Below are 144,179 nucleotides of genomic sequence, written 5' to 3'. Positions count from 1 at the left end.
TCGCCCTCGCGTTTTGTAAGAGCACGCAGCAGTAAGGGATAGTGAGGTAAAGAGGCCATGGTAGGTGAAGGGTCATTGCATATTTTTTATCTTGAACATAGCTGCTGCCTACCGAGAAGTGGTCAGACTGACCATTGTTGTCAGTGACGTTTTACAGAGGAAGCTTGTTCTGTTACCTTCCGTTAAAAATATTCTGATTTTCAGCCGTCTGCTGTAATATAAGTCACTTATACAATTCTTGTCACCTTACATATGTGTAGAGTAACATTTCTTATGATATCAATGTTTCAAAAATGTCTTTTGGCCTACAGATATATTTCCTTGTTGTTTCGTTCGGTTTGATAGCTTCATCTGTGAACCACTAATGCCGACATAGAGTCCGATCGGGAAAAATATCCACATTACTACCATGGAAAAATGGACGATGTATTAACCGCAATAAAAGTTAATTACTTTCATGTATCACTCATAATACCAAATAGTTATAATTAAACTTTCCCTATTTAACACGCTATAGCACGGAAAATAATTACCGTACGAGTACCAGACTTGGCAGCATTAGTGTCCAGAGTATGGGGTGCATGATTTCCCTGTGTCACAGTCACCGTCCAGTTCCGACCATAGCCACCAGATGCCGTGATCAGTCATCGTGATTCACACACATGCCAGTCACAGGGCAGTTGTTGACGCATCAACTTGGACAAAAGGAGCAGGGCATTATTGATGAAGCTCTGTTATCAAAACAACACTAATGCTGCAGCTGCATCTTGAGAATGTCCCCGGCTGAAAGGATTACGGAAGGGTCCTCTTCCTCCACCTGCTGTGCGGAGCATGATGAAGAAGTTCGAATCAACTGGAAAACGGGACATCGCTCCGGGAAGAGGCCGACGACCGATTGCACCACAGGTGGTTGATGAAATCGCTGTCGCTGTGGCAGACAAAGCTGCTCGCAGATCCCGATCGTCAGGCAGTGCGCGTCCTGAGTCACGACAGTTGTACATCCCGCGGTCCATTGTGCGGAAGGTGCTTCGAATTATTCTCAAATGGTATCCGTACAAGATCCATATCGTACAGCAGCTTGCACCACAGGACGCACAACGACGTGCTGACTTCGCTCTCTACTTTCTCGCAAGGACTGTAGTGGATTGGGGCTGGCCCTGGACCATTTTTCTGTGACGGGTGAGGTGAACACACAGAATTGTTGTAGAATTTTAGAACATGTTTTTTTGCTCGCGTATCATCTCACTTTTGGAAACCCAGAATCTAATCTATAGGAACCAACATGGATTCTGGAAAAAGCGATCGTTTGAGACCCAACTCGCTTTATTTGTTCATGAGACCCAGAAAATATTAGATACAGGCTCCCAGGTAGATGCTATTTTCCTTGACTTCCGGAAGGCGTTCGATACAGTTCCGCACTGTAGCCTGATAAAAAAAGTAAGAGCCTATGGAATATCAGACCAGCTGTGTGGCTAGATTGAAGAGTTTTTAGCAAACAGAACACAGCATCTTGTTATCAATGGAGAGACGTCTACAGACGTTAAAGTAACCTCTGGCGTGCCACAGGGGAGTGTTATGGGACCATTTCTTTTCACAATATATATAAATGACCTAGTAGATAGTGTCGAGAGTTCCACGCGGCTTTTCGCGGATGATGCTGTAATATACAGAGAAGTTGCAGCATTAGAAAATTATAGCGAAATGCAGGAAGATCTGCAGCCGATAGGCACTTGGTGCAGGGAGTGGCAACTGACCCTTAACATAGACAAATGTAATGTATTGCGAATACATAGAAAGAAGGACCCTTTATTGTATGATTATATGATAGCGGAACAAACACTGGTAGCAGTTACTTCTGTAAAATATCTGGGAGTATGCGTACGGAACAATTTGAAGTGGAATGATCATATAAAATTAATTGTTGGTAAGGCGGGTGCCAGGTTGAGATTCATTGGGAGAGTCCTTAGAAAATGTAGTCCATCAACAAAGGAGGTGGCTTACAAAACACTCGTTCGACCTATACTTGAGTATTGCTCATCAGTGTGGGATCCGTACCAGATCGGGTTGACGGAGGAGATAGAGAAGACCCAAAGAAGAGCGGCGCGTTTCGTCACAGGGTTATTTGGTAAGCGTGATAGCGTTACGGAGATGTTTAGCAAACTCAAGTAGCAGACTCTGCAAGAGAGGCGCTCTGCATCGCGGTGTAGCTTGCTCGCCAGGTTTCGAGAGGGTGCGTTTCTGAATGAGGTATCGAATATATTGCTTCCCCCTACTTATACCTCCTGAGGAGATCACGAATGTAAAATTAGGGAGATTCGAGCGCGCACGGAGGCTTTCCGACAGTCGTTCTTCCCGCGAACCATACGCGATTAGAACAGAAAAGGGAGGTAATGACAGTGGCACGTAAAGTGCCGTCTGCCACACACCGTTGGGTGGCTTGCGGGTTATGAATGTAGATGTAGATGTGAATTGCCCATTGTGGGGTTCTTCACCTATAGTCACTGTGTATGAAGCTCCTCTGTATCGTGAAAGTGTCACCGTATGGTGGGGTTTCACTGCTACGTTCATCAAGTTGGTGCTCAAGGTCCAAGGGCATGCAGTGTGACTCACCAACGTTACTGCGACTTGCTTCACCAGCATGTCATACCCGAATTGAACTCAACAGTTTTCATGCAAGATGGACCCTACTGCAAATCGCTCGCGAAGTTGACCTGCTTTCCCGAAACACATTTAGAAACGATCGAATAGTCAGCCGATCGTTTTCAAATGCTTAGCCGGCACGATCACCTGATCTCACTCCCTGTGGTTTCTGGTTGTGGGGCTACCTGAAGGACAGGGTTTACCAGAGGAACATTCACGCATGTGCTGATCTGAAGCGCAGCATGTCAAGAGAGGTAGCCAGCGTACCTACGGACATGCTTCGTTCCGCTGTGCAGAATGCAACCCTGCGCTTACAGACTCTTCTGGACACTGATGGGCGCCGCATGGAGCCCCTTTTGTAGCAGTAATGATGTACCGTTTCAATTGAATTGATTCTGCATTATTTCTCTTTACAATGTCTTTGACATCAATACTACCAAGTTTGGTCCTCGTACGGTAATTAATTTCCGTTGTTATAACGTGTTAAATAGGGGCAGTTTAATTATAACCACCCGGTACTACAGACTGACGTTTAACCCCTTTTATACAGAACTACATCCGTCATTCTACGCATTTGTGACGAACCTGAATTAATTTACATCATTGAAATCCGTCTCCTGTTATACTTAGCCTAATACAAAAATCCAGTTGATAACTGTTTCAGTCGCAGTCTTTCAGATACTAAGACACCAAGATGCTTCGAAAACGTGTCCAGAAAACAGAACAACAAACATGGCATGCTGTTGCGATGGCACTGGTCACATTACCCCCCCCCCCCGCAAAAAAAAAATCCCTCCTAAGGTAGGGAAAAGTGTATGGTTCCTACATATCGATTACTTTCTCACTTTAAATATTTTGTTTGGTATCTTATAACATACAGATTCAAAATATGTAGGAGTCAATCTTGAATCATTAGTCATAGTTTGGCGAAAACATTTCCTTTAGAGTCGTCACCTTCCCCTGTATTCCCTTCCATACAGAAGCCATTTAATGAGAATGATGGTCCTTATTTTTCAACTAAGAAACAATACACAACGTAAAACATGGTCAACATTTCTGTAAGTATATTTACTTTCACATCTTAAGTATTTTTCAGATGATATCCTCTCTAGCATATTGACTTTAGTGGTTTCTGTGGACTTTTCATTTGTGTTTTGAAGCATTATTATTCCTATTACTCAGTTACTTATGTAATTGTTTTGCCTTATAGTTAGGCGGACGAAAACATATTTGTGATAAGCAATGAATTGCCTCAACCCTGCGATAAAATTCACCATCATGAATGTTGTGTAACTACTCAAGATTTTGAAATCAGAACTAAATTATAACATTTGGGAAAGGTTAAGCGAGAATTTGTATCTATCAGCAGACAACCTTCTGATAACTAGATCGTCGACCGTTGTGGCCGAGCGGTTCTAGGCGATTTAGTCAGGAACCGCGCTGCTGCTACGGTCGCAGGTTCGAATCCTGCCTCGGGCATGGATGTGTGTGATGTCCTTAGGTTAGTTAGGCTTAGGTAGTTCTAAGTCTAGGGAACTGATGACCTCAGATGTTAAGTCCCATAGTGGTTCAAATGGTTCAAATGGCTCTGAGCACTATGGGACTTAACATCTATGGTCATCAGTCCCCTAGAACTTAGAACTTCTTAAACCTAACTAACCTAAGGGCATCACACAACACCCAGTCATCACGAGGCAGAGAAAATCCCTGACCCCGCTGGGAATCGAATCCGGGAACCCGGGCGTGGGAAGCGAGAACGCTACCGCACGACCACGAGCTACTGTCCCATAGTGCTCAGAGCCATTTGATAAGTAGATCCAGAATGCAGCGAGTAACAGTAGTGGAGAGAAAAGAGTGAGAGGGAGAGAATGAAAATCGAGCTAAAGTAGTGGAGAGAGGAGAAAAGGGGGTGGTGTGGCTGAGAAACGAAATCAGACAGAAATGTAACTGGGAAAAGAGCTGAGAAAATGGCTTACTGTATGATTTAATGACCATCTACGGTAATTTTTTAGTTAAATTACGAAATTATCAAAATAAAATCGTTCTGCATTTCTTAAATACAACAGGATATTGAATAGTGCGAATAGTGGAGAGCAGCTTGTTCGAGAGACGGTTTGCAGGAATGGCGTGAAAGAGAAGATGTTCGAAAACGGTTGGCAGGAATGGGGTGAAAGAGATGTTTAAAAATGTTTTATGAATATGACTCTGTATGCTCCATAATCTTTTTTATGCTATTCTCCTGATCTATAGGCAGACATACGATGGTGACGGCCGAATAGTGGAGTCATTCGTGAACTAGTCAATGCGAATTCAGTGAGAAAGAAAATGAGAGGAACTTACTAGATACATGATACAGACAACAAAGAAAGTGATACATGTCGCAGAACTTTTGAAATTTTTCTTACCGCCAGTGTGTTTTCGTCTGCCTCATTCGTTTAAATAGTATACAAATGAGACAAAAATACAAGTTTTCCATCCTTCTTGTGGGGCAGTGCTGTTACTTACTCAACATTTTACTGATATTATTTATTCTTCTTATGGTATATATTATCTTAAAACTTTATGAATGTATTGCCTGTAATCCCAAAACTGTGAATAATATACAAATTTTACCTGTTATTCGACTAGAGGTAAAATGAACGCACTGACGTTGGTGAAACTTTACCGTAATATGTACAGTAGTTAAAGAAGGATTTCGTTTGCTTTAAGGGAGAACCCTATTTGAAAAAATTATATAATTCAAAGCGAACACTACTCCAGTTCAGTTCGTCATATACGCAGATGACGTAGCCAAGGCTTGGAAACAAAATACCACTTACAGCATGAATATCAGCCGGGAGTAATATTTGAATGCTGTAAAATGCCCAGACGATAACATAATTCAACAAAATGGTGAAAATCTTCAAAGAATCATTTGACACGTTAATTTATTGGCTTCTAAATATAACATGAACATCTCCATTAATAAAACAAAGGTTGTAGCATTAGGGGAAAATCGGCTGTAATATCTTAAATTATTATAAATAATGTAATAGTGGAACAGGTAATCCACTTCCAATATCTCATTTGCGACGCAGGACGAAATTTCGACAGTTAAATTGAATATAAGTTCCTAAAATTAACGCAATCTGTGGAACAATTGAAAATATGCAATAAAAAAGGCCTTGAATTAGACACAGATTTTTGCGAAGTGATGGTAATACGTACCACACTCTGCGGATCTGAAACCTGGGTTTCTAGGCAAAATGATATGAGGAGGATCCGGGCTGAGGAAATGTGATTTCTGAGTAAAGGGTGCACGATAGAGGGCTGCTTCAGAAATGAAGACATCAGATGTGAATTATGATGCAGTGCGCAAGAACATAGATACAAACAGAAACAGATGGCGCGAACGTGTAGATAGAATCTATGCAAACAGACTTCCAGAACAAAGTATTTTATATTCTGGGCATCCGCAGCTGTTCAAAGGTACGATGTTAAGAATTCCACTGACAGCTCGTAAAATTTTTTATTGTTGCACAACCGCTTTAGCGGCCTAAGGCCGTGTCATCAGCTGCAACTATGTCAAAAGGTCGTAGATGTACTCATCGCTCATTATCACGATATGTTCTATTGTCTACTTTACATTGGCGAACGAAGGATGGCAGCCGACTGCTCTGACCGAGCGGTTCTAGGCGCTTCAGTCCGGAACTGCGCTGCTGCTACGGTCGTGGGTTCGAATCCTACCTCGGACATGGATGTGTGTGATGTCCTTAGTTTAGTTAGGTTTACGTAGTTCTAAGTCTAGGGGACTGATGACCTAAGATGTTAAGTCCCATAGTGCTTAGAGCCATTTGAACCACTTGAAGGATGGCAAAGACGTGATCCTTTAGTTTTTACGAAACTGATGGATCACATCTCTGTCACCCTTCGTTCGCCAGTGTAATGTAGACAATACTGACTGAATATGTACCTTATGGCCGCGAAACCGGTTGTGTACAATAAAATAACAATTTTACCAGCTGTCGGCGGAATTCTTTTTAACACCATTCCAAAACAAATCCTTTGGTACAGACCTAGAGAGACAAGACAGAGGGGAAGACCACGGAGTGATGGCTGGTCTTTACTGTGGAACAGGTGAAATCGCTTCTCCATGAAAGGAGAAGAAGAAGAAGAAGAAGAAGAAGAAAGCAAACAAAAAAATTTAGTTTCAACCGCAAGAGGAAACATGTATGAGTGAAAAAGAGAAACACGTGTTTTCTCAAGGTTGATGGGTCAAATGGCTCTGAGCACTATGGGACTCAACATCTGAGGTCATCAGTCCCCTAGAACTTAGAACTACTTAAACCTAACTAACCTAAAGACATCACACACATCCATGCCCGAGGCAGGATTCGAACCTGCGACCGTAGCGGTCGTGCGGTTCCAAACTGAAGCGTCTAGCACCGCTCGGCCACATCGGCCGGCTCTGAAGGTTGAATCCGTTACGAAATCCGCTACAGGTGCTACAGTGTTACTGAGACGCTCTGGCTACAGGAAAACGCCATATTGCCGTAGCAAGGATTATCTAAATCACTTTTTTTGCGATTGCCCTTTAGGCGAGTGTGCCGAGAAGCAGTAAAGGGATGGCACGCGGAGTGAGGGTCAGCGTGTGGCGACAGCGACGCAGCACGGCGGCCCGCGCCGGCAGAGTCGAGGCCCTTGACCTGCCGGCTGGCGGCGGCCACGTGGCCGCATTACCATACGGCATAACAGCTTCCTGCCCGTCTGCCTGCCGGTCTGCCCGCGGCTGCCGCGGTGCGCGCCACAAGTTGTCGGTTGGCGGCCCTGTCGTCGGAGAGTCCCCTACATCTGCAAATCTACTGACGTACTGCACAGGCCACTTGACGGAGGAGGGTACTCCGTATCGGAATTATTGGTTTTTCTGTCACGTTTTAACCGCGTTAGGAATGGAAAACCGGTCGGTTAAAACCGATATCGGCATTCGAGTTCTATATTTTTCGGTATTTGTGAGGTCTCGGTTATAACGGATGTTTTTTCGTCGTTTCATCCGTTTTCCGTCTTTCCCTCATTTGCTAATTCGTGGAGGTATGTACCGTCTGTGCAAATAATTAAAGGCAGTTTGTTTATTGCCATACGCGTTTCGCTTCTCTTATTTGGCAAGCATCGTCAGTGGCCTGTTCTTTTATAAATACAATTAACAAATTACGTGGTAGACGTAATATGTTGCCATATTACATTTTGTCGTGTTTTTCTCTTGCTCTTTAGGTTAGAATCAACTTTTGTAGCAGAAATTTCGTAATGTGAACTTATCGTTCGGTCTTACGACTTCCAGCGTTGTTAACGCACGTGTGTGGTCCTGCAGATTAATTCTTTGTTTCCATACTCAAACTGGCCGATTTCCGGCGTTCTTTCACCCACATTTGTCACATCGCATGTATCACTTGCACTTTCCATTTTGTGATCAACATACGTGTGTTTTCGGTGTATAGTGTTGCCAACTGTTGTTGTTTGTTTATCTGTCTTTTGTTTGTGTTTTGTTGTGGTTTGATATTTTTCGTTTGTCTTGTGTGTGTGTGTGTGTGTGTGTGTGTGTGTGTGTGTATGTGTGTAATTCTTTCTTGAGAGGGTGATTTTTTTTTTTAAAATAAAACCGAACGATAAGTTCACTTTATGAAATTCGTGATACAAAAGTTGATTCTAACATAATAAACAAGTGAAAAACACAACAATATGTAATTTAGCAGCATATTACATCTACCACATAATACTCGTACGTTTATTGTATGTTTAAAATGAAACATGTATTATAGCCCACTGACGATGCTTCCCAAATAAAAGAAGCTAAACGCTTATGGCAATAAACAAACTGCGTTCACTTAGCTGCGTAGACGGTACATACCTCCACGAAAGATTTTTTTCTTATTTTTTTTATTAATAACTGGATAAAGAGCCATAGCAACAGTGCTAAAATTTATGGCTCTTAAATAAACCTTTTTTTAAAAATGAATATTTTCTCCTAAAATTTGAAATATTGCAGTAATAAAGAAAATGGGGAAAGTGATCAGTGCTATTTTAACAACAATGCCGACAGAAACAAGCAACAAACACGTGGTATAAGAATCGGTACAGCACTGCTGAGACACTAATGTACTCGATTCCATGTGGTGTTGCCTAGTGGATGTACTCGTGTACATGCAGGGTGCGAGACTTGCCCCATCTGGTCTATATGATGCCATATTTATGGCTGACAATCCACCACATTATCGGGCCACAGTTGTTCAAGATTGGTTTGAAGAATATTCTGGATAATTTAAGCGAACGATTTGGCCTACCCAGAGCTCCCGAAATAAATTCCATCCAACATTTATGGGACATAATCGAGAGGTCAGTTCGTGCACAGTATCCAGCACCGGCAACACTTTCGCAATTATGGACGGCTACAGGGGTGGGACGGGTCAGTATTTCTGCAGGGAATTTCCGGGGCAAAATCCATGCCACGTTGGGCTGCTTCACTACACCGGGCAAAAGGAGATCCGACACAAATAGGAGGTATCCCATTACTTTTGTCTCCTCAACGTATTTCAACATTCTCGGTGACCAATTGCTGACCCTACCTCTATATTTTTCAAGAAAAAGTAAAGTTGTGTAGCTTGAATGGCTGGGAGACGGCGAAGGGCAGCTTCAGCCGCCGAACTGGAAATGTTCTTCCTGTCCTTCACGCCTGGAGCCATATTTCCTACGCGAAGTGTGAGGGCTGTGCATGTAAATGTGCCTATGAAGTGTAGGTGACCGTAATGGGTGCATGTAGTGTAATGTTATGTTCGTGTTGCAGACATGGTTGTTATAACTGAACCCGACGGAAAAACCATGCGTTTTCTTAAAAAAGTATTTAAAAAAGCAATAAAACCCAACTATACTTCATTAACAAAATTTAATTAACATACAAAATATTACATAGTTTGCCTTAGACAAATTAACAAAAGCCATCATATTTATTGTAGGCAACTATTTACTGTCACAAAAATTTATTTACTAATATTGTGTTTTACCTTTCCTTGTAATACAAAAAAAACACAGATAAATAACATTTGCACATCCGGAAAAAATGTTTAACTTGAAGTTGAATCGTAATAACCCTGAAGGTCAATTTACTACGTTTTGGCTACAGGCAGAGATTTATAGATCTGGACCAATTTCTCAGGTTTTTTCTCTCCTAAATTATTTCCTAATTTTGACCAAACTAGCCCGCAGATGGAGAAGATATTCTCAATAAATGCAGTGCCGACAGGGAAAGAAAAGAGGCACTAATAAAGTAGTATTAAGAATGTTTTGAATAAATTAATCATAGGAATTTAAATAGAACTATTTAATACTTAATACAAAAAAACAATAAAACTTATAAAAACACTGTTTTACAAACTGAGTTGGTTTTCTTGAAAATACCCAATTTTTCCTCAACCCTGGTTTGAGATGATGAGAGAAGGGAGAAGGCGAATCAAGGGAGGAGGTGAAACCGGTGTCAGCAAGTAGTCTACTCCTGTCGAAGAGCGCCAATGGGACCGCCGAGCTCAACGTCCCATCCGCAGATGGATCACCATCAACAGTGTCGCGTACCCTCATTATGTGAGCCACCGCAGAGAGGTTTGGATCTGAACCCAGGACATTGGCGGGACGACTGGCGATCAGGGAATTTACGAATCCACAACTAGCGTCCTCTCTGGCGTACAGGTAGAGGGAAATCAGTCAACAGCACGTGATGTTACCAGATGGTTACCCGCCAAGTACTGGCCACGTCCGACTGTGCTCAACTTCTGTGGTCTGTTGGGAAACAATGTACCCACCTTGGCACGGCCGTTGACCTGTGTTCATGATGAGTATGTTGTCGACACTTTCAAAATGTACGATGTTCACTGCGCTGCAAGGCTATGTTCCTGTTTGACGAACACGCAGAGCCCTACTGAACCTCGACCGCCCCGCTGAATCACCCGGTTTCAGTCCCACAGAAAATGTCTGGGTCATCTGGAAGGACAGGTAAAGTGTAGTAATCAGAATCTTTCAATTTGGTAGCTCTGCGGGACCTAATCATCAATGAAGCGTTATAGGCGATGTTACACATTATCAAAGTGATGTTTACTGGAAGTGAGCAACTGCCGTGCGGTGTATTGGCTTCTGAGGAAAGTGACTGCATCCCACCTAGAGGTACGCGTCGCACTGCCGGCACAAAGCCAACGAGAGGACCGCGGCTGAGCAGCTAACTGGTAGCACACACACACACACACACACACACACACACGATGTCCTGAAGCCGAGTGGGTAGCCGCTCAACAAGGTAATGGCTGCCATTCCCTCAGTGGGACGTGGTGGGCTGCCTCCACTGTGACGCACTCGCTACTCGTCACCAGCTCAGATGCATTATGTACTGTCGTTACTCGAAGTATCTCTTCTCAAATGCTTTTGTCAGCAAACTAGAACGTCTCTTCTCTATATCGTCCAACGACAGATGGACAGATGAGTAGATATAATATGTACAAGAATTGTAAGTAGGCTGTTTAGGTTTTTATGTTGGTAACGCCACGTAGCGCTCTATATGAAAATCACTGACTGTACTGTGTGAAGTCTGTGGCTGATTGGCATTGTTGGAATAGTCGCTATTGTAGTGTTGGGCAGTTGGGTGTGAACAGCGCGTAGCGTTGCGCAGTTTTTAGGTGAGCCGCCAGCAGCCGTGGATGTGGGGAGTGAGATGGCGGAGTTTTGAGAGCGGATGATCTGGACGTGTGTCCATCAGACAGAGTAAATTTGTAAGACTGGATGTCATGAACTGATATAGATATTATGACTTTTGAACACTATTAAGGTAAATACGTTGTTTGTTCTCTATCAAAATCTTTCATTTGCTAAGTAAGCCTATCAGTAATAGTGCCTTCAGTAGTTAGAATCTTTTATTTAGCTGGCAGTATTGGCGCTCGCTGTATTGCAATAGCTCGAGAAACGAAGATTTTTGTGAGGTAAGTGATTCATCAAATGTGTTGGTTATTGTTAGTCAGGGCCATTCTTTTGTAGGGATTATTGAAAGTCAGATTGCGTTGCGCTAAAAATATTGTGGTCAGTTTAGTGTGGATCAGAATAAGTAAAGAGAGGAATGTCTGAGTACGTTCAGTTCTGCTCAGCTGTTTGAAAATCAAATAACGTAAGAGGTTTATCAGCACAGTAATTCATAAATTTTTCTGAGGGGATGTTTCAGAACCAACGAGGAATAATAAGACTGCAAGAGCAAGAACGAAGTGCTCTGATTGGAAGGGGTATAAGAGAGGACTGTAGTTTATCACCCCTACTATTCAGTTAGGGAAAGAGTGCGAAAAGCAGGGGGAAGGAAATACAGTAGGAGAAGAATAGGTAGCTTTGAGAGATGAAATAGTGAAGGCAGCAGAGGATCAAGTAGGTAAAAAGATAAGGGCCAACAGAAATCTTGGGTAACAGAAGAGATATTCAATTTCATTGATAACAAGAGAAAAATACAAAAATGCAGTAAATGAAACAGGCGAAAAGGAATACAAACGTCTGAAAAATGAAGTCGACAGGAATTGCAAAATGCCTAAGCAGGGATGGCTAGAGGACAAATGTAAGGATGCAGAAGCAAATATCTCTAGGTTGGTTGGTTGGTTTGGGGAAGGAGACCAGACAGCGTGGTCATCGGTCTCATCGGATTAGGGAAGGATTGGGAACGAAGTCGGCCGTGCCCTTTCAGAGGAACCATCCCGGCATTTGCCTGGAGTGATTTAGGGAAATCACGGAAAACCTAAATCAGGATGGCCGGACCCGGGATTGAACCGTCGTTCTCCCGAATGCGAGTCCAGTGTCTAACCACTGCGCCACCCCGCTCGGTAAATATCTCTAGGAGTAAGATAGATATTGCGTACACAAAAATAAAAGAGACCTTTGGAGAAAAGAGAACCGTCTTTATGAATATCAAGAGCTCAGATGGAAACCAGTACTAAGCAAAGAAGGGAAAGCAGAAACGTGGAAAAGTATTAAGAGAGTCTGTATAAGGGAGATGTCCTTGAAGGCAACATTATGGAAATACGACATAGATGAAGCTGAAATGGGAGGTATGATACTGATTGCAGAATTTGACAGACCACTGAAAGACCTAAGTCGAAACAAGTCCCCAGGAGTAGACAACATTCCATTAAAATCACTGAAAGCGTTGGGGGGGGGGGCAGGCACGACAAAACTTTCATCTGGTGAGCAAGATGGATGAGAAATACCCTCAGTTGAGCGAAATACTCTCAGACTTCAAGAAGAATATAATAATTCCAGTCCCAAAGAAAGTACCTGTTGACAGGTGCGAAAACTATCGAACTGAAGTTTAATAAGTTACAGGTGCAAAATACTAACAAGAGTTCTTTACAGACGAATGGAAAAACTGGTACAGGCCGACCTCGGAGAAGATCAGGTTGGATTCCGTAGAAATATTGGAACACTCGAAGCAACACTGACCCTAGACTTATCTCATAAGACAGGTTAAGGAAAGGCAAACCGACAGTTCTAGCATCTGTAGACTTAGAGAAAGCTTTTGACAATGCTGACTGAAATTCTCTCTATCAAATTCTGAAGGTGGCAGGGGCAAAGTACAGGGAGCGAAAGGCTATTTGCAATTTGTGCAGAAACCAAACGGCAGTTATAAGATTCGAGGGGCACTATAGGAAAGCAGTGGCGAGAAGGGAGTGAGACAGGGTTGTATCCCCGACGTTATTCAATCTGTATAGTGAGCAAGCACTAAAGGAAACAAAAGAAAAATTTGGAGTAGGAGTTAAAATCCATGGAGAAGAAATAAAAACTTTGAGGTTTGCCGATGACATTGTAATTCTGGAATGGATAGAGTCTTGAAAGGAGTGCATAAGATGAATATTACCAAAAGCAAAACGAGGATGAATGAATGAGCGTATGGCATTGCTGGCCGGGAGACCCCTCGCGGGGCGGTTCAGCCGCCGCTCCACAAGTTCTTTAACGCCACTACAGCGACTTGCGAGTAAAAGACTCACAACACCCAGTCATCTCGAGGCAGAGAAAATCCTTGGCGCTGCCGGGAATCGAACCCGGGACCCTGTGCGCGGCAAGCGAGAACGCTACCGCAAGACCACGAGCCGCGGATAATGGAGTGTAGTAGAATTAAATCAGGTGATGCTGAGGAAATTAGATTACGATATGAGACACTGAAATTAGTAGACGAGTTTTGCTATTTGGGGACCAAAATAATTGATCATAGGCGAAATAGAGAGGATATAAAATGTAGGTTGGCTATGGCAAGGAAAGCATTTCTGAAGAAGAGAAATTTGTTAAGATCTGTTATAGATTTAAGGGTCAGAAAGTCTCTTCTGAAAGTGTTTGTATGGAGTGTATGGACGTGAAACATGGACGGTAAATAGTTTAGACAAGAAGAGAATAGAAGCTTTCGAAATGTGGTGCTGTAGAAGAATGTTGAGTATTCGATGGGAAGATCACGTAATTAATGAGGAGGTATTGTGCAGAATCGGGGAGAAGAGGAATTTGTGGCACAACTTGACTAGAAGAAGCTATCGGTTGGTAGGACACTTTCTGAGGCATCAGGATAACACCAATTTAGTTCAAATGGTTCAAATGGCTCTGAGCACTGTGGGACTCAACATCTTAGGTCATAAGTCCCCTAGAACTTAGAACTACTTAAACCTAACCAACCTAAGGACATCACACACACCCATGCCCGAGGCAGGATTCGAACCTGCGACCGTAGCAGTCCTGCGGTTCCGGACTGCAGCGCCAATTTAGTATTGGAGGGAAGTGTGTAGGGTAAAAATCGTAGACGGAGACGAAAAGATGAACAAACTAAGCAGATTCAGAAGCATGTAGGCTGCAGTAGTTACTCGGAGATTCAGAGGCTTCCACAGGATAGGATACCATGGAGAGCTGCATCAAAATAGTCTCTTGACAAAAGACCACAACAAACGACAAAAGCAACGAGTGTTTAGTCTATACGTTGAAGAAATGCTGTCAGAAATAAAAGTAAGTTTCAGTAGTAGGATTAACATTTCAGGTGAAGGGATTACACCGATAAGATGAAAAGGCAGTTTCCGGAGTACCTCGAGGAAGCGTGATATGACCTTTACTGTTTGCAATGTATATAAATCATCTCGCAGATATCGCCGAAAGCTCTTTAAGACAATTCCCAGATGATGTGGTTGTCTGTAAGAAACAGTATCGATTTGTAGTACGACCTGCAGAGGACTGATAAACGGTGCAGGCTCTGGCAATTGACCCTAACGTAAATACACGTAACATATTGTGCTTCCATACACTATGTGATCAAAAGTATCCAGACACCCCCCAAAACATACGTTTTTCATATTAGGTGCATTGTGCCGCCAGCTACTGCCGAACTCCTTATCAGCGACCTCAGTAGTCATTAGACACAGATATTATACTGTCCGGTCACATTAATGGGGGCACCTGTCAATAGCCTGAATAACCACCTGTAACGCCGGAAATGCATATCCTATTTCCATCTATTGTACTATAAATTTGTTTTCCTTATTTTTGTTACCTGAATATATGACATTTCTGTGTCTTTACATATTGTAATTGTTTTACTATTTGTATATATATATATATTTATGCATTTATGTCGATGTTTCGTAAATATTATTTGTATTTTTACGCTGGGTCTTGCCTAGGGAAAACTGCTATCGAACGATTACATCTATAGGTCGTGTGAATAATCAAAGTGTGTAGGATCTTTGGTAGTGAACTCTGCCGCGTGGAGCGCGGGCAGAGTGAGTCTGGCTGGAGTAGCAAGTGCAGCAGGTGTGTTGTGTGAAGCTCCCGCGAGTTGCCGTGCTTTCGGGGTTTGGCAGCATGTAATTGCGCTCGACTTGCGATGATAGTTTCTGACATGGTGTCGCGGACGGGAAGCATTAGCTGGCGCACATCAAGAGCCCGTTTCGTCTGGTGACCGTGTCGAGAAGAAGGCGCGCCGACATCCAGCTTCTGCAACAGCGACGGCCGACAATGAGTGACTCGCCACCTCCTCGATCGACGGCTTCAAACCTTCAATCAACCAACAAGGAAGACAGGAAGCACGTAAAGTTTTAGAACTATATGGCAGACCTCAGATTTTCAAACTTTTAAAATTGTTGCATCACAAAATTACAGCAACTTAGCATGAACGTTTGTTGCTCATTGTCCCAATTGCATTACCAAGCAGGGTTCCTTCCTTTTCCGGAATGAACCCGAGTGTCGTTGAAATTCAAACGCCAGAATCATTCCATTTCACTACTTTAATTTCAAAGTTCAGTTAAAGTATTCACAGCTGGCTACAATATTCAGATTACACAAGCACAAATTAAGAGTGCGAGTTTTGTTACCGTATTTTAGCTTACCTGTGACTGCAGCTCAGCTTGGTACGTACTAAATTTTACTATTGTTAATTGTTCAGAATCATTTAATTCAAGTTCAAAGTTAAATCTCTTATTTCTTAATTGCGTAGATTCAAGTAGCTTTTGAAATGATTGTTGAGGTAGTCCAAGACTAACCGTGTTTTACTGAATTTCGATGTACTTCAGAAAGAAAGCTCACTATTAACTTCAGTCACTAAATTAACTTTCGATTTTCCGGTTTTATTAATTCTTTTGCTAAATTAAGTCAGAGTGTAGCGAAATTTATTACTTCTGACAAACTTTCATTTTTCACAGTACACTTGTCAACCTTCAGTTGCCACGCTTCTAGTGCTAATTATATGTGTAATAATCTTTCTTTTTCAGTTACTATAGTAATTGTCCTTAGGACTGGCGACCGTAATTTCCCCCAAATCTCAAATATCTAATTACCGCTAGTTGATTGTTAACGTAACGGCCGCACATTTACTTTCTTTATTTACTTTACCCCTATTTCAAAATTAATTTCCACCAGTTTCATTAGCATTTTTCCTTTCATTCAGATGTAACCCTTTCGTCCCTCTTTACCGACAAATTAACCTCGGTGACGATTGCTTTTCCCAGATTTCCATTAGGTACACACGGTTTAATTTTTCACTGTCATTAAGGTCGATAAGTGAGGGGGAGGTTACACACCAAGGAGCACGGTCGGCTGCGGACGTGCAGGATAAGACTCGGTGAGGTTCTGGAAGGTATCGATAGGCATGTGGAGCCATGCCGACCCCAGTGCCGTGGCCAGCAGCCGCAGGTTTCATGGAATGAACAGCCCGATCGAGGTGGTCCCACAGATTCTTGATTGGGTTCAAATCCAGGTACACTGTGATCTCATCCTGTTGCTAACGTAATTGCGTAGGCTTCTGCGGCCAGAGACAGCTAACAAAAAAAAATTTCTCTGAGTATTGCACCGCGTCAGAAAATTTTTATGTCATCCTGGTGCTCTTCGAACCCCCTACGTACACTGCGGGCTGTGTAAACGTTTCATTGTCCTGCTGGTAGATGCCATAGTGTCGAGGAAAAATGAGCTGCATGCAGCGGTGGTCATTGTCCCCAAGGATAGATGCATACTTGTGTCGATCCATTATGTCTCCAAAAATGACGAGATCATCCAGGGATTGCCACGAAAATATTTCCCAGACCATAACGCGTGAAGGGCATTTGCTTTCAGAGCCGCACATGCCAGTGGAGCATAAAACATGATTCATGTGAGAAGATCACCTGTCGCCACGATGTGGTAGTCCAGTTGCAATATAGGCGTGCATGTTCCAGTCTTCGTCGCTGATGACCAGCAGTCAGCGTACATGAACCAGGCGCCTGTTGCGGAGTCCCAAAGGCACCAACGTTCGCCGAGAGGTAGATTTAGGAGACACAGCTGGTGGCCCCTTGGTTAGTCTGCTGAGCTGTCGTTGAGGAGACTTTGCTGGTAGCCCCTTGGTACACACTTCACAGGCGTCGTTCACCCCTGTCATCTATACATGAAATGTACTTGCAGTTGCGAATATGGATAACAACCAGCTGTAGAATGGAATGACGAGAATGAAAATTTGTGCAAGATCGTGACTAGAAGCCGGATTTCCCGCTTATCGCGAGCGTTCGCCTTACCATTAGGCTATCTGAGCACGACTCGCGGTCAGACCTAAACATTCATATGTCGTCAACAATGTGTCCACAACCTATGTAATATTTCTGGCTTATGCAGCCATCATATTAGGCTCCAGGAAGCTATTCCCAGGGCAGTGGAGATGCAAGAAGCATAGAGATGACGCAATGTGGGATGAGGTACCGGTGACAGATGTTAGACTCGTTACCATTCCCGTGAGAAAGACCGCCTGCATGATGCTGCTGCTCTGTGATTGGCTGCTGTGTTCGGCGGTAGGGCGTCAAAACTTTAGTTGCTATTATTAATTAAACCTGTCATCCAAATTACTTCATTTTTTTAAATAAACATCTCTCAACAGCCAGCTATCAATCAGTCATTTCAAAATTATTAAAATCAAAGTATTACTAAACCAAAAGACTGACGATACTACTGCCGATGCACTTCGGTGGCGTTCGGGTCACGCCTTGCTGGCTTGGCGCGCGAAGTGTCTCGGGCAGTCCGGCTCTCCAGTTCTGACCGTTCCCGTAGACAGACATGTTGTCTACTACAGCAGTATTTGTTTCATGCCATTTTATTTACTACAGTTCCGACCGTCGCTAGGTACAGACATGTTGTCTGTAATAGTAGTATTTGATTCACGTAATTTTATTCTACAGTTCTGACGGTTCCAGTAGACAGACATGTTGTCTGTGGCAGGATGTATTTCATGTTATTTTAGAAAGATATGTTCAATACGTTGTGATCAAGAATAGTTTCTCGTGTATATATCAATAAAAACGCGAGTGGCATCCCAAATGAGTTATAGTTTATTCGTAGCAGCAGTTCCTTTCGAAGTTAATTTCAGCCTCAAGAAAAAGAATCCACGATCTGCGTGCTTTTTCTGCGCTGGGGACATCATCATCATGAAGACAGCAGATTAGTGAAGTGTACAAGAACTTTTGTATTCCACACAGGGCAGTGGAAACAACTAGGCACCTCACGTGTACTGCATGCACAGTACAAATGTGCTCAGTGACACGTCATCTGCAGTAATGCAGTGGAAGTAAAGAAGGATGAAAGTATTAAAACTATCTCACTTTTATTCTTTTTTCCTTGCCGTACCTACACTCTATATCCCTTTGGTATATCCCGTATAAGGGAGACATTTTACTTGAAATTCGCTTGATCAATGTCGGCGGATAAATACGATATTGCAGTGTCTGTGTTATTCCAAATTACGATACAGTGTTCCTTTCGACATGTCGTACCTATCATCTATGGCCGGTGATGCATCACAGCTGCCTCGCCGCTGGTTTTGGATACGCCGTTTTGCCATGCACGTTTTACTTTGACCATGGCATCACGCGGACACTTTACAAACTTAGCCATATCGGAAATGTTTCCACCCTTGACCTGAAAGCCAATGATCATGTCCTGTTGGACGTCAGATAAATCGTTCGTGGTGCCACCTGCCATCTGTGAGTGGTTACGTCACTTTGAAGTCGGAGCTTAGGCAGTGGTCACATAAACGTAAATAGATCGTGCAACTGAGGGTTGTTTTAAAGGTTAAATTGATCATTGACGTCGGTGCACTTGGCACAACACGATTATGCCATATTGGACACGGATACTGAGCTGCAGAGTAGAACAAAGATACCTTGTCGGTTCTCATTTGTGGCTGCCCACCTCCCCGGTGGTACCACTTGGTGTTCGGATAGTATTGTTTCTAGCCCCGACTTTGCGGTTTGTGTTATAACAGTCCGGCTACGATGACGTCACGCAAGGTGGTTAGAAAACTGTCGGTCAAGTGTGCAGCTCGAACAGACGCTCTTGGCATCCGCGGTGTTTCCTAACGCTTCGGCGCCGGCAGCACGATTTTCGTAACTCGAACGACCCCAGATAGGCCGGCCGGCCCCAGATAGCGGGGTTATCCGGGGGCGCGCGCGGTCAGTATTTAAGTCCCCGACATGCCGCCTTTTTATCGGCGACGCCCAGCAACCCGAGCAACGCCCAGTAGGATCGCGTGGAGTTGCGTAACCGTACTCACTCGCACGCGTCTCGCTGACCTAGTGGGACGCACGTGGCAAGGTTTGATTCCACACGAGAATCAGGGACGATCACATCGCAGTCCTCATAGTGCGAGGTACCATCAGGTTACCATTCCCCTTTGCAGAGGAAGTATCCTCACGTCGTTTGCGCACCTCTTCACTTCTTGGACAAGTTGGGGCATAATCTGCTAACTAACAATGACAATTTTCATTGTTGGGACTTAAATTTTATTTCAGTGAAAGATAAACAAGGCATGTACAACATATATGAACCATGAGCACTAATTTTTGATGGTTTAAATTATACTTAATATAACTCAGCACTGTGCCGTACTTTTGAGTAAAATGTTATATTTTCCGTCTGATGCACGGACACGTCGATATTCATGCGAGTCATCTTCAGTCCACCCTGTGAAATATTCATGGGCCCACTCCTCACACTTTAAATACTTTACCCAACCATCTGCTTTTCTTCTTGACGAGTAGGTCTCTTTGCAAAGACGACATGGCGTTTTGTTCACGTCTTCAGAAGAGCTCTTTGGCTCACACATCTTCAGACTCTTCTGACTCTTTCTGTGTTGTAGACCTGGAGGCCTTCAACAATTTTTTTAACCAGCCGCGAAGAAGCTTTTGTTGCACTGAGTTTGTTTCCATGGGGAGACTCCGCGAGAACAGCGCATTTTTCTCTTCACGTGGCTGATGATGGTCTCTCGTAATGAGGGACTGTATTTTCAGTCTCCGGTGATACAATGGGTGGAGACTGAGGCTGCACATCAGTCGACGGACCAGGATGTGGAGAAGAAGCAGTAACTGACTGTTGTGTCCTGGGAATCTGACTTTTTTTGTTGTATCTGATGGTGCAAATTCCTCTTCGCCAAATGCATTTACCTCCAACAGGGAAAACACCCGTCTTCCTAACCCCAGATGGATCATTTTGCCGCCCGCATCTCGTGGTCGTGCGGTAGCGTTCTCGCTTCCCACGCCCGGGTTCCCGGGTTCGATTCCCGGCGGGGTCAGGGATTTTCTCTGCCTCGTGATGGCTGGGTGTTGTGTGCTGTCCTTAGGTTAGTTAGGTTTAAGTAGTTCTAAGTTCTAGGGGACTTATGACCACAGAAGTTGAGTCCCATAGTGCTCAGAGCCATTTGAACCATCATTTTGCATTCTTGCCGTTCTAGTATATGCAAATCTGAACAACTGAGCTGTTTGGTACTGTGGTGCCACTCTTCTCGGATGGCTGTTAGGTCGTGTCTTAGGAATTCCTGACCATATTAGGCGCTTAATGGTCCCATCTCAAATTAAAATATTCCTTTTCAGTAACGGATAATTAATCGTATTATTAGTGACAAAAATAATCTAAAAATTGGCGCTACTCAATTGTAAATTACATATGTAATTATTAAATTGTAGTTATTAAAACGTGTGCACACAAGTAGCGTACCGTGAAAAGCACGTAGCCAAATTCTTACGTCGCACTATAAGTTACACGTAACAAAACCATGGGGTATAACCAGGTAGATCCGGTTTTACCACATTGTTTCTATCCTGTGTTACCCCAGTTGTACCCTACCAATAAAATTCCTGCTGTATAAGAAAGAAAGTGAAGAATCGTTTAACATGGCATGTGTCCGTAAAGACTGTTCAACGTATTATTTGGCCCTAAGCACTATGAGACTTAACATCTGAGTTAATCAGTCCTCTAGTCTTAGAACTACTTAAACCTAACTAACCTAAGGACATCACACGGATCCATCTGCGAGGCAGGATTCGAACCTGCGACCGTAGCAGCAGCGCGGTTCCGTACTGAAGCGCCTAGGACCGCTCGGCCACAGCGGCTGGTGAAAGTATTATTTATTGTATTACTAGTCTTATGTAATATGACGGTATAATATCACAAAGTAAAGTATACAACCACACAAATGTAGCAAATTATTTTGCTCAACCACAACGCGTCTGACACTATCAAACCTCAAGGCGGTGCTGAAGTTGCCGGTTGTCGCCATGGCCCGACGGCTCGTAAAGAGAAATATGAGGGTTCCCCAACTTCACCCAATACCGTGTTCTTTACTAGAGATGAATTTATTTACACGGATACTCTGCAATGCACACTTAAGCTTTTCGCAGATGGTTCAAGAACCACTTTCGTTCTACTTCTCGAACGTTACACTCTCGAATAACACGTGGGTAAAATGATCACTTAAATATTTCTCTGCGAGCTCTAATTTCTCGTGTTTTGTGACGTTGGCCATTTCTCTATAACTGGCTGGGAGACAAGAAAATATTTTCGCATTTGGAGGCGAAAGTTCGTGACTGCAATAGCATGAAAAAACCTAGTCGCAGCGAACCTTTGTTTTATTGATGGCCGCCTCTACTCGTTTGGCATATGCGCGACACTGCCTCCCCTATTTCACAACGGTACTAAACTTGCTGCCGTTTATTGAACTTTTTCGATCCAATTTGGTAAGGATCTCACATTGTGCAACTATGCATCAAGAGGACAGACGACCATAGTATAGGCAGTCCCACTGGTAGATTTATTTCATCTTCTAAGTGTTTTGCCAATAAAGCGCAGTCTTTGGCTTACCACACCCAGAAAGTTTTTCTGTGTAATGGTTCCAGGTTTGCAATTATAATTTCAAAATCAGTAGAATTTTCCAGAGAGCGTAAATTAAAAATCGCTTTTATTTGGTTTCAGGAAAATAAAAAAAAAATGGTTCAAATGGCTCTGAGCACTATGGGACTTAACTGCTGAGGTCATCAGTCCCCTAGAACTTAGAACTACTTAAACCTAACTAACCTAAGGACATCACGCACATCCACGCCCGAGGCAGGATTCGAACCTGCGACCGTAGCGGTCGCGCGGTCCCAGACTGTAGCGCCTTGAACCGCTCGGCCACCTCGGCCGGCAGGAAAATAAAAGACGGTTTTATACGTGGTAGAGTCCTGGAGCACATGAGGACTTCAAACTGAATATATCGTGCTAAGAGAGAGATTTAAAAATCAGATTTTAAATTGTAAGAGACGTCCTAGAGCAGGCGTAGACACCAACAATAATTTATTGATTGTGAACTGTAGAGTAAAACTGACGAAACTGAGAAGATGGTAGGAGATGTGATCTTGATAACTGAAGGAACCAGAGACTGCTGAGAGTTTCAGAGGGAGCGTTAGGCAACATTGGGCTGAAACAGCAGAAAGATATACAATAGGAGATGAATAACGCTCGTATGAACGCATATAGATGGACACTTTCGCTTCGCTCCATATGCAAATGAAACAGGAAGGGTTACGACCAGCAGTAATTCAGGGTATCCTCCGCTATGCACGGTATGGCGACTTACGGAGTGTGTAGGTAGATGTTGATATAGAAACTGCTGAAAACCAAACGTGTAACGCATCCTTTACGTATTTTTTCTCCCTCAAAGGAGCCCAATTTCTTCACACCTCGACACATCGTGTTGGTTTTGTAACCACTCCTTCGAAATGTGACGCATTCCCAACGAAAAGTTATGTATAGATATACGATTACGATTTACAGAGCAAATGTGTCAGTGTGTTGCGCACGGTTCGTCATTTGCATCAATAAGTCATCGACCTTCATTACGAATTGGTGCATTATTTAAATGACTGAATGAATTAATTTATAATTAGTGCTAACTCGATTGCGATAAACAAAGTTCTCTTGCGTTGTCGACCTATACCTTCGCACTGACCGAGCGAGGTGGCGCTGTGGTTAGCACACTGGACTCGCATTCGGGAGGACGACGGTTCAATCCCGTCTCCAGCCATCCTGATTTAGGTTTTCCGTGATTTCCCTAAATCGTTTCAGGCAAATGCCGGGATGGTTCTTTTGAAAGGGCACGGCCGATTTCCTTCCCAATCCTTCCCTCACCCGAGCTTGCGCTCCGTCTCTAATGACCTCGTTGTCAACGGGACGTTAAACACCAACCACCACCACCACCTTCGCACTGCCGTTCCCCCGCTGTAGTCGAGAACTCCGGCACTGTAGCTCAGCGTGCCCTCTGTAGGAAAAAACTAAGTGAACGGATCAACGATGAAGTGGAATGGACGTCATAGGACGTCTGCCCCGAACAAATGCATCGAGCCATAACGAACAAAATGAGATTTAGAAAATGGAAAAGACCACTAAAGCTTGGCAGTGGGGTGCCCTGGTGATAAACGGTTTTTTCACTACTAGTGTTTTGTCGGTAAAAGGGGGGGGGGGGGGGGAGAGAGAGAGGTCATGGCCTAAAGTTCCTGATCGTCAGATTTTGCACCACTGTCCTGGATTAAATTCCAAATCTCTCCGCAATGTCTCAGGAAGTGAGGACATGTGACAGCGTTGATGGTGGTCCGTCAGTCGGATGGGGACCTTAACCTCGGCGGTCTCCTTTGTGGAGCAGGCTACGCACTGGCACCGGGTTTCGCCCTCTCCCTTCCCTTCTCTCGTCGTCACCATACAACACAACACTAGACTATTCACTCACAAGCACACATACAACACAACTCTCACATATTTGCAACCAAAGGGGCCAACGCGCGTGGAGGAAGAACGCCCTTTCCGACAGGCATTTGAACCCACCCCCTAATATACCCGAGCCAACAATGCCATACAACATTTACATTTTTTTAGTGCATTGATGAATTAGACGGCGATAGCTTCAAAACAGAAAACATCAGATCAGTGTTTGAATAAGAAAGTACACTACCGGCCATTAAAATTGCTACACCAAGAAGAAATGCAGATGATAAACGGGTATTCATTGGACAAATATATTATACTAGAACTGACATGTGATTACATTTTCACGCAGTTTAGGTGCATAGATCCTGAGAAATCAGTACCCAGAACAACCACCTCTGGCCGTAATAACGGCCTCGATACGCCTGGGCATTGAGTCAAACAGAGCTTGGATGGCGTGTACAGGTACAGCTTCCCATGCAGCTTCAACACGATAACGCAGTTCATCAAGAGTAGTGACCGGCATATTGTGACAAGCCAGTTGCTCAGCTACCATTGACCAGACGTTTTCAATTGGTGAAGGATCTGGAGAATGTGCTGGCCAGTGCAGCGGTCGAACATTTTCTGTATCCAGAAAGGCCCGTACAGGACCTGCAACATGCGATCGTGCATTATCCTGCTGAAATGTAGGATTTCGCAGGGATCGAATAAAGGGTAGAGCCACGGGTCGTAACACATCTGAAATGTAACGTCCACTGTTCAAAATGCCGTCAATGCGAACAAGATGTGACCGAGACGTGTAACCAATGGCACCCCATACCAACACGCCGGGTGCCATTCGTGCACCCACGTTCGTCGATGAGTACACCATCACCATCACCATCACCATCACCATCACCATCCTGTCTGTTATGCAGCGTCCAGGGTAACCGCAGCCATGGTCTCCGAGCTGATAGTCCATGCTACTGCAAACGTCGTCGAACTGTTCGTGCAGATGGTTGTTGTCTTTCAAGCGTCCGCATCTGTTGACTCAGGGATCGAGAGGTGGCTGCACGATCCGTTACAGTCATGCGGATAAGGTACCTGTCATCTCGACTGCTAGTGATACGAGGCCGTTGGGATCCAGCACGGCGTTCCGTATTACCCTCCTGAACCCGCCGATTCCATATTCTGCTAACAGTCATTGGATCTCGACCAACGCGAGCAGCAATGTCGCGATACGATAAACCGCAATCGCGATAGGCTACAATCCGACCTTTATCAAAGTCGGAAACGTGATGGTACTCATTTCTCCTCCTTACACGAGGCATCACAACGACGTTTGACCAGGCCACGCCGGTCAACTGATGTTTGTGTATGAGAAATCGGTTGCAAACTTTCCTCATGTCAGCAAGTTGTAGGTGTCGCCACCAGCGCCAACCTTGTATGAATGCTCTGAAAAGCTAATGACTTGCGTATCACAGCATCTTCTTCCTGTCGGTTGAATTTCGCTTCTGTAGCACGTCATCTTCGTGGTGTGCCAATTTTAATGGCCAGTAATGTAAATGAAAACGATAGGGATTTCTTTAGATGTATGGAAATGAAATGTACAGCATTACAAGGATGACAGTGTACCGGTTCTCCAGAGATAACGGTGTAGCTTTTGCACAGGACATGTGTGTTTCAACGCTGTGTTAATGACACAGCGCCTCAGTGCTAGCGGGAAAGCTGTGCCGTGTTGGACCAAGTGCGCACCACCTGAGACAACATTACATAAGCTAGGGCCAAACAGGGCCAGCTTATTTCATTCTGTAGTATCAAAATGTGGCACGTCTTTCAGTGTAAAACATATGTATCGGGTTACACGGCGGGGACTGTAGAACGATGCGCTGTGCCACTATCCCACACAGTCCGAAAAAGTGTTTTCTCCTCAGAGTGCACCAATATTTCACCGTGTATTATAACTGATGTTATTCACACTGTGCAATATCTAGAATCACAGTGTAGTCTGTTGCCATGTACAGGTTGAAATCGAATGCCACCGACAAAATTTCCGAGATCGTTCAGCGATATTTTTTGAGTATTTTGATACAAGGGATTAGTGGTCTCCGGTAGCTTGCTACAAAATAATGATGTAATTATGATTTATTCCGTTTTTACTCTAATTACCTTTGTTTCCGCGGAAATACCTTCCTAACAATGAAAATATGTGTAATTTGAATCATCAAAACGTACAAAAAACCTGCGAATACAAGAGTAGTGTGATATGGTTGGGATCACAGAGGGATAATTTCAGCACAAGGTCGTTGTGCTACTCTTCTATTGCATCCAGTAAACCCATATTCCAAGTGGAAATTGGCCAACTGTTCGTTATTAAACCTATCCATTCTACCGTTTATCAACAACACTGCGGAAAAATAAACCCGAGACGGAACTAAGCAGTACCAAATGCAAGTTTGAGGACGAAGAGTAAAGGGGGCATTAGTGTTGTCCATGGCAACACCGAGAGTGGAACAAGTCAGTTTCCAAATAAGTCGGCTCATACCGTCGACATTTGCCATGTTTTGGAGATATTTTCGATTCAACACAAATACGAAGATAAACAGAGGCACGTAATTAAACAAAAAGCAGTTACTGTGTAAGGAGCTGCTGGAGACGGAGGGTCTCTCATACCAAAATGCTTAGAGAACAGCTCTGTTTTCTCGGTAGAGTTCGTCTTCAGCCTGTGCATTCGTCATCCGGTAGAACACACACACACACACACACACACACACACACACACACATACACACAAAAAGAATGGTTCAAATGGCTCTGAGCACTATGGGACTTAACTTCTGAGGTCATCAGTCCCCTAGAACTTAGAACTACTTAAACCTAACTAACCTAAGGACATCACACACATCCATGTCCGAGGCAGGATTCGAACCTGCGACCGTAGCGGTCGCGCGGTTCCAGACTGTAGCGCCTAGAACCGCTCGGCCACTCTGGCCGGCGTAGAACACAAAAGACAATGCCAGTGCTGTAGTCTGGTGACCTGACTTGTCCCAATGATGCGTCACTGGTTACATATGTGTAGTTTCAACTCACAGCCATAACAGTCACGGGAAGCCGAACCTCAAATGTTCGCATTAAAGGTGCCTCATACACGCTGTGCACATGTTTTCGCGTTTTAGTATTCCTTATGTAAAATAATTTTTCTTACTCGGTAGAGATTTAACTTACTCACTGCTTATAAGAAAAATAGTAATTATTTAATAATGAAAGTAGCATACGACTTTTCTACTTCACTTATTTTTTGATTTAAACGGGTTTTGTCATAAAAATCCACTGCACACTGCACACTCTTCAAGTGTGTCACCGTACTGGCGACCAACTTTGTAACTTAGAACTTCAATCGGAACGCAAGTCAGGAAACTCACAGAGTATCACAGAACTGCTAAAACACCTATCCTCGTTTACCATCTGAATAGTGTCAGAGGTACGTGACAGGCCCAACTGCACGGTATTCATCACGGAAAAAAAAAAAAAAAAAAAAAAAAAAAAAAAAAAAAAAAAAAAAAACATTGCCGATTCCAAAAGCGTGTAATATCAAGTATTTGTTATAGAATTTTTAGAGAACTACTAACTATACTGAATTTACCCCTTAATAAAATGTGTTATAAATAGTATCTATTTCAAACCAAAATTTATGTTTGAAATCAATACAGTGAAAAAGAGTAATCTACATAGAAACTTAAAATCACTTCCTTTAGTCCAGAAAACATAATATTCTGTGCAAAATGCCATCAATACGAGTTACATTACTTTGTCAAAGAGACTGAGAACTAAAGTGAATCGCTGTTGTCGTCTGACATGCCTCCCTGGTTGCGGAAATTTTAAAGTCCCACTTCCTTTCTGGATCGCTTACTTGACTTACTGATTTACATAGAAATAAAGTTGTGAAAGTGTTAAATTTTATTTTCGCTTACTTCTTTCTCACTGCGTTCCTTCACGCCTTCAATTATTTGTTATATGAAAGAAAGAATTTAACTGCCAAGTAACAGCAAGATTTTTCAGATAACGTGTAGTATCCTAGGTATTTATGTTCTTGTCTGGGAAAGCAAAGGACAAAGACAGTTTATGCTCAGATTAAATACGATAGAGAAACGTACCTGTAGCCTTTGCTTCATTTCAGACATCACATTTTACACCAGCTAATGAATACGTTATTTTTCCCGTTTGACGTGTGCCACCAGATTGGACAAGCAAATATAATATCTGTTATTTTGCCCGCTAAATACATATGCACTCTATAAAAGCTGTCCAATATCCAGGAACACACGTGTTCATTAACTGGCAGGTCGATTCTTGAGTAAAGTGCAGATGTTCGGGACCGTTAACTGATTGGTTTAACAGAAGAAACAGAGAAGATTCAACGAAGGACGGAGCGTTTCGCAACGGAATCGTTAGTCCGGCCTGAGAGCGCTACGGAGATTCCCAAAAAATTCTACTGACGGTCGGTACAAGAGAGATGATGTGTGTCACGCGAAGGTTACTGCTGAAATTGCGACAGCATGCGTTCCAAGAAGAATCGGGCAACACGTTACTTCCTTCCACATTTCCATCACACCATAATTCTTGAAAGTTATATGAAGAATATACTACGTACCAAGAATATATTATATATGAAGAATATACAGAGATTTACCGACAATCATTCTTCCCACGCACTATTCGCGAGTGGAACAGGGTTGGAGGGATCAGATAGTGGTACCGAAAGTACCCTCCGCCACACACCATTAGGTGGCTTGCGGAATATGATGTAGATGTACTATAGGAACTACTCCATCATCGGAAACGCTTCGTAATACTGCCATAGATGCATTGGAAGTGTATGTTCTTGTATCGCGCTGGTTGCAATAACCGCTATATTGCCGATAAAAGTTAGTTTTTTGAAGAAAGGTGCAGTTTTTTTTAAGCTTTTAGTCAGTCTACTGAACGTACTCGCTTGCCGGAAACGGCAGCCTACCCTCTTCAATAGGAAGGGAAGAAGAGGAGAAATAACAAAAAAGAAAGGAAGAAATCATAGATGTTCAGCTTGAAAACTGCACGCCTGTGTAATCTTAATACTGATTAGAACGATGACAAACTGCAGACTCAGCCTTTCCAGCAGATGCCACTAAAAAGAAAGTGAGAATTAGCAAGAATGGGAATCAAAAATAAGCGAAGACCTGTCTCCACTGTTGTTCATATTATTTATGGATCATATGTTGAAAACAATAGACTGGCTGGGTGAGATTAAGATATGTGAACACAAAATAAGCAGTCTTGCATATGCGGATGACTTAGTTGTGATGGCAGATTCGATTGAAAGTTTGCAAAGTAATATTTCAGAGCTAGATCAGAATTGTAAGGACTATGGTATGAAGATTAGCATCTCCAAAACGAAAATAATGTCAGTGGGAAAGAAATATAAACGGATTGAGTGCCAAATAGGAGGAACAAAGTTAGAACAGGTGGACAGTTTCAAGTACTTAGGATGCATATTCTCACAGGACGGCAACATAGTGAAAGAACTGGAAGCGAGGTGTAGCAAAGCTAATGCAGTGAGCGCTCAGCTACGATCTACTCTCTTCTGCAAGAAGGAAGTCAGTACCAAGACTAAGTTATCTGTGCACCGTTCAATCTTTCGACCAACTTTATTGTATGGGAGCGAAAGCTGGGTGGATTCAGGTTACCTTATCAACAAGGTTGAGGTTACGGATATGAAAGTAGCTAGGATGATTGCAGGTACTAGTAGATGGGAACAATGGCAGGAGGGTGTCCACAATGAGGAAATCAAAGAAAAATTGGGAATGAACTCTATAGATGTAGCAGTCAGGGCGAACAGGCTTAGATGGTGAGGTCATGTTACGCGCATGGGAGAAGCAAGGTTACCCAAGAGACTCATGGATTCAGCAGTAGAGGGTAGAAGGAGTCGGGGCAGACAGAGGAGAAGGTACCTGGATTCGGTTAAGAATGATTTTGAAGTAAAAGGGTTTAACATCAGAAGAGGCACCAATGTTAGCACTGAATAGGAGATCATGGAGGAACTGTATAAGGGGGGCTATGCTCCAGACTGAACGCTGAAAGGCATAATCAGTCTTAAATGATGATGATGATGATGATGATTGAAAGCAGATTGGCAGAGAAGAATGAAAAACAAAAAGAAATAATGTGAAGAGACATCACAAAAGATCAGAAAATGTTTCTCATTTATAGCTCCTTTATCTCTCTGAATCAATGCTGTTCTCAGTGCTACTCTACAAGCTTCTTCACCTTCAAATAACTACTGCAGCCCACATTCTTTTGAACGTGCTTGCTGTATTCATCTCGTTTAAGGGTTACCAACTTCACATTATCCTACTGTTATCTGTAGCATTGAGTTCCAACAATTGGGATGCTGTACGTTGTGAGTTGACGAGTTAACACGTAATGTATTCAAGTAAGTGTATTTGTCCATAAATGTCTGATCTGTAATGTAGTTTCCCGTAATTTCAGTACCACCCTTTTTCTTTCTTTTTAAACGAATCATCTGTCTGATGATGGCGTGATTGCAAATCGAATATGGTAAAGATCCTACGTACACTGAAGAGCCAAACAAATTGGTACACTTGCCTAATGTCGTGTAGGAGCCACGCGAGCACGCAGAAGTGCAGCATCACCACGTGGCGTGGACTCGACTAATGTCTGAAGTACTGCTCGAGGGAACTGACACCACGAATCTTGCAGGGCTGTTCATAAATCCGTAAGAGTACAGGAGTTGAGATCTCTTCAGAAAAGCACGTTGCAAGGCATCCCAGATATGCTCAGTAATGTTAATGTCTGGGGATGGTGCCTAAACTCAGAAGAGTGTTTCTGGAGCCACTCTGTAGCAATTCTGGACGTATGGGGTGTCGCATCGTCCTCTCCAAGTCGGTCGGAACGCCAAAGGTTGTCTCCATACCCGTACACGTCCATCCTCTCGATACAATCTGAAACGCGACTCGTGCGACCAGGCAACATGTTTTCAGTCATCAACAGTTCAATGTAGGTGTTGACGGGCCCTGGCGAGGCACAGAGCCTTGCGTCGTGCAGTTAAAAAGCGTACACGATTGGGCCTTCGGCTCCGAAAGCCCATATCGATGATGTTTCTTCAAATGGTTCGCACGCTGACACGTGTTGATGGACCAGCATTGAAATCTGCCGCACTTTGTGGAAGGGCTGCACTTCTGTCACGTTGAATGATTCTCTTCAGTCGTTGTTGGTCCCGTCCTTGCAGGACCTTTTTCCGACCGCAGCGATGTCGGAGATTTGATGTTTTACTAGATTCGTAATATTCACGGTACACTCGTGAAATGGTCGTACTGGAAAATCACCACTTCATCGCTACATCGAAGATGTTGTGTCCCATTGCTTGTGTGTCACCTATTGCACCACGTTCAAAACCACTTAAATCTTGATAACCTCCATTATAGCAGCAGTAACCTATCTAAGAACTGCGCAAGACACTTGTTGTCTTATATAGGCGTTGCCTACCGCAGCGCCGTATTCTGCCTGTTTACATATTTCTGTATTTGAATGCACATGCCTATACCAGGTTCTTTGGCGTTTCATTATATAATAAAAGAAGGAAATTTTTTTATTTGAAACTAAGCTTTTGGAACACAACATTGTATGGAAGCTCTAACAACCCTACCACAACAAAGGTCAAAAATTAATTACGATTGTAGTGTTGCTCACGCTGCTAAATATTGCATTTTCGGGCAACAACAAAGTTATATTATGTGGCAGTTGTCATCAGAGCACAGTTTATAAAGTCATTTCATGAATTAACGGATAAACTAGACACTCATCTTTTCGTGTTTCCCACGCTGGTTCGTTGTGAACTCATGGCTCAATCGTCGAAAATCTAGGTGGTGATGATTCCAAGCTTGGATGCAAAGAGGCCTAGGTGTTAATCTGCGATATTCAAAAGTTTTATAGATGTGTTCCATAAACCATTCTTGAAGATTAAACTTTTCAACATGTTGCGTCTTTTCAACATGACGACCAAGACTTGACTCTCCAATTACCGCTTACGCGCCCAAAAATCAGAGTTACAAGTACGACAAAGTTCATAGTGACAAAAAAAGAATACACATAAGAATAATATCATTGCAATATAAACATATCGATGTATCAAAGTACCTCTACATTAATGAAATCAAATCTGAATGTTGTCACAGAAATATAAAACACCCGAATTAAGTCACTATGAAGAGAAATAAAAAGAGACAAATTATGCTGTTTCAGTCACATGGTTAACAGTATTTTTTGAGCGATGAAGTAGAGCGTTGGACGAATAACAACAGTAAACAGCTACGAAGGGAAAAATACCAGCAAATTATTTAAAAGTAAAGGAAAGGTGAGTGTAGATACCCGTGTTGCGCACACGGTGAGCAACTGCGTAGCTGGCGCACGTTGAGGGCGTGATGACCAAGCTGGAAGCTGGAAGCTGAGATCTGGCTGGTGGCGTAGCAGCCGCGCCTCCCTCCTGCGTAGCAACGGGACACCGCTGTGGCACATGCTCTGCTTGTCTGCAGGATTACACGACGCCTCTCTCACTCTTATCTGTGTGCGTATCACCCTAACTCCGTTCCGGGCTCACACTGCATTTGTTGCAACTATAAGACAATGGAGGTCTGAAAACGCCGTTCAGCCACTCTGATTTAGATGGTTTGCGGTTCTCGCGAATCTACACAAATGCCAGTATGGTTCCTTGAGCAAAGCTAGACTTGATTCCAAGCTCCACCAACAGTGCACCGCGTCTAATTAGCTACAAGTGCTCAAAAATGCCTTCATTTTCCGATATTATTGACAATGAATAGTAAAGGTAAAACCGATTCTGGCGCATTTTACATTGTTTTGGCTCACTTTATATACATTTGTGACTAAGTCACGGCGACAATAATGGCATAACTCCCTCCACTACCCATTCCCTACCTTGTTACTCTCCGTCTCCTCCTGAACCCTCGCCGTACTCCCTTCGCCCCTGTAACCATCTTGGCTGTGACCAACAGACTCCAGTTGACCTTAATTTTTTGTGCCATATTTGTCCAAACAATTACTTGAAGGGTGTAGCTTTCAGTATTTTTTGCTGTGCTCGAAAATACCTAATGCTCCAAAATTTGTGCTACGACTAAAAGTATTTTTGTGATAAATTATGTAAAGTCTGCAGCTTGCAGTGTTGTTCACTGTGCTCGAAAATATCCAAATCCTCCCAATCTTTGGTGTGCCGTATTTATCCAAAGCATTGTGTGAAAGGTGTAACTTGCACTATTTCAAAGTCCTTTACATGGTGTTCAAAAGTATCTGAACGCCCTTATTTTTTGTGACATATTCAAAAGTATTTACTCAAAAATTACAAAAGTACCAGTTGCATACATCCAGTGTTCAGGTTCCTTACCATGGGCACAACAAAGCCCCAAATTAGTTATTTTCCATACCTAAATTTTCTGTGATGCTTTTCAACTGTCATAAGCAAGACTGAACTCACTGACTGAACATTTTGCTTGTACTGACAAATCTTATCTTGATGAGACATCTGACACACAGTTATTAGGCATTGGCAAGAATAAACTCCCCGACCGAGCATTTCGCTTGTTCGAAGAAGTCTTATCTCGATGTGACATCCAATCGTCGTAATGTGACACACATGCTGCATTGCGGAACATGCTGATCTAACAGCATAAAATGTAACTGTGGATTGGAGTAAACAATGTTATTCCGACATCAAAAACTGTTCTCTAATATCAAAGTCAGTCAAACATCATAGTGACCACCACCCTAAATTAATTGTTCTCCCAGTCTATGTTTTCCCCGTATCAAAAGGCCTGCAAAAATATGTCAACATCTCTAAAGACTGCAATGTTTACATCAATTATTACCTTACACACACACACACACACACACACACACACACAAATCGGGGTCTAAAACGCAATTGATAACTCTAAAGTAAGTATCCCAACGCTTCTTTCATGCGGAAACACATGTGGATAAACAAATGACATGCTAAACAGGCAGGTAAATTCCTTATGGAATTTGAGTAAAAAAAACATACTTTCCTTAAATAATTAATAACCCCTGTTTAAAAATGTTTCAAATGGCTCCAAGCACTATGGGACTTAACGTCTGAGGTCATCAGTCGCCTAGACTTAGAACTACTTAAACCTAACTAACCTAAGGACATCACACACAGCCATGCCCGAGGCAGGATTCGAACCTGCGACCGTAGCAGCCGCATGGTTCTGGAAGCGCCTAGAACCGCTCGGCCACAGCGGCCGGCCAGCCCTGTTTACTTGTGCAATGTAATTTATAAGTTCGTAAATATGTTGTTATTGAAGATGAGTTTTACTTTAAATACTGTTCTGCAAAACTCCAAAAATGTGAAATAAAGTCAACTGCTATTTTGTGCTGCTGTTGCCTGTCGTCACCAATAGATGGTTGCACTTGTAAATGCCCATAATTCGATTGATGTGCCATAATTTAGTGTGCAACAGAGCCTCAAATTCTTTTCCACATCTATGATGCTTGTCAAGTCTCATAATGTTTATTCAGTGTTTAAAATGTCTACATTATTACTCTGCTATTCACAATAAACTGCCTGGTAGAGGGTTCAATGAACCACCTTCAAGCTGTCTGTCTACCGTTCCACTCTCGAATGGCGCGCGGGAAAAACAAGCACTTAAATTTTTCTGTGCGAGCCCTGATTTCTCTTATTTTATCGTGATGATCATTTCTCCCTATGTAGTCGGGTGCCAACAAAATGTTTTCACAATCGAAGGAGAAAACTGATGATTGAAATTAAATTAGAAGATCCCATCGCAACGATAAACGCCTTTGTTTCAATGATTGCCACTCAAATTCACGTATCATGTCTGTGGCACTATCTCCCCTATTTCGCTATAATACAAAACGAGCCGCCTTTCTTTGTACTTTTTGGATGTCATCCGTCAATCCCACCTGGTGCGGATCCTACACCGCACAGCAATACTCCAGAGTAGGGCGGAAAACTGTGGTGTAAGCAGTCTCTTTATTAGACCTGTTGCACCTTCTAAGTGTTCTGCTAATGAATCGTAGTCTTTGGTTTGCTCTACCCACAACATTGTCTATGAGATCGTTCTAATTTAGGTTATTTATAATTGTAATCCATAAGTATTTAGTTGGATTTACAGCCTTTAGATTTGTGTGACTTACCACGTAATCGAAATTTAGCGGATTTATTTTAGTATTCATGTGAATAACTTCACACTTTTCTCTATTCAGGGCCAACTGCCACTTTTCCCACCATACAGATAGCTTATCTAAATCATTTTGCAATTCGTTTTGGTCATCTGTTGACTTTACAAGACGGTAAATGACAGCATAATATGCAAACAATCTAAGACGGCTACTAAGATTGTCTCCTATATCATTAATATAGATCAGGAACAACAGAGGACCTATAACTCTTCCCTCGGGAACGCCGAATATTACTTCCGCTTTACTCGACGACTTTCCGTCTATTACTACGAACTGTGACCTTTCCGACAGGAAATAACAAATCTGGTCGCACAACTGAAGCGATATTCCATAGGCCCGCCGTTTGGTTAGAAGACGCTTGCGAGGAACGGTGTCGAAAGACTTCTGGAAATCTAAAAATATCGAATCAATTTGACATCCCCTGTCGATAGCACTTATTACTTCATGTTTATAAAAAGCTGGTTGTGTTTCGCAAGAACGGTGTTTCTTGAATCCGTGCTAACTATGTGTCAATAATCCGTTTTCTTCGAGGTACTTCATAATGCTCGAATTCAGTATATGTTCCATAACCATACTGCAAATCGACGTTAGTGATATGGGCCTGTAATTCAACGGATTACTCCTACTTCCCCTTGGCAGTTGTTTCTGATTGGAATTCAGGAATATTTACTTCGTCTTCTTTGGTGAAGGAGTTTGAATTATAACTCTGCTTTAGTGGCACTGTCATCAGTGACTTCACCGTTGTTATCGTGCAGTAAAGGTATTGATACGTCTTGCCACTGGTGTGCTTTATGTATGGCCAGAATCTCTTTGGGTTTTCTGCCAGATTTGGAGACAGAGTTTCGTTATGGAAATTATTAAAAGCATCTCGCATTGAAGTACGCGCTTTATTTCGAGCTTGTGTAGAACTTTGTCAGTCCTGGGGATTTTGCGTTCTTTTAAATTTGGCATGCTTTTTTCGTTGCTTCTGCAACAGCGATCTGAGCCGTTTTGTGTGCCATGGGAGATCAGTACCATCACTTATTAATTTATGTGGTATATATCTCTCAATTGCTGTCGATACTATCTCTTTGAAATCATTCCACAACTTTTCTACGCTTACATGACCAGATCGGAAGGAGTGAAGACTGTCCCTTAAGACGACATTAAGAGCATTTTTATCAGCTTTTTTAAAATAGATATATTCTACGCTTCTTTTTTATGGTTGTAGGTGTTACGGCATTCAGCCTAGCAGTAACTGCCTTGTGGTCGCTAATCCCTGTATTCGTCACGATACTCACTATTTGTCCAGGATTATTTGTTGCAAAGAGGTCAAGTATGCTTTCGCAATCATTTACGCTTCGAGTGGTCCCATGAACTAATTGTTCAAAATAATTTTCTGAGAAAGCATTCAGTACAATTTCAGATGGCGTTTTATGCCTGCCACCGGCTTTAAACTTATAATTTTTCCAGCATATCGAGGGCAGATTGAGGTCACCACCGACTATAACTGTATGAGTGGGGTACCTATTTGAAATGAGACTCGTTTTCTTTGAACTGTTGACTTGTGAGTCGGGGGGTCGGTAAGACGATACAGTTAATAGTTTAGTCCGATTGTCAAGTATAACCTCTACCCATACTATTTCGCAGGAACTATCTACTTCATTTTTGGTACAAGGTAAACTACTTCTGACAGGAATAAAGACTCCACCACCAACTGTATTTCATCTATCCTTACTGAACACTGTTGGACCGTTTGAAAAAATTTTGGCTGAACATATTTCCGGCTTTAGCCAGGTTTCTATTTGAGCTTCAGTGCTTTCTGTTAGGTCTTGGAACTCTGGTTCTTTCCCAACACAGCTACGGCAATTTAAAACTACAATACTGATAGTTTCTACAATAAACTTACTGTGTTTTACCTGTTCCCTTTTAGACGGACGCCCTTTCTGTTGTTCCCTGAGGCACTCTAACCTAAAAAAACCGCCCAGTATCTTCCACCCAGCCCACACTACCCGTGTAGCCGTTTCCTGTGTGTAGTGGACTCCTGACCTATTAAGCAGAATCCGGAAACCCACCATCCGAAGGCGCAAGCCAAGGAATCTGCACCCTACACTGTAACAGAACCGCTTGAGCCTCTAATTCAGACCCTACACTCGGCTCTGTACCAAAGGACCACAGTCGGTTCTATCGACGATGCTGCAGGTGGTGAGCTACGCCATAATCTCGCAAGCAAGAGTGGCAGTCTTAACCATTTCCGTTAGCTGTCACCACCTACAGTTAACTGCACCCTGTACTCTTCATGGCATCCGGAAGCAGCCTTTACACATCCGGAATGACTCCCCTCCGGTATGCACATGGAGTGCACACTGGTTTCCTTCCACTCTTTAGCAGCCATGTTCGTAAGGGGCCCCATTATGCACCTAACGTTGGAGCTCACAACTATTAGCAAACCCACCCTCGGTGAATGCCCAGACCTTGCGGGCTGAGAAGCTTCCTCTGGAACAGGATAGATGACTGCAACTGACTCAGAGACATCATCAGCCACAGAGAACGCCCGAAACCTGTTCGTCAAACGAACCAGGGAGGCCCTACGATTGGCCCCTCGGCAAGTTTTTCGCTCATTTTTTGGAATGATCTCCCACTCGACCACGGGTGAGGGGCCAACCTCAATGCAGGCAATACCCGGGGCGGCCACAGCAGTGGACCAATCGGGGGACGTGCTCGACGTCCCTCGCATCCCCGCGTCCGACCCCCCACAGTGAAGCCCCTTGGCAGCAGCTTCATGCTGTGTGACGGAAATCAGCGCAGCCTGGAGCTGTGAGTGAAGGGTCGCCAACATAGCTCGCATCTGTACACAGCAATCACGGTTCCTATCGATTAGTGCAGTCGCTCGTAAAAATATGTAACAAACGAACGACTTACTAGCAGCAGGAATTCGGAGTGCTCTCTCACTAACGGTCTATACGACATTAAATGAAACAACAAGTTCACTGTTACCAGTCACCGTTTTATTTATTTCCACCACGCCTTTCGAAGGTTTAAACCTCCATCATCGGGTGGATTTACATTAGCAAGTATTACATTTGTGTGTGTGTTGTGTTACGTTTTTTGGAGGAACTTGTGGCATTGCCTAGTGGAGAAACAAGACACTATTTCAGAATATGGTTTAGGATTATTTTTGACAAAAAATTAAACTGATATCTAATGGTAAACATTAAATAAGTAAACTAGAGTACCTTCAGTGGTCACAGGTTCCTTTTGCTGTCGTAACACATCACATGTATACTGCCACGTTTGTAAACAAATATGGCGTCTGGAATCAGCTGCGTGCAAGGTTCGTATAGCAGAAGAGAAGACATAATCGCAAAGTGCAAAGAATATACATCGTAACAACATTATTACAGAATAATTGTTTTAAGCATTTGGCGGTGTTTGTTTTGAAGTGTCAAATATATGTGTTTCTCCACTAGGCAGTGCCACAAGTTCCCCCAAAAATCGTAACACAACACACACATAAATGTAGTACTTACTAATGTAAATCCACCTGATGATGGAGGTTTAAACCTTCGAAACGCGTCGTGGAAATAAATAAAACGGTGACTGGTAATTAATGTCAGTAACAGTCACGGTAAAGCCTAACCTAAAAATGTTCGCATTTAAAGGTCTATACGACACTGAGCGACACTAACCAAAACAAACAAAAGCCTATACGATACGAGGGTCGATAACGACGGTGGTACTGTACGCTACGCTGTTATTAAAATAAAAGATTGTGCCTAGTAAGCACTCGAACACGCAAGAAATTACAAAAATAATCTAGTAACTACACAGGTATCTGTAAATAAGCCGCTCCTGGTGGAAGCTCGTAAAATATATATAACAAACGAACGGTGTACTCGCCTTATAAGCAGCAGGAACACGACGGTCTATCCGACACTGAGCTGTACTAAGCAAAACAAACAAAAGCCTGTACGATACGAGGGTCGATATAACGGTCGATAGGAACGGCGGTACTGTACGTTACCCTGTTATTAAAATAAAAGCTTGTGACTATTAAGCACTCGAACATGCAAGAAACTACAGAAATAATCTGGTAACTACACAGGTATCTGTAAATAAGTCGCTCCTGTTGGGAGCTCGTAAAAATATATAACAAATGAACGGTGAACCTGCCTTATAAGCAGCAGGAACACGAGGTGCTCTGTCTCTGACGGTCTATCCGACATTCAGACACACACACACATACACACACATACACACACACACAAGTCACTTGGCAAGCATCATAGAACAATTTAGATTTTATTTGAAGGTGTATTATAACTAACACCAGTAGCAGACTTAATTAATTACATTCTTCCAGCAATTCAGAATGCCTATTTGTTTGTGTATATTTCAGCCAACATGTATTTTATGTAGCTATATGTCTGGTCAGGATAGCTTTTCGGTATCATTAAGGCCAACTTTTAAAGTCGACAGCCTGTTTAAAACGATTTTTTAACCACAGATGTTTAGGTATAAAAGTAGCTTTGAGGCACTTAACTTGATAGTCCATAACGATGCTTTAGCCACTATTTTGATAGATATGCACATGTGTGTGTGTGTGTGTGTGTGCGTGGAAAATAGTATTGTGATACTTGATGTAATTTGTATTGCTGATTATTTTGCACGCGTTTTAAATGTTGCATTAACAGTGTGATATTTGACAAGCACTACAGATGTGGAAAATAATTAATTTAAGGCTCTATTGTGTCTGAAACTATGGTAAATTAATCGAATTATCAACATTTACTTGTACTGCCGTCTGTTAGTGACAATAAGCAACAGAAACATAAAGCAGCAGTTGATTTTATTTCGAGTTCCTGAAGTTTTTCGGAATATTATTTATAGCAAAACTGATCTCCAGCAACGATGTGTTACTAATTTGTTAATTATTCCTTAAGTTGTAAGATGGCAAGAACTATGCCCCTTACATGAAGTCATTAAAGATCACCTAATTCACGTTGAGCGAACAGTAGGGCTGAACAAAATGACTGACAAGGCACAATGCATCTTGTAGAGGGTATAGTATGGACATATTTGAATAATTAATGTCGGATGATGGTTTTAAAGTAATTCACATGACATGAAAACTTTGTGGAAACGAGTCGATTTACTGGACGCTAGTTTACCCCAGTGAAGCATTCAAAGTTGACCGTGGCCGGCTGGGGAATGGCGAAGGGAAGTGACAATAGGCAGCTTAGGGTGGCTCAAGCTCTGAGAAAGCGGTAACACGGCGCGGCCTCCAGCGGCCTTAAGATGAGTGACAGTGAGTGGGTGGTTGACCCCGACTCCATGCTGGTGTACTGGGAAACAGACGGAGAACTTGTATGCCTGTTGATAAATGTCTGTCGTCCCGTCTTCTGTGAAACATGCGAGAAAGCCGTGCAAAGCTACAGTGGAGCGGTCAACAGAGGTCAAAATATGCGTGTTCGTGACTATAGCAACTTCACGCTGAATTCACGGTCCGCAGAGTCTGAAGCAAATCAGGTGAAGAGCGACAGAATGAAATATGCCGGCCTCCGATGGAAACGTAGGACCAAGGAATTTGAAGTACTCTCCTGGGAGTCAGAATTCCGGAAAACTTGGTGTTGTGCAGACAATAACCTTGATGGGTGGCCTGGGAGGAACAAAATAGCAGAAGTTGAGAAGAAGGGAAATTTTATGGGAATTTGTTCACTTCCCAGAGCAGGCATTGGTCGGCACTGGGAAGCGACGCATAATTAAAGCGACTTGCGCTGCAATTGGCGTAAGTGATTTTGCTGGAGGGGAAACCAAGGCGAAGAGCGGACTGGGAGAAGTCTCCGTAGAGGTCTTACGTTCCCAGCTTGCCTAGAGTGCGGACGTGGCGTTCTTTACTCAGCTTGCCTGAGAAAGAGTGAGCATCTCTGCAGTTTAGGACTTAGCATATGGAACGATTGAGCTTGGAGATAGGAAGTTTTGGTTCAGCTATCTACTGAGCAAAATAGCTAGGAGTGAATAGATGAGCGCAGCCTTGCAGCACCATGAGGGCGGCCGATGTCTGCACAATGACACTGCTGCGCCACGCTGAATTTGGTGATATTGCATCCGCTCTGGCCACTGATTAATTTGCTGGAGCACGTCGGCAAAGTTTCCACGAGGGTTTTCTTTGGCCGTGTATTGTAGAATTCTTGTCACACTTCATGTTACGCCTGGGTCAGTCGATAGGAATTACTTTTGATTTATCGCACTTTACTCCACGCAAACGCAATTTATTACCACTGCCTGTTAGGAGAGTCATGTAATGTGATGGTTGAAGGTCGTGAGTTAAAATACATCTGTGCTAATCGAGTGCATTTGTTTTCAATCAAGTAGTTGAAATCCCAAGTCACTTTCTTAATTAATTTTATGTTCAACATTTGCATCTGGTGTTCAAGAGCTGAATATAACATCAATGTGCACCCCTTTTTAATTAAAAGGGATCAATTCTGAACCAATTAATGTCAACACTGCCACCGCAGTTCAATAGGGAGTCACAGGGCCTTATTAATTTCTTTGCGTTATCTGACATTGTGGCAGTTTTGCACTCTCTGTTGATCTGTTAGTCAATTACCTGGGGTGAACACACACCAAAACCAGATAAGTGACGGGTGGGGTGTTACAAAGTAAACGTTGGTTTTTCACTATTTATGGAAAGTACGTTTTATAATCATTCCCATATTACGTATCTGCCTGTTTAGTGTGTTATTTTTCCAATATTACATATCTGCCTGCTTAGTATGTTATTTATTTCCTCATATGTGTTCAGGCATAAGAATAGCATCGGGGTACTTACTTTAGAGTTCGAAATCATATTTCAGACACCAGTGTGTGTGTGTGTGTGTGTGTGTGTGTGTGTGTGTGTGTGTGTGTGTGTGCGTATGTGTGTATATGTCAAATAACATTCTGGTAATTGACACAACAATTGCTATTTTTGTATCGCTGGTATATTTTTTGATTCATTTTAGATATGGAGAGAATATTGTGCTACTGGATAAGCATCAAATGGCTCAAATGGTTCAAATGGCTCTGAGCACTATGGGACTTAACTTCTGAGGTCATCAGTTCCCGGATAAGCATCACTGATGCAGAAAATAATTAATTTTGGAAGGGGTGACTATAATATTTGACTGATTTTTATATCAGTTTGGGAAGCGAGTTTTTGGTGAGCGAGTGCTTTCATCAACAAGTACACTTTAAGCTGTAAGTTGTTTCAGCATGTGTATTTCACATGCAGTATTTGCGTCATATTGTGCTGATTCTATAATACAAGGCGAGACGTGGCGCAAGCAAAACAGTCAGGTAGTGAGTTCTGTCTAACTTACACCTAATTGGCATGTGTGTCATATTACACCAATCGGATTTCATATCAAGACGTGACTTGTCACAACAAGCAAAACTCTCAGTAAATAAGTTCAGTTTCGCCTATACCTGGCTTGTGACACTTGGCAAGCACTATAGAACAATTTAATCGCGTAAAATAGTTGACTTGTGTCTTCGTCGTGCCTATGGTAAGGAAATGAAACATTTCGCTTACACAAGTGCTATTTGACATAATTTTTAGATAATTACTTTTGAATGTAACACAAAAAATTCACTTTGGATACCTTTGAGCACCCTGTAGAATTCTTTGAACTGCTACAAGTTACAACCTTTATGTAATTTTTTGGATATATTAGGTGCAAAAAAATTTCAGAGGGCTTGGATACTTTTGTGCATTGCCAAAAATACTATACGCTACACACCTTTGCATAATTTTTTTGAATAACTATAGAGAAAAAAATTCAGAGTAATTTGATATTTTCGAGTATGGCCAAAGTGGCTGCTTTGTGATTGGCTGTTCCATTTTAATAGTGTGTAAAGTACTAAACTGTGATTGACTGTTTCATTTTAATAGCATATATTCATTGTCCAGAGAAGAGAGGGGGGAGGAGGTTGAAGGGGGATGGTGACGAGAGGGGGTGGGGGGGGTAGGAAATAAGTGGGCAGGGATTGTTGCATGATGGTATCACAGGGGGCATGGCTATCTCACAAATGTAAAAAAAAAAGTGTGCCAGAACATATCATGTAAACAAAGTCCGCCAAACTTGATTTTATGAAAAGCATACTGGTTGGCTTCACTAAAATACGCAACTACATAAAGTGCTGGAAGAAAGGTATGACTGAGTTCCAATCCAGGTCGTCAGAGATAGACCATAGCTTTGAAACATATAATTCCTGGTCACATCCTTGAATACTTTCCACGGCTATTGTGGAAGTCAAGACAGTTTCCCACATCCAGAAAAGGTGACCTTGTCATCCCTGAAGAAGACAGGTCAGGCGAGGGGTGCTTGTTCTTCGCTGGGTACTTTCCGCCACCGTGCTTGCAACGTCTAGTTGTCTGGTACTCTGTCGGTGATACTAGATAAAGATAAACGTATTTTGGTAGACGCTGTGTTACCATTCGGCCTCATGGTACAAATGGCTCTGAGCACTATGGGACTTAACATCTATGGTCATCAGTCCCCTAGAACTTAGAACTACTTAAACCTAACTAACCTAAGAACAACACACAACACCCAGTCATCACGAGGCAGAGAAAACCCCTTACCCCGCCGTGAATCGAACCCGGGAACCCGGGCGTGGGAAGCGAGAACGCTACCGCACGACCACTCGGCCTCATGCATAGGAATGTTTTATGTGAGCTACGATTATTTTTGACGCTGTTGCTTCAGTGTTTTGATGTCAGTGAGAGATTATGGAAGTCATATCAGGTGTAATTCTACGTTTGTGTAAATAATTTCAATTTCTGTGGGAAGTATTTTATGAGCAAATCGAATTTCTGCCTCGTGCAGTGGTAGTACAAAGAAACCAGGTCCGTCTGACCGATAAATAAAGTAAGTTCGCCAATCAGTGTACCAAGTAAATTCGGGGGAAATATTTTTGTTTAATTTGGTATTGAATTTCTTATTTATAGAGATTTGCAGAGCTTGAATGTTTGTGCCCTTGTTCAACTACGTACTCACATGGGCAAGGGGCAGAAATTAAGACTTGTGCTATTGGGTCTGTAATAAATGTCCATGCCTTTAGCATCTATTCAATATACAAGTGGATTTCCAAATTAAGGTTTTCTTTTGAGCTGAAATAAATGTGTTCTTCTTGTCCATTTAACTGCTATGTATGTCCTCGTGTTTCTAAGTTAACACATGAGCTCGTTTTCTCATTACTTAGTGGATAGTAGTCACTTTTCTGTATGAAAAGAGTACCTATACATATAAACAAGTTTCATTCTTTTTCTTAATTTCAAATTTAATGTTTCTTCATGGTTTTTCACTAGTCCATGATTGAAGTCACACTTCTCTGGCAAGTAGTCTTTGTAGATACATTTGTTTGCAGAAGACAATATCATTTGCAATGGTTATTTTACGAAAGAACGAATATATGATTGTTTCTCTTTGTATACTCACCACACATGTTACCAAGTGCATATCCAAACCTTTCTAATACAGTGCAATATTGTGAACATTCATACAGACCGAGAAGGGTGTAGCTTCCCTGTCATAATGTACTACTGTTTTATTTTAGCGTGAGTGGGAAGGAATTTATTTGTCTGTTTACCAAAAGCAGCTTTTGCTTATTAATAATTCTGTTTAGTGGAAATTTAAGAAATTCATGTGTTCTATCTTAGAAATCTGTACCAGATGCTTATTTAAACTCATGGACTGTAAGAATATTGCTATCCATAGCTTAAACTTAAATGTTGATTTAATGTATCTGTTGCAGGAATTAGATGATTCAGTGATATCCATAGCCTAAGTTAGATACTAAATACTTATTCTCAGCATACCATTTTTTTATATAATCCACAAGCAGTTATAAACTTTTTCATGATGATATCATCCAAGAAAGTTTTCCTTACGCCTCCCACAGTATAAGCGGAATGCATTTCACTTTTCAGTTGTTTTTTGCGGGGGGGGGGGGGAGGTAAGGTTTTTGCTACCTTGGACCTTAATCAAGCATGTAACCAAACACTGTTACGAGAAAAATCTAAGCCGCTTCACCCTTTATGACTGATCAGAATAGCTACTGAGTTTGCGGGCTTTCAAATAAAATACAGTGATGGTGATGTGGCCGTCAGCTATGTACCCTCAGACTCAAAGTTGAAATATTAAATGTTTTGGCTGGTTTCGTTGTCTAGGGGCTGGGATACGTAGTTGTCACATTACAAGCCAAATACTGCTGAGTCTACAGTATACAATATGAATATACACATGAATCGAATGGTCCAACGTTTCTATCACTCGGCAATTGCAAATTTTGAATGCTATATAGAAATTTATAAATGAAAGATTGCAATTAAGTAAATTCTACAGGTTCTATTTTAACGACTTTAAATGATGGTACGGTGACAGAAGTACCTTTAAGAATTCCCTTTATTACTGTAAAACACTTATTGGTGTCGATGGTCCAGCAGTTAAATAAAATATACGTTGAATAACAGGGAAACAATGGATTCCTACTCCACATAATTAGTTATGAGCAACAACATAGCTTGTGAGATATTTACTTCTAACGCGTACTATGTCTTCAATGCAGTAGTCACGCAAATCTCACAGGTGCACAAGTCGGCACTACGAAATATTTCTATCTCCTGTGACCTCGTGCAAATTGCTCCACCCTCCAAGTGTGCCTCTGTCGTGCCGTACTGTGCAGCACCCTCTTGTGTCCTCTCCCGCACTCTCCCACTTCCATACAGCCTCCCCATTAATGAGCACTGTGAGTGCTCGTGCCTTGTCTTCAAGCCAACGCAGCCACACAAACATAATGAAACACATTCGAAATACTGGATTTACATGTAAATAACTTGAAAGTTAAATAAATATTCCTATGGCTGGACCATAAACATGCTCTAACACACATTATTAAATACATAAACAAATCAAATGAACATATATCAAAGGAATAGAAACAAATGGTAAGGCGGTAGCCTAATGTCTCTTTGTTTTATAAAACACAGTAAATATTTAACCAATCTCTTCATGAATAGGATATATCGGAAGTAAACAAAGACATAGACGAATAAATATATTTATAAGCATGCTGCTACCGGTTTTTCGTGTAACTGTTGAATTCTTATGGCCTGACGCGATCGATAGTAATCGGCTACTTTGACCTCCAATAACTCATGTACTATACAAGTTACATGCCTGTAATTCATACCAATTTAGGTTTACACTAATAGCTTTCTTAAGACATGTCGATCGACAAAATCGGATGAACCGTTTAGATTTTGGAAATTCGTTGCTTGGTGTTACTTGTATAATTCATCCTCAGATACTAAACTTTAAACTAACAGAGATATTGAAAATCTGATTACACCATCAGAAAAGGCGTGCAAACGATGGTAATGTACATGTTTCTTTTTGAGGTATCATGTTTCATCTGGCTGCTATTAATTTCTATATATACTGTGAAATGTCTGCCATTGAGGTTTCACGATGTTCGCCATCTTTGGCACTCCCGACATGTCTCCTTGATCGACACAGCTTTACCATGGAATTCCCAGCCACGCGGTCGGCCTGGACCCCGGCTTACATTCGGCACCATGCGCCCGCCGAGAGGCCCTAGCACGGCCGCGCCAAATCCGAACTTGAAATATTTTCAGGGCGCCACAACTCGCCCGTTGCCTCACAAGTTCAATACAGTCCAATTTTGATTCATTGGAACAGCTGTACTCTGTCAATTAACAGACGAAATATTTTCTAATGCGCAACAGTCTGGAACCGCGCGACTGCTACGGTCGCAGGTTCGAATCCTGCCTCGGGCATGGATGTGCGTGATGTCCTTAGGTTAGTTAGGTTTAAGTAGTTCTAAGTTCTAGGGGACTGATGACCTCAGCAGTTAAGTCCCATAGTGCTCAGAGCCGTTTGAACCATTTATTTTCTTACGTTTACTACTTTTTAGACGATTTAATTGTCTAGAATAAGACCACAAATCAACATGTTCAGTACTTATGAGAACTTATTACCCACTTTTGCAAAGCATGTTTTCAGGTCAACACAGAGAAAATAAAATTAATGTGGCATACGATGCAATTTTTGGGTCATTTGAAGTCTGTGGTAAGTACTATAATAGATCTGGAGCAAGTACAATCCATCTTGCAGTTTCTGTCTCCCAACAATACTGAAGGTGTAACTCAATTGATTGGGATGGCAAATTTATTTAAAATTTTATTCCCAGTCTGGCTAAAAAGCTGCACCATAAAATGATTTCCAAAAGAAAAACCGTAAGTTTGCGTTGGCAGAAGGTGGCTATTACAGCTTTGGAGCAGTATTCTTTCAAGGAAGTGAGAAGGGGAGGCATCCTACAGACGACATTGCAAACCCAGAGAAAAGGCATTACATACAATGTACTTCAATATTGTAGCCCGCTTACAAAATAAGAAATGGTAACTGTTTCATATCAGTTTGCGCTGACACAGTTTCATGTTTCACTTGGTTCTATCCAACAAGAATGGCTTCCTCAAGGGTGGTTATTAAATTGCTACAAACAAATTTCTGATGTGAGGGCCTGTGAGAATTTTAATGACAGATAACGCAGTATGCCTTACCTCTTACGTGTTTAAAAAATTGTCTAGATATAGGTGTCCATCATAGTGCCCATATCATCCAAATCCATAAGAATATGTAAATAGAAATTTACTCTCAGCATTAATGGCTATCACAGTAAAAGTAAAAATTGTTAGGACTACACTCACCTGTGGCCAATGTTGGCCTTTAACACGGTTACACATTGTGTTCACCATATCATATCTGTAGTGTCGTTCTTTAAATTCCAAGTTGGTTAAATGCTCATCTGTTGCAAGAGATGATCTCTCCCCAGCATTTGATTTCTTTCTGGAGGAAGACACAAGATAAAATGAAGCAGGCACATACGTGCGAGATGCAGTGTTGCAACAAGGGTGACAACCGAACCGTTATAGTAGGAGATAAAGTCATGTAAAGAATTTCGGGGCTATTAATAACAGTGATGATAAAATTAGGAAAAACCTATATTTTGGACCATGGGAAATAGTAGATTTATAACTCCAGTAGCACTGTTTCTGTTTCATCCTCAACAAAAGTATACCTATAAAATTAGTCTGTCTCAGGGAAACCTGCTAAGTGATAGAATGGCTAAGAGATGATATGCTAAGCTGACAACTTGTGGGGAACCTTGTGCTACTGGGGTACTCTGCGGTGGACTTCCCTGGCACTCCGACAGAGGAGAGGAGCGGATTTCTGGAAACAAGTTTCCTTTCTCCGATAGGTCAACAAATAACCACGAGTCCTGGTTAGCTAACGCAGGTTTTACGATATTGCAGTGCCTGTGTTATTCTGATTACGTTGCAAATTTCCTTTGGATATGCATCCACGTCCAAAGGAACAGGCATTGCGGCGACTCCAGCCGTTACGAAAAACATGGAATGAATTTGCAATTGCAAATAAGGACCACCATCAGCTGTAGAATGGTATGATGACTATCGAAATCTGTGCCGGACCGCGGCTCGAACCAGTATTTCCCGGTTATTGTATTTGCACCGGAATCAGAATAACACAACCACTGCAATATCGTATTTATCTGCCGATACCGGGCAAGCGACTTTCAAGTACAAGGTCTGACGTGTACGGGAATATACGTAATGGATGTACGAGTACAGGTCTTAGACGTATGGTTGACGACATATGGAAGTTTGGGTCTGGCTGTGAGTCGTGCACGGGGATAGCAATAACCGGAAAATGCGGGTTCGAGTCCCGGTCCGGCACAGATTTTCATTGTTGTCATTCCATTCCACAGCTGATGGTTGTCCTTATTCGCAATTTCGAATCCATTTCACGTAACACAGGCTTTGACGGTCTCTTTTTTCGTTGAGACGCCAGAATTAGGAGATCAACCTTGAATAGACGTTCAGGGTTGGATAAAGGTGCGAAGAGCGTTGGAGGTCCCAGGCTGCAACAATATAGAGATGTGATTATGACTCTGGTGTGGTGAACATTGGTGAATGTTCTCGTTTCCGTGTAAGAGTTTAACCGAAAACAGTGCCATGTGAATTTTCGGAATGCCAAGATAACGTTAAATGTTCGGTATCTTACTTTAATTATTTTCATTCTTTGGTAATTCGGGAGTGAATACTTATTGCAGTGAGTCTTGTATTAGCGTGTCCTGCTCGTTAACTTGCCGAAGCACTTATTAGTGCTTGTGCATGTCTGAATGGCACCTGTCCGTGTACTATGGGTAAAGCAGTTCTGCAACATCGTTTAAAGTCGACTCAGCCACGATGTCTAGAAGTAACACCTACTTCATGTTATGTTTGACAGTACGCTGCGGGCCATTTATGAGGGTATTATAGGTAACTGATCAAATGTGCACGCTCGACAGAGAAACTCTTCAAAGGAAAAAATCCTCTAGATAAGTGGCATTAAAAACGCAAAAATGGCTCTGAGCACTATGGGACTTAACGTCTGAGGTCATCAGTCCCCTAGAACTTAGAACTATTTAAACCAAACTAACCTAAGGACATCACACACACCCACGCCCAAGGCAGGATTCGAACCTGCGACCGTAGCGGGGTGGCCGAGCGGTTCTAGGCGCTACAGTCTGGAACCGCGACTGATGACCTCAGAAGTTAAGTCCCATAGTGCTCAGAGCCATTTGAACCATTTAATAAATCTTTAATGATCTGAAAATATAAAAAAATCGGTACTAATTAGGCCCATCGTATTAAAAATGTTTCAGGCCGATGCATTTGGTTGTCTGCCGCCATTGTTCAGCTATTCTTGACCATGATGTAAGTATGAGTGGCACATCCGCGAATCACCCCCTCCTTGACCCTCGCTGGCGCCGCCATCGGTAGTCGTAAAGGGAAGTACTGTGCAGGCAGTGTGACGTCGGTGCGGCAACACAGTAAAGTAACTCTCTGGCTAGTCGCACTGGTTTAGGTTTTGGACTATGTCAGTGCTTACCCGGATTGGTGGCTTCTTCATCTGCACGTGGAATTGTCTTTTAGGTGAGAAGATGGAATATTATTGAGCTTCCTTACTGGAGGAATACGACAATATATTCGGAGACAGCAAAAGATAGATTTCGTTTTTTAACTTGAACACTGGTACATGCAGTTCTTCTGTTGTCTTGATAAACGTTCGATATTAGGTTGCTTAAGTAAAGGTTTGACAATATCATGCTGATGATGTCATTGATTTCCACCCTTCCCCCACCCCCTGGAAATTAGCCACACCTCCACTTCCCCTCCACCTCCTCCTCCTCTTCCTCCCCTGTTGGCACTGGAGGGAATTTCAAATTTTGACAGGGTAATGGGAACGTTGTTGGCCCACCTCCAGATTATACCCCTCAGCACCCCTTCCCCCGTCCCCTTCCCCTCCCGCTTCCTCTTCCCTTCACATGCCTCGACCTCACCTACCTGGAAATTGCCAGTTACCCCTCAGCCTCAGTGGAAACACGTGTTCAACTGATGCGATGTTCATGTTGAACAGGGACAACTTTAATAACTGTGTTACCTGTAAACATTCTGTTGAGAACAGTATCAACAGCTTTCTGCATGGGGAGTGGAAGGAAATGATAATGGAGGAGCATAAGAATTAACTCCTCCTCCTCTGCGAAAACTCCAGATATCCCTATTCCTTCTCCACTTCCTCTCCCACTCCCATCTGGAAATTGCCGTGAAAGAGCCTCAGTCTGTGCTGGAGAAGAAGGATCTCATGACATGAAATTCAAATCAGTGTCAATAACAATAGTAATACATTGATGGATATTTTTTATTTAATCCTGGTTTGGTATGACCTGTCACGAATTCCTCTCCTGTGCCAACCTCTTCATCTCAGAGTAGCACTTACAACCTATGACCTCAATTCTTTGCTGGATGTTCAATCTGTCTTAATCTAAAGTTTTTACCTTCTCCAGCGCGCTCTTTGGTCTGCAGATTTTGAGATGTGCGAGCAGGGATCAAAACAGGAAAAAATGTCCAATAAACAGTGGGTCTACAGTGAATACGTTACGAGCTACGAGCACTCCCTCCAGCCCTCCCCCTCCCCCGAAACAACGTGCACTGAATAGGATGAATAGATAGAAGGATCCTGATCATGTTTGTGCTTCAGATCTGAAAAGAGCCCCAGTACCTCACGTAAGACAGCGATCAGGGGACTTACAGGTTAAGTATGGCACCATATCCACCATGACTGTCCTCCTGTGGGTATCAACAGTTTGATTCTCCTTGTCTCTAATGTGTATGACAGCATATGACAAAGCCGACATATGGTATGCCCAAAGAGTGATCCTCCCTGTCATCCAACGGCGCCGTAACGCCGAACTTAAGACTTGGTTATCGGTCTCGAGTTGGAATTCTCTATGCTCGAGATAAAATTCAAAATTCTCTAAGGCGAAGAGAACAATGAGAGTTTCCCACTCATAAACAGAAAGTTTAAGCTGCCCTGGAGATAATCTCTTCGAGGCATAGGGTATCAGACGATATTGGTCCTCAGATTCCTGTAAAAGAACGGCATTAACGTCAGAATTAGGGATCACCAAAACCGGTGGATTCCAAAAAGTTTCTTTGATGGCTTCAAATGAGGCTTGTTGACTTTCGTCCCACTCAAAAATCACTCCCTTCCTATGCAAGGTATTAAGGGAGGCCAGCAATTGCTCAAAGTTAGGCAAAAATGAGCGAAAGAAAATTGACCATGCAATTAACCTGGCCTGCAATTTCTTGTTCTTGGGAGGAGGAAATTCTTGTTCAATTCTGACACCCTCGGCTGACATCAAATGCCCCAAGACAGAGACCTGTCGCTGGGCTCAGTTAATCTTAGAAGGATTAAGGGTGAGCCCAGCCTACCTAAACTGAAACAGGATTTGCTCAAGAAATTCCAGATCTTCAGCAAAGGTAGCGCCGTATATAACGACATCATCCAGAGAGTTAAAAACGGATTTGAATTCAGGATCCCCCAACACATTATCCACTAGTCGAGACAATACTGCAGCTCTGGTTCAGAGGCCGAAGTCAACCCGATTAAATTCATCAAGCTTCCAGTCAATGCAGAAGGCAATGAAATGTTTGGAAGCTTCGAGTAAGGGACTCTGGTAGTGTGCTTGATTCAACTCCACCACAGTAAAGAAACATGTTCCAGGAAACCACATAAAACAACGTGGACGTGAGACAAGTGAATGGACTGCAAAATAACCTTCTCATTCATTGTCCTAAACTCTTCTTTGCTTTATTTCCTTTTTGAGTCTTCTGACTGGTTTGATGTGGCCCACAACGAATTCTTCTCCTGCGCCAACCTCTTCATTTCAGTGTAGCATTTGAAATCTATATCCTCAATTACTTGTAGGATGTATTCCAGTTCCCTCTCCCTCTACCGCATTTTCCATCTACAGTTCCCTTTAGTGCGATGAAAGCTGTTCCTTGGTGTCTTAACATATTTCTTGTCATCTGGTCCCTTTTTCTTGTCAATGTTTTCCACATATTCCTTTCGTCTCCGATTCTGTACAGAATCTTCTCAATCCTTACCTTATCAGTCCGCCTAATTTTCAACATTTGTCTGTAGCACCACATCACAAGTGCTTCGATTCCATTTTGTGTCAGTTTTCCCACAGTTCATGTTTCACTACCATAAAATACTGTACTCCGTACGTACATTCTCAGAAATTTCCTCCTCAAATTAAGGCCGATATTTGATATTAGTAGACTTCGCTTAGCCAGGAATGTCCTTTTTGCCAGTGCTAGTCTGCTTTTGATGTCCTCTTTGCTGCGTCCGTCATTGGTTATTTTACTGCCTAGGTAGCAGAGTTCCTTAACTTCACCTACTTTGTGACCATCCGACCATCTATCCTGATGTTAAGTCTCTCGCTGTTCTCATTCGTGCTACTTCTCCCTGATTTTGTCTTTCTTCGATTTACTCTCAATCCTTATTCTGTACTCATTAGACTGTTCATTTCGTTCAGCAGATCATGTAATTCTTCTTTCAGGCAGGATAGCAATGCCATCAGCGAATCTTGTCATTGATATCCTTTCACCTTGAATTTTAACTCCACTCCTGAACCTTTCTTTTATTTCAAGCATTGCTTCTTCGATGTACAGATTGAACAGTAGGGGCGAGGGACTATATCCGTGTCTTACACCCTTTTTAATCTGAGCACTTCGTTCTTGGTGATCCACTATTATTTTCCCCACTTGGCTCTTGTGCATCTTGTTTATTACCATTCTCTCTCTATAGCTTAACCCCACTTTTTTCAGACTGTCGTTTATTTTGCACCATTTTACATTGTCGAACGCTTTTTCCAGGTCGACAGATCCTATGAACGTGTTTTGATTTTTGGTTATTCTTGCCTCCATTACCAACCGCAACGTCAGAATTGCCTCTCTCGTGCCTTTACCTTTACTGAAGCCACCTGATCGTTGTCTAACACATCCTCAATTTTCTTTTCATTCTTCTGTATATTATTCTTGTCAGCAACTTGGATGCATGAGCTGTTAAGCTAAGCCGGCCGGAGTGGCCGTGCGGTTCTAGGCGCTGCAGTCTGGAGCCGAGCGACCGCTACGGTCGCAGGTTCGAATCGTGCCTCGGGCATGGATGTGTGTGATGTCCTTAGGTTAGTTAGGTTTAATTAGTTCTAAGTTCTAGGCGACTGATGACCTCAGAAGTTAAGTCGCATAGTGCTCAGAGCCATTTGAACCATTTTTTGTTAAGCTAATTGTACTATGATTACCGCACTTGTCACTTCTTTCAGTCTTCGGAACTGTTTGGATGATATTTTGCCGAAAGTCGGACGTTATATCGCCAGACTAATAATGTTACTACCCTTGACTTTCATTTCATCGCAGGTTACTTTTACTCTCCTATATGACGAGTCAATCCTTCCAACAATCATTTCTTTCTTGATTTCTTTAAGTTTTTCTTACAGCCATTTCATCTTAGCTTTCCTGCACTTCCTATGTATTTCATTGTTCAGCGACTTGTATTTCTGTATACCTGAATTTCCCTAAACGTTTTTGTACTTCCATTTTTCATCGATCAACTGAAGTATTTCTTCCGTTAAACATGGTTCCTTCGAAGTTACCTTTTTTGTACCTATTTTTCTCTTTCCATCATCTATGATTGCCCTGTCTGAAGAAGTCCATTTATCTTCAACTGTACTGTCTACTGAGCTATTCCTTATTGCAGTATCTCTAACCTTAGAGAACTCCAAGTTCCTTAGTACTTCTGTATCCTACTTCCTTGTGGATTAATTCAGCCTGAATAATCTTTCTAAACTTCAGACCACTCTTCATCACTACTACAGTGTGATCTGAGTCTGTATCTGCTACTGGGTACGCTTTACAGTCCTAATTTCGGAATCTATGTCTGACCATGATATGATCTAACTTGGCCTTTTACAAATATACCTCTTCGTCTTGTGACTCTTGAACAGGGTATCCGCTATTACGAGCTGAAATTTATTACAGAACTCAGCTTTCTCCTCTCTCATTCCTAGTACCACGCCCTTATTCTCCCATAACCCTTTCTTCAAATTCTTGCCCTACAACTACGTTCCAGTCCCCCTTGGCAATTATTTTTCACATCCCTTTGGAAATGGAGATAAAGTCCCATGCTTCTTGACAGAGTGTAGGGGAATGATGCGGGAGACCCGCACTGCCGTACTAGGCAAGGTCCTAATGGAGGTGGTTTGCCGATACTGATGAAGACGACACAACAACACCCAGTGATCTCGAGGCAGGTGAAAATCTCTGACCCCACCGTGAATCGAACCTGGGACCCCTTGCTCAGGAAGCGAGAACGCTACCGTGAGACCTTGTAACCTCCCTCTCACTTATCGACCTTAATGACAGTGAAAAATTAAACCGCGTGTACCTAATGGAAATTTGAGAAAAGCAATCGTCACCAAAGTTAATCTGTCGGTAAAGAGGGAGGAAAGGGTTCCATCTAAATGAAAGGAAAAATGCAAATGAAATTGGTGGAAATTAATTTTGAAAAGGGGTAAAGTTAATAAAGAAAGTAAATGTGTGGTCGTTACGTTGACAATTAATTGGCGTTAATTAGATATTTAAGATTTGAGGAAAATTACGGTCGCTAGTCCCATGGACAACTACTATAATAACTGAAAATGAAAGATTAATGTACATATATTTAGCACTAAAAGCATGGCAACTGAAGGTTGACACGTGTTGTGTGAAAACTGAATGTTTGTCAGAAGTAATAAATTTCGCTACACTCTGACTTAATTTAGCAAAAGAATTAATAAAAACAGAAAATTGAAAGTTAATTTAGTAACTGAAATTAATAGTGAACTTTGTTTCTGAAGCACTACGAAATTCAATAAAATAAGGTTAGTCTTGGGCTACATCAACAATCATTTCAAAAGCTACTTGCATCTATGCAATTTAGAAATAAGAGATTTAACTTTGAATTTGAATTAAATGATTCTGAACAATTAACAATAGTAAAATTTAGTACGTACCAAGCTGAGCTGCAATCACAGGTAAGCTAAAATGTGGTAACAAAACTCGCACTCTTAATTTGTGCTTGTGTAATCTAAATATTGTATCCAGCTATGAATACTTTAACTGAACTTTGAAATTAAAGCAGTGAAATGGAATGGTATTATTTTAATGCTGGCGTTTGAATTTCAACGACACTCGGGTTCATTCCGGAAAAGGAAGGGGCCCTGCTTGGTAATGCAATTGGGACAATGAGCAACAAAAGTTCATGCTAAGTTGCTGTATTTTGCAAATGGAATAGTTTGAATAGCTGAGGTCTGCCATACAGTTCTAAAACTTTACGTGCTTCCAGTCTTTCTTGTTGGTTGATTGAAGGTTTGAAGTCGTCGATCGAGGAGGTGGCGACAATCACTCATTGTCGGCCGTAGCTGTTGCAGAAGCTGGACGTTGGCGCGCCTTCTTCTCGACACGGTCACCAGGCGAAACGGGCTCTTGATGTGCGCCAGCTAATGCTTCCCTTCTGCGACACCGTGTCAGAAACCATCATAGCAATTACATGCTGCCAAACCCCGAAAGCGCGGCAACTCGCGGAGCGTAACACAACACACCTGCTCCACCGCCCTACTCCAACCAGACTCCCTGCCCAGCGCTCCACGCGGCAGAGTTATCACTACCAAAGACCCTAAACACTTTGGTTCTCCACACGACCTATCGATGTAATCGTTCGATAGCATAGTTTTCCCTAGGCCAGACCCAGCGTAAAAATACAAACAATATTTACAAAACAAACCAATTTTACATCGACATAAACGCATATATACACTCCTGGAAATGGAAAAAAGAACACATTGACACCGGTGTGTCAGACCCACCATACTTGCTCCGGACACTGCGAGAGGGCTGTACTAGCAATGATCACACGCACGGCACAGCGGACACACCAGGAACCGCGGTGTTGGCCGTCGAATGGCGCTAGCTGCGCAGCATTTGTGCACCGCCGCCGTCAGTGTCAGCCAGTTTGCCGTGGCATACGGAGCTCCATCGCAGTCTTTAACACTGGTAGCATGCCGCGACAGTGTGGACGTGAACCGTATGTGCAGTTGACGGACTTTGAGCGAGGGCGTATAGTGGGCATGCGGGAGGCCGGGTGGACGTACCGCCGAATTGCTCAACACGTGGGGCGTGAGGTCTCCACAGTACATCGATGTTGTCGCCAGTGGTCGGCGGAAGGTGCACGTGCCCGTCGACCTGGGACCGGACCGCAGCGACGCACGGATGCACGCCAAGACCGTAGGATCCTACGCAGTGCCGTAGGGGACCGCACCGCCACTTCCCAGCAAATTAGGGACACTGTTGCTCCTGGGGTATCGGCGAGGACCATTCGCAACCGTCTCCATGAAGCTGGGCTACGGTCCCGCACACCGTTAGGCCGTCTTCCGCTCACGCCCCAACATCGTGCAGCCCGCCTCCAGTGGTGTCGCGACAGGCGTGAATGGAGGGACGAATGGAGACGTGTCGTCTTCAGCGATGAGAGTCGCTTCTGCCTTGGTGCCAATGATGGTCGCATGCGTGTTTGGCGCCGTGCAGGTGAGCACCACAATCAGGACTGCATACGACCGAGGCACACAGGGCCAACACCCGGCATCATGGTGTGGGGAGCGATCTCCTACACTGGCCGTACACCACTGGTGATCGTCGAGGGGACACTGAATAGTGCACGGTACATCCAAACCGTCATCGAACCCATCGTTCTACCATTCCTAGACCGGCAAGGGAACTTGCTGTTCCAACAGGACAATGCACGTCCGCATGTATCCCGTGCCACCCAACGTGCTCTAGAAGGTGTAAGTCAACTACCCTGGCCAGCAAGATCTCCAGATCTGTCCCCCATTGAGCATGTTTGGTACTGGATGAAGCGTCGTCTCACGCGGTCTGCACGTCCAGCACGAACGCTGGTCCAACTGAGGCGCCAGGTGGAAATGGCACGGCAAGCCGTTCCACAGGACTACATCCAGCATCTCTACGGTCGTCTCCATGGGAGAATAGCAGCCTGCATTGCTGCGAAAGGTGGATATACACTGTACTAGTGCCGACATTGTGCATGCTCTGTTGCCTGTGTCTATGTGCCTGTGGTTCTGTCAGTGTGATCATGTGATGTATCTGACCCCAGGAATGTGTCAATAAAGTTTCCCCTTCCTGGGACAATGAATTCACGGTGTTCTTATTTCAATTTCCAGGAGTGTATATATATACACTCCTGGAAATGGAAAACAGAACACATTGACATCGGTGTGTCAGACCCACCATACTTGCTCCGGACACTGTGAGAGGGCTGTACAAGCAATGATCACACGCACGGCACAGCGGACACACCAGAAACCGCGGTGTTGGCCGTCGAATGGCGCTAGCTGCGCAGCATTTGTGCACCGCCGCCGTCAGTGTCAGCCAGTTTGCTGTGGCATACGGAGCTCCATCGCAGTCTTTAACACTGGTAGCATGCCCTCACAGCGTGGACGTGAACCGTATGTGCAGTTGACGGACTTTGAGCGAGGGCGTATAGTGGGCATGAGGGAGGCCGGGTGGACGTACCACCGAATTGCTCAACACGTGGGGCGTGAGGTCTCCACAATACATCGATGTTGTCGCCAGTGGTCGGCGGAAGGTGCACGTGCCCGTCGACCTGGGACCGGACCGCAGCGACGCACGGATGCACGCCAAGACCGTAGGATCCTACGCAGTGCCGTAGGGGACCGCACCGCCACTTCCCAGCAAATTAGGGACACTGTTGCTCCTGGGGTATCGGCGAGGACTATTCGCAACCGTCTCCATGAAGCTGGGCTACGGTCCCGCACACCGTTAGGCCGTCTTCCGCTCACGCCCCAACATCGTGCAGCCCGCCTCCAGTGGTGTCGCGACAGGCGTGAATGGAGGGACGAATGGAGACGTGTCGTCTTCAGCGATGAGAGTCGCTTCTGCCTTGGTGCCAATGATGGTCGTATGCGTGTTTGGCGCCGTGCAGGTGAGCGCCACAATCAGGACTGCATACGACCGAGGCACACAGGGCCAACACCCGGCATCATGGTGTGGGGAGCGATCTCCTACACTGGCCGTACACCACTGGTGATCGTCGAGGGGACACTGAATAGTGCACGGTACATCCAAACCGTCATCGAACCCATCGTTCTACCATTCCTAGACCGGCAAGGGAACTTGCTGTTCCAACAGGACAATGCACGTCCGCATGTATCCCGTGCCACCCAACGTGCTCTAGAAGGTGTAAGTCAACTACCCTGGCCAGCAAGATCTCCGGATCTGTCCCCCATTGAGCATGTTTGGGACTGGATGAAGCGTCGTCTCACGCGGTCTGCACGTCCAGCACGAACACTGGTCCAACTGAGGCGCCAGGTGGAAATGGCATGGCAAGCCGTTCCACAGGACTACATCCAGCATCTCTACGATCGTCTCCATGGGAGAATAGCAGCCTGCATTGCTGCGAAAGGTGGATACACACTGTACTAGTGCCGACATTGTGCATGCTCTGTTGCCTATGTCTATGTGCCTGTGGTTCTGTCAGTGTGATCATGTGATGTATCTGACCCCAGGAATGTGTCAATGAAGTTTCCCCTTCCTGGGACAATGAATTCACGGTGTTCTTATTTCAATTTCCAGGAGTGTATATACAAATACTAAAACAATTACAATATATAAAGACACAAAAATGTCATATCTTCAGGTAACAAATTAAGGAAAAAAATTTATAGTACAATAGATGGAAATAGGAGGATATGCATTTCCGGCGTTACAACCTCGAGCTGTGGACCATCTCCCTTTATGTACTGAATTACCCGTTCAGTATCCTCATATACTTTCTCTCTCTATCTTCAGCTCGCGACATTGACATGTATACCTAACCTATCGTTGTAGGTGTTGGTTTGCTGTCGATTCAGATGAGCCCTACCTTCCTATTCATCGCGAATCTGACTCCCATTATAGCATTTTCTGCTGCTGTTGATATTATCCTACACCCATCTCACGAGAAATCCTTGTCTTCTGTCTGATCCTCCACCCTCTTAGACAAGGCCATTGGCAGAATGAGGGTGACTTCTTGTATCGAAAGTCCTCGGTCGTCAATTTTGATTATTATTCAAAATTTAAACAGTGGCTTGGTTAGAACCTGAGACTGAGGACGTTTCGATTACTAATTAAAGACTCCTAGACCACACGGTGCATCAGCCAAGTTTTTGTATTGCCTGCGCGTGTGTCTGTCTTCCAGGCCCTGTCATGAAGGCAAAAAACCGCCCAGTGTCATAATTACAGATCACAATACTAAATACCACCGACCACGGGGGAGTGTCGGCATCCTTTTATCTCGCAGCCCTGAACAAAGAATCAGATGATCGGGAAATTCCAGGCTTGCTTCGTGTCTCTCTCAAGTGGCTACCTCCTGTTTATGTGTGAACCATCGTCTGTGTGACTGTCCCAAGGAAGTGCAGAAAGGGAGTTATTTTTCTATCATCGTACTTCAAATCGGAGCTGATAGCGTGTGGGTGTTTTATAGAGTCTGTTTGCAGTATCCGTGTTAGGCGGAGTTTTCTGCAATCTTTGCGGAATGTTTTGGTCTTTACTAGCGATCTTTTTTTGTGATATGCTGTTCTCATCGCCAGTCTGTAGCACTGCAGTCAGAGCAGGACATCATGTTTGACGTTTGTTTTAGCTGAAAGCTAGCTACCACCTCTTACCTGGCGGCTCAACCGCACAGAGGGTTGTCGTTACCTCACGCTCTGTCTGGGGATTAGCGTGACTTCCGGTCTGCACGCCGCATGAGCCAGTCCTGTGTGCAGGCCTCTCTCCCGACCTGCGCAAGTGGGAATACACTAGCGGCCGGCGCGGCTGCAGTTCCGGGCACGTTTGCCCTGCAGTCGGCGCAGAAACGAGATCGGAATATTAGATACAGGCTCCCAGGTAGATGCTATTTTCCTTGATTTCCGGAAAGCGTTCGATACAGTTCCGCACTGTCGCCTGATAAACAAAGTAAGAGCCTATGGAGTATCAGACCAGCTGTGTGGCTGGATTGAAGAGTTTTTAGCAAACAGAACACAGCATGTTGTTATCAATGGAGAGACGTCTACAGATGTTAAAGTAACCTCTGGCGTGCCACAGGGGAGTGTTATGGGACCATTGCTTTTCACAGTATACATAAATGACCTAGTAGATACTGTCGGAAGTTCCATGCGGCTTTTCGCGGATGATGCTGTTGTATACAGAGAAGTTGCAGCATTAGAAAATTGTAGCGAAATGCAGGAAGATATGCAGCGGATAGGCACTTGGTGCAGGGAGTGGCAACTGACCCTTAACATAGACAAATGCAATGTATTGCGAATACATAGAAAGAAGGACCCTTTATTGTATGATTATATGATAGCGGAACAAACACTGGTAACAGTTACTTCTGTAAAATATCTGGGAGTATGCGTACGGAACGATTTGAAGTGGAATGATCATATAAAATTAATTGTTGGTAAGGCGGGTACCAGGTTGAGATTCATTGGGAGAGTCCTTAGAAAATGTAGTCCATCAACAAAGGAGATGGCTTACAAAAAACTCGTTCGACCTATACTTGAGTATTGCTCATCAGTGTGGGATCCGTACCAGATCGGGTTGACGGAAGAGATAGAGAAGATCCAATGAAGAGCGGCGCGTTTCGTCACAGAATTATTTGGTAACCGTGATAGCGTTACGGAGATGTTTAACAAACTCAAGTGGCTGACTCTGCAAGAGAGGCGCTCTGCATCGCGGTGTAGCTTGCTCGCCAGGTTTCGAGAGGGTGCGTTTCTGGATGAGGTATCGAATATATTGCTTCCCCCTACTTATACCTCCCGAGGAGATCACGAATGTAAAATTAGAGAGATTCGAGCGCGCACGGAGGCTTTTAGACAGTCGTTCTTCCCGCGAACCATACGCGACTGGAACAGAAAAGGGAGGTAATGACAGTGGCACGTGAAGTGCCCTCCGCCACACACCGGTGGGTGGCTTGCGGAGTATAAATGTAGATGTAGATGTAGATGTAGATGGGTTGTGGTGGTGGAGGAGGAAGGTGCTCGTGCTCTGAAGTGTTGGTGCATGCAAGACCTCGGACATATTTAGCGTTACGATCTATTTATGGCAGAAATTTAATTATTTGTTCGCAAAATGTCTGTGTGCGATTCTCAAAAGCTGAAAATATTATTCATTATCAAGAAGAATCATCGTAAGGTGGTGGTGAGTATTTTAAGCGATCTATTAGACTCCTGTAAGTTGCTAAACGACTCATTTGACAGGACTTTTTCCCGCCATTTTCGATATCGCCATTCCGCCAACTCTCCCTTTGTCCCCAGCATTAGCCACTAGGACAATAGTATTTTGAGGAGGGATGAAAACCTCCATCTGGGTGCTTGGAGACGTTGGTTCACACACAAACAGGAAGTAGCTACTTGAGAGACAGGAAACAAGTATGGAATTTTCTGATCAATAGAATGCTGCCACCTGATGGATTGTTCTGGGCTGCGAGATCAAAGGAGACCAGCATCCCATCCATGTTCAGTGATATTTAGTATTGTGGTCTGTAATTATGCCACTGGACAGTTTTCGACCTCTGTGGCGGCTCCCAGACGGCAGACACACACGCAGGCGACCCAGATTGGTGGGGAATATACCACACTTTATTCTCTAACAGAACAGTGCAAAAATTGACCTGCAGCAACTTCTCCGTCTGTCTCTCTCTAGAATGCATAATCAGTCTACCATTAAGTCATACCTTGTTACAACTCCATCTCAATCGACCATCCCATCCACTCTATGTCATCCTTAAATGCAGATGCATGTAAGTTTAGAGGCAAGTGGTTCTCTGTTTCCCCAGGAAAGCATCAAAGACAGCAGTCAACTCATGTGTATCACTATTACCTCAATAGACATGCAGTTGAATGCTGCCTCGACGGAAAAAAGAGTGATTGGTTCCCTGGTTCCCAATGCTTCCATCTCAACGTTTTCTCGTATTCTTCCTGCTGTCGCATACTCGTTCCCAAGTAGAAGAATTCTTCTGCGCCATCCAGAAGACACACAAGTGCTTTCTCAATTTCTCTCACATTTCAGTGTATTTTATATCAATTTATACGTATTTTCCGTAATTTTTCACAATTATATCGATTTTTTTACGTCACTTCTACCTATGCAATCATGACATCACCTCTCCTTCCGTGTTCTAAAATTCCTTGTAAATGTAGTACAGCGGCCAACACCTAGCGCAAATACACTGATCGGGAGGCGTAGTATAGCACTGTACACGATTGTATTCAGTCGCCTCCACACCACATAATTCACATTTGCAGAGCGTCTGCTCTGTTTTCTGTATGACTGTGTATGAAGTTAGTGGAGCTTTTATAGTCCGTAATTTTCCTCTGTTGGATGGTACAGAATAATGAAGATAGTATGTTGGGGTGATAGACATGAATGGGCCCTGAGGGACGCAAATCTGCTTCGGAGACCACAATGCGGTAGTAAAAGCCTCGTGTCCCCCCCCCCTCCCCCCGTTCCCCTTACTGTCTTTTATACTACCTCGTGTTGCAGGAGCAGGCTTCATTTGGCGCTGACCTTACACATCGTACACTGTTAGCAGAGCTATGACAGCATTTTCCCATTTCCACCGAAAGGTCAAAAAACGGTCCTGTCGCACGATCTCAGGTCACTCTGTTTCTACACGGGTTGCAGAAGGTGGTAGATACAGCTCTCTCCGACTTCTGCTCAGTTCCTACTTAAATTGGAACGATCACATGCGCAAATCTGCAGAAATGGCGGCAGTTGCAAGAGGCGTAGGGACTATCTAAAAATGTGCTGTAGGTGATAGGTTCGAAAAAGGTGACTTGTTTCATGATATGAGAGTGCCAGAAATATGATTCACTAGTGATTGTAATCATTAAAGGACTTACGCAGCCTTGAACTAAATAACATCAGAATGTGAACGTAATCTGAAAAGACAGTCACTATTCCGTAAGTACACGGAATAGCGTTCAGATCTGGTCCTAATGAATGCTTTGGCTTACCTGTGTGCAAACAGTCAAAAGTGCTTTACTTCGCACCTGCCTGCCTGGAATAAATCACCCTACTTTGCTGTTTAAATAACCTTGTCGTGTGGAGTGCAAGTTATTGTGGCAGCTTAAAGTTAAAAGTCGGCTCTTGTGATCTGCAATGCTCATCTAAAATAGTTTTCTTTTAAATTTTTAAATAGCAAGTCGGATGTTGAGGGTTAATGTTGAATTACTGGAAAAACAAAGGTTGCACTTTAGATTTGTGTTTTAATCAGTGAAACTGAAAGGGTATGAATAAGACAGAATTACTGATACTTGTTGCCCGCATCTCGTGGTCGTGCGGTAGCGTTCTCGCTTCCCACGCCCGGGTTCCCGGGTTCGCTTCCCGGCGGGGTCAGGGATTTTCTCTGCCTCGTGATGGCTGGGTGTTGTGTGCTGTCCTTAGGTTAGTTAGGTTTAAGTAGTTCTGAGTTCTAGGGGACTTATGACCACAGCAGTTGAGTCCTATAGTGCTCAGAGCCATTTGAACTGATACTTGTTAATATACTGTAAACACCAGACACAAGAGTCTTCAACTTAATTGTTTAGTCAAACGTCAGACATTCAGATAATTAACTCTTTAAGCAAACTTTTCATTCAGTATGTGAAAAATGAAAAATAGTAAACCGAGATCTTTTCACTTCGTTAACACGTTTCTACTGCAACCATCAAACACTGTGGCTTGCGAAGATCTAGAGTTCAAAACCGAAACGTTTCCTAAACATGAAATGACGCTTCCTGCAAAGCTAGTGCACGCAGAAAATTACATTTTCCTAAAAAAATCCAGGTTTGTAGTAACAGCATTCTGAAATTGGGCTCTGCACTAGTACGTACACACGTTTGTTTCCAATCACGTTCAACGACAAAGTCTCTCTCGCATGTGGGCTGACTAAACTTTGGAATCCAAACAACCTCCTTCATACACTGAGTCATGTTTGGTCTGATTTGGGGGAAGAGACCAAACTACGAGGTCATCGGTTTGATGGGATTTTGGAAGAATGGGGAAGGAAGTCGGCCGTGCCCTTTCAAAGCAACCATCCCAACATTTGCCTGAAGCAGGATGGCCGGACGCGGGATTGAACCGTCGTCCTCCCGAATTCGAGTCCAGTATGTTAATCACTGCGCCACCTCGCTCGAACACAGTCAGGAAAAGTGTTATCTTTGACCAATTTCAGAGACAAAGCTGTTACTTTTCATACCGTAACAACCTTTCAACATGTTATGTGCAATGATTTGCTCATCATATTTGACGAGAGTGGTTGTCTTGAGTACTGACATTGTTCTTTCGTGACTTCAAGCCTGACGGGTTGAAAGAATTAACAGCTCTTTGGGGTTAACACATTGTGTTTCTATTGTAAAGTGAAGTGTTGTTAGTTGTGTGTGCTGTTTGTATGCTGTTCACCATACTTGCTCAAAATGGTTCAAATGGCTCTGAGCACTATAACTGAGGTCGTAAGTCCCCTAGAACATCGAACTACTTAAATCTAACTAACCTAAGACATCACACACATCCATGCCCGAGGCAGGATTCGAACCTGCGATTCCGGATTGAAGCGCCTAGAACCGCTCGGCCACCGCGGCCGGAAACCATTCTTGCTTCCAATATCGTCATATCACGACTTCTTCACTGTAAAACTCGAAGAGAGACTTCCACATTTCCCTTCTCAAAATGGTCTAATGTCTGAACAATCACTGGAATATATATGGCATTCCTTGATATCTCTCTCATTTTAGATCCTGAGCCGACCGTAGGGTAGAATCCATAGACTGGATGAATCGATTTATCATTGAGAAATGAATTCGTCACAGTATAGAATTATATGTAAATTGTGCTAATCAGTAAAATATCCACCGAATGAGGTGACTCGTAAAATTAATTCTTATCGTTCTGCAGAATTTGATTCTTTGAGAAACTTAGTAGTGATGCTGTTGAGTTTTCCTTTGTATAGTATATCACTGCTTGGTCTTCTTGTTTTCATTTTAAGCGTGTTGATGTTCACTTGTAACTCGAAACCTGGTACAGTAAATTTTAAGTACACGTTTGAATTATCGATGTTGTATGCACTGTGGAGTACTTGCACAACTTCATTACTTCTCAGTTGATATGCTGTGATATAATAAATAATGTTATACCTATCTAAGCCTATCAATGCAATACTCCAATACCCTCTTTTCATTCGGTTGGTGGAAATAATCCTACTTAGTACCAACGATCCATCTCTTAAAATGAAAGTGTATGGCATGACATCAAATTCAACTAACGAATGGTTACCGCAGTGATATAATTCTTCTGACGGCTGTAAGTCACGAAATGAATTTAAATAGAAGACACTGTTTCTGGTTCTACTAATATATGCCACCCAATGAGTTCTAGGAATTTACAGAAGTATAAGTTTTCAGTTACCCATTAATTCGATGTTCACATACTCTTGGGTGGTGTATTCCACATAAACAGTCCACAAAATCTTGGTCTAGAGAACTTTTTGGTGATTTTAAGCAGGTCGATACTTGTAAACAGCCTGTCGGGCATTATCGATAGTGTCTTTCTTTTCATGAACAACAATTCTCTCGGCGGCTTAGAACATAAACCTGTACCTACAACCACTGTCTTCCCTGTGCCAATCCTTTCATCTCACATTACTTACTGACTGTATTCCATTCTCTCTCTGTCTTTCTTCACAAGTTTTACCACCTACAGCTCCCTCTAGTACCATGCAACTTATTGCCTGCTGTCTTAAACTTGCTCTTTTATTCAGGCACTTCTTCTCGTCAGGTTTTTCATATACAGGGTGAAAAGTATTTAAACCGACAAACTCTGGGAGGTTATAGGGGACATCAAAACAAATAATTTTTCCTAATGTCATTTATTCCTGTGAGAAGTATTTAAACCTTTAGACGATGATTTCTCTGGCGGCTAATTAATTGAACCAACAAACACTTTTTCGTTTCTTTATGAGCAAGAGACAACACATTAACACAACCCAATTTCAATTACAGTAGATTTTCAAAAATGCCTCCATTGATACGTAAACAAAGGTTACACCACCGTATCATGTTCTGTCTGACACAGGCAAAAACCCCAGGAGTATCCTGAACTGTTGTTGCTGCTGCTACTATCCGGGCAACCAGATCCTCTTCTGATGCAACAGGAGTTCCGTAAACAAGGTTGCGCATCTCTCCCCACACAAAGAGGTCCAGAGGGGACATATCTGAGCAGGCCATGGTACAGTACCACCTCTGCCAATCCACGTTTTTGGGAACCGTCGGTCCAGAAATCGACGCACACGACGACTGAAATGTGCCGGCGCCCCGACATGTTGGAACCACATATGTCTTGTAGAGAGCGGGACGTCTTCCAGCAATTCTGGCAATGCTCTGGCGAGAAAATTGTAATAGTGCCTGCCATTTAATGGCCTAGGTAGCAGATACGGCCCAATTCAACAGTACCCAACAACACCCACCCACACATTAACGAAGAACCTCACTTGATGAGCGCTAGTAACTATGGCATGTGGGTTATCCTCACTCCAAACATGCGAATTGTGCATGTTGAAGACTCCCTCACGCCCGAACGTTGCTTCATCGGTAAACAACACAGAGGATGGAAATGTGCGATGCATTTCACACTGTTCCAGGTACCACTGCGAAAAGTGTGCTCTGGGTGGATAATCAACTGGTTCCAAATTGTGGACACGCTGTAAGTGAAATGTACGTAACAATTGCAATCGAAGGACTGTTCTTACATTCGTCTGATTCGTCCCCATGTTACGTGCAATTGCACAAGTGCTGATTGAAGGATCCCGCTCCACATGCTGTAAAACAGCTTCCTCAAATTGCAGCTTTCTTACCGTGCGACGGTGTCCCTGTCCAGGTAATTTGCTAAATGACCCGGTCTCACGCAGACGTTGGTACACAGCAGCAAAGGTCGTATGATGCGGGATACGGCGATTAGGATATCGTTGTTGATAAACCGGCTGTGTAGCTCGTCCGTTGTGGTGCGCTACGTAGTACGTACCAACCATATCAGTGTACTCACTCCAGGTGTATCGCTCCATTAGTAAACAGAGACAATGCACTACTACACTGTTGGACAGCAGTTGGTTACAACTGAAGAGTGTAATACGCCCTCTAACAACTGGAACTCCTAATACGGCCTCTAACAACTGAAGAGCGTAATATGGCCTCCACCGGCTTAAATAATCCTCATAGAAAAAAATGACACTAGGGAAAAATATTTGTTTTGATGTCCCCTACAACCTCCCAGAGTTTGTCGGTTTAAATACTTTTCACCCTGTATTTCTTCCTTCTGCGATTCTACGGAGAACCTTCTCATTCTTTACCTTATTAGTCCGCCAAATTTTCAACGTCCTACTGTAGCACTATATCTCAAATGCTTTGATTTTCTTTGCCATAACTAGCCTGCGTTTTTATATCGTCCTCGTTCCGCTCGTCAAGGGTTATTTCGTTGCCTAGTTGCAAAATACCTTCACTTCATGTACTTCGTGATCACTAATCATGATGCTAAGTTTCTGTCTGCTGCTTCTCGTCACTTTTGTCTTTCTCCGATTTACTTTCAATTCATATTTTATATTCATTAGACTCTTCACGCCATTCAACAGATCCTGTAATTCTTGTTTGCTTTCACTCAGTATAGCAATGTCACCAGAGAATTTTATAATTAATATTCTTTCGCCGTGAATTTAACACCCACTCTTGAACTTTTATTTCTGTCATTGCGTCTTCGACGTATGGATCGAACAATAGGGGTGCAAGAGTGTATGCCTGCCTTACACGCTTTTTAAAATGTGTTTGAATTCCTAAGGGACAAATCTGCTGAGGTCATCGGTTCCTAGACTTACACACAACTGAAACTAACTTATGTTAGAGAAAAACACACACCCATGCCCGAGGGAGGAATCAAACCTCCGGCGGGAGGGGCCGCGCAATCCGTGACATGGTTACACGCTTTTTAATCCGAGCACTTTCTTCCTGGTCTTCCTCTCTATTGGCTCTTGTACCTCTTGTATATTACCCGTCCTTTCCTGTTGTTTACCCCTATTTTTCTCAGGTTGACAATTCCTGTGAAAGTTGAAAGGTCTCTGCTGGATTCCTTTCATGTTAATTTCTTAAATCTGTTGTCATTTACGGCATACATTCCACTTCTAAATTTACTATGGTGTTTCTAACTCTATTTGAGAGGAGACTGAGCAGTGGAACGTGTTACTTTTACACATAAACAAGAACGATGTGTCACGCTACTACACTTTAAAACACAGTTTATATGTAATTCATGTCGCACAGTCTCATACGGAACCTACATCCGCTTTCTTTTATGTACTGTATATGATAAGATACTGTCATCCCCCTTCCCTTCTGTGTGAAAGAATGAATGAGCAAATGTATTTCTAGTTGCATGCTTGATGGCAGCAGACAAGCTTGTCTGCTAGAGAACAGTAGGACAAACGTCAGAACAGGTAGCTATGCTTTCTAAAAGCAAAGAGGTTTCTATTCTTCCGTCCCTTTTCATGTTGGTATAGGAAGCTGCCTCTCTGGTCACTTCCGTTTGTATCTGTGAAGCACATTCGGTAGGGGCCCAGGCCAGTCTGCCCGCGGCGAGCGTCTAAAGTGGTAAGATCTCCGGCAAAGTGCGTCTCTGCAAGGTCTGTAGGACAATGGATTTTTTAAGTTCAGCCTAACTGAAAATTTAATCACGTTCATTTCAGGTTTAGATCTAAAATATCTAATGTTATCTTAAATTTCAACGCAGTGTATTTCGAGTGTGAAGTTCAGAATATCTTCCAGTAGTTGCTTTGTCACTACTTTGTGAGTAAAGTGGAACCACATGTTAATGATCCGTAACTCTAGCTGAGATCATCAATCTTAAATGCGAATGTGCGTGAGATTATAACGTGTTGTCTTGACAATATTTTTCAATATAGCAACCTTTCTTTATTTTCAACCCACATGGGGTGTACTTTGTGAGACCAGTACCACGTGCTTACACAATTCTTTGACTCATCAGGTTAATAGTAAGACAATAGTAACCAGTTCGAGGTTTTTCTTTTCTAAATTGCATTCTGATGTAATTTATTTCAATTATCAAAATTATTGTGGAGTTTCCCCCATGAACCATGGACCTTGCCGTTGCTTGGGAGGCTTGTGAGCCTCAGCGATACAGATAGCCATATCGTAGGTGCAACCACAACGGAGGGGTATCTGTTGAGAGGACAGACAAATGTGTGGTTCCTGAAGAGGGGCAGCAGCCTTTTCAGTAGTTGCAGGGGCAACAGTCAGGATGATTGACTGATCTGGCCCTGTAACACTAACCAAAACGGCCTTGCTGTTTTGGTACCGCGAACAGCTGAAAACAAGGAGAAACTACAGCCGTAATTTTTCCCGAGGGCATACAGATTTACTGTATGATTAAATGATGATGGCGTCCTCTTGGGAAAAATATTCTGGAGGTAAAATAGTCCCCCATTCAGATCTCCGGGCGGGGACTACTCAAGAGGACATCGTTATCAAGAGAAAGAAAACTGGCGTTCTACGGATCGGAGCATGGAATGTCAGATCCCTTAATCGGACAGGTAGGTTAGAAAATTTAAAAAGGGAAATGGATAGGTTAAAGTTAGATGTAGTGGGAATTAGTGAAGTTCGGTGGCAGGAGGAACAAGACTTTTGGTCAGGTGAATATAGGGTTATAAATACAAAATCAAATAGGAGTAATGCAGGAGTAGGTTTAATAATGAATTAAAAAATAGGAGTATGGGTAAGCTACTACAAACAGCATAGTGAACACATTATTGTGGCCAAGATAGACACGAAGTCCACGCCTACTACAGTAGTACAAGTATGCCAACTAGCTCTGCAGTTGATGACGAAATTGATGAAATGTATGATGAGATAAAAGAAATTATTCAGGTAGTGAAGGGAGATGAAAATTTAATAGTCATGGGTGACTGGAATTCGACAGTAGGAAAAAGAAGAGGAGGAAACGTAGTAGGTGAATATAGATTGGGGCTAAGAAATGAAAGAGGAAGCCGCCTGGTAGAATTTTGCACAGAGCATAACTTAATCATAGCTAACACTTGCTTCAAGAATGATGAAAGAAGGTTGTATACATGGAAGAACCCTGGAGATACTAAAACGTTTCAGATAGATTATATAATGGTAAGACAGAGATTTAGGAACCAGATTTTAAATTGTAAGACATTTCCAGGGGCAGATGTGGACTCTGACCACAATCTATTGGTTATGAACTGTAGATTGAAACTGAAGAAACTGCAAAAAGGTGGGAATTTAAGGAGATGGGACCTGGATAAACTGAAAGAACCAGAGATTGTACAGAGTTTCAGAGAGAGCATAAGGGAACAATTGACAGGAATGGGGGAAATAAATACAGTAGAAGAAGGATGGGTAGCTTTGAGGAATGAAATAGTGAAGGCAGCAGAGGATCAAGTAAGTAAAAAGACGAGGGCTAGTAGAAATCCTTGGGTAACAGAAGAGATACTGATTTTAATTGATGAAAGGAGAAAATACAAAAATGCAGCAAGTGGAGCAGGCAAAAATGGAATACAAACGTCTTGAGGACAATATAATGGAAATGGAATAGGAGGTAGATGAAGATGAAATAAAAGATATGATACTGCGTGAAGAGTTTGACAGAGCACTGAAAGACCTAAGTCGAAACAAGGCCCCGGGAGTGGACAACATTCCATTAGATCTACTGACAGCATTGGGAGAGCCAGTCCTGACAAAACTCTACCATATAGTGAGCAAGATGTATGAGACAGGCGAAATACCCTCAGACTTCAAGAAGAATATAATAATCGCAATCCTAAAGAAAGCAGGTGTTGACAGATGTGAAAATTACCGAACTATCAGTTTAATAAGTCACAGCTGCAAAATACTAACGCGAATTCTTTACAGACGAATGGAAAAACTGGTAGAAGCTGTCCTCGGGGAAGATCAGTTTGGATTCCATTGAAATGTTGGAACACGTGAGGCAATACTGACCCTACGACTTATATTAGAAGAAAGATTAAGGAAAGGTAAACCTAGCAATTGTAGACTCAGAGGAAGCTTTTGACAATGTTGACTGGAATACTCTCTTTCAAATTCTGAAGGTGGAAGGGGTAAAATACAGGGAGCGAAAGGTTATTTACAATTTGTACAGAAACCAGATGGCAGTTATAAGAGTCGAGAGACATGAAAGGGAATCAGTGGTTGGGAAGGGAGTGAGACAGGGTTGTAGCTTCTCCCCGATGCTATTCAATCTGTATCTTGAGCAGGCAGTAAAGGAAACGAAAGAAAAGTTCGGAGTAGGTATTAAAATCAATGGAGAAGAAATTAAAACTTTGAGTTTCGCCGATGACATTCTAATTCTGTCAGAGACAGCAAAGGACTTGGAAGACCAGTTAAATGGAATGGACAGTGTCTTGAAAGGAGGGTATAAGATGAACATCAACAAAAGCAAAACGAGGATAATGAAATGTAGTCGAATTAAATCGGGTGATGCTGCGGGAATTAGATTAGGAAATGAGACGCTTAAAGTAGTAAAGGAGTTTTGCTATTTGGGGAGCAAAATAACTGATGTTGGTCGAAGTAGAGAGGATGTAAAATGTAGACTGGCAATGGCAAGGAAAGTGTTTCTGAAGAAGAGAAATTTGTTAACAGCGGGTGTAGATGTAAGTGTCAGGAAGTCGTTTCTGAAAGTATTTGTATGGAGTGTAGCCATGTATGGAAGTGAAACATGGACGATAAATAGTTTAGACAAGAAGAGAATAGAAGCTTTCGAAATGTGGTGCTACAGAAGAATGCTGAAGATTAGATGGGTAGATCACATAACTAATGAGGAGGTATTGAATAGAATTGGGGAAAAGAGGAGTTTGTGGCACAACGTGACTAGAAGAAGGGATCGGTTGGTAGGACATGTTCTGAGGCATCAAAGGATCACCAATTTAGTACTGAAGGGCAGCATGGAGGGTAAAAATCGTAGAGGCAGACCAAGAGATGAATACACTAAGCAGATTCAGAAGGATGTAGGCTGCAGTAGGTACTGGGAAATGAAGAGGCTTGCACAGGACAGAGTAGCATGGAGAGCTGCATCAAACCAGTCTCAGGACTGAAGACCACAACAACAACAAACAACATTGTGGAGTTACACTCTTTGTGTAAACCAAGTCGACCACGTGAAGCATGTGGTGTAATCATCAAAGTAGCCCTCAGCTATTCTTTTCGGGAAGATTTCTGAGAGAGTTAGTATGAATTTAGTATACCAATGTGTGGTAATTTCATGTCGGACAGGATTGCGCTACGAATGTTACTTCTTTGGATGAAAATTGTATCAGTTGGTTGTGGTTAATTTCCTCTTGCATATGTTTCAGCGTTCTTCGTGTGTTATTTTATGAATGCAGTGTTGTATGCAGTCTCCCAATCTTGGCTTCATATTTGATGTGTTCCATAAGATTGCAAAGTCCCATTTTCAGAATCCTAAATAAGGAACCAGTTTAGTTATGAATCAACTTTAATATGCTGAAATTTTAACGGAACAATGATCAATGTTAAAATAAATGTCCAAATATAAACTGATTTATTTCTTTATATATATATATATATATATATATATATATATCACCGGTTGTCGTAAGATGACTATTAAAAGATTATAATTAATGTTAGTCTGGTTGGGAATTTGGTAAGCTAGACTGGATACCTGGTGAAACAGTTGCTCAGTAATGCAAGGTTAACTTCCCCAGATAGCTCACAGCTTTTAACCCGCTTTTATTGTCTTGAATATCAGCACCGTTCTCAGAACAACTTAATGCATCAACATTACAAAGTATACTGATTTTTTTTCAGTCTTGCTTACATTATCAACTGCAACGTCAGAACAGCCTCTCTGGTGCGTTAAAAAAGCCAAATTGATTGTCATCTAACAGATCCTCAATTTTCTTTTCCATTCTTCTGTATATTATTCTTGTCAGTAACTTGGATGAGTGAGGTTTTAAGCTGGTTGTCCGATAATTCTCACACTTGTCACCTCCCGCGATCTTCAGATTTGTGAGGATGATGTTTCTCCGAAAGTCTGATGGGATATCACCAGACTCATACATTCTACATACTAACGTGAATTGTAGTTTTGCTACTACCACTTACCCCAAAGATATGAGAAATTCTAATGAAATGTTGTCTAGCCTACCTGCCTTATTTGCTCTTAACTCGTCTACAGCTCCATTAAATTCTGATTTTAATGTTGGATCCCCTGTGCTTCCCTGTCAACGTTTGTTCTTTCGTGACGTAATCAGACAATTCCCGCCCCCTCCCCCCTCCAACCCTCCTTCATAGAAGCTGTCAATGTACTCTTTCCACCCATCCGCTCTCTAATATGCATTTAATAATGAAATTCCCATTGCTGTTTTAATGCTATCACTCTTGCTTTTAATTTCACTAAAGATTGATTTGACTTTTCTTTATGCTGAGTCATTCCTTCCGGAAGTAACTTCTTTTTCGATTTCTTCAGATTTGTCATGCAACTATTTCGCCTTAGCTTCTCCCCAAACTTCCTGTTTATTTCATTCCTAAATGGCTTTTATATCTGTATTCCTGAATTGCCATACCCTACTTCTTTCCCGATATTACTCCTCTTCTTGTGATTCTTGAACAGAGTATTCGCTATTACTAGGGGATTTACAGAATTCAAATAGTCTTTTTCCTCTCTCATTCCTGCTCCCATAACCGTTTCCTCTACTCCGTCCCCTACAGCCACACTCCCATCCACCATGACTACTAGATTTATATCCCTCTTTATATACTAAATTACCCATTCAAAATCCTCATTTCTTTATCTATCTCTTCATGCTCTGCTTGCAAAATTCGCCTGTATACCTGAAATATTCTTCTCAGTGTAGGTTTGGTGTCGATTCTGATGAGAAAAACCCTATCATTGAACTGTTCATAATAACACGCTGTATGCCCTGCCTTCAAGTTCTTAACAAATCCTACTCACATTATACCCTTTTGTTGGTTGTTCAATCTTTTTTTTCATGGGCACCTCCCATTTGGCAATCCTCTCCTTGATTTATGCACTATTTTGGCAATGGAGGGATCATCATGACACTTCCCCAATTACAAATCACATGGCCTGTGGATACACATTATGTGTCTTTAATGCAGTTGTTTCCATTGCCTTCTTCATCTTCATGCCACTGATCATTCTTTTTGCTTTTTAGGGTATTTTCCCACCCAAAGGTCAAAATAGTGCCCTGAACCTCTGTCTGCTCCTCTGCCCTCTTTTATGATGCTGTTGGTAGAACGAGGATGACTTCTTATGAAAGAAGTTTTTGACCACCATTGCTAATGATTTTTATTCAAAATTTAAGCAACAGTGAGGGTCAAACCCAAGACCCAGGCTTTTTTGATTACTAGTCAGATACACTGTCAGCGCGCAAGTTCCGACCGTTGTATCTGTACAATGAGTGTACCAATGTGTGCAAACTTAGCTTACCACTTAGTGTACAAATGGACAAAACGTCTGAACTGTCTTCTCAAGCCCAGGTTGTCAAACAGACATTCTAAATCAATATGAACCTGGTCCTGTAGGGCAGCTAATATTAGGTGCAGATCGTAACAAAAATCATTAGAAATGCTACTATAACGTAACCTGAACGCATGAATTAATAAAAGTGAAAGTTTGGGATCTATTCTAGAAATAAAAAACAGCTATTACCTTTTTTTACACTACATATAATTTATCAACTTTCAGGGGTCAAGTGATACACAACAATCATGTTCAATTACTTTTGACACTAAATATAAAATATTTAACTCTTGGACATATTGAATTGATGATTATTAAATTCGTTATCTTTACACATAAAAATTCTTTATCACAGGAAAGAATGATTAAAAATCTTCATTAACTCATTTACATCTACTTTGTTGTAGCTGGTCAATGCACAGAGTTGGTGGAGGATAAATTTACTTTTTGCACCAATGAAAAAACTCTCATGTACTCAATATGAGTGTAGTTTAGTATCCTAACTCTTGATATTCAATGGTCAAAGCGTACGCAAGTTGGGGTGGGCAAAATCTAGACTCAACATTTACTGTGGCCAAATGCGTGATAGTACTTTACCAAGTGGCATCTACAATGGTGTTGTCTCCATGCTGGATCTGAAGCACTAATTCCCTACTCTGGCCTTGACTGAATTCACTCAGTCTCAACTTTCCTGCATTCAGTAGAATGCTAATTTTTCCCTAGTCGAAATAATGGCTATTGCACGCTCGCTAAGGGTTGGAGTGATGTGCACAACTTCTTTGCCCGCAAAAATTCCCGCAGGAATAATTAACTACCTCTTTTCTATCTGTTGCCACGATATGTGAAGCGTGTCGTTCTCACTTCACAGAAAGCAAAGCTCCCAACGCCCTCGCTTATTTCCACACACTTGTGCGGTCTACCGCGAGACAAGAGAGAGATAGCAATTTTAGGTCTCAAAATGCTTTTATATAATGGGGATCTCCCCACTGTGTTGCGTCTGTGTCACCCAGTATGGCTTCAGCCAATCACCGTCTCAGTAGAGGTGAATTTTATTTTTCTTGCTGTGCCGCAGCCTAGCCCTGTTATGCCGTGCAGCCACTTACCCTTGGTCCTGGCCATATTTACGTAAAAGGAATAATGTGTTGTTCTGACCTTATCCCTTTCTGCGCTGAATCTCGCTGTTCTGTTGCTAAATGCGGTTTTCTGATGTCATTAACCACCTGATTGGTTAGTCTCCAAATTGTGTTTCACCTTAAGTTGTTTATTCATGCCCCTGTCTATATATTGGTAGATATTTTTTTTATTTTGCGGTTCATGAGATTAACTGCAATTGCCTTTTGTTGATATTATATAATTATTATTTTCTGAATGTCTCATACTGTATCGTACTGTTGTTTTAGATCAAGGCCATGTAAGGTCTGTAAAATCCGGATGCCTTACAACACTATCCCTAGACCATGGATGCACAACTCCATAGATAATTTAATTTTCCTCATCTAGGTTTCTGTACTGCAGTTGGGGTTATATACTGACCCATTCTTGGACATCTGTTCTTGGCTCAGTTCGATTAAAATTCGATCTGCATTGTGACATTTTGAGAGATCTTTACTTGCTGCATATGCTATTTCGTTATGTCTGCAAGCCTCATCTAATAGATTGATTCCCTTGTCACCATGTGCCAGTCGTTTCTCAAGTTTTATTCCAAGTTTTCAGTAGTTATATGTGGAGAAATGAAGTTCTACAGGTAGCTGTGGAAAATAACAGTGCGTCTGTTGATGCCCTTCTTGTCATGCATGTTAAGCTTGTGGTGTCACCGCCAGACACCACACTTGCTAGGTGGTAGCTTTAATTCGGCCGCGGTCCATTAGTACATGTCGGACCCGCGTGTCGCCACTGTCAGTAATTGAAGACGGAGCACCACCACACGGCAGGTCTAGAGAGACGTACGAGCACTCGCCCCAGTTGTACGACGACTTTGCTAGCGACTACACTGACGAAGCCTTTCTCTCATTTGCCGAGAGATAGTTAGAATAGCCTTCAGCCATGGCTACGACCTAGCAAGGCGCCTTTAACCATTTCTAGAGAGAGTCTCACTTGTATCATCCAGAATGCTGTATACAAATGATGGATTAAAGTTAAGTATTCCAGCAGCTACGTACTTTTCTTTATAGCATTCATTACGTATCCTGTTTCAGACTTAAGCAGGCCTGCGTGAATTAAACGCGTGCCTTTGGGTTACCCGTCACTGTGGACTGGCTGTCTTGTCAGTCCACTACAGTTTGGCGACGAGCTAAATCGCGTTTGTACCAATTGCTGCACTAATTTACTTGTGTCATGGCTTCGCCACAATCTCCAGATGTACTGTCCGAATTTTATCGCTTACAGAATCAGCAGACGCAGGCCTTGTTGGATGCCCTTGGACAGCTCGTCCAGGGTCAACGTGCACTGCAAAACGATGCGGCCGCCGCCGCTTCACCGCTACCGCAGCCACAACACGCAGTTGCACCCCAGTTCCGGCCTTTTGATTCAGCCCAGGAAACATGGACGGAGTGGTCACGCCAATTTGGATTCCATCTCGCCGCCTACAGAATTCAAGGTAATGAGCGGCAGCCGTTTTTGCTTTCGTGTGTAGGTGTGTCCACCTACCGTGTGATAGTGAAATTGTTTCTCTGACGCGACGTAGCAACTCTGTCCTACGAAGAAATTTTGTCGGCATTAGATGCATATTTCAAAGAAACAGTCAATATCGTTGAAAAAAGGTATACGTTCTTTCGTACAAAACGTACGGCCGGTCACACTAATCGGGAGTGGGTTGCAACATTGCAAGGCCTTACAAGGGATTGTGCTTTTCAGTGTGAATGTGGACTCCCTTATTCAGATACTATGGTGTGTGATGCAATTGCACAGAACGTTTCTGATGTTCGCATAAGGGAACAGATTTTGAAACTAGTCAATTCCTCCCTTCAACAAGTGATCGACATATTGGATAGGCAAGACACACTTGACTTTGCTCAGGAATCATTTGAAAGTTCGCCAGCCGTGTGTCACATTAACCGGCCCGCCGGGCGAGCTGCACGGAACTGTAAACAGCCATCGGGCACGTCCGCGCAGCCACGCGTCCCGCACAAGCAAGCAAATGCAGTGCTGAAATCATGCCCGCGGTGTGCAACTAGACATTTGCGTGAGAATTGCCCGTCACGCCAAGCTATTTGCTTTTTCTGTAATAAAAAAGGACATGTTCAAAGTGTTTGCCAGAAAAAGCTTAGATCGGACACTCACAACCATTCCAGGCCCTTTGCTTCGCGCCGGAATCGAACCACGGACACTCAGGCTCGTGAACCCTCGCCCATGGACATTCATGTAGTTAATTCCACACCGTCCAGTGCTACTCTCTCTAACAGTGACTGTGTTCGCCCCACAAATACTGTGCGTCGATGTCTACGGAAATCCCGTCAAGTCGCAAGTGCTTCTGTCCCAGAAACAGTTCACATTGCATGAGACAGTCGCTCTTGTCGTCCGCAGGACAATAAACTTTTTGTAGACTTGGAAATTAATGGCAACGTGATACCATTCCAGCTCGATACCGAAGCTGCAGTTTCATTGATCGATCACGCCACGTACAAACAACTGTGCGCACCTCCGTTGCGTGCCGCAAATGTTCAGCTCACTAGTTATTCTGGACAGCATATCCCTGTGTTCAGACAGTGCAGCCTTCTTGCAACATACGAGGGACAAACAAAACTTGTGTCATTGTACGTCCTTCGTTCTTCTTCTGCAGTGAACTTGTTTGGTTTCGATTTATTTCAGTTGTTTAACGTGTCTATCGTAGATCAGGTCCTATCAGTGAACCAGACTGTGCCTTCAGCCAGTGTTTCTCGTCTATGTGAAGAATTTGCAGACATTTTTGCACTGGGCCTTGGTTGTGCTAAGAACTATGAAGCACATTTGGAACTGAAAGTAAACGCGCAACCGTAATTCTTCAGAGCGCGCAATGTTCCCCACGCATTGCGTGATGAGGTCGCAAGAACATTAACTGATTTAGAATCACAAGGTGTAATTGCACGTGTGCAGGCTTCTCTCTGGGCCTCACCCTTAGTAATTTTGCAAAAACCTTCCGGAAAGTTGAGACTTTCCGTGGACTTCAAGGCAACAGTGAATCCACAACTAGTGACTGCTACTTTTCCTTTACCCCGCCCGGAAGATCTTTTTGACAAACTGTGCCCGGGTCAATATTTTTTCAAGTTGGACCTAGCCGATGCGTACTTGCAAATACCGGTGGACGAAGAATCCCAGCGCGTATTGGTGGTTAACACGCATCTTGGTTTTTACCGATTCAAAAGACTGCCATTCGGGTGTGCATCCGCCCCTGCATTGTTTCAGCAATATTTACAAACTGTTTGTGCGTCGGTCCCTACTGCAGCAAACTATCTGGACGATATTGTGATCTCCGGAAAGACAGCAGAAGACCATTTAATCAATCTACGAACATTATTTCAGGTCTTGCGACAGAATGGTCTTCGCTTGAGGAAGGACAAATGTGTGTTTTTTGCTCTTGACTTACCATATCTGGAACATGTAATCAATGCCCAAGGCATACATCCGAGTCCAGATCACCTCCGTGCCACTCAGGACTTGCCTTCGCCACAGAATTTGAAGCAGCTACAGAGTGTGCTGGGGAAAATTAATTATTATAACCGTTATATCGCCCATGCCTCTTCCATTTCCGCTCTGCTTCATCGCTTACGCCGTAAAGGTGTTCCGTTCGTCTGGACGGCGGAATGCGAACGCGCCTTTCGACAGTTGACATCGGCGTTGCTTTCTAATACTTGCCTTACGCCATTCGATCCCCAGAAACCCCTTTTGTTGATGGTAGATGTATCGGATTTCGGGATCGGTGCTGTGCTTGCGCACAAAGATGGTTCGAATGATCGCCCTATTGCCTTTGCGTCCAAATTGCTGTCGTCGGTGCAAAGAACTTATTCACAGATAGAGACAGAAGCTTTGGCTCTCGTGTTTGGTGTTACAAAGTTTCATGATTTCTTGTATGGTCGTCACTTTACCATCATCACAGACCACAAACCTTTGACATCGCTTTTTCATCCGAACTAGCCTGTACCTCCAGGTACAGCGCAGAAATTCATTCGCTGGTCTCTTTTCCTCTCGCAGTACCGCTACGATATCTTGTATCGGTCCACTGCTAAGCACGGAAACGCCGATGCGTTGTCCCGTTTGCCTGTTGCTGAGGATAGAGCATTCGATTCTTCCGTACTTGCTTGCATGTTCATTGATGCGGAAACCGATGCCGTGGTCGAATCGTTTCCGATTGATTTTCGTCGTATAGCTACAGCTACAGCAGCTGACCCTGTCCTTGCTACCGTTTTGCGTTTTGTTGCTACGCAATGGCCCTTGTCCAAGTCACGGATCGAGGATCCGTTGGTTCGCCGATTTTTTGCTCACAAGGAGACTTTTTGTTCGACGTGGTGTTTTGCAGTTGCGTTCTGATAATGATCAGTCCAGGGTCGTGGTCCCACGTTCGTTACAGTCCTCTGTCTTAGAGCTTCTCCACCAAGGACGTTGGGGTATAGTGCGTACGAAACAGTTTCCGACAATGGCCCACAATTGATGTCCGCAGAATTTCAGTCATTCTGCAAGGCCAATGGTATTCAACATCTGACATCCGCGCCGTTTTCGCCTCAGTCAAACGGTGCCGCTGAACGATTGGTCCGGACTTTCAAGTCACAGATGTTGAAGTTGAAAGAGTCGCATTCTCGGGAGGACGCGTTGTTGCTCTTTTTGTCTTCGTATCGCTCTCAGCCCCGAGATGGTCGCTCGCCGGCTGAGTTGCTCCATGGTCGTCCTCATCGAACCTTGATGTCTTTGCTGCATCCGCTGCGTCAGGTTCCTGTGCAGCGGCAGACTCCTGCTTTTGCTCCAGGCGACGTTGTATTCTATCGCAGCTATCGCGGTTCACGGCGTTGGCTCGCAAGGCGCATTCTTCGCTGCCTCGGCCGCGCGATGTATTTGGTTTTGGGGGCCTCTGGTGAGGTGCGTCGGCATCTCAATCAGCTGCGCCTCTGTCGTCGCACGGGTTCTGCCGCTCCCCGTCTGCTTTCAGCGACGGTGCCGTCCGGTCAGCGCCTTGGGGACCCATCTACTGGCTCGCCTCATCCCCAGGTGTTCCCGACGATGCCTTCCATTTTGCCCCATGGCGACGTGCCGCCGCCGTCGCCGCCGCCGCCTGTTCTCCCGCCGGCGCCGCCCGCAGTGGACGCTTCGCTGCAGCCGCAAAGCGCCTCTCTGGGTCACACGCCGCCGATCGCTTCCCGTGACCAGCTGTCCTCCGCCATGGAACTCTTGCCCGCTCCGGACCACATGGCGTCATCGCGCGTCGGATACCCCGACGCAATGGAGGTCGACCCTTCGGCCCCTCCTGCCTATCTCCGGGCGCATACACCGCATGTTGGCGTGCACCCTGGACTAGGTTTTCAGGCGTTTCCTAGCTCCCCTCGGACCGAATGGCCGGGTGCGGGTGGCACAGCCTCGCCTGTTGTTAGGCTCCCCACCTCATCGCATACGTCAACATGGGGCCCTCCCCACGGCGGGCGGAAGCCTTATAACACGACCGTTCGCCGATTTGCGGGGGAGGAATGTGGTGTCACCGCCAGACACCACACTTGCTAGGTGGTAGCTTTAAATCGGCCGCGGTCCATTAGTACATGTCGGACACGCGTGTCGCCACTGTCAGTAATTGTAGACCGAGCGCCACCACATGGCAGGTCTAGAGAGACGTACGAGCACTCGCTCCAGTTGTACGACGACTTTGCTAGCGACTACACTGACGAAGCCTTTCTCTCATTTGCCGAGAGATAGTTAGAATAGCCTTCAGCTAAGTCCATGGCTACGACCTAGCAAGGCGCCATTAACCATTTCTAGAGAGAGTCTCACTTGTATCATCCAGAATTCTGTATACAAATGATGGATTAAAGTTAAGTATTCCAGCAGCTACGTACTTTTCTTTATAGCATTCATTACGTTTCCTGTTTCAGACTTAAGCAAGCCTGCGTGAATTAAACGCTTGCCTTTCGGTTACCCGTCACTGTGGACTGGCTGTCTTGTCAGTCCACTACAAAGCTACTGTGTTGTTTGAGGTTTGTGCATCTTGTTATATAGCAAATCACTAGCATCCTCCCAGCTGTTGTGTGACGAAGCGAAACTGAGCCACCTTACAAGAACCTTTTATCCCCCATCTGCTTATGCCATGTTCTATATGAAAGACAATTGGTTCACTGTTTCTCTATAATTCTTCCATATGAAAACTACCTGCAGTTTCAGTAACATTTATTCTTTGCCCTTTGGAAGCTGTGAATATCTCCATTGGCAAGAGTGGAGGTGCAATTTTTCAAATGCTACTTGTGTTTTGAAACACATACTAAATCCGTTACTACATTAAATTCCTGTTAACACAGATTTACCATTGTACTGTGACTGTAGAAGGTATTTAGAAGCTCTTTATGATTAATGTCAATTGGTTTCATTTTTGTTGTATGATGCAACATTAAGATACAAATGTCAAGGATTTGTGTTAGGACATCAGTCCATTTACAAGAACTGCAAGGGTTAAAATGCATTTGTATTCGCGCTTTTAGAGTTCGGTTCAAATGCCCCACAACACTTATTTTCATCTGAGAAAATGTCAGGTAGTGTTGTATTCCATACTTTTCCATTACCATCGTGAAATTTCTATTGTAAAATTTGGCACCAAATTCTGTTTGAAGACTTCGTGGGATGCACTTGATTCTTGTCTGCTGAAATTGATCAAACACCAGTGAAACTGCCTTCTCAATCTTTGTTGTCACAGGTATGGCCCAGGCAAATTTCAAGTATGTGTCAATAACCATTTAAAATGTTTGAAACCTATTTCCTCCCACGATTGTTGTGTCCCTTCTACAGAATCCACCTGCCATAAGTCGTCCAGACATCGAATAATAACTTCCCTATAAGGCAATGTCTTGTGTGCTACTTCTTGAAGCTCCTGAACAACTGTCCCCATAATTGTTCCATGATACATCTTTCTCAAACCTCTGAAATTATTAAAACTATTACATTAGAATGAGCTACAGTCCTGGCTGTAACTGAGGTTGTGATCAGGCATAATGTAGGCATGTTGTAGTCATTGTAGTATTATGTGTGTATATATATATATATATATATATATATATATATATATATATATATATATATATATATATGGAGTGATCAGTTATTTAATTTCTTATTCTGAATCCCGATAATGCCCCTGAGTGCTAATGTGGGTTTAATAACTGTAACTTTTTTGTATTTCGAACTGTTGGAACTTTTTGCTCATACTCCTTTCGCTTTCTTGTATATTTCTATCATTCATAATATCTGGCCTTACTTTTCTATTTGTTTCAATGACTAGCAGTCGAGTTCCGTAGTTTCAAGAATATTAGATTCAGTAATCCAGCATGGAGAGCTGCATCAAACCAGTCTCAGGACTGAAGATCACAACAACAACAACAATCCATGTGTTCATTCAGATTATCTAACACTTGTCATTGCATTCTTGTTTCAACTTATAGGTTGGAGCACCCAGCATATTTGGTTTTTCATTGCATTTTCCGTACATTCTATCTATCTGACTATTGCATAATGTTTAATAAAATAATCAATAGTATCTTCTTCTTCTTTTTATTTAGCCTAACGTTGTTGCCGTGCGGTTCTAGGCGCTTCAGTCCGGAACCACGCGGCTGCTACGGTCGCAGGTTCGAATCCTGCCTCAGGCATGGATGTGTGTGATGGCCATAGGTTGGTTAGGTTTAGGTAGTTCTAAGTCTAGGAGACTGATGACCTCTGATGTTAAGTCCCATAGTGCTTAGAGCCATTTGAACCATTTTTTTCCCTTTAAGCTATGATGGTCGATGGAGATTTGTAAACAGCCTAGACGTTTCTCTGAGTAACTGGTCTCTTACCAAAGTCCCTAACCTCAGCAAACGCAGTTTCTCTCTGATATCCTTGCAAACTTCAACGACTTTATGTTCTGTCGACATGTTGGTATATACCAAGGAGTATGAAGTTGTGTACATTATCGTTTGCCTTCATTTCAATTATATCTCATCTCGGAATTAACATGAGGCTGACCAGTGATCTAGGATGATGTAGAATGATGCAGGGTGTCCATTATGTGTTCTACGATGGCGGGCACAAATGTGAAAGTCTGCGATTTGCTTGGTTCAGAACATAGCAATCCTTCCTTGAGGTGGTCACATGAGTTCGACCGGAAACTTGATGACGAGTAAGCCTGACCTTACGTCCAACATCAGGCCACTGCGACATCTGCATGCCCCAAAAATGTGGATATTTCAAGATTTGACCAGCAAGGTAAATGGACACCCACAATGAGACCCCTTTCAAACTCTATCAGGTATTTGTAACTCTGTCTCAAATGAGTATGTAGCATCTCCGTGTCCTTCATGTTGATGATACAACCGATGCTGTCCATGCCCATTATACACACTACCATAGCTGATAACAACACTAAAGCTGAACAACTCTAATGCACTCTTTTGGCTGTTCTACCTGTCACACAGTTACGATTTACAGACCTGCCAATAGTGTGCACATATCCAGGGTTACATTGACATCTGACCATGTGTTTTGGGTGCTTACCTTCTTCTGTCAGGTGGTATATTTATTTTCAAACAAACTCGGACAGCCTTTGGTTAATATGCATCTAAACTTCAACTTGCTTCGATGTATACACTAAAGTATACAATGATGCAAAGATCCCACTGTCAAAAAATAATTAATGATTAACTTTGCAAGTACGGTGAGAAAATCTATTGTAAATGTGAAATGGTGGTACATTAATAAGCTGCGTAACCGACACAGAGTTGAATGCAACCATGTAAACGTGCATGAATTGCGTCGTACAGTTGCCTGATATCAGTTTATGCGATGGGGTTCCATGCCTGCTGCACTTGGTTGGTCAACACAGAAACAGTTACTGCTGGTCGTTGCTGCTGCGAGAGATATCGCCGATGATGTCCCATATGTGCTCGATTGCAGATGGATCTGGTATCTGGTAATTGAACAGGCCAAGGTAACATGTAGCATGTTGGATTACAACAGCGGTACGTGGCCTAGCGTTATCGTGTTGGGAAACACATCCTGGAATGGTGTTCACGAAAGGCAGCACATGTCAATTCACCAGATTGACGTACAGATTTGCAGTCAAGGTGTGGGGTATTTGCCTGAGTGCTCCTGCTGTCATACGAAGCCGCACCCCAGACCACAACTCCAGATGTATGTCCAGTGTGTCTAGCATGAAGAGGGGTTGTTGTTGTGGTCTTCAGTCCTGAGACTGGTTTGATGCAGCTCTCCATGCTACTCTATCCTGTGCAAGCTTCTTCATCTCCCAGTACCTACTGCAACCTACATATTTCTGAATCTGCTTAGTGTATTCATCTCTTCGTCTCCCCCTACGATTTTTACCATCCACGCTGCCCTCCAATACAAAATTGGTGATCCCTTGATGCCTCAGAACATGTCCTACCAACCGATCCCTTCTTCTGGTCAAGTTGTGCCACAAACTTCTCTTCTCCCCAATCCTATTCAATACTTCCTCATTAGTTATGTGATCTACCCATCTAATCTTCAGCATTCTTCTGTAGCACCACATTTCGAAAGCTTCTATTTTCTTCTTGTCCAAACTATTTACCGTCCATGTTTCGCTTCCATACATGGCTACACTCCATACAAATACTTTCAGAAATGGCTTCCTGACACTTAAATCTATACTCGATGTTAACAAATTTCTCTTCTTCAGAAACGCTTTCCTTGCCATTGCCAGTCTACATTTTACATCCTCTCTACTTCGACCATCATCAGTTATTTTGCTCCCCAAATAGCAAAACTCCTTTACTACTTTAAGTGTCTCATTTCCTAATCTAATACCCTCTACATCACCTGACTTAATTCGACTACATTCCATTATCCTCGTTTTGCTTTTGTTGATGTTCATCTTATATCCTCCCTTCAAGACACTATCCATTCCGTTGAACTGCTCTTCCAAGTCCTTTGCTGTCTCTGACAGAATTACAATGTCATCGGCGAACCTCAACGTTTTTATTTCTTCTCCATGGATTTTAATACCTACTCCGAATTTTTCTTTTGTTTGCTTTACTGCTTGCTCAATATACAGATTGAATAGCGTCGGGGAGAGGCTACAACCCTGTCTTACTCCCTTCCCAACCACTGCTTCTCTTTCATGCCCCTCGACTCTTATAAGTTGGGGTTGGCTGCATTAATCACTTCACATCTCACCTCACATCTCCCCCTAATCAACACGCGGCCATCACTGGCACCGCGCAGAACCAGCTTTCATCATAACACACAACAGATCTCCACACCACCCTCAAATGAGCTCTCGCTTGACACTACTTAAGTTGCAAATGGCGGTGGTTTGGAGTCAGTGGAATGCACGCCACGGGGCGTCTGGCTCGGAGCTGTCCTTGACGTAACCGATTTGTAACAGTTCGTTGTGTCACTGTGGAGCCAACTGTTGCTGAAATTTATGCTGCAGGTGCAGTACGATGCGCCAGAGCCATATGCCGAACCGACGGTCTTGTCTCTCGGTAGTGCCACGTGGCTGTCTGGCGCCAGGTCTTCTTGCTGCCTTGTCTGCGAGTGACCACCGCTGTCAGCAGTCATGTACAGTGACCACATTACTGTCAAGTCTTTCCGTAGCATCGCAGAAAGAGCATCCAGCTTCTCGTAATACTCTTTCAAACTCAATGAGATGTTGTTAATGGCGTCTTCGTCCTCTTGAAGTCATTCTTGACTAAAACAAACTCACTTCGTCCAGTCTCAAAGGCAACTAAGGCTCACGACCATTACAGCGCTTATTTAAACGAAACCTGATTTGGATACTCATGATCGTGTTGCTAGTGCCACTCTTATACGACTGGCGTGAAGTACGAATAGACGTCATATTTTAAATATAGAAACACTTCCACCAACTCTCATTTATCTCGAACAAGTCCTCCCTGGTGAGGAATTTTTTCTCGTCGGTGTAGAATCTTCCACTGCACTACTGCAACTATGAAACAGCCTTCACGCTAAGTTCGGATACGACAGCATAAACATTTACTTTCCTGTCACAATGGCTGTATTCCTCGTAAGTGAAAACAAGCCGTAAATCCCCGTATGCTCTCGGAACGACTAAAACACAGCTGGCGAAGCGTATTTCACCCCCGATATCAACCACCTGGCGTAGACCGGCACAGCCTCGGTAATGGAAACGGAAATGGAAACATTTACTTTCAGAACAAACCACGAGAGAGAAAAGTACCAGGCCTTTTTGAGAAGACTCAGCGAGAATGCTAGTAGGGACTTCAGCCAAAGAGAGGAGTGGGAAGTAACTCCAACAAGTACTTTATGGTAATGGCGAAGCGGTGATAGAAAGAAGCAAAGGCCATTCCCCTCCGCCAAATCGCATCCTCTTACAGTGCTGCTAATAATACAATAATACTGGCCATTAAAAGGCAAGACACGAAGGTGACATGCAAAAATTGTCAAACTGGAGTTAAGTGTGGGGTAAATTGTTGTACATTAAGGATAATATACCTAGGAACACATGATAGTACCTGGTACGTGATCAGCGTTTGCATCTAGTGACCGATTTTTGAACCGTATGAAGAAATGCACACCAGCGACAGCCATAAGTAGTGTCCGATAGTTGCTATTGGTTTTATCATTGTGTTTTGTGCAGCGTATGTAAATATTTTAAGTTCTGTAAAGTGCTGTGTAATACAGTGAAGCTATCTGGAAGGTATCAATTCTTCAGCTACAAAATTTGTAAGAAAAGAAAAATTTTGTGTATTAGGTGTATAAAAATGAATATCGGTGTTTTAAGGCTTTGTAGCGTTTACTATATTCAGCTTAAAATTATGAATAATACATCATATCAATGGACAACGCAAAAAGTTGCGTTTGTCTACCTGTGCGTAAGCGCAGGCTCTATTTCCTGTGTCTTCCGTTAGAAGCGTTACTAGCAGGCATGGCGACTAGTGAACAAAAAGCTTTTTGTGTTTTTCTGTTTACAAGGGCAGAATATATTATTACAGAGCAACGTGCACTCTGTATTAAGTTTCGTTGTAATCCTCCAGGCGATAATATCATCCGTAGATGTTATCATCTGTTTGAAGACACCGGCTCCCTTTGCTAAGGGAAGAGTACGGGACGACCGAGTGTGACTGAAGAACATGTTGAACGAGTGAGAGAGTCTGTCTGGTAGTCCCAAGCAATTAGTTCGGAAGGCTAGTTGTGAATTAGCAGCTACAGAGGTGTCTGTGTTAAGACTTTTAAGGAGGCACATACGTACAACTATGTCCTTATCGTATGCAGCTGTTACAAGTTCCAGAGCCTACAGACTACGGTTTATGTGCCAACTGACAAATGACGATGAAGATGTTTTGGATTGTATAGTCTGCAGTATGAATCAATATCTCATCTAAATGGAAACGTAAACGCATTCTTCGGGTCAACAAATCTCCACCAGAAGGTACAGTTGCAACTAAACTCCCCTAAATCGAATGTTTTTTGTGTCATTTTCCTGCGTAACGTTTATGGGCCTTTCTTTTTAGGTCGAGCAACCGTAACTGGTGTTTCTTATTTGGTTCCGTTAGAACTATGCTCTTTCCTCAATTGAAAGAAGCTGAACCACAGAAAGTTACTTGGCAACAAAATGATGCTCTGCCTCAGAGGCGTAACACAGTACGCGAGTGGTTAAACGACGTTGTACGCGACCTCTTGGATCAGCCACAAGAAACCAGATGACAGATCTTGTTTCGCTTGGCCTCCACGTTCATTCAGTCCAACGTCATGCGATTTTTACCTTTGAGGGTTCATAAAGTATCACGTATGTGTGCCCCCACTACCAGCTGATGTACCCGATTTAAGAAACAGGATTGAATCAGTTGTTGCATCAATTACTTCCGAAGAACTCACTTATCAATTCGATGTGTGCTGTGTGAAGTATAGTGCTCATATTAAACACCTGAAACAAGAACAGTTTGATGTGCTCTTTCATTTATGTATTATTTACAGTTTTAGGTTGAATGTAATAAATGCTACGAAGCCTTAAAATCTCGATATTAATTTTGGAACACCCGGTATTTTTAAAGCTAGTTATGTAACGTGTCGAAGAGAAGCCATACTTCATCAGTCGCACATAAAATCTTGTACCTTGAAATGTCAGAGAGATCTCTGTCATGGAACATGTGACACTTGCAAATGAACTGAGTTTCTTTAATCCCTTAAAATATATCTGTACTGAAAGTGAAAATTTGAATTAGTTTTCAATAGTTCCTATTGCAAAATGTATTTAACTTGTAGCTGTCACTCTGCTGCCACCTAGTGACTGTTGGTGTATACCAGAGAAATAATGTAACAGACGGACTATTAAATACAGTATTGGCAAACTTATTTCCATTACAACGTTTTTCACTGTCAATAGAATATTTGTTTCTAGGTAGGAGACCATGTTTGCACCTTGGATCATTGTTTTACATTTGGAAAAACCTTACTTTTCCATTCAATTTTTGTAATTTCAGAGAAAGACTGAGACACACCATAACTGAATCAGATTATTCAAAAATATAATAAATACATTAAACTTCTCTTACACTGCTGTGTTTGAAGGTACAACGCTATTCCCTGCTGCTTGCTTCGATATCCAAATGATCATCATTTCTGCACAACCACAGAGAATGGGCAGGAGTAACGCCACGTACATTCTGTTCACATGCAAAGAATATGAAGTGGATGACTGCATCTGAATGCTGATTGTGAGAAGATACTGTTACGGCATGTGAGGAGTTCGACAGCAGCATGATCGCGGCTGGGATTTACCGTTTCGTGAAACTGCTACTCATATTGGTCGAGATTCCACGGCTGGCAAGCGAATGGCGAACCCATCGGTTAAGTAGGGTTATACTCAACGTCATGCAGGATTTACATCTTCCCACGCGACTAGTGCTCGAGAGGACAGACATACTGTGCGATCGGCCAAGCAGGATTGTGTACTCACGTCATGTACCTTGACTCTGGAAATGCACTTGGTTAGAGCAAGATAAGCAACCACACGGACATTTCGTATCATTTCATTTATTGCGTATTTAAATGCCTGATATTTTGAAAAGCAGTTCATACATTTTACAGTTTTGAATGTATTAATATGCTGTCCCACATTACTGGAAAACTTGTTTTGAACAATAAAAACAAGAGCAATAAGAATGAGTTACAAAGAAAAATGAACTAGCTATAGGAAAACGGAGTGTTAAAATAGTAAATATTCGTAATTTAGAAGAAAATAATAGAAAGATATGAAAGGGATGATGTTAAGATTTTGTTTGGCTGTTTAAACAATATATAACATTAGAATTGTGGTTCGTGTTGTTGCTATGCCAGGTGGGAGGCCCTCTGCAGAAACATTGAGCTTGTCCCACCTGAAGTAGCATACAGAATTATGTCTTGTTATATTACTAAATGAAATACACCATGAGTGACTCTTCGTGTACTTGGTTATATTGTCTCAGAGTTACGTGTGTTAAGTGAGTTAATTTTAATTTGTGATAAGGTCTTATGGGATCAAACTGCTGAGGTCATCGGTCCATAAGCTTACGCACTACTTATTCTGACTTAAAATAACTTCCACTAAGGACAACAGACACAACCGTGCCCGAGGGAGGACTCGAACCTCCGACGGAGCGAGCCGCGCGGACCGTGACAAGGCGTCCCAGACAGTGCGGCTACTCAGCGCGGCTGTTTTAAGTGCTTATGCAGGCCAAAGCAATTGCGTCGTTATGTCTAGATTTAGTTCAAAAATGGTTCAAATGGCTCTGAGCACTATGGGACTTAACATCTGAGGTCATCAATCCCTTAGAACTTAGAACTACTTAAACCTAACTAACCTAAGGACATTGCACACATCCATACCCGAGGCAGGATTCGAACCTGTGGCCGTAGCGGTCGCTCGGTTCCAGACTGAAGCGCCTGGAACCGCTCAGCCACAGCGGCCAGCTAGATTTAGTTCAAACTGTCGTATGCATACTTTTATGTTGTACGTTTGTGTGCATGTTGTTGTTTCCCTTAACCATTAGCATAGAGAGGACGGGAGCCTCGGAACTTATACTTTGCGCCTTGCCTCCCCATATGGCGTTTTCCTTGGAGATAATTATTGTCTCAGTGTTTACACTACTCATTTTCCGTCACATTATTTAATTATCAAATTTGAAGTGCAGTTTAGATATATCTACCAATTGCGTGGTTTGTCTGCTTTCCTTGTAATTACCTTGTTTATCTATTTTGGATGTTATACTCCTTACGTTACCAGTCTGTATCTGATGTGTTTGTTGCGCCAATGTCTGTGTCTGCATCTGCATCTACATCTGTGTGTGTGTGTGTGTGTGTGTGTGTGTGTGTGTGTGTGTGTGTGTGTCTGAGTTTGTTTCCTCCCATAGGTCCTGTTGTCGTGTTTGTTGTGTGTCTCTTCGAGATCTGCAGTATGGATCTTCTTGTCTGTATATAGGCGTCCTGTAGTGTTCTTGAAACCTTATGAGTGATGTCGCCTAGAGCACACCATTCGTCTGAATCTCTTAAAATTTCATTGATGTCATTGAATTCTGTTACAGGTCTTGCGTGTGTAAGGTTGTTGCAATGTAATACCACGTTTTCAGGAGACCCACATTAGATTAGATTAGTTTTTCGTTCCATAGATCCGTGCTGAGGAGATCCTCGTGGATGTGGAATATGTCATTTTTTTAAAGCTGAAATAACAATACTAATAGTATGAATATATACAATACATAATTTATTTCTATTAAAAAATTCGTCAGTGGAGTAGAAGGAATTGGCCACTAGTAAGTCTTTCAGGATCCTTTTAAACTGATCTTTATTTGTAACTAAATTTTTTATGTTTGCTGGCAAATTATTGAAGATGAGTGTTCCTGAGTAGTGGACCACTTTTTGAACTAAAGTAAGTGCTTTTAAGTCCTTGTGCATATCATTTTTGTTCCTGGTAATGTATGCATGAACTGAGCTGTTTATTGGAAAAAGAGATATGTTATTTAGGACAAATTTCATTAAGGAGTAAATATACTGAGAGGCAGTAGTTAGTACACCCAGTTCTTTGAGGAGGTTTCTACAGAAAGTCCGTGAATTTACTCCACAAATAATACGTATTACACGCTTTTGGACTCTGAAAACTTTTGTTTGACTTGAAGAGTTACCCCAAAATATTATACCATATGACATTATGGAATGAAAGTAGGCAAAGTATGCAAGCTTTTTCATTTTTATGTCGCCTATGTCTACTAACACTCAAATTGAAAATTCAGATTTGTTAAGGCGTTTCTGCAGTTCTGTGGTGTGCTCCTCCCAACTGAATTTATTATCAAGTTGTAATCCCAGGACTGTCAATCTCTTCTATGTGCTCTTCTTCATACTTTATGCATATACTGGGTGGAAACCTCTTACAGGTTCTGAATTGCATATAGTGAGTCTTTTCGAAGTTTAATGCCAGTGAGTTGGCTTTAAACCATTTATTAATATCCACGAAAATTTCATTAGCAGATCGTTCTAGAACTACACTCGACATACTATTTATTGCAATACTTGTATCATCTGCAAACAAAACGAACTCTGCTTCTGGCAGTGTAACTGATGAGAGATCATTAATGTACACAAGAAAAAGCAATGGCCCTAAGATGGATCCTTGTGGGACACCACATGTAATTTCTTCCCATTCTGATGATGACTGATGACTTAATTCACTAGTCCCTTGCACTGACACCCTTTGTTTCCTGTTAGCGAGGTATGACTTGAACCATTTTGCAGCACTGCCCGTGACACCATAGAATTCTAATTTCTTTAAGAGGATGTTGTGGTTTTAACAATCGAATGCCTGTGAAAAATCACAGAAAATACCTGCTGCTTGTAACTTGTTATTTAATGAATTAAGTACATTTTCACTGTAGGTGTAAATAGCCTTCTCGATATCAGAACCCTTCAGAAATCCAAACTGTGTTCTTGATAATGTTTTTTGTGGTCAGATGGTTGAGAAGGAGTCTGTACATTACTTTTTCTAAAATTTTTGAGAATTCTGGCAAAAGTGAAATCGGTCTGTAGTTTTATGGCATCTCTTTATCCCCTTTCTTGAATAGAGGCTTAACATCTGCATATTTTAGCCAGTCAGGAAATGTCCCAGTTATAATTGACTGATTACACAAGTAACTCAAAAAATGGTTCAAATGCCTCTGAGCACTATGGGACTTAACATCTGAGGTCACCAGTCCCCTACAACTTAGAACTACTTAAACCTAACTAACCTAAGGACATCACACACATCCATGCCCGAGGCAGGATTCGAACCTGCGACCGTAGTGGTCACGCAGTTCCAGACTGAATCGTCTAGAACCACTCAGAAACATCGGCCGGCAAAGTAACTCAGAATTGTACTAAACTCACAAGAACATGCCTTAATTGACTTTATTGATATTTCATTGTAACCACTACAATGCTTTGTTTTTAAAGATTTTATAATGGAAGTTATTTCTTTTGGTGAAGTGATTGACATATTCATGTACCTGAAGCTACACTCCTGGAAATAGAAATAAGAACACCGTGAATTAATTGTCCCAGGAAGGGGAAACTTTATTGACACATTCCTGGGGTCAGATACATCACATGATCACACTGACAGAACCACAGGCACATAGACACAGGCAACAGAGCATGCACAATGTCGGCACTAGTACAGTGTATATCCACCTTTCGCAGCAATGCAGGCTGCTATTCTCCCATGGAGACGATCGTAGAGATGCTGGATGTAGTCCTGTGGAACGGCTTGCCATGCCATTTCCACCTGGCGCCTCAGTTGGACCAGCGTTCGTGCTGGACGTGCAGACCGCGTGAGACGACGCTTCATCCAGTCGCAAACATGCTCAATGGGGGACAGATCCGGAGATCTTGCTGGCCAGGGTAGTTGACTTACACCTTCTAGAGCACGTTGGATGGCACGGGATACATGCGGACGTGCATTGTCCTGTTGGAACAGCAAGTTCCCTTGCCGGTCTAGGAATGGTAGAACGATGGGTTCGATGACGGTTTGGATGTACCGTGCACTATTCAGTGTCCCCTCGACGATCACCAGTGGTGTACGGCCAGTGTAGGAGATCGCTCCCCACACCATGAAGCCGGGTGTTGGCCCTGTGTGCCTCGGTCGTATGCAGTCCTGACTGTGGCGCTCACCTGCACGGCGCCAAACACGCATACGACCATCATTGGCACCAAGGCAGAAGCGACTCTCATCGCTGAAGACGACACGTCTCCATTCGTCCCTCCATTCACGCCTGTCGCGACACCACTGGAGGCGGGTTGCACGATGTTGGGGCGTGAGCGGAAGACGGCCTAACGGTGTGCGGGACCGTAGCCCAGCTTCATGGAGACGGTTGCGAATGGTCCTCGCCGATACCCCAGGAGCAACAGTGTCCCTAATTTGCTGGGAAGTGGCGGTGCGGTCCCCTACGGCACTGCGTAGGATCCTACGGTCTTGGCGTGCATCCGTGCGTCGCTGCGGTCCGGTCCCAGGTCGACGGGCACGTGCACCTTCCGCCGACCACTGGCGACAACATCGATGTACTGTGGAGACCTCACGCCCCACGTGTTGAGCAATTCGGCGGTACGTCCACCCGGCCTCCCGCATGCCCACTATACGCCCTCGCTCAAAGTCCGTCAACTGCACATACGGTTCACGTCCACGCTGTTGCGGCATGCTACCAGTGTTAAAGACTGCGATGGAGCTCCGTATGCCACGGCAAACTGGCTGACACTGACGGCGGCGGTGCACAAATGCTGCGCAGCTAGCGCCATTCGACGGCCAACACCGCGGTTCCTGGTGTGTCCGTGCGTGTGATCATTGCTTGTACAGCCCTCTCGCAGTGTCCGGAGCAAGTATGGTGGGTCTGACACACCGGTGTCAATGTGTTCTTTTTTCCATTTCCAGGAGTGTATTTATAAAGGCTAGTTTCAGATATTCAAGGGCATTATTTACTGATACTGACAATCCCATTCTATCAGTAACGGATATGAAGATTTGCCACACCATGCCCATCGGTTACTAATGTGTCATCTACCCTTAGTGCTATTTGCTCCTGTTCCTTTCTGGTTCTACCAGTCTCCTCTTTCACTATATCCAATATTATTCTTATTTTGTTCCCTGACATTGCTATCTTCTTCTCGTAGTGCATTTGTTTAGATGTCTGAATTACTTTTTTTAAATATTTTACAGTATTCCTTTTATTTAGCTAAATCATCAGGAATGGAGCTATTCTTGGTCGACAGATACATTTTCCTTTTTGTCTTACAGGAAATCTTTATTCCTTGTGTATTACATGGTTTTATTATAGACTTCTGTTTAATTTGAGTAACTTTTAGAGGAAAACAGTTTTCAAACAAGGTACTGACATTGTTCATGAATGTGTTATGTATTTCATTCATGTCATGAGCACTATAAACATCTTTCTAGTTCATATCTTTGAGCAGTTTTCTAAAACACTCAATTTTTGGTTGATTGACTACTCTCCTGTACTCAGATTTAGCAGTCTTGATAATCATCTTAGAATTTACATCTAAAACAAGGAGCTGCATGGCATATGATTTTATTCCTTTGATTTGTCTATAAAAATGTTATCAATGGCTGTCCTTGAGAATTTAGTGATCCTAGTTGGAAAGTTTACAGTGTGAGTTAGATTGAAAGACAACATTACTAACTGCAGTAAATGTTTACTGGAAGATTGCATTAGAAAATCTGTATTAAAGTCACCAGCAATCAAAATTTCTTTGTTTCTTCCTGTTAAATAACCCAAAAGAGCTTCTAGATGATTTATGAATAGATTATAATTTCCTGCAGGTGTTCGGTAAATAGTTACTATTATATAGGATCTGTTATGGAACTCTACTTCTGTTGCACATGCTTCTAGATGCTGCTCTAAACAGAATTTATCAATGTCGATGTACTTGAATTTATGGCAGTTTTTAATAAATGTGGCAACTCCGCCTCCATCCATATCTAATCTGCAGAAGTAGGAAGGTAGCGTAAATCCAGAAATGTCTAACATATCTATACCAGTGGTCACTTGATGTTCAGAGAGGCAGATTATGTCAATTTGGTTAGATGAATTCATTTCATCGATACAAATGAGTAGTTCATCAACTTTATTTTTGAGTCCCAGAATGTTCCGGTGTAATAAAGATAACTGATACTGCATACTAATCGGATTATAGCTGCTTTGGCGAAGATGAATTGGCAGTTTCTGATTACTTTCTGTTAAACATTGTTTAAATGGAGGCTGTGTGCTAAAATCTGACTCCTGTTCATCTGTTTTCTCAAAGTGAGTGCGTCTGTCAATCTCTCTTAAACTCGTTTTCTTTCTCCCTTCCCTATCCTAAAAAAGGCATCCCTCTGACACCTGTGACCACTGGTATTTTACCACTTGTGACAGTGTCCCCCCTTTAAGTTTTCTGCAGTCAACCCAGACAGTTTTCCCTTTCCTATTGAGGTGAAGGCCATGCCTAGTGTAGTCCCACCTATCGATAGCATCCACAGGAATCAAACCAATGTGGGACCCTATATCCGTCCTAAGCAGCCACTCCAACCCAAGTTCACCCTCCCTACGGAAGAGTTCAAATGCGGTCGATCGTGGTGGCGTCTCAACACAGACACAAATCCCACACTCGTATGCTTCGTTGCTGATGCTATCTTCACCAGGTCACTCTCTATGGAATATTCAGAGTCTCTGCCAATGCTATTTCCCAGACCACCCACTATAACCACGGCATCCTCCTTTGTGCAATCCTTGCATAAAGAACCTACATCCTCTGTTACCTGACCCAGATCTGCACTAGCCTTGAAAAAGTTTGTGACCTGGTACTCTGGACCTAGATTTTCCTGCAGTAGTTGGCCAACACCTCTACCATGGGAACTACCTAACAGCAGAACTTTCTTTCTCTTTACAAATTTCCCTACCTTTTTCAAGTCCTTGAAAGCTTGTTGTGCCTTTTCTACAGCATCAGCTACATGATGCTCATCCGTTTCTGATTGAGGCAACGGGTCAAATCTACACTCCTGGAAATTGAAATAAGAACACCGTGAATTCATTGTCCCAGGAAGGGGAAACTTTATTGACACATTCCTGGGGTCAGATACGTCACATGATCACACTGACAGAACCACAGGCACATAGACACAGGCAACAGAGCATGCACAATGTCGGCACTAGTACAGTGTATATCCACCTTTCGCAGCAATGCAGGCTGCTATTCTCCCATGGAGACGATCGTAGAGATGCTGGATGTAGTCCTGTGGAACGGCTTGCCATGCCATTTTCACCTGGCGCCTCAGTTGGACCAGCGTTCGTGCTGGACGTGCAGACCGCGTGAGACGACGCTTCATCCAGTCCCAAACATGCTCAATGGGGGACAGATCCGGAGATCTTGCTGGCCAGGGTAGTTGACTTACACCTTCTAGAGCACGTTGGGTGGCACGGGATACATGCGGACGTGCATTGTCCTGTTGGAACAGCAAGTTCCCTTGCCGGTCTAGGAATGGTAGAACGATGGGTTCGATGACGGTTTGGATGTACCGTGCACTATTCAGTGTCCCCTCGACGATCACCTGTGGTGTACGGCCAGTGTAGGAGATCGCTCCCCACACCATGAAGCCGGGTGTTGGCCCTGTGTGCCTCGGTCGTATGCAGTCCTGACTGTGGCGCTCACCTGCACGGCGCCAAACACGCATACGACCATCATTGGCACCAAGGCAGAAGCGACTCTCATCGCTGAAGACGACACGTCTCCATTCGTCCCTCCATTCACGCCTGTCGCGACACCACTGGAGGCGGACTGCACGATGTTGGGGCGTGAGCGGAAGACGGCCTAACGATGTGCGGGACCGTAGCCTAGCTTCATGGAGACGGTTGCGAATGGTCCTCGCCGATACCCCAGGAGCAACAGTGTCCCTAATTTGCTGGGAAGTGGCGGTGCGGTCCCCTACGGCACTGCGTAGGATCCTACGGTCTTGGCGTGCATCCGTGCGTCGCTGCGGTCCGGTCCCAGGTCGACGGGCACGTGCACCTTCCGCCGACCACTGGCGACAACATCGATGTACTGTGGAGACCTCACGCCCCACGTGTTGAGCAATTCGGCGGTACGTCCACCCGGCCTCCCGCATGCCCACTATACGCCCTCGCTCAAAGTCCGTCAACTGCACATACGGTTCACGTCCACGCTGTCGCGGCATGCTACCAGTGTTAAAGACTGCGATGGAGCTCCGTATGCCACGGCAAACTGGCTGACACTGACGGCGGCGGTGCACAAATGCTGCGCAGCTAGCGCCATTCGACGGCCAACACCGCGGTTCCTGGTGTGTCCGCTGTGCAATGCGTGTGATCATTGCTTGTACAGCCCTCTCGCAGTGTCCGGAGCAAGTATGGTGGGTCTGACACACCTGTGTCAATGTGTTCTTTTTTCCATTTCCAGGAGTGTATTTTCGAGATTTATGACAAACCTGTTTGATGTTCTCCTTTGCCTGTTCCCCCTATTACCTGTTGCCACTTCCCACCTCTGTTCACCCTTCTCCTTCTTTAACCTGTCCAGATCCTCCCTTGCTTTGTCTAGGTCAGCTTGAAGAGCTGCAATTTTCCCTTCCTGTTCCAGTATTTTCCTATCTCTACTGCAGATCCTACAATACCACTGGTGAGCCTCATTTGTGTCCCCATTTCACACGCTATTACATTCGCGCCAATGAAAGAAACTACAGCACCCATCACACCATAACCTGGAACTAACGATCCTACGGCATGTCACACACTTCTCACTCATGGTAAAAACAGAAATCGTATAAACTGATTTAAGTACTGCCTAAAACGTAAACAAAGGACCCTAGAAACTATTCAGGAAGATATAAATAAATTGAAGGAGTACTGAATAAAAAAAACTGGTGATTAAATATAAGTTTAAGTCACTGTTTACTTACGATACGCGCGCGTGAAATTAGGCCTAGGATTCGTGCTACAGGCGCGAGAAGAAAAATACGCTTCTTACCCCGTTTAATCTTATTTTATACTTCACTAACACTTCCACTAATTTAACAACATTTATATTATATTTATAACACCTGCACACATTTAAAAATAGCTTAATAACAACGCTTTTTATAATTATTTAGCGCAGCAAATACTCGAAGAGTCCGCGTCGGCGCAGTGTTGCCAACGTTGCCGTTCTGTGTGTATGTAACGACCTGGCTAACCCTCAAGCGGTTCAGATGTTCTGGTTAAGGGTCATCACCAGTCAAAAAGTGACCCGTGCCACGACTTGGATCCGTACATTTCATCTTCAGTCGTCCCCGTTTATTGGAGAAGAAGGAGAAAAGGCGACGGTCTTTGTCGATCGTCTCTCATGCCCGTTGCCGTATGTCAAGGCGCCAGCTGTTTGATTGTCGCATGTCTGCCGGCCGGAGTGGCCGTGCCGTTCTAGGCGCTGCAGTCTGGAACAGAGCGACCGCTACGGTCGCAGGTTCGAATCCTGCCTCGGGCATGGATGTGTGTGATGTCCTTAGGTTAGTTAGGTTTAATTAGTTCTAAGTTCTAGGCGACTGATGACCTCAGAAGTTAAGTCGCATAGTGCTCAGAGCCATTTTGTCGCATGTCTACGATGTTCCCCCTGTTATTTCAAGAACCTTGTCATACCTGCCCTTATTTACCAGATTTGCCTTTGTTCTGTGGCGGATACTGATGTCAATGGGGCAAATCCTCAGAACTGCATACAAGGCTTCTCTTGACGTGGTGCCAAAAACACCTGAATCTCTCTTCTCTGTCCTCGCCTCATTGTTGTTCTGTAGGTCACTAGAGACAGGTGGCGTGCCAGTGCACTTGCAGCCTAGCATATCATGGCTTCCAAGAGAGCTATCTATTACGTTCGTAGTACGACGACGTCAGGACCACCGCGGACTGCCAGCAAGGTGACTGCAGTCTATCTTTCCCTTGAAACGACACCAGAGAGAAGCATACCAATAATGTTGTGCTCAACGGCAGCACCGCGCACAGGAGCAGCGTTATGTTGTCCTCTCAGACAAGTGCTGGGTCTGCGTACTGCGTCACGATAAATGTAGCCACGTATGGAGCCTCTGAGGAGAACAGAAGTTGCCAGGTGACACCAATCATGGTCATATAAGGTCAGCGCCAGATGTGGTGGAATTTAATGACACTAGGTACATAACACGATCACTTCTGGTTTGCATAGCAGTTAACTGGGACAGCAGCTCTTACAATTCTGTCGTGTTAAGACTGGTTGTTGTGCTGTCTTGAGGAATGCCTATCGAAATATAACATAAATTCGTATGTTTACCATGCTTGTCTGACGTATCTAGGTACAGAAAGCGTTCGTTACCTTGGCCAGATGTCTCAACCACTGAAAACATCAGACCATAGGTTACCAGTAAACAACTTGGCGGTCACTACGACTGATGTGGTCTGGCGAAGAGATGAATCCTTGGCACGAATGTGAAATACAGAATGTCTAGATCGCCCCCACGCTTGAGTGATGTCAAGCAAAGTGCGCTGCCATTTTGCTTCACACATACACTAACCAAAATGCGGAACAAACGGAAGTCACAGTTCACGAACATTTGAGGTTATTGAACACACTAACCCTCCGACGATTCAAATTTTGCAAGATTGACGACAGTGTTACTGTGTATGAAGTTCGATTCCCTCAAAAAAACTGACTGGTTGCAAATAGGTTAACGTCAGGTGCTGTGAATTTTGGCTTAAATGTGTCTTAAGCACAGGAAAATCCTTTTCTAACACAAACTTAGACTAATGGCTCTGAGCACTATGGAACTTAACATCTGAAGTCATCAGTCCTCTAGAACTTAGAACTACTTAAACCTAACTAACCTAAGGACATTACACACATCCATGCCCCAGGCTGGATTCGAACCTGCGGCCGTAGCGGTCGCACGGTTCCAGACTTAAGCGCCTAGAACCGCTCGGCCACTGCGGCCGGCACACACTTAGACGATTGAAGATTTGTCTTGCAGAAAGTGCATAAGAAGGCCTGCTGAAAAGCAATGCCTCCGACTCTTTTTAAACAAAACAGACGTTATTAACATTCTACGTCTTTATTCTTCATGTCTACCTATTTATTTCTCAACATGGCAACTGGCACATATCTCCCAACGAGAGACCAGTTTGTTGATATTGTCACTGTAGAATGTTTGGCTTTCTTGACTGGAGCCACCATCTTTTCCTCCTCTTTTCTCCTGTCCAATCTCTTCGTCTCAGAGCAGCATTTGCAACTCGATTGTTTGCTCAATGTATTCCAATCCTTTTATTCCTCTACAGTTTTCAACCTGTGTAGCTTCCTGTACTACCATGGAAGTTACTCCGTGATGCCTTAAACGATGTCATACTTTCCCGTCCTTTTTCCTGTCGGTATTTTCCATAAATTCTTTCCCTCGCTGATTCTGCGGTGAACCTCCTCATTCCTTACCTTATCAGTCCACATGATTTTCAATATTCTTCGGTAGCACCCCATCTCAAATACTTCGACTCTCTAATTTTTCGGTTGTCCCACAGTCCATGTTTTGCCATAATACAATGCAATGCTCCAAACATACGTTCTCAGACATTTATTCCTCAAATTAAGGCGAACATTTGGTAGTAGAAGACGTCTTGTTAGGAGTACCCCTTTTGCCAATGCTAGTCGGCCTTTGATGTCCTCCTTACTCTGCCCTTCATGGGTGATTTCGCTGCTTAGGCATGTACTTCGCAACATGAATTCCGGTCATAAATTTCTCGCTATTCTCATTTTTGCTACTGCTCATTACTTTCGTCTTTCTTCAATTTACTGTCAGTCCATATTCGGTGCTCGTAGAAAAGACACCAGCAAATCGTATCATTCATATCCTTTCACCTTGAATTGTAAATCCAATCTTGAACCATTCTTTTACTTTCATCATTGCTTCTGCCATATATAGATTGAACAGTAGGGATGAAAGACTACGTACCTTACACCTTTTTAATCCTAGCCCTTCTTTCTTGGTCTTCCACTCTTATTATTCCCTCTCGGTTCTTGTGCAAATTGTATAAAACCCGTCTTTCTCCCTAACTTACCTCCATTATCCGCAGAATCTCTAACATCTTGCGTCATTTTACATTATCTAAGGCTTTTTCCAGGTCGACAGATCATACGACGTGTCCTGATTTTTCTTTAGTCTTGCTTCCATTATCCACCGCAACGTCAGGACTCCCTCTCTCGTTCCTTTACCTTTCCTAAAGCTACATGACCGGTTATCTAACACATCCTCGATTTCCTTTTCCGATTTTCTGTATATTATTCGTGTCAGCAACTTGGATAAATGAGATAAGCTGACTGTGTGATAATTCTCTCACTTGTCGGCAATGTTGCTATCTTAGGAGTTGTGTGGATGTTGTTTTTCCGATAGTCAGATGGTATACTGCCAGACTCATTCATTCTACACATCAAGATGAATAATCGTTTTGTTGCCACTTCCCCCAAAAATTTCAGAAATTATGGTGGAATGTTGCCTATCCCTTCTCCCTTGTTCGATTTTAAGTCTACCAAAGCCATTCTAAATTCCGATTCTAATACAGGATCCCCTATCATTTCCCTATCGACTCTTTTTTTCTTCTTATATCAGGTCATCAGACAAGTCGTCCCCCTCACAGAGGCTTCCATTGTACTCTTTCCACCTATCCGCTCTCTCCTCTGCAATTAACAGTGCAATTAACATTGCGTTCTTAACGTTACCAGCCCTACTTTTAATTTCACCGAAGGTGGTGAACGTAAAATATCATCATTATCATCACTATCAAAATGAAGCGCTCCATGGTTTTCTTTAAGTTTTGGAAACAGATTAAAATCAGGTGGGGCCATGTCGGGACTGTATGGAGAATGAAACATGACAGTGAACCCAAGGCGTCGTATTGTTACAGAACTCGCAGTGCTCGGGTGTGTTTTAGCATTAACATACTGAATGAGAGACTGCTCCATGTGTGGAGGAACGTTTCGAATTCGTAACTCCTTTACAGCACGATGTCTCTCACGCACCGACATAGTTGCGTTACACAACGTCATGTTAAACGCTTACTGTTCAGAGACCTCTAGGGCAGAGGGCTGCAAATGTGTAGACGTGAAGAATAAAGACAAAGAACATGAGTAATGTTTGTTTCTTTTGGAAAAAGAAAATTCGGAGGCATTACTTTGCAACACGCCCTCGTAGATCTGATTAGCACATACAGTAGGCAGCTTTAAAAACAATTGTAGGGAGAATTGAGGAATAGCTTGCAGTTGTAATCGACTACTGTTGGCCAGAAATGTCGCATGAAGATAACATCATCACTTTATTTTCACAAACATGGCAGTTTCATAGATAGTCATTGATACTGCTTCACTGTATGACAGATCTTTGTTCCTCGTAACTAGAGAAATTTCTGCTAAGTGTTACATGACTGATAGGTCGAAGAAGTAATGCAGATTTCTTGGGACGTGACGCTATTCTAATATGACGAACGTGGGAGCCAGTAGACTGCCATAAAATATATGCTGAAACATTTATTTTCGCAAATAACGACATCCAGAGACAAGAGAAGAAGCTTAAGCAGAGATTTTCGATAAATTATCGCTACACTTACCAAATGCAGTTTTCAGATATGAAGAAAGAGAAAGAGCCAACTGTTTGTAACGATTAAGGTGAAGATGCCAGCGTATGATTACATCAAAAGGCAGAGCATTCTTCTCGTGATCCTCTTTCATCTCACGCAACAGCGAACTTCCTCTGCATTCTGTCAAGTAAGGTGTAACATTACTTCTGAATTCAACAGGTTTCATTGCAACTCTTCACTCCTCAGTGATTCTGGGACATTAATTATTAGCAGATCATACACCGCACTAATAAATGTCATCTTAAGCAGCAATCTTCAAGTTTCTATACTAATCCGGAGTTCTTCACGGGTTATGTTTAAAAACAGAAGCTGTATTTCACAAAGATATTTGACCACATGCGAGTATCATGAAGCTGAATTCCACAGGAGTGATTTGTACATTCCACCACATGGTTTAGTTCGGCTGTTGTCTAAGTAAAGATGCCAAATGGTGTGAATACCAAATTCTAATGCAGACACTCACTATAAAAAAAATTACAGAAAATCATATCCTACATATTTATGCTGCTGTTTCTCCAAATCGATGTTCTTAGTTCGACGCACGGCATTTGACTCAATCCAATTTCACAAAAATGAATGCACCATTGGTAAGGAGATTTTCTTTTTAACATTGAACCACATTATAAAGGCTGAGTGCCTCACAATGTAATGTAATCAGGCAAAGTGGCTCTTGAATGGCGTGTTTTGCAACTCTAGCAGACAGGTAATAAGCCCGTCATTGACTTAGGCATTGACCGCGGCCGTTAAATCCAGCATCGGCTCGTGTATGTATATGCATGGCGTGACGCCTGTCCTCAGGGACAAAGCACGCCACACGCTGCAGTACTAATAAAGGACACACTTGTTTGCGTGTCGAGAGCGCCAGAGAGCGAATGGAGCTAAGGTTCGTGCTGATTGGACTAGGAAAGGCCTACGACAGTAGAAACGGCAAACACAGGGCTTATCGCTGACACAGTCGGTTAATATGTTGCTAACAGGTCGCTATTAACACAGCATGAACGCTGTACACAAAAAAGGGAAAATTAAGTGAATCAAACACGAGCTAAAAGTGCAATCGTGTTCGAAAAATTTGAAAGATATGAAATGCTCATCAACAGTGCTAAACATGATTACGATAATGATATATCAGTTACACTGTTCTTTATATGAGTTTTACTGTGTAAATCGCAATGAATTCATTTCGGCATATTGCTAGCGTCGGTGTTCTGTAAATAGCCTTGATATTAAAGATTGTAACTTGATCCTAAAGGTGTTATACATTCGATTGGCGTTTTTGCCTTATGTGTAATATGGACGCTGCCATATGCTGCCTTTGTTCGAATTTATGTAGAGGTTATTTGGACGTTCGTTGTGGACTTAATTTTATATCTGGTTTTTAGATATACGTATATTAGTTCGTTTTCGTGCTTAATTTTCCCTCTTGATAACTTAGATAACAGTGTATCAGCCATATTACATGTTTACATAACTGCTAAAAGAAGTAGGTGAAGCGTGGAAATACGGTTATGTTTTGATTATTTTGTTAGGTTTTGTCTGATTATGGTTTTTACCTGAATGTCGTATGGTTTATGTTGAAATTATTATGATTTATTTTTATTTTTTATTATTTACGTAATAATTTCAGGCAAACAACATAATCTGTCCAAAGCTAAGGAAATAATCAAAACGCTACCGAATTTCCATACATCAGTACTTCTAACGGTAACCATGTAAACACGCAATGCCACTGATCCACTACTGTCAAGAGAGAAGGAAGGCACAAAAACCGGACTAATCTTTATCCAAAAATCAGGTATAACAATACATCTACAACGAACGCCCAAGTAACGTCTTTATAAATTCTTACAAAGACATCTTATGGCAGTATCGATTTTACACGTAAGGTAAAAACACCAAATGAATGTATAGCACCTTCGCGATCGCAGTCACAATTTACAGTATCAAGACTATGATCTACTACTGTATTCAGAGAACGTCTGACTATGGCACTATGCCGATATGACCTCATCGTAATTTATGCAATAAAACTCATATTAAGGGCAATGTTACTGGTGTATCATGTCACTACAAGCCATATTTCGCATTGCGGACCCACGAGACCAAAAATTACAGTGCAACACATTGAAATTCTATTCTTGTCCTCTTAAAGAATCAAGGTGTCTGGGAGCCGTTTGTCGACGTAACAAATCTACAAAAAAGAAAAGATTCTTTTGGGTTAGCTAGCGAACTACGGTGTATATTTCTTAAAAGAATCAAAATCTGGAAATAAAACGTAATCTCCTTTTTTCCGACAACCTTTGCGCTCGACGGAGTGACGACTACAGGCAAACAGCGTCACAGTGGAGACATTTTTCTTGCTGATCCACATCATGGAGTGAAGTATATTGGTTGTGCACTTTTATCCAAACATGCTATTAAAATGGATGCACGAATGTGAGCATCTGCATGAATGTATGTAAGTTCCCATGTTCTCGTAAAACACTTGACAGATTTCAACCAGACATTGTACACATATCTCTTACAGCCTAGAAAGAACCACTGTGAGATTAACGATCACCTACTTCTCAAAGGTGAGGGGATAAAAAAAAAACAGTATCTCACGATGCCAAAATTGCTAGATTATATTCATTCAGTATCTGAAAATGATGGCACTTAATAACAAAATTTATACATAAATTCAAACATTTCGAAGACTTTCCTCGCTAACACTCCCTCCCCTAAAAAAAATACTGCATTTTTGCTGTTCATGTAGTAAAAGATCAGCATCAGGCATGAATTTGTAACTCCTTCACTAAGAACTCTATTAGTAACTCATTTTGCAGACATTATTCTCTTTTTGTTTTATTTTCTTTCTTTTTTTGAGTCGTTAATTTTCTGACTGACTGATTTGATGCGGCCCACCATGAATTCCTCTCCTGCGCCGAACTTTAATCAAAGAGTAGCACTTACAATCTACGTCCTCAATTATTTGCTAGTGTATTCAAATCTCTGTCTTCCTGTACAATTTTTGCCCTCTGCAGCTCCCTATAGTGCTATGGACGTTATTCCCTGATATCTTAACAGACGTCCTGTCATCACGTCCCTACTCCTCTTCAGCATCATATTCCTTCCTTCGTCGATTCTGCGGAGAACCTCCTCGTTCATTACCTTGCCAGTCCACCTAATTTTCAACATTCTTTTGTAGCACCCCGTCTCAAATGCTTCTATTCTCTTCTGTTTCGGTTTCTCCACATTTCACGTTTCGCTACCATACAATGCAGCGCTCCAAACATACAGTCTCAGAAATTTCTTCCGCACATTCAGGCCTATGTTTGCTATCAGCAGTTTTCTCTTGGACAGGAATGCCGTTTCTGTCAGTGCTAATCTGCTTTTTATTTCCTCCTTGCTCCGTCCGTCGTTGGTTATTTTGTTGCGTAGGTAGCAGAATTCCTCAACTTAGTCTACATTGTGATCCCCAATTTCTCGCTGTTCTCATTTCCGCTGCTCCTCATTACTTTAATCTCAACCCACATTCTGTACTCATCGGACTGTTCATTCCATTCAACAGATCCTGTAATTCTTCTTTACTTTCACTCAGGATAGAAATGTCATCAGCAAATAGTATCATTGATATGCTTTCACCCTGAATTTTAGTTCCTCCTGAGCCTTTCTTTTATTTCCTCTATTGCATCTTCGACGCGTAACTTAAACAGCAGGGGTGAAAGACTGCATCCCTGTCCTCCACCCTTACCGAGCTAGGTGGCGCAGTGGTTAGCAGACTGACAGTTCCGCACTGTCGCCTGATAAACAAAGTAAGAGCCTACGGAATATCAGACCAGCTGTGTGGCTGGATTGAAGAGTTTTTAGCAAACAGAACACAGCATGTTGTTATCAATGGAGAGACGTCTACAGACGTTAAAGTAACCTATGGCGTGCCACAGTGGAGTGTTATGGGACCACTGCTTTTCACAATATATATAAATGACCTAGTAGATAGTGTCGAGAGTTCCATGCGGCTTTTCGCGGATGATGCTGTACTATACAGAGAAGTTGCAGCATTAGAAAATTATAGCGAAATGCAGGAAGATCTGCAGCCGATAGGCACTTGGTGCAGGGAGTGGCAACTGACCCTTAACATAGACAAATGTAATGTATTGCGAATACATAGAAAGAAGGATCCTTTATTGTATGATTATATGATAGCGGAACAAACACTGGTAGCAGTTACTTCTGTAAAATATCTGGGAGTATGCGTACGGAACAATTTGAAGTGGAATGATCATATAAAATTAATTGTTGGTAAGGCGGGTGCCAGGTTGAGATTAATTGGGAGAGTCCTTAGAAAATGTAGTCCATCAACAAAGGAGGTGGCTTACAAAACACTCGTTCGACCTATACTTGAGTATTGCTCATCAGTGTGGGATCCGTACCAGATCGGGTTGACGGAGGAGATAGAGAAGATCCAAAGACGAGCGGCGCGTTTCGTCACAGGCTTATTTGGTAAGCGTAATAGCGTTTCGGAAATGTTTAGCAAACTCAAGTGGCAGACTCTGCAAGAGAGGCGCTCTGCATCGCGGTGTAGTTTGCTGTCCAGGTTTCGAGAGGGTGCGTTTCTGGATGAGGTATCGAATATATTGCTTCCCCCTACTTATACCTCCCGAGGAGATCACGAATGTAAAATTAGAGAGATTCGAGCGCGCACGGAGGCTTTTAGACAGTCGTTCTTCCCGCGAACCATACGCGACTGGAACAGAAAAGGGAGGTAATGACAGTGGCACGTAAAGTGCCCTCCGCCACACACCGTTGGGTGGCTTGCGGAGTATAAATGTAGATGTAGATGTAGAACTCTCATTCGGGAGAACGACGGTTCAAATCCGCATCCGACCATCCAGGTTTAGATTTTCCGTGATTTCCCCAAATCGTCCCAAGGAAATGCCGTGGTGGTTCCTTTCAAAGTACACGGCCGATTTCCTTCCCCATCCTTGACACAATCCGAGCTTGTGCTTCGTCTCTAATGACCTCGATGTAGGCGGGACGGTAAATCCAATCTTCCTTCCTTCTTACGCCCTTTTTAATGCGAACACTTCGTTCCTGGTCTTCCACTCTGATTTATCCCTCTTGATTCTTGACATATTGCCCGTCTTCCCTATAACTTACCCACTTTTCTCAGAACATCGAAAATACTGCACCATTTTACATTGTCGAATGCCTTTTCTAGGTCGACAAATCCTATCAATATATCTTTACTTTTCTTCAGCTTTGCTTCCATTACTAACCGCAGTGTCAGAAGTGCCTCTCTGGTGTCTTTACCTTTTGTAAGACGTCATGGTCTCCTGACCTTCATTACTTACATATTCCGCCCTCACAGTCATATTCTGCACATCAAGACGCTTCATTCGAACCCAAAATCGATAAGATAAAGTCAATGTTGTATGAATTCATGTAAACGATATGTCAATAACTAATAAATCGCAAGTGCGCACCGTGGTTGAAATACTCGAGGCTGGCGTACACACATACATTCCAGACACGATGGTCACAGGAGCTTTTAGTTCGAGAGAGGCAACCACACGCCAAGAGGCCAGTCCCAACCCATCTACATTGGTCGGTGGCCGCCCGTGGAGCAGACAGCGTTCGCCCGAGGGAAAGGAGGAATGACCCCGTGTTAGGCTTAAAAGCAAATTCCGCTACATTGTGTGGGAGCGGCCAGCCTACGCATTCTTTACACATAGCACACAGTTTCAGAGATTTTTCACAGGGAGACAGCAAACGCCAAACGCCAATACTACAGATTTCGGGATTGGTCGCCTTAAACGAAACGTCATTCTCCCGTTTTAGAAGAGCAATGCTGCTTAGCAGACAATATTTCTGACGCCTTGAACTGAAGGAGTAATGGAAGAGACCGAAAGATATACCCCTTCACGTCTGGCGTGGAGAGACGCCGTTCTGTTGTCGCTCTTGGAGCGAGGAACAAGTCTCTCCTCAGTACTTCCCTGGGAGAGCACTTCTGTCGAGAGCGAATCGAAGTGCGACTCTCTCTATTGAGTCCTTGCGATTAAGCGTTGTTCACTGTGTTGGCCGACACACTTACTGTGTGGTGTGAATGGACAGAGTTATAGTAAAACGCCTGCGATCGAATTTTTGAGTGGCATCACGGTTGACTGGTTATCTGACTGGTGTACCATGCCATAGTTAAGACTAGGGGCGAATAGGAATCCTTGACTTCATCAAGGCGTAGGGAGAGTTTGATTGGCGCAGGGCAATCCAGATAGAACGAGAGTTATCTTATTTGTCAGCAGCGAGCGGCGCAGACAGCAGTCATCACATCTTACAGTAGTGTGTGCTACAACTGTTGCTAGCCCCGTATTTCCTCCACAACAGTACACTTCACTGCATTTCACACAAGACAGACTCGACCGTACCTTCCAACATTCTAAAGGATAATTATTCAAGTTGTGTAGGCGCGCCTTTCAGCCATTCTGCCAAGTCAACAACAATCTTAAACGTTGTATAGAAATTTCATTAGCGAATCCTACCCTTGAGAGGTAACTTCACATTCCAAAAAGAACCAGGATGTAACTTGTTCAATTCATAACTAAAAGTGCCATTGTGATTTCTCAGAATTTTTGCAAAATAAATAATGACTTTCGTTAGTTTCATGTTTTTCTTACACTAACTAGTACTACTCCAGTACCCAAGTATCCCACTAGTTACGTAAGAAATTTTGTGAATTTTTGTGTCATTTCCTTACAGCAGACGACTGCAGGAGATATGTATTGCTGAAAGTTTTTCAGGCATTTCTCTTTAGAACGTTAGGAGCGTCTGTCTGACTTCTGTAGTAGTGTGGGGGTGGAAATTGCATCTTGCAGGAGCCACAGGGTAAAGGATACATCTCAGATTAATCCGTTGCGCAGAATAACAGAATCTTAGATCAACCCCAAACTCACACTTTCCTGAATCCAAACCAAACTGATCGTCATCTAAGCCTTAATTTTTTCCCATTATTTTATATATTTTTCTTCCCAGCGAAACACCAACGTAAATAATCATTTGATTGCCCAGCGATTTTTGAAATTTCGGTGGAATGCTATCTATCTCTTGAGTGTCTCCCAAAGCCCTTTTAAACTCTGAATCTAATACTGTGTCCCCTACCTATTCCCTGTCGACTCATCTTTCTTCTATCATGCCATCATGTCAGTCCTCCCGATCATAGAGGCCTTCAGTGTACTCTTTCATCTATCTGCTCTCTCATCCCCATTTAATAATGTAATTCCCATTGACTCTTAATGTTACTGCTTTGTTTTGAGTTTCACCGAAGGTTGTTTTGACTTTTCTGTATCCTGAGGCAGTCCTTCTGACAATCATTTCTTTTTCGATTTCTTCACATTTCTCATGTAGCCATTTTGCCTCAGCTTCCCTACACTTCCTACTTATTTTATGCATAAGTCACTTATATTTTTTTATTTCCGAATTCCGCTAAACAGTTTTGTCCGTTCTTCTTTAATCGATCAGCTGAAGTATTTCTTCTGTTAAGCTTGGTTTTTTAGCAGTTACCTTCCTTGTACCAATGTCCTCCTTTCTAACTCCTGTGGTTTCCCATTTTATATACGTTCATTCCTCTTCAACTGAACTGCCTGCCTACTGAGATACTAATTATCACAGTAGCTATAGCCTCAAGAACTTCAGGCGTATCTCTTCATTCCCTAGTACTTCTGCATCCCATTGATTCTTATCCGAACCTTCACCCTACTCTTCATCGTTACTAAATTGTGATCTGAGTTTATATCTGCTCCTGGGCACGCCTAACAACCCTATATTTGAGTTTGGAATCTCTGACGACCATGGTCTAATTTAACTAAAATCTTGACATATCTGCTATCCTTTACCAAGTATATCTCCTCCTCTTGTGATTCTTGAAACAATTATTTGCATATACCACTGAAAATAGTTACATCCTTATACGACACATAGTTCAAGACGAAGTCCACGAGGAAGGTGGACCGCGGCACGTACGTCGCGAGGTTAGGGCTGAGCTCGATCGCTCGCTCAGCTCAGCAGACGAACTGAGTTTCTAAACCTTTAATTCATAACTGGGCGTATATATGCAGGATGACAGTTACTGAACTATATCAGATAAAATCGTCATAACTTCTGAACGGTTTGCGTAAGGATGGTTTAAATGGCTCTAAGCACTATGAGACTTAACATCATAGGTCATCAGTTCCCTAGACTTAGAACTACTTAAACCTAACTGACCTAAGGACATCACAGAAATCCATTCCTGAGGCAGGATTCGAACCTGCGACCGTAGCAGCAGCGCGGTTCCGGACTGAAGCGCCTAGAACCGCTCGGTCACAGTGGCCGGCGCGTTAGGACGTTCAAACTGCACGGTTGGCCGCGGGGCATGATGGGAATTAGTATCTGTATCCGCATGCGCCTACTTCCTGTCAGTCATTTGCACGTGAAAATGTCACGGTACAGCGTGCCTGAAAGATAGCGCTTGTGAAGGCCTACTGTGCGAGCAATAACAGCTCAACTGGGGTTCGAAGAAAGTTTACGAACGAGTTCAAGCTAATGACAACCGGTCCAAGTGTGCGAACAATCAAGAACTTGATTCTCAATTTTGAGAGAATGGGTAGTGTTCGAGGTGACAGTATTGGCAACGTCTATCGCCTGAAAACGTCGAGAAGTCACGCGCTGTGTTTCAAACCAGCCCCAGGAAATCGATCAGACGAGCTGTACGACAGGTGGGAAACAGATGGGTGACACTGAGACAAAGTGTTGTTGAAGACCTTCATCTCTTCCCACACAAAATTCAAATCCATCAGCCATTAAGCCCCGGGGCCATGGAACGGTGGTTGTGTTTCGCCAACACTATTTTCCACAGAACTGACAAACCCCGAATTTGATGTGAATATATTTTGGTTTAGCGACGAAGCCCACTTTCATTTGGATGGGTTCGTCAATAAGCAAAAGTGCTTCATCTGGGGGACTGAGAATTCTCGTTTCGCGATCGAGAGGTCTCTTCACCCTCAACAGGTGACTCTGTGGTGTGCAGTCTCCAGTCGCGGAATAATCGGTGTGATATTGCCTGATGTTACAGCGACTACAAAATGGTGTGTGAAGGTGGATTCCACTCCATTATAGAAAGTGACCCTGATTTCGACAAGATGTGGCTCATGCAAGACCGAGCTAGACCCCATCGCAGCAGGAAAGTGTTTGATGTCCTGGAGGAGCACTTTGGGAACCGCATTCTGGCTCTAGGGTACCCAGAGGCCACTGGCATGGGCATCGATTTGCCGCCATATTCTCCTGATCTGAACAGATGTGACTCCTCATTGCTGAACCGAAAACGACCATTCAGGAGGTCATCGACAGCATCGAAGTTCCGGCACTTTAGGGAGTCATGCAGAATTTCGCTATTCGTCTGCACCACATTATCGCCAATGATGGCAGATATATCGCACATATCATAACCTAAAACCGAATATCTGTAATGACGTTTACATGTTGAAGAAAGTGTACGCGCCGTAGTTTGTTACTAATTTACGTTTTATTCATATAGTTCAACAATTTTCACCCTGTACAAACGAAAAATTTATCTTCTACTGAAATCCGCTATTATGCTGTAATTTTACATCTATGCCCGACGTTAATGGCGTAACGGCTTGCTTATCGAATTAGATCTCCTCTGCTCAACAGTCCTCATTTCATACAAGATGCAGTGCCTCAGGCAACCAATAATAATTTAGGCATGATTTAAGTTTTATCAAATGGCTCTGAGCACTATGGGACTCAACATCTTAGGTCATAAGTCCCCTAGAACTTAGAACTACTTAAACCTAACTAACCTAAGGACATCACACACACCCATGCCCGAGGCAGGATTCGAACCTGCGACCGTAGCAGTCCCGCGGTTCCGGACTGTAGCGCCAGAACCGCACGGCCACCGCGGCCGGCGCTAAGTTTTATCAAATTACTAGTAGGCCTATGGACATCCGGTCGTTGTAATACCAGTAACCCTTAAGCGTCCGTAACAGTGAATTCCAGTAGAAGATGCAATTATTGTTTGTACGTAAATACCCAGTTACGAGTTAACAAGTCTAGAAACGCAGTCCGTGTGCTGAGCTGAGTGAGCAAGCGGGCTCGAGTCTACCCTCCTGACGTACTCGCAGCGACCTGCCTTCCTCGAGGGCCTCGGTTCGGGAGATACGTCATAAAAATTTAGAGTAGTGAAAAACTGCTGCATCATACATGACGTTTTAGTTAATTACTTCCTTACAGCTAACTCTACCTGCGCCATATTTCGCAGATACTATCGACATCTACCACTGGGTGTATCTGCAAAATTAGAACATTGTAAAACACGTAGTTTAGGAGATATGACATCTGTTGTGGGTTGGCAGGAGAGCCAACACCGGTATGAGAGGAAGCCGAAAGGCATGCGTTTTAGCTGACGCAGGCTGACGTGAGGTCTGGAACAGGACAAGGAAATTAGACTGTAGAAAAAACTGATGTAGCTGGTGGAATACTTAACTTTAATCCTTAAATGGTGAACGTCGCTCTTGACGGTACATGTTTTACAGTATCAATAGCAACTGATAATGGTGCCTTGCTAGGTCGTAGCAAATTACGTAGCTGGAGGCTATGCTAACTATCGTCTCGGCAAATGAGAGCGTATTTTGTCAGTGAACCATCGCTAGCAAAATCGGTTGTACCACTGGGGCGAGTGCTAGGAAGTCTCTCTAGACCTGCCGTGTGGCGGCGCTCGGTCTGCAATCACTGATAGTGGCGACACGCGGGTCCGACGTATACTAACGGACCGCGGCCGATTTAAAGGGTACCACCTAGCAAGTGTGGTATCTGGCGGTGACACCACATTCCTCCCCCGCAAATCGGCGGACGGTTGTGGCATAAGGCTTCCGCCCGCCGTGGGGAGGACCCCATGTTGACGTATGCGACGAGGTGCGGAGCCTAACAACAGGCGAGGCTGTGCCACCCGCACCCTGCCATTCTGACCGCGGGGAGCTAGGAAACGGTTGAAAACCTGCTCCAGGGTGCAGGCCAACATGCGGTGTATGCGCCCGTAGAGAGACAGGAGGGGCCGAAGGGTCGACCTCCATCGGGCCGGGGCACCCGACGGGCGAAGACGACGTAGGGTCCGGAGCGGGAAAGAGTTCCATGTCGGAGGACAACTGGTCACGGGAAGCGATCGGCGGCGCGTGACCCAGGGAGGCGCCCGGCGGTTGCAGCGACGCGTCCACTGCGGGCGTCGCCGGCGGGAGAACAGGCGGCGGCGGCGGTGGCGGCGGCCCGTCGCCATGGGGCAAAATGGAAGGCAGCGTCGGTAACACCTGGGACTGGGGCGAGCCAGTTGGTGGGTCCCCAGGGCGCTGACAGGACGGCACCGCCGCTGAAAGCAGACGGGGAGCGGCAGATCCCGTGCGACGACAGAGGCGCAGCTGAGTGAGATGCCGACGCACCTCTCCAGACGCCCCCAAAACTAGATACATAGCGCGGCCGAGGCAGCGAAGAATGCGCCCTTCGAGCCAACGCCGTGAACCTCGATAGTTGCGGTAGTAGACAACGTCGCCTGGGGCAAAAGCGTGTATCTTTCGCTGCACAGGAACCTGATGCGGCGGATGTAGCAAAGACATCAAGGTTCGTTGAGGGCGACCGTGGAGCAACTCAGCCGGCGAGCGACCATCTCGGGGCTGAGAGCGATACGAAGACAAAAAAAGCAATAACGCGTCCTCCCGAGAATGCGACTCTTTCAACTTCAACAACTGTCACTTGAAAGTCCTGACCAATCGTTCAGCGGCACCGTTTGGCTGTGGCGAAAACGGCGCGGACGTCAGATGTTGAATACCATTGGCCTTGCAGAATGACTGAAATTCTGCAGACACGAATTGTGGGCCATTGTCGGAAACAATAGTCTGTGGAAGACCTTCCATACAAAAGATAGCGGATAACGCTTGGATGGTGGCAGATGACGTCGTGGAAGACATCCGGACAACAAAAGGAAAATTACTGAATGAATCGACCACAACCAACCATCGAGAATTCCAGAATAGATCAGCAAAATCGATGTGTAAGCGTTGCCAAGGGGAAGTGGTTTTTGGCCATGCAAAGAATTTCCGCAGTGGTGCTGATTGTTGTTCGGCACACACCATGCAAGAAGAGCACATATTCGTAATCGCGGCATCGATTCCGAACCAAGTACAGTGCTGACGAGCAAGTTGTTTCGTTCTCACTATACCTCAATGTCCTTGGTGGAGAAGCCGTAAGACAGAGGACTGTAACGAACGTGGGACCACGACCCTGGATTGATCATTATCAGAACGCCACAGCAAAACACGACGTTGAACAAAAAGTCTCGACTTGTGAGCAAAAAATCGGCGAACCAACGGATCCCCGATCCGTGACTTTGACAAGGGCCATTGCGTAGCAACAAAACGCAGAACGGTAGCAAGGACAGGGTCGGCAGCTGTGGCTGTAGCTACACGACGAAAATCAATCGGAAACGATTCGACCACGTCATCGGTTTCCGAATCAATGAACATGCAAGCAAGTTCGGAGGAAGCGAATGCTCTATCCTCAGCAACAGGCAAACGGGACAACGCATCGGCGTTTCCGTGCTTAGCAGTGGACCGATTCAAGATATCGTAGCGGTACTGCGAGAGGAAAATAGACCAGCGAATGAATTTCTGCGCTGTACGTGGACGTACAGGCTTGGTCGGATGAAAAAGCGATGTCAAAGGTTTGTGGTCGGTGATGATGGTAAAGTGACGACCATACAAGAAATCATGAAACTTTGTAACACCAAATACGAGAGCAAATGCTTCTTTCTCGATCTGTGAATAATTTCTTTGCGCAGACGAGAGCAATTTGGACGCAAAGGCAATAGGGCGATCATGCGATCCATCTTTGTGCGCAAGCACAGCACCGATACCGAAATCCGATGCATCCACCATCAACAAAAGGGGCTTCTGGGGATCGAATGGCGTAAGCTAAGTATTGGAAAGCAACGCCGATTTCAACTGGCGAAAGGCGCGTTCGCATTCCGTCGTCCAGATAATTTGCTGCAGTAGGGACCGACGCACAAACAGTTTGGAGATATTGCTGAAACAATGCAGGGGCGGATGCACACCCGAATGGCAGTCGTTTGAATCGATACAAACCAAGACGCGTGTTAACCACCAAAACGCGCTGGGATTCTTCGTCCACCGGTATTTGCAAGTATGCATCTCCTAGGTCCAACTTCGAAAAATATTTACCCGGGCACAGTTTGTCAAAAAGATCTTCCGGGCGGGGTAAAGGACAAGTTGCAATCACTAGTTGTGGATTCACTGTTGCCTTGAAGTCCAAAGTCTCAATTTTCCGGAAGGTTTTTGCAAAATTACTAAGGGTGATGCCCAGAGAGAAGCCTGCACACGTTCAATTACACCTTGTGATTCCAAATCGTGTAATGTTTTTGCGACCTCATCACGCAATGCTTGGGGAACATTGCGCGCTCTGAAAAATTTCGGTTGCGCGTTTACTTTCAGTTCCAAATGTGCTTTATAGTTCTTAGCGCAACCGAGGCCCGGTCCAAAAATGTCTGCAAATTCTTCATCTAGACGAGAAACACTGGCTGAAGGCACAGTCTGGTTCACTGATAGGACCTGATTTACTATAGACAACTGATAGGACCTGATTTACTATAGACAATTTAAACAACTGAAACAAATCGAAACCAAACAAGTTCACTGCAGAAGACGAACGAAGGACGTACAATGACACAAGTTTTGTTTGTCCCTTGTATGTTGCAAGAAGGCTGCACTGTCCTAACACAGGGATATGCTGACCGGAATAGCTAGTTAACTTAACAGTTGCGGCACGCAACGGAGGTGTGCCCAGCTGTTTGTACGTGTCTTGATTGATCAGTGAAACTGCAGCTCCGGTATCGAGCTGGAATGGTATCACTTTGCCGTTAATGTCCAAGTCCACAAAAAGTTTATTGTCCTGCTGACGACAAGAGCGACTGTCTCGTGTAGCGTGCACTGACGCTGGTACGAAATCACTTGCGACTTGACGGGAGTTCCTGCGATGTCGACGCACACTATTTGTGAGACGAACACAGTCACTGTTAGAGAGAGTGGCACTGGGCGGACTATATGAATTTCCATGGGCGAAGTTGCACGAGCCTGAGTATCCTTGGTTCGAATTCGGCGCGAAGCAAAGGGCCTGGAATGATTTTGAGTTTCCGATCTGAGCTTTTTCTGGCAAACACTTTGAACATGTCCTTTTTTATTACAGAAAAAGCAAATAGCCTGACGTCGCCGGCAATCCCGTCCTCGTCGCCAAATGTTGTGGGTTGGCAGGAGAACCAACACCGGTATGAGAGGAAGCCGAAAGGCATGCGTTTTAGCTCACGCAGGCTGGCGTGAGGTCTGGAACAGGACAAGGAAATTAGACTGTAGAAAAAACTGATGTAGCTGGTGGAATACTTAACTTTGATCCATAAATGGTGAACGTCGATCTTGACGGTACATGTTTTACAGTATCAATATTAACTGGTAATGGCGCCTTGATAGGTCGTAGCAAATCAAGTAGCTGAAGGCTATGCTAACTATCGTCTCGGCAAATGAGAGCGTATTTTGTCAGTGAACCATCGCTAGCAAAATCGGTTGTACCACTGGGCCGAGTGCTAGGAAGTCTCTCTAGACCTGCCGTGTGGCGGCGCTCGGTCTGCAATCACTGATAGTGGCGACACGCGGGTCCGACGTATACTAACGGACCGCGGCCGATTTAAAGGCTACCACCTAGCAAGTGTGGTGTCTGGCGGTGACACCACAACATCATAATCATTGAGTTACGTGAAAACGAAACTGCAAGGCATAATTCATTACAAATATTTATGAAATATGTGTACAAATACGTGTGAAATATGATAAATGTATGAATGAAATACATGTGACACGGTCATATGCGAGCAAAGCCGGGTGTAAAAAGCTCCTCCCAAACCCCCGGATCGATTTCAACCAAAGATAGCACACGTATTACAGTATTTTACGGATCATATGACGCTACGGACTGTAAGATCCACCCTGATTTTCAAGCAGTTTTGTTTTCAATAGCATTTTTATAATTAGATTGCAGAGCCAGACTAAAAAAAAATTCTTACTTCATAAAACCGAACTGACCTTCAAACTCCCTGAAAATCGTCATCTGAACTTCCTTCTTCTTCTTCTATTTCTTTCTCTTCGTCGTCTTCTTTCTCCTCTTCATGTATAATATGGTCTTCACTGCCGTCTAGAGCGTTAGTTATACCGTACTTCTTCAAGGGTTTAACAATAATGTTTTTCCTCATTCTAGACCACGACTGTTTCACCCACTGACAGCTGTTTGATTATAGGTTGTTTTAAAGATCCCTTTGGCGCGAATTCATTCTGGGTTTCATCCATCATCCATTTGGTCCATTCTTCTCTCATATGCACTTTAAATGGTTTATTTGTAGATACATCAAGAGGTTGCAATTGTGAAACAAGTCCTCCCGGAATAACAAAAAGTTCTTTATATCCCTGTCTGTTTCTTTTTCACAGAATTTTTCAAATGAGTACTAAACTGATCTAGCACAAGAAAAGAACTCTTCTTCAATAAAGCACCTTTCCCTCTCTCCCACAGTCCGTTAATCCATAATTTCATATCAGGCTCCTCTGTCTAACCCTTGTCATATAGGTGAACAGTAATACCTGGGGGGGGGGGGGGGGGGAAGGGCATTGCAGAATATTTTGGCATTGTTTTGCACTTAAAAATGTCGTTGGATTAAGGTGAGTACCGTCAGCACGACATGAAAGGTCAAGAGTGTAGTGCATTTTTTCATGTCCGCTTGTTTTCAGAGTTACAGTTTTAGCACCATTCATGGCAACAGTTCTATTACTCGGCATGTCAAATGTTAGAGGAATTTGTTCCACATTCGCAACTTGGCTTAGTTCCACACAGGTTTTCTATCGATATTGAATAATAATGCGATGGAAAGATAATATTTTCTATTCATACTCTTGTGGCATTTTGTGAGATATTTTGGTTTTGGTTCGCATGCTAAGTCCATGACGCTTCATAAACCTGCAGCACCAATCAACTTCACCCTTAAAGGTCTGTTAAGCTTCACTGTAGCGCTAGCTTACGAGCGTCTGTTTGAATCATTTTTTTTATTCCAGTGCCTTTTTGACAGTGTCCTTGAATCCATTTCAATACCTCATCTTCTAGTTTTGGCTATTTTGCATTCAGTCCTCTATTTGCACATTTAGTCTTCATTTTCTTCAGCTCTTCTTAACTAGCCCGCCAATCGCGAATGTTTTTTTTTCTGTTTGTGGAGTGTCGTAACGCCGCTCAGTTGCACTGTTTCCATGTTCTTCTGCATATTAATGCTTTCAGCTTCTCGCGTCATATGAATACCCTTTTTTTGCGTTAAGAAACTAGCACCACCAAAAATATTGTAATGTTACCGATAACATAAATCATTTTCAATAGAAGTTCACTGGTATCGTACTCTGCAATGACGCATCGTAGCCTAGACAGTGTTCTGTGTTTGTGACGGTGGGACGGGAGGGAGACAGTGTTAGCAAGCTTGTGAATCCCTGCAACTCAGGTTCGTTGCATGGGTGCACTGCTGCTGCCAGTTGAATGCAATGTTGCCAGATCGGGATAAGTTTCCCGTGGCATCGAATTTATGGCTATGTTTAAGACAAGCGGGGATTTTAAATCAAACACAGGACATTCTTACATTAATTTCGAGTATAAGACGCACCAGAATTTGGAGGCAGTTTTTTCGAAGAAACAAGTGCGTCTTATACTCCGTAAAATTCGGTAATTACTCATGCTAGCTGAAAAGAAACGCTGTGGGGCTAAGAACCAGCAACTTCATATTTGGGGTGAGAAAGATAATGTGAGGGGGGATTGGGAAAAGAAGAGATGTACAGACAGATAGGGTGAATGAGGAGATGGTCACAGATATGGTCGAAGAGGTGATGGACAGTGAGAGGGGGAAAGAAGAGGTGGGGTAGCAGAACTGGAATAAATATGTACCTGTGCAACACCGGATACTCAGGTACTATTCCATAAAACTGGCCTCGCGATTGTGTCCCAAAAATATTGGATGGGATTCATGTCGAGCGACCTGGGTGGCCAAATCATTCGCTTGAATTCTCCAGAATATTCTTCAAACCATTTCCGAACAATTATGGCCCAGTATAATAATTCCAATCCCAAAGAAGGCAGGTGTTGACAGATGTGAAAATTACCGAACTATCTGTTTAATAAGTCACAGCTGCAAAATACTAACGCGAATTCTTTACAAACGAATGGAAAAACTGATAGAAGCCGACCTCGGGGAAGATCAGTTTGGATTCCGTAGAAATGTTGGAACACATGAGGCAATACTGACCCTACGACTTATCTTAAAAAATAGATTAAGGAAAGGCAAACCTACGTTTCTAGCATTTATAGACTTAGAGCAAGCTTTTGACAATGTTCACTAGAATACTCTCTTTCAAATTATAAAGGTGGAAGGGGTAAAACACAGGGAGCGAAAGGCTATTTACATTTTGTACAGAAAGCAGATGGCAGTTATAAGAGTCGAGGGGTATGAAAGGGAAGCAGTGGTTGGGAAGGGAGTGAGACAGGGTTGTAGCCTATCCCCAAAGTTATTCAATCTGTATATTGATCAAGCAATAAAGGAAACAAAAGAAAAGTTCGGAGTAGGTATTAAAATCCACAGAGAAGAAATAAAAACTTTGAGGTTCGCCGATGACATTGTAATTCTGCCAGAGACAGCAAGGGACTTGGAAGAGCAGTGGAACGGAATAGACAGTGTCTTGGAAGGAGGGTATAAGATGAACATCAACAAAAGCAAAACGAGGATAATGGAATGTAGTCGAATTAAGTCGGGTAATGCTGAGGGAATTACATCAGGAAATGAGACACTTAAAGTAGTAAAGGAGTTTTTCTATTTGGGGAGCAAAATAACTGATGATGGTCGAAGTAGAGAGGATATAAAATGTAGACTGGCAATGGGAAAGAAAGCGTTTCTGAAGAAGAGAAATTTGTTAACATCGAATATAGATTTAAGTGTCAGGAAGTCGTTTCTGAAAGTATTTGTATGGAGTGTAGCCATGTATGGAAGTGAAACATGGACGATAAATAGTTTGGACAAGAAGAGAATAGAAGGATTTGAAATGTGGTGCTACAGAAGAATGCTGAAGATTAGATGGGTAGAACGCATAAATATTGAGGAAGTATTGAATAGGATTGGGGAGAAGAGAAGTTTGTGGCACAACTTGACTAGAAGAAGGGATCGGTTGGTAGGACATGTGTTGAGGCATCAAGGGATCACCAATTTGGTATTGGAGGGCAGCGTGGATGGTAAAAATCGTAGAGGGAGACCAAGAGATGAATACACTAAGCAGATTCAGAAGGATGTAGGTTGCAGTAGGTACTGGGAGATGAAGAAGCTTGCACAGAATAGAGTAGCATGGAGAGCTGCATCAAACCAGTCTCAGGACTGAAGACCACAACAACAACAACAACAACCGATAACACAAATCATTTTCAATAGAAGTTCACTGGTATCGTACGCTGCAATGACGCATCGTAGCCTAGACAGTGTTCTGTGTTTGTGACGGTGGGACGGGAGGGAGAAAGTGTTAGCAAGCTTGTGAATCCCCGCAACTCAGGTTCGTTGCATGGGTGCACTGCTGCTGCCAGTTGAATGCCATGTTGCCAAATCGAGATAGGTTTCCTGCGGTATCGAATTTATGGCTATTTTTAAGACAAGTGGGGATTTTAATTCAAACACTGGACATTCTTACATTAATTTCGAGTATAAGACGCACCAGAATTTGGAGGCAGTTTTTTCGAAGAAACAAGTGCGTCTTATACTCCGTAAAATTCGGTAATTACTCATGCTAGCTGAAAAGAAACGCTGTGGGGCTAAGAACCAGCAACTTCATATTTGGGGTGAGAAAGATAATGTGAGGGAGGATTGGGGAAAGAAGAGATGTACAGACAGATAGGATGAATGAGGAAATGGTCACAGATATGGTCGAGGAGGTGATGGACAGTGAGAGGGGGAAAGGAGAGGTGGGGTAGCAGAACTGGAATAAATATGTACCTGTGCAACACCGGATACTCAGGTATTATTCCATAAAACTGGCCTCGCGATTGTGTCCCATAAATATTGGACGGGATTCATGTCGAGCGACCTGGGTGACCAAATCAGTCGCTTGAATTCTCCAGAATGTTCTTCAAACCATTTCCGAACAATTATGGCCTAGTGGCGTGGCGCAATGTCATCCAATGTATTTCGGAAAATTAAGTCAATGAATGAGTGTAAATAGTCTCCATGTAGCCGAACATAAATATTTCCAGGCAGTGGATCCAGTCCATTCCATGTAAACATAGCCCACATCATTAAAGAGCCATCACCAGCTTGCATAGTGCGTTGTTGACAGTTTGTATCCATTGTTTCGTGAGTTCTGCGCCACAGTCGAACCATACCATCAGCTCTTACCAACTGAAACCGGGACTCATCTCACCAGCCCACGGTTTCCGAGTCTCTAGGGTGTAACCGATAGGCCATGTGCCAGGAGAGGCACTGCAGACGACGTTGTGCTGTTAGCAAAGATCGATTATCTGCTGCCATAGCCCATTAACGCCAGATTTTACCACACTGTCCTAACGGATTTGTTCGTCATATGTACCACATTGATTTCTGCGGTTATTTCATGAAGCTCTGCTTGTCTGTTAGCACTAACAACTATACGCAAACGTCTCTACGCTCGGTGGTTAAGTGAAGGCCGTCGGCCACTGCGTTGCCCGTGGTGAGACGTAATGCCTGAAATGTGGTATTCTCGGCACCACCTTGACACTGTGAATCTCGGAATATTGAATTCCTAAATGGAATGTCCTCTGCGTCTTGCTCCAACTGTCATTCTTCGCTCAAACTCTGTTGGTTTCCGTTGTACATCTTTTCACACGATTCACCTGAGTACAAATGACAGATCCGCCAGAGCAATGCCCATTTATAGCTCGTGTACGCGATGTACCACCATGCGTACATGTGCGTATCTCTATTCAGTGACTCAGTGTTTTTCATGCTTTGTCGTTTGATGAGCCTTCTCCCAGAGCAATCAAAGAACCCACAATTATGGCCAGATTAATGTAGCTTCATTACAATTTTCAACACTACCATATGCTGTAATTTCATTATCAATTTATTGGCAACCGGTTTCGAGGATACACTTCGTCATCATCTGGCCCTTTAAATATATTATACCTGAATTTTCCCCAAAGACATCAAACGGGAAGTCCCAGTGAACAAGGAAGGTCATGCTGAAAATAGTTTCGTCCGGTCACAACAATGTTCAAGGTAACTTGAGCCAGTAGGTCCAAATTAGTACTAAAAACATCCCCAGAACACCACAGAATCACCGCCAGTGTCAACTACATCCTCCACAAAGTGTGAGTTAAAAGCCTTATTGGCTTTCGGTGCATTCGACCCATTGCATTGTTTGGAAGAGACAAAATCTCGTCTCGTCTAACCATTTTATATGCCTCTAGTCAGCTACTGAATTGTCTATGTGTTGTCTGATTCTTCGAATGCGTACTGTTTTATATGTCAACGTGAGCAAAAAGCTTTTGCGAGGTATCCACTCCCAAATGTTTGTTGCATACAGTTGCCTTCGGAATCTTCGTTCATAAAATGACTGGAATGGGCCATTAATCTCTAACAGCATCAGTCCAGCAGGGTTTGAACCTATTGCCACTGACAAGGTGTGACACTCGCCTGTGATCCCTGTTGGTTAGGATCCTATTACGTCCACTGCCTTACACCGTCTTACATGACCCTGACTGGTATAATATTTCTTGTGGAGACATTGGATTAGTTTTGGTGATACACCAACAAATCGATGTGGCCAAAAACGCATCCGGACACGATAGTTTCCTTTAGCCAATCTGTCACATCTTCTGGTCGATCCATCTTACTGAGCTAATTCCAGACAGCCGACATCAGTTAGTGATATGACACATCAACGGTGGAGGTAGTACAACCGCCTGGTACTTGTTCTATCTCAGTACTGCGCTCCAAAGTGACGAATGCGGCCTTTTAAGGGGCGACCAAATATTTGTCCAGTAGACTTACTTGCTGAAATCGGGAAGATAAGCCTTATCCCTAGCAAGACAGCGAAAATTGACATGAAATCTGAAACATTTTCTTGTTTTTGGATATTAGGATGTTTTCCGTCTGATGTGGCCTCGTTGCTCATCATAACTGTTCTCATCCCTGGTTTCTTTTCCTTTTTTTATTTATTGGCTTTCATGACTTACCCAGCCAGCAGTCTCTATAGTGGAATCGAATCCGAGGCCACTCTATTAGCAATTCGCTGCGCTAACCACGCGGCTACCGAGGCGAACAAGGTCGCCCCTCTTTACAAGGTCGGCGGTATACGTGGAAGCCTCGCGCTGTCGAATCGCAGCGGAATATCGATGATTAATACTAAATTAATTTTGATTCCATATTTAGAGGTGTGCTGCTATCGACCAAAACAAGACAAGAAATTGCTGTGATCATGGGATCTACATTGCATACCTTTAGAGCTATGAGCACCTATTCACGTTCACTACTGCGAAACACATCTCTTCTGCTTAACAAGGGCTCACAGCTCTTTCTTGTTTTGGTCCACACTACCTCCTCCCAAAATATGGAAAGCAAAGAGCTTGCAGCAAGAGAGACTTCTACAAAGATGAAGAAGTGCTCATAGCTCAAAAGGTATGCATTTTAGAGCCGAAAATTAATACACTTTTTTTCTTCGAATGATCGTTGCTGTCATGCTTCTCCTGTGACGTCAGCTATAAACAAACAAAATATAAAAACAAAAGATATCCAATAATTAGCTGGTTGCAAGTATCGCACCTGTCACAAACACATCTTGCTTTTAGGGGATGACATAAGTCCACCTGATTTAAACAGAACTGTTTTGGATACTAGGCCGCCTCGTTATGAAACACTAAACCATCCAAACTACCGAGTTTAGACCAACTTTGCAGCGGTCCTCTTCAGTGCGCTCTGAAGACCACTTTTGGAAAGTTGGTCGAAACTTGACATTTTACTTGCTTTAGTGTCGCATAATAATGCGGTTTAATGCCAAAAATTTTATTCAGATTGACGCTGGCCCTGTAAGTTTACGAACTTATATCAATCTACAGGGTTATTACAAATGATTGAAGCGATTTCACAGCTCTACAATAACTTTATTATTTGAGATATTTTCACAATGCTTTGCACACACATACAAAAACTCAAAAAGTTTTTTTAGGCATTCACAAATGTTCGATATGTGCCCCTTTAGTGATTCGGCAGACATCAAGCCGATAATCAAGTTCCTCTAACACTCGGCGCAGCATGTCCCCATCAATGAGTTCGAAAGCATCGTTGATGCGAGCTCGCAGTTCTGGCACGTTTCTTGGTAGAGGAGGATTAAACACTGAATCTTTCACATAACCCCACAGAAAGAAATCGCATGGGGTTAAGTCGGGAGAGCGTGGAGGCCATGACATGAATTGCTGATCATGTTCTCCACCACGACCGATCCATCGGTTTTCCAATCTCCCGTTTAAGAAATGCCGAACATCACGATGGAAGTGCGGTGGAGCACCATCCTGTTGAAAGATGAAATCGGCGCTGTCGGTCTCCAGTTATGGCATGAGCCAATTTTCCAGCATGTCCAGATACACGTGTCCTGTAACGTTTTTTTCGCAGAACAAAAAGGGGCCGTAAACTTTAAACCGTGAGATTGCACAAAACACGTTAACTTTTGGTGAATTGCGAATTTGCTGCACGAATGCGTGAGGATTCTCTACCGCCCAGATTCGCACATTGTGTCTGTTCACTTCACCATTAAGAAAAAATGTTGCTACATCACTGAAAACAAGTTTCGCACTGAACGCCACCTCTTCCATGAGCTGTTGCAACCGCACCGAAAACTCAAAGCCCGCATCTCGTGGTCGTGTGGTAGCGTTCTCGCTTCCCACGCCCGGGTTACCGGGTTTGATTCCCGGCGGGGTCAGGGATTTTCTCTGCCTCGTGATGGCTGGGTGTTGTGTGCTGTCCTTAGGTTAGTTAGGTTTAAGTAGTTCTAAGTTCTAGGGGACTGATGACCATAGATGTTAAGTCCCATAGTGCTCAGAGCCATTTGAACCATTTTTGAAAATTCAAAGCGTTTGACTTTGTCATCGGGTGTCAGGGCTTGTAGCAATTGTAAACGGTAAGGCTTCTGCTTTAGCCTTTTCCGTAAGATTTTCCAAACCGTCGGCTGTGGTACGTTTAGCTCCCTGCTTGCTTTATTCGTCGACTTCCGCAGGCTACGTGTGAAACTTGCCCGCACGCGTTCAACCGTTTCTTCGCTCACTGCAGGCCGACCCGGTGATTTCCCCTTACAGAGGCATCCAGAAGCTTTAAACTGCGCATACCATCGCCGAATGGAGTTAGCAGTTGGTGGATCTTTGTTGAACTTCGTCCTGAAGTGTCGTTGCACTGTTATGACTGACTGATGTGAGTGCATTTCAAGCACGACATACGGTTTCTCGGCTCCTGTCGCCATTTTGTCTCACTGCGCTCTCGAGCGCTCTGGCGGCAGAAACCTGAAGTGCGGCTTCAGCCGAACAAAACTTTATAAGTTTTTCTACGTATCTGTAGTGTGTCGTGATCATATGTCAATGAATGGAGCTACAGTGAATTTATGAAATCGCTTCAATCATTTGTAATAGCCCCGTAGTGCGCTCACCAACTATGTCCAGCAGTCTATCATCAACGTCATGTGATAGCACCTCCATGCAGTAGGCATGAAACTTAAGAGTACACCTTCATCAGAAAAGTGTACCGCAAGTTGAATCAGAATATATGATGTCTACCGAAGCTCGTTACGTAATAAAATTGTTCAATAAATTTATGGTTATTGAGTATCTTCTTTCTGCATATTGTGAGATAACGGGCCAGTTGTGGTGCCCTGGAAATATTGTAAGTTCGGAGTTGGCGTGGCCGTGCAGGGGCTCCTTGGCAGGCCGCGGCCCAGCAGCAACCATGTGGTGCCAAACATTAGCTGAGCATGAGGGGTAGCCCCATTGCGTGGTCCAGCCGTGTGGCTGGGAATTCCATGGTGACGCTGTGTTGATGAAGGAGACACACCGAGAGTGACAAAGATGGTGGACTTTGTGAAACCTTAATGGCAGACATTTCACAGTTTGTATAGAAATTAATAATAGCCAGGTGAATCACGATACCTCAAAAACAAACATGTACGTTACCATTATTTGCACGACCATTCTGATGGTGTAATCAAATTTTCAATATCTTTATTAGTAAATTATACAAGTAATACCCAGCAAAGAATTTCCAAAATCTAAACAGTTCATCCGATTTCGTCGATCGACATGTCTTTAGAAAGCTATTAGTGTAAACCTAAATTGTCTTTGAAAGACCGCAATTTTATCGAGCAGCCGCTGTCCCATTCTTCCATTTATACAAGATGGAAATACAGAAACTTCCTAAGAAAAGACTCTCTCAGCAAGTTGTAATGAAACCAACAGTTTTTGTGGAATCCGATCCATGGATCAACTTTTGCACCGTGCTCAAAACTTTATCATAAGTACTATCAGAATCAAATCACAGCAGCCGTCAGTCACTGGAGACAGGACATCTACAGGCATTCAGCAAAAGTAGGAAAACAGAGCGAGGAATTCATGCAGATGCTAGCCAAGCTCTTTCAATGCCCTGAATACTTTTGCGAGTGTCAATTGTAGTCAGAACACAGTTCTGTGTAGTTTGAGTGCATTGCGTTGGAGCTAAGTGAATTCGAACGTGGGTAAATTATTCTTGCTCGCATGGCAGGTGCTTCCGTAACCATGGTAGCCGACGTGTTTGGTGTTTCAAGAGGCACCGTATCGAAGATTTATAAAGCATACAGGGGAAGCGGTGAAAACATCATTCGCTAAGTCATAATGCGAACGAAAGTTTGTATTGAGTGAGTGTGAAGCCATTGAACAGGACTGTGGCGAAAAATAAGGAGACGACAGCTGCAAGTCACTGCAGAACTGAATATTGCAAATGGCCGCAACAGCCGCCAGATCGCATGACTATTGAGCCTTTGTGCTCTGCTTTGAGGAGAAAACTACGTGATCACTATCCACATATAGAGAGAATTAAGTCGTGGTTGCAACCACGACTGAAATCTCTCCGTAACATTACCACAGTTTCTGTACCAGTGCCACAGAGTTTGGTAATGAAGTGGAATGACTTTAATTATCAACTATGTTGTGCATAATTTTAGGTTAAAATTAAAAGTAACACAGCAAAAGAAGAGATTAGAGACTACATCGCAACCGTTGAAAGACGACTTCCGAGAACATACACGCGCTTGGACGTGCTTTTAAATTACAAATAATTGAATAAGTAAATATTAAAACTGTATGTTCTAAGTTTTCATACAGATTTTCTATGAAGCCGAGACACTCAACATTCAGAACGAATTTCAAGTTTGTAGCACTGTTCCAAATGCCCTGCATTTTTTATTACACTTATGTGTACCTGTATGCGATTAGAAGCTCCCTGTAGAATAAAAATGCACAGCAAAATTCTGTAACTGGCTAGTTGTTTTTGAATCCTGTCCACGCTGCGTAAATTGTAGGCTACTGTAAATTTTTGGGTACGGAGGCACTCGATCCGTGCGGGGAAATGCGCTATGGCACGCAAGAGAAAACTTTTGTGGGCGCCAAGCCTCTCGCGTGTGCAGTATCGGTTAAACACATTTCTGGAAGTCATATGTCGTAACGAGACAAAAAGAGGCACTCTTGACTTTTGCATGACAGCACGCAATATGCTGGCATAACACGGATCATGCGCGGTTATAAAACCAAGGGAATTGTCCGCAATGTGAATTAACCATCTTTTTTTACGTTTTCCAACGTAAAAGTGAATCATTCTTAAGTTGTCTTTGATTCCTTCTCTCGTTCCCAGATGCATCAACAGAAATTAAAGAACATAATGTATAAACTAGAATTTTATACCTCTCTCGAATTACTCTTATTTGAGAATTTAGCTGGATGAATGAATCATGCAAAATTCGTTGGTTTTAAATAATGCACTTTTATTTGAGCACAGCGTATTTACATGGACATTTGTACAAAACTGCAAGTACTTATATTTTTGCGCTGTGCATTTACGTGGACACAGGTACACAACTGTAGAGCTGTTTGATGTTGCCGAATTTTAACGTAAGAACGAGTACCCAGACGTAAATCAATTTTGTATAAGATCCGTGGTTACTCATACAATTTACTCACGCACTTTACCTGAAAGTCATTTGTGGCTGTGGTTCCTGTATGTAAATAATACTTCAACCTGCAATTTAGTTTGTATTACACGCTTGCAAGTACGAAATCCCGTTGTAGTATTCGCGCCCACATCCTGGTTTGCGATAACTCCTACGTCTCATTCAAATTATTGCACTGCAGTTGAGAAAATTAGAACAAGTACGTAGAGTTACTTCAGATACAACTAAAATAGTAGCTTCCAGAAACACTCACTTCTGAGCGCATATTTCTAATGTTAATAACATTGTACAAGTGAAATTCAGTGTTAGAATCAAATTTAGATGCTTACTTGTCATGTTTCTTCCCTGTTGTACTATGCTGCTGCATAAGTTCATAGCGTTTTGTTTCGCATGTTGGTATAGCGGTTGCTATGGTTTTATTTATCGATTATCATCTTTTTATTTGCAGGTCACTGTTGTTATTTGAGTTTACATATTGTCATTTTGTCATTTGGGAATCTTTACCGGAGTTGTGGACCCTAGAAAATGGAGTGCCAAGTGGGGAAATCGAATAATTTCCGTCATACTCTTCTGTTTTACCATTGGAAATTTTTATTCTACTCACAAAACATTGTTTATAAATTGCACTATTGATAAAAGGAAATATTTTAATACAGGATGATAAAAACCAACTGCGTTCAACAAAAATGTGAACGAACATTCCCTGAATGGGTTTCCAAGTTCTACAATGGATTGAAGGATGACCTGTGCCATATCACATCTATAATCTAGATTTAAGTTAAGTTTCATAAAGGAGAAAACTGTCAAAATGGTCTACAGTGACCCTCAATTATCTTTAATTACTTATTTAACTTGTCGTAAATTACAGTGGCTGATGTGACTTCTCAATAATTATATAACAGAAAAATCATCGCGTTTCAGATTTTAACTTACGTAGCAAACGTGAACACCATGATCTTTAATTGACGATCGACACTAGTATTACGCAAAAAGGGGGTGTAACAGATGAGACTTCTGCAGTTCTGAGTGAAGCTTTATGCACTGTTATGCGGCATCGCGTGCGTTCATTACCTTGGCGTTGGTTAGGCGGCGTCAGGTGGCGGCAGGCGGCGCAGCTCCACACAGCTCGCCATCTCGGAAGCAACTCTTTCTAACTTCTCCTTACTACAATTTACCGAAGTTGGTTTAAAAAAAGCTATCTGGCTGTGTTTTCAACTGACCAATCAGGGTCTCAATGTTAACCTTAAGCTCCGCCTACAAAAATTCTGTCTATCCAATGAGAAACGTTATACTTTTCGTGGTGGGGCAATGTTTTTAACGTTTGCAACGTAACAGAGACGCGAAAAAGTCTCACGCTAAATCTTGCAGCTGTTGTGGCCCTTTTAGTGTTATCGTAAGATCTATACTGTTCTTCTGGAGGGCTCTATCTGTTAACACGGGCTGGGGGGGTGGTCCTGGCAGTCAGCCGGAAATGTGGGTGTCTGTCCCTTATCGTAGGGCCTTATAGCTTAACACGGTTCTGCTCTCGGCTTCTGTTCTCGTTTCTTCCCTCGGAACTGCGTCTATTTCACGGTGGGGAGGTATGACATGCATTTAGGCGTTCTTGTGTTAGTCTGTGGTATTCCATTTGCTCACTCGTTGATAGTATTACTTTGGTTAATTTAATGTCAGGATTTATTCGGAGCTATGTGACATACTGCCGGATTTGCTTATCATATCAGGGTTTTCATGGAAGGTGTTGGATTTGGCTGACACCTTACAGAGTTGGGTTGAGAAGTCATTCTGCACCCATCTTATTCACCTGATCTTGTGTCCTCAGATTTTCACCTTTTCCTCTCTCTATTGAACAACCTTCGAGGAAGTTCCTTTCCGGATGAAAATGAGCTCCGAAATAGCTCGACGAGTTCTTTGCCCCAAAACCATGTGATTTCTACGTTCGCGGAATCGAAAAGCTACTTCAGTGTTGACAGACTGTTGTAAATAGTGAAGGAGAACGTATTATTGACGACTAAAGTCTCTATTATGTGTATCGGTTGTGTTTATTAAACTAACGGAAAAATTTTACGAGCTTTTGCACGGACCTAATATATATTCCCTGTGCACTGAAAATATTTTTGAGTTACTGCCTGCGGAAATACTTCCCAACCATTTATGTTTGCCAACAGTTGTAATTTTTAGACTATTATTTCTGAACGAAATTGAGTGGAGGTGAACTCCATTACGCTGCTTTAAAAGCTTTTACAACTCCTTTTTCTTTCCCGATGAATGGAACAATTGCGGCAGTACGATCATCTCGAAATGTGGATTGCACTTTATACTAAGTGAACAGAATGAATCTTAAAGGTAACGCTGGTGGTCACTGTTTAAATGATTCATTGTGTTGGCATAATTTTAGTGTTGAAACAGCATTTGCTTATTTCTGAAAAGTAAAACAGACATCAATTATGCTAAACCAGTTATTGATTGAATACATTGTGTTGGCATAATTTTAGTGTTGAAACAACATTTACTTTTTTCTGAAAAAAAAAACCAGACGTCAATTATGCTAAACAAGTTATTGATTGAATACTAAGAGGTGATTTAAGACTACACTGGACAAGGATCCTAGGTTGGCAAAGACGGTTTAACTCTACCCCCTAAAACTGTGGATAACGCAATCTGAATGATCTGACGCTGTGCAGACTTTGAGTGATCAAATCTACCGAAGTTTCTATACATAGGTGCAGCTGAGAGAAAGTGGCGATTGAGATCTGTACACCCTGACAATGCCGGAGCGGCAGTGCGTTACCCTGTTTGCTTCGTGTGGCGATGTAAATTGCAGCTTGTGAGATGTGTGCGGCGAAGGTGAGACGTGGAGGCGGCACCTGTGAATCGATCGCGGCCACGAAAGAAATGCCAAAATCTCACGGTCTAGCGATCCGGCAGACGGATCGCAATTTACTCTATACCAAGTCGAAATCATGCTAGCAGTGTGTGACATACCCATTCGCTGGTCGTACCAAGGACCAATTTGGTTCACTTATACGACAGAGCGCACAAGGTTACCAAACGTCAAGTCTGGTAAACCAAAAACGAATAAGTGTGCCCTCGGCAAACGAGAAGTCCCCGGCATTTGAAATCACACTGTTGGTACAGTAAGAAATTCACCACAGGCTCCCCAGTGTAAACTACTCACAAGTGAAATCAGTCTCAGGATAGTTCACAAGTACCAACCACATATGCCAGAGCTTCGACCAGAAGTGCTTACCTGAGCAAAGTCCCACACCAGACTGCTGCGCACCTCTCCAGAAAAAAAATTCTGTTTTCCCACAAAGTGCACAAATGACACTGCCTTCACCCTGTCTTGAACCAATAACAGGACTCTAGAGGAGCTAAGTCTCCCCTCCCACATGACAGCACAAACTCATGTCGAATCAGGGCAAGAGTTTAGAAACCTACATCTCTGGAAAAAAAAAGAAACCACCAATTACTGGCGTTTTTAAGTTTTCACCGACGAGTGGAAGATGATTTTCTCTGAAGTCATGTCGCTTCCCATGGCAACAAGTGAACAGATACTATCTTAAAGATCTTTATCTAAATTGCCTGTGCCTTGGAGGTTGTTAGTCCTAGCTATGAGGTGTAATAAAGATTCTATCTCTAAACGTTTCTCAAATGCTGGAGTTTCTTATAGAACCAAGATGGCTGATGGAAGTGGTCCACAGGCCTATTTGCAGTATTGGCAAACATGAAAACTTGTGAAATTTTATTACATGTGGCTGTGCACACAATGCCCAGTTTATGACTCCACTGTGTAGATGTGTTCCTTCAGACGATTGCCCCCAGCCCAGGCTTCTGCTAGCGCCATGGCAGGTATCACAACATTGTTCTGCTGGAGACCTGTCCCAACGAGGGGCTACCCCGTCTGCCCTGTACGGCTGTGCGACCGTCTGGCAAGATTTACTAAGGGATGGGCTCGCTGCCAATTGCTTTCAACTCCCAACATGCCGTTTCTATGAGCTGAGAACCATAAAAATACCTCATGCTTTGAGCACCCTACCAGGCTCCATCAACGTCTGCTCAGGCCATTAACCTTCTAGAGTCTTGCTCAAGGTGCATCAGGTTGTAACAAAATCTTTAATTATTTTCTGTATGTGGAAAACAGGTGAGAGAGTAACTCATCCTCTCTTAAATCAATAACCGTAATTTCTTGTCAAATTTTACGGATTTCCTGAGAGTGAAAATACACTTTTAGGCAGAAAAAACGATGGACAGTGAAGGAATTATTCGAATGGAGTGGAATTCGGTAAAGTTCATGTACAGCCAGATAAATGATTACGATTTCAGAACAATTGAATGATTTATTCTAGAGAAAGAGCTGCATAATTTGAGCAAGCCAATAACGATTGGGCCACCTCTAGCCCTTTAGACTCGGCACTGACAAATTTGTTGGATGCCTTTCTGAAGGACGTTGTGCCACATTCTGTCCAATTGACACACTGGATCGTCAAAATCCTGAGGTGGTTGCAGGACACTGCCCAAAACGCTCCAAACATGCTCAACAAGGGAGATATCCGGCAATCCTGTTGCCAAAAGTAGGGCTTGACAAGAACGAAGACAAGCATTAGAAACTCTCGTCGTCTGTGGGTGAGAGTTACCTTCCTAAAATGTAAGTTTAGGATGACTTGCCATGAAGGGCAACAAAACGGGGCTAGAATATCGTCGACGTATTGTTGTGCTGGAAGGGAGCTATGGATGACAAGTGCAGGCAGTCCTGCTATGAAAAGAAATGGCACTCCAGGCCATCACTCCTGGATGTTGAGCAATATGGCGGCCGACAGTCAGGTTGGTATCCTATCGATGTCTGGGATGCTTCCAAAGAGGTCTTTGGCATGAAATCTCATTGACTGGAGCAGAATTGTCGTCAATGATGTGTTCCCGTTTTGTTTCCGAAAAAGAAACTTTTTCTCAATTGAGGAAGGATTAGTGAAGGAACCAAATACAACCTCATTTGTCTGCAGAATCATGATGTCAGTTGAGTAACTATTTAAAATCTGAACAGTATGAATGGACAGGTCATTGAATGTCTTATGTCTGAACATTACCCCAGTGTTTACACTGATATAAAAAATTCATGACATGTTTAATACAGTAACAATAGCAATAACGTATTGTGCGTTTGATGACGGAGCTTATTTCCCCCCTCCCCCCCCCCCCCTCCCGCCCCAATCCGTCCTTCAAAGTAGAGCAAACTTGTCAGAGTGAGCACCTGTAACTGTTGTTGTTGTGGTCTTCAGTCCTGAGACTGGTTTGATGCAGCTCTCCATGCTACTCTATCCTGTGCAAGCTTCTTCATCTCCCAGTATCTACTGCAACCACCTGTAACTAGGTGTTTGATATTCCACTTAGTACTACGTACTTGTGCTCATATCTCCTCTGTAGATAATTGATAAAGGTCGAGATAAACTCCAATGACTTATGAGGAAAGACAGCAACTACTTTCTGCAACTTGAAACGTTTTTATTGACAGTCTTGATCGCAACAAGAAACAAACATCTGAAGAAGGCTAACAAGCGGATATGAAAATATAAGTAACAACAAAGTACCACGATCGCTTTAGTAATGCATTTATTTATCTTACCGGTTTCGGAAAAATTGTGTTGCCATCTATGGATCTGTAAAGCGTAGAACGAGTAACACAAAAACTAGGTGTGAGATATCTGCATAACATTTTAACATAAAATGAATCCAAAATATATGTGATGCACTACATTTCTAAGCATCCCGTCCATGTGCACAATAATTTGTGTAATATAATACAGTGGTAGGGAATATAGCAGTTAATTCTCAGCTTGTAGATCCCATCCTTAACATTTACAGACTGTAATGAATCTATATCCCTGTTGTTGTTCCATGAGTGACCATCTGGAAGTAACTGATATTTTAAAACTCGACCATATGTAATTTATCACTTATGCTGTAGTGCTTACTATGCTTTAATACTGATATTTGGTGTATTAATAATACTGTGTCTCCTCTTGTTACGCCTAGACCTCGAGCACTGGTGTAATACCTAAACTTCGAGCTGTAACGTACGAGCTCAATATTGTTAAGAACGTGTAATGGTTGTAGGACCCCACTTTACAAAGTAATGACTACATTATTTTCATATGCAACGAACTAAGCCAAATGGTGTCCTTTTAGGTGTCTATAGTTAGATTAAATTCACCTAGACATCAAGCAATATCTTTCGTTGCAGTTAGAATTTGTACTGTACTTTTGGTATAGTATGGATTATTTGTGTAAGAAGATTAAGATTATAATCGTAAAATCTTTTTAAGCTGCCTATCTATAACTACAATATAATTGTGTTAAATGTTTTTAAAACGAACTATTTATTTATGTATTTGTTTTCCACACCTGAGGTGGTGTTATGATGACTTGTAAATCATTGTGTTTAGTTTTAACATACTATATGTCTTGTTCTTTAAGAAACATTGAATGATATTTATTGATATGCAGAACTTTCTTTTATGGCTAACAAAATATTATTAAATAAAATATTTTATAACAAGAAACGCTTTTAAGAAGTTGCTTTTTAAACATAAAAAGTTTTTAAAAATTGTTTTCTGATTTGGGTCAGTGTGTTTAATTTCTTTGTAATCATTTATATTTGTGTCCAGGATTTGTACGAAACGCTGTATTTCAATTTGTTACTAAGTTTGCGCCACATGGTGGCTGATTGTAATGTCTACCACATTTACTACCCAGTCTTCGTCTGTAAGTGACTTTTAAGCGAGTATGAGCATGTATATTCGGTGCACTGTGTATAATATTTTATGCCTTTGATATGCCAGTGTTGTATGCAATGCATGCTGCTGGAATGAACACAAATTATTGTTCACGTGGACGAGATGCGTTGAAGTGCTATGCATAAGGTAAGTTAGGGTCCATATTAAGTTAAAAATGTTATGGAGCTACTCACAATCAGTTTTTGTGCTTAATCGGTTTATGATTTACAGACCTGAAGATGGCAATACAGTTTTTCAGAAACCGGTAATCTGAATATATCCTCTACTAAGGTGATGTTGGCATTTTGATGTTTGTTACTTCTATTTTCGTAACAGATGACGCTGTGATCTTTTTGATCTTCAGATTTTGTCAGAGGCAACCGTTGTCCAGTTATTTTTCTACAAGGGTTTGGGAATTGGGCTCATGCATGTGATTCTCCTACCGAGACGCAGATTGACCCCAAGGGAGATGATCCAAACATATCTCCTTGTTGTACCTTACCTTACCCTGTGTGTTAAATAACTAAATTCAAAATATAGGTGAATTTCAACACCTGAACACACTTCACACGCACTAAGCGCCCAGCAGTATCTGTTCTGCAATTACTTTGCGAGTCGTGAGGGCGGATGTTATTCACACGCAACCTCCACTTCGTTGGTCTGTGAGGGAGCACGGTGACACGCTGCTGCTGATGACACGTAAACGTGCCTTGCGCTGCCAACATTACTACAGTACGTTTTGAAGTGTGACGCATGGCAAGCTGCTGATTCTTTGAGTATTAATTATCCGGGTGAGGATTATCCGGTTTGCCTGTCCTGAAGTATTCTGTTATAATTATATCTGATATATCGTTAATACACTGTATTTCTCTCACCACTAGACAATATGCTTGTTATAACGGTTACACACCCACATTCAGCCGGCCGCTGTGACCAAACGGTTCTAGGCGCTTCAGTCCGGAGCCGCGCTGCTTCTACGGTCGCAGGCTTGAATCCTGCCTCGGGCATGGATGTATGTGGTGTCCTTAGGTTAGTTAGGTTTAAGTACCGGGTGATCAAAAAGTCAGTATAAGTTTGAAAACTGAATAAATCACGGAATAATGTAGATAGAGTTGTACAAATTGACACACATGGGGTTTTATTAGAACCAAAAAAATACAAAAGTTCAAAAAATGTCCGACGGATGGCGCTTCATCTGATCAGAATAGCAATAATTAGCATAACAAAGGAAGACAAAGCAAAGATGGTGTTCTTTACATGAAATGCTCAAAATGTCCACCATCATTCCTCAACAATAACTGTAGTCGAGGAATAATGTTGTGAGCAGCACTGTAAAGCATGTCCGGAGTTATGGTGAGGCATTGGCGTCGGATGTTGTCTTTCAGCATCCCTAAGATGTCGGTCGATCACGATGCACTTGCGACTTCAGGTAACCCCAAACCCAATAATAGCACGGACTGAGGTCTGGGGACCTGGGAGGCCAAGCATGACGAAAGTGGCGGCTGAGCACGCGATCATCAACAAACGACGCGCGCAAGAGATCTTTCACGCGTCTAGCAATATGGGGTGGAGCGCCATCCTGCATAAACATCGCACGTTCTAGGCGGTGTTTATCAGCCAGGCTGGGGATGATGCGATTCTGTAACATATCGGCGTACCTCTCACCCGTCACCGTAGCAGTTACAAAACCAGAATCACGCATTTCCTCGAAGAAAAAAGGCCCGATAACGGTAGATGTGGTAAATCCAACCCATACCGTGACTTTCTCGTCGTGCAATGGAGTTTCCACGACAGTTCTAGGATTTTCGGTAGCCCAAATTCTGCAGTTGTGGGCGTTGACAGACCCTCGGAGCGTGAAATGCGCTTCGTCGGTCCACAACACGCTACCCAACCAATCGTCATCTTCCGTCATCTTTTGAAACGCCCACACCGCAAATGCCCCCTGCTTCACTAAATCGCCTGGTAACAGTTCATGATGCCGATGGATTTTGTACGGATAGCAGCCTAAGTGCCAAACAAACAGTAGTGCGACTGCACGAGCGCTGACTTCCCCGTGCATAGACGAACACGGTACAGGCTCCATTTCTTCCTGAACCGTCTCAGCAGCATTACGTCTTGTGCTCGGTCGGCCACTACGGGGTCTATCGTCTAAACAACCCGTGGCTTCGAAATCATTTTCGCCACAGCTGCGTTTGTCAACAGACCTCTACCCGTTCGAATCCCCTTCCTATGGCGATAGGATCGTAGCGCTGAACTAGCACATGCCCCATTCTGATAATACAGCTTCACTAAAAGCGCCTTTTCAGGTAACGTCAACATGCTGCGACTGCTGGCGCATCTGATTCTCTCTCTCATTACAGCTCCTTTTATACACGATTGTCATGCGCAGTCACTGACGTTTTGCTGTCCAGCGCCATCTGTCGGACATTTTGTGAACTTTGTTTTTTTTTTTTGTTCTAATAAAACCCCATGTCATTCCAACCATGTGTGTCAATTTTTACCACTCTATCTACATTATTCCGTGGTTTATTAAGTTTTCAAATTTATACTGACTTTTTGATCAACCGGTAATTCTAAGTCTAGGGGACTGATTACGTCATATGTTAAGTCCCATAGTGCTTAGAGCCATTTGAACCATTTTTTTGAACCCACTATCAACTGACTCCCTTCTCCCTTCTGTCCCCCTTTCTTTGGCCTGTTTAACAAAGTCATCAGTTTGTTCACGTAACATAGTAGTGTTGCTTTACACATTCATATAATTTTAATGTTTAAATATACTATAATATAAGATTTATTTGTTCATAGCCTCTTTGAGTACTACATTATGCTTGTGGTTTAGTATCGATGTCGGCGTAAAATATCACATATCTTTGATAAATAATCTTTGTTCAACTATCCACTCCCGCTAAAGTTACGTGGACTATGCGTTTAGCATTATCTGAAGACGGCCTAGGAAGCCGAAATCTGGTACATAACGATCCATTAAAAAAATATTATTGTGCGGGTGCGAAGTGTAGACAACCTCCAAGATAGTGCGCCCTGGGCAACGCTCTTTTTATCCAAAACGACAAAAGGTCTAAACACATGGCAGCTGAATCAAGCGTGATGACGGTGGTAACAATCAGAATTATAAACTTAACTACCTGTATTCAATAACATTTTTCCGGGTTTGTGACCGCATGTCAATATATTTAAAACTATTGACGTTTGTTTGCAAAAACACGCTGAAGAATGTCGCTTGCAACATGGACCGTAACGTCGGTAGTTTTATATATATTCACAATTCGGTCACAAACCCAGAAAAATTTTACTGTATGTGACAATGGCCGCAGAAGTCTACGTTTATAATTAACTATATGTACTTTTAAAATATGATTCTATGAATCATACGCTGAATAGATATAAATATTATTGGAGAACATTAATACTGTGTATTAAAGTTTTTAACATATCTGTATTCCTCCAAGAACCAACGGAATATTCCATGAATATTATCTTTCAGAAGATACTGTTATTCATCTGACTCAAGTTTTACACCCGGAAAACTACGCAGGCCCCAATCGCAGCATTGGCCATCCCTGAAATATTTTTCCGTCGTTTCTCATTTCATCTCTAGGTAAATGCACGGGAATCTACCTTTAAACATGATCGGAGCCGACTCCCTGTCTATATGTTGCTTAGACCATTTCATAGAAGTTAAAAATCTATTCAATTCGACTCACTCAATACCGATAGTAAATGGAAGTAATTTAGATTTTTTTCTGGAACAATTTCCTTCAGAATACTAGTTCTGTGTTGATATGCAGTCGATGCATGATTTCAAAGATCACCAGGAGCAACGCACTTTTTTTAGCCCCCGAGAGATCGCAATGGATCATTGACAGCGGCGATAACCTAAATCACACTAATTATTTTTGCTGAAATTACGGACAGTTTACATACGTTAGGAACGTGACAGCAAAACGCAAACTTGTTGTTGTAACGATCGAAAAGAAAGTGTGAGTTCTATAAAAGTTAAAAATGAACGAAACTGTCTCACGATTGTGGGATGGGAATACAAATAGTAAAAAGCTATTGAATTTAACAACGAAAGCTGATAGTCAAGGCGGAGCGCCATAGCATAAGTGCATGAAAACTTCAAATTACACAAAAACCATGTGAAGTATTGCGTTTTTGGTTCCAGTAGAAGAAAGCAGAGGGATGCCTGGAGCAGGTTAAAAGTTAATGGAAAAAGCAGGAGAGTTCCATAAAACTGAAGAGTGAAGGAAAATTTATCGCTTCATCAGGATGACTGGATCGGTTTAAATGTCGTTAACAGATTCGAGAAATAGCTGTTCAGGACGAGAAACAAAGTGTGAACTTAAACACCGTGCTGTTTTTTGCGATGAAATCTTGTTACATCGAACAGAAAAATTTTCTGCCTAACAGCTTTACAGCCCTGACGAACTAGAGTACTTTCCTCTTGGACTATTGCACACGCTAAATCTGAAATACCTCCGTTGTTTTTTTCTGCGAGTTTGCTGCATTTCTGTACGTTTGAATCCTTCGGCTGCTAAACCGATCTCTTACGGCTTTCGCACCTTGCTCGATTAATGTGTACGTCACGCCATTCCCCGCACCGATTCGTTTCCCGGAGACGTGCCCTCAGCATAGTGCGACGCAATCCACGAACTACGGCATTGCAAATCAGATCAGATTATTTAAATGAAAGCCAACACTGAGTTAATCGCGCCCGATTTAGCGGGTTCTGTTACACGTCAATGCATTTTAATTAAGAAGTCGTACTATAGCTTGTTTCTTATGCATGCCATGGATCAGGTCACCAAAGAAGCTGTTATGCACACTAATCTGAACATTCATTTATAATTCTTTAAATAATCACGTATGCAAGACATGAAATGGGATGTCTCATTTATTCCAATTCTTTGTGTTCTCCTGCATAAATTCAGTTCAGTGTCAAGTTTGCCTTCTCACGTCTTACTTGTTTTTCTTTTTTTTCCAGAACTGATACTTGACAGATCTTAGAGTCTAAACTTTATGTTGCATGTCAAATTCACGGACAATGCTACACACTACGTACAGATAATAGGATGTCTAACTTTTCACCAGCATCAGACAGTAACTAACCTTTTATCAGATGTGACTCTATACGGAATGGGTGCGCTTAGCGATTCTCTTATTTGAATATGAGGAGAAATACAGCAGTCAGTCGCTACCAGTCTGCCGGCCGGTGTGGCCGTGCGGTTCTAGGCGCTACAGTCTCGAACCGAGCGACCGCTCCGGTCGCAGGTTCGAATCCTGCCTCGGGCATGGATGTGTGTGATGTCCTTAGGTTAGTTAGGTTTAATTAGTTCTAAGTTCTAGGCGACTGATGACCTCAGAAGTTAAGTCGCATAGTGCTCAGAGCCATTTTCGCTACCAGTCTGTTTACTGCGGAACTAGATTTCAGCCACTCTGTGGCTATCAAAAAAACATACAAGAATACATTACTATAAGAACCGTGCATGACTCAAGACATATTAAAGTTGTATAAGCTTCATGCAGGAGCAGATGATAAAGAAACATACCAGTGAGATGCAGGTCAAATCATCATTACAGCTTGCCTCTACAAACAGTCCCTGGTAAACTATCAATGTCAGTATTTCAGTTCAAACTGAGGCCACTATTTATGGTTATTACACAACTGACCTCAGCGCTCGCCATATTCGCGTGAGGAGCCCTCTACGCATATGTGGTTTAGATTATAGAATTTGCGTACCTTCTCCATATAATGTTAACTAATTTTTAGAAAACATCAAACACAATAGAGGAAAACATTGCTGAAAGTAGCGTAGACATGTATTATTCAAAAGCCATTTGCCAATAGACTTGCGTGATGAGTGATAGGTGAACTAACCGTAGTTTTACTTATTACTATTTAACAACACTAATAAACAATAAGAAAATATATACAATTTCACTCACTTAAGGGAATAAAAAATCACTAAAATTTTTTATGAAAAACGGTTGGCTTCATTTTAATGCCAGTTGCAAATAAAAACAAACACTAGAGACTACAGGAACTTAACGTACCAGTCAAGGTACGTTAAAGAAATAAGAAACACTACACATTAAAATGAATTCACACCCAAACTTCGCATAGGACCACAAATTATAGGTAAATTTCGGTGCAAAATCCAATAAGCTTTAGAGTAAGCTGGCTGTTGATGTAGAAAAAACATGGTGTTACGTGATACTGAATATTTTTTTCATTTGTAAGGCCGGATAGGTGCTATTATAATAGGCCAGTACTGGTGGGATCTGCTGCCACCAGTGAGACCCACAGCAGTTTTTAAAATGTTCCCAAAAATGGGAGCTCCTCGTTACTACCTGCTTACTGAGCTGTGTACCGTGACATGACTGCTGGTTGCAGAGAATTATCAGCTCCTCTGGCAGGCCCATAAATTTCTTTTCCTATGAATGGAGCGTCCTCATGTGCAAGAACATAACTGGAATGCCATGCTACTTTCAATAACATGGGCTGCAAAGACAGATTTTCAGCCACATACTTTCTGTCTAAACTTACATTTTCGCAAAATCTAACCTCAGTACCTTCCAGTTTGTCCATGTGCATAACAAGCATCAATGTCAAGGCACATTACCTTATAAACTACCTATCTATGACAAATATTACCTTTGTCAACAC

The sequence above is a fragment of the Schistocerca cancellata genome, chromosome 3, assembly GCF_023864275.1.
Source record: "Schistocerca cancellata isolate TAMUIC-IGC-003103 chromosome 3, iqSchCanc2.1, whole genome shotgun sequence".
Classification (NCBI taxonomy): Eukaryota; Metazoa; Arthropoda; class Insecta; order Orthoptera; family Acrididae; genus Schistocerca; species Schistocerca cancellata.
This window is presented reverse-complemented; position numbering follows the sequence as displayed.